At 36.1% G+C, this 144,179-nt stretch overlaps 4 protein-coding genes and 2 pseudogenes across 6 annotated transcripts; 2 read left to right on the top strand and 4 right to left on the bottom strand.

Annotated features, from left to right (window-relative positions):
• Positions 1–1,521: 1,521 nt before the first annotated feature.
• On the top strand, positions 1,522–4,411 carry LOC143557130 (E2F transcription factor-like E2FE; annotated as a pseudogene). The gene is made up of 10 exons (XR_013139519.1): positions 1,522–1,647; positions 2,236–2,303; positions 2,380–2,432; positions 2,519–2,596; positions 2,691–2,741; positions 3,306–3,491; positions 3,576–3,648; positions 3,740–3,801; positions 3,883–4,260; positions 4,340–4,411. The product of XR_013139519.1 is annotated as an E2F transcription factor-like E2FE (transcript).
• A 1,912-nt stretch (positions 4,412–6,323) lies between these two features.
• Positions 6,324–10,566, bottom strand: LOC143558450 (betaine aldehyde dehydrogenase, chloroplastic-like). The gene is made up of 15 exons (XM_077047290.1): positions 10,361–10,566; positions 9,105–9,247; positions 8,915–8,995; positions 8,687–8,835; positions 8,509–8,601; positions 8,296–8,419; positions 8,038–8,103; positions 7,824–7,890; positions 7,642–7,718; positions 7,463–7,576; positions 7,285–7,362; positions 7,057–7,208; positions 6,914–6,974; positions 6,716–6,822; positions 6,324–6,618 (listed from the first exon to the last, which is right to left on the bottom strand). The coding sequence occupies exons 1-15, from the start codon at positions 10,467–10,469 to the stop codon at positions 6,531–6,533; spliced, it is 1,509 nt and encodes a 502-aa protein (XP_076903405.1). The 5' UTR covers positions 10,470–10,566; the 3' UTR covers positions 6,324–6,530.
• A 3,768-nt stretch (positions 10,567–14,334) lies between these two features.
• Positions 14,335–16,121, bottom strand: LOC143557703 (F-box protein CPR1-like; annotated as a pseudogene).
• A 32,950-nt stretch (positions 16,122–49,071) lies between these two features.
• LOC143558436 (nicotinate N-methyltransferase 1-like) lies at positions 49,072–129,234 on the bottom strand. Of its 2 annotated transcripts, none has more exons than XM_077047278.1 (4): positions 128,812–129,226; positions 127,325–127,749; positions 127,158–127,222; positions 49,072–49,440 (listed from the first exon to the last, which is right to left on the bottom strand). In XM_077047278.1, the coding sequence occupies exons 1-4, from the start codon at positions 129,087–129,089 to the stop codon at positions 49,144–49,146; spliced, it is 1,065 nt and encodes a 354-aa protein (XP_076903393.1). In that variant the 5' UTR covers positions 129,090–129,226; the 3' UTR covers positions 49,072–49,143. The 2 variants fall into 2 exon arrangements, with proteins under 2 accessions (XP_076903393.1, XP_076903398.1); XM_077047283.1 differs by lacking the exon at positions 49,072–49,440 and adding an exon at positions 126,308–126,647 and having other exon boundaries at positions 128,812–129,234.
• Positions 62,368–72,494, bottom strand: LOC143557119 (egg cell-secreted protein 1.4-like). Its single transcript, XM_077046272.1, has 3 exons — positions 72,156–72,494; position 71,799; positions 62,368–63,229 (listed from the first exon to the last, which is right to left on the bottom strand). Exons 1-3 carry the CDS (start codon positions 72,441–72,443, stop codon positions 63,072–63,074), a joined length of 447 nt encoding a protein of 148 aa, XP_076902387.1. The 5' UTR covers positions 72,444–72,494; the 3' UTR covers positions 62,368–63,071.
• Positions 115,067–116,425, top strand: LOC143557110 (calmodulin-binding protein 60 D-like). The gene is made up of 3 exons (XM_077046264.1): positions 115,067–115,726; positions 115,809–115,880; positions 115,983–116,425. The coding sequence occupies exons 1-3, from the start codon at positions 115,127–115,129 to the stop codon at positions 116,391–116,393; spliced, it is 1,083 nt and encodes a 360-aa protein (XP_076902379.1). The 5' UTR covers positions 115,067–115,126; the 3' UTR covers positions 116,394–116,425.
• Positions 129,235–144,179: the final 14,945 nt, after the last annotated feature.

Raw genomic sequence — 144,179 nt, 5'->3', positions numbered from 1 at the left:
TCAAATGCTTTCATAAATCCGAATAAGTTGTTAAACAACACGTGACATGTTCCCCCAAACACGTGATCCCACGCCACCGCCAATCATCATCTTAAGTTTAAACTCAAAACTTAAAAACAAAAGGCAAAGGGCAAAACAGTCAACCCAAAAAAACACAACCGAAAACAAAACAACAAGTTCCCGCCTGTAACCAGAAACCTCAAATTTCAAATTTTCAAAACCTTAAAAACTAGACAGAATTACAAATTTTATCCTTTAAAAAAAGCCAAATTACGGTTCGTGTCCTTTTCTAAGTTTCCTTGCAGGCGGTGTACTTTAAACTTTTTTTTCTACACGTTATGTCCTTTACGCTAACTGGGTTAGAAAAACTCAGTTAAATGCCCTCACGTGAGGCGCATGTGAGGGCATTTTTGTCTTTTCGTCTCTACCTGCAACCAGTCACCTACATCACCACCGCCGTCCGTCCGGTAACATCACCACTGTTGTCCCCTTCATCACCACCGTCCGTTCCCACCCTGAAAGTCTCCTCACCAAGTCAACTTCTTCTTCTTCTTCTTCTTTTCCCGCTCCGACCGATACCACCATTAATATAATACATACCTCCCATTTCCTTCAATTTCTCACACAGCTAGTAAAACAATCATGGGGCTTCCTTATATCCCCACCGTAATCATCCTCCCTAGGGTTAAACAACCATCGCCCCCCCCCCCCCCCCGCCATCAGCACACCCCTAGGGTTTTCCAGATCGACACCATTCCAATAGCCTCTAAACAACCAACCTTGCACCACAACAAAACCCTAAATCAGGTTGTGTAAAGCCGATGGTGGGAGATGCGGCCGTCATCCGAGGATTTCGCAGATCTGGCTGGAATGCGATGTTGCAGATCTGGCCGGAATGCGATGTTGCAGATCTGGCCGGAATGCGATGTTGCAGATCTGGCCGGAATGCGATGTTGCAGATCTGGCCGGAATGCGATGTTGCAGATCTGGCCGGAATGCGATGTTGCAGATCTGGCCGGAAAAACGTACCTTTTAACGATGTGGGTGGTGAAGAACGGTTACGGCGGTGGTGTAACCTGGCGACGACGATGGTGATTAACGGTGAGGAAGGTGACGGACGGCGGTGGTCATGTAGGGGACGGACGAAGGTGGTGATGAAGGGGACAACAGTGGTGATGTTACCGGACGGACGGCGGTGGTGATGTAGGTGACTGGTTGCAGGTAGAGACGAAAAGACAAAAATGCCCTCACATGCGCCTCACGTGAGGGCATTTAACTGAGTTTTTCTAACCCAGTTAGCGTAAAGGACATAACGTGTAGAAAAAAAAAGTTTAAAGTACACCGCCTGCAAGGAAACTTAGAAAAGGACACGAACCGTAATTTGACTTTTTTTAAAGGACAAAATTTGTAATTCTGTCTAAAAACTAAAAAAACACAAATCCAAAACCAAAACCAAAACCAAATCCCCCCAAAACAAAACAAAACAAAACAAAACACCCACTTCCTATTAATATTATTAAACCCCCGCCATTCTCAACGACCTCATATCTCTCTCTCTCTCCGAAACATGTCGCTGCTGCCTATGCCGATGTCGTCGTCCACCGCTTATTGTCGGAAGCAGAAGTCACTTGGTCTTTTATGCTCCAAGTATACAACCTATTTTTCTTTATGTTGTTAATTATGTATAAGTACCAATACCCAGTGTTGTAGAGCTAGTTAGGGTCTAGTTAGATGGTGCGGTAGAGACTAGCGATTAATTGGAATCTGTATTTAGATGTGATTTTTTAAAAATACACACACACACACACATATATATATATATATATTTATAAAAAAATATCAAATTTTATTTGTTCAAAGGGAAACTTTGGACTAAATTGTCATAATTTTTTTTTCAAATTTTGGCAAATAACGAATTATTGGTGACTAGTCTTTGGGGTACCCGCTAGCAATTAATCAGTTCCTAGGTGCAATTTTTACAACCATGCTAAAACGTTGCGATTAATTTACGCGTTTCATGGTGGTAATAATTGTGCATAGGAGACAAGTAATCCTAGATTAATATCTAGTTGGTACCAATTAATTACTTTTTGGTCAAAATTGGAAGTTTATATAATAAATTTGGTATGTATATTAATATATGTATATTTGAAAAATTACATATAATGCTGTGTTTATACATAGTAATTGTGTAATTTGTGTTTATGATAAGGTGATGTATATCTGTTTGTACAGTTTTTTGGGCCTGTACAATCGAGATGGAATCGACACCGTTGGATTGGACGATGCTGCATCAAGATTAGGTAAATTATTGTTGTATTAATTTTGTAAGAATTGTTAGAAGATGTCCAAACTGAGGTTGAAGTTTTGGATTTTCAGGTGTTGAGAGACGGCGGATTTACGATATTGTCAATGTTTTGGAAAGTGTTGGTGTAAGATTTTGTGACTGTTTTTAGAAACTTGTTGTGTAGTTTGAGGAATTTTCAGATCTGATGTTGTGAGGTTTTTGATTGTGCAGGTGCTTGTGCGAAAAGCAAAGAACACGTATCATTGGAACGGATTGGGCGCGATCCCGAAGGCTTTAGAGCAGCTTAACGTGTGATTAATAATATTTTCTTTCAATAATAATATTGTTTCGTGTTAATGTGTTTAGATCTATTTGCTCATTATTCTGTCTAATGGTGTAACAGGAAGAAGGTTTTAGGAATAATGATGAGCAGATTGATGTTAAATCTGGAAAGGTAATTTTAATTTTATTATGCATTTACAATTTAGTTCATGTTCTTTTCATGGCTTAACTTGATAGAACATTTAAAAAACTGAAATTAGGCTTCTGGGCTTTCGGTTTCGTTCGATAAGAGGGCAAGGGGCCTGGCTACGTTTTTTGTTGATTAAGGTTGTAATCTTTACACTTTGAGCTAACAAAAAACAAACCCTAGTTGCAGCCGTGGACATAGGTCACACTGATCGGACCATTTAAGTTGTCGTGTTCTTTATGATTATTATTATTTTTTCTGTCGGTTTTGTATGCTTAATAGTTCATATTTTGTTTTTTCAACTAAACTATTAACCCTAGTTCTATCTCTATTTACTGTTATGTAATTGTAATCTTTGCCCTTAAACTAATAAAAAAAGAAACCCTAGTTGCAGCGGTGGACATAGGTCACCTTGACCGAACCATTTAAATTGCCGTGTTCTTAATTTTTTTTTTCTGTTTCTTTATGTTTAATATGTTTGTACATTGTGTGTTGGTTTTCCGTTGCGCTACTTGATTCGTACAAGGGTTTTATTTTAAATGCTATTAGGTTTCTGATGACGAAGAAGATGAAAAAATTTCCAGCCACAGCGCTTCCTTGCAGGACAAATCAGATCTGGAATCTATGCATAAAACTCCAGGGTTGTTGAAATCGGGTACTATAATTGATAACCGAAAGGAGAAATCTTTAGGGCTTCTTACCAAGAATTTCATCAAGCTTTTCCTATGCACCAATGTGAGTTAACTTTTCAATTATTATCATTTTGCTAAAGCTTTTTCTATGCTATAAAGTGTTTAATTATGTGCATGATTATTTTAGTCGGATATGCATTCGCTTGATGATGCTGCAAAGACACTGCTTGGAGACGCTCATAATCCATCATTAACAAGAAGTAAAACTTCTCATAACAATTGCTTCAATTTCTTGTTTTGAAATAACATTATTACAGTATATGTGATGTGTTATTGGAATTATCGTTGCAGCTAAAGTGAGACGGCTATATGATATTGCTAATGTCTTGTCTTCCATGAACTTCATTGAGAAGGTTAGTTAACTACATCATTGAATTATGTTGACTTGGTTTTTGGCATCTTCTAACATTGAGTCTATTTTGTATGATGAGCAGACTCACCATCCAGAAACCCGAAAGCCTGCGTTTAGATGGTTAGGGATGACAAGTCAAATAAATAGTCAACCAGGACCCGCAACTGCTGTATTTCATCAAGAATCCAAAAAACGTGCATTTGGACCGAGCTCACAAACATTTGCTTCAAAAGAAATAAGCTGGAAAACCAGGAAGTGAAACTGTTCGGCCTTCAAAGTCAACGCCAGCCCATCAAACCCAACACTAACGGGTCCAATTCATATCCGGGTCCTGACCCGTTTGGCCACTTGGGTCCTGCAAGTCAGCCTAAATCTAGTGACGGCGAGAGTAACAGAGTTAACAAGACTCAAGATTTGGAAAATTTAGCTTCTAATTTTCGGCCACAGTATCAAAACCAAGGTATTATTTTAGTTTCATTAGAATTTTTAATAATATTATTATGCGTGTTGACTTATAGTTGACCAAATATGATGTACAGCTTTGAGAGATCTGTTTGTTCATTACATGGATGCCTGAAGTTGCAGAAATGGATCCAATCGGAGTGATTTAATTCAATACGCTGATTGAAGACTCGTTGAAATTGATTAGAAGTGATGGCTAGTAATGGCCATACTTTTTAAGTCTTTATGACAATGTTGTCTGATTGATTTAGAGTATTGCCAAGCATATATATTGTATGCCTGGTTAATCTTTAGAACAATGTTCATTGTAGATCTTTTATGGTCATTTTTTTAAATTGTCAGAAACATGGTGATATATATTAGCTGAAATCTTATTGAAGGCATGCATTTTGCTTGTCTAATAAAGAGGAAAAACTTCTAAAAAAGTTTCAAAACACTTAATTTTGACCTAAATAAGGATATTGTTCTTGTAAAAATAGTGACAAAACACTTTTGAATTACACGAATAGTCAATGTGACATGTTTATATTAGAGGTTGCTTATTTCTTAGAGTGGAGTGGCACTTAAGGGTATTACCCATGCACCAGTCAATCATGCACTGCCATCTCATTTCTACCCTCTTATACCCATAAATCACAATATCAAATATGTAATTTTTGAAGCTAGTCCTTGCTGTTTATCAAATATGTAATTTTTGAAAAAAAACCAGCCAATGACAAAGTTGATTACAAGAACGGTCATAGGTTTTTTTTTTGGGTGCAACTCTAAAAAATTTAGGCTTTTGCTTATTAAATTTGGTCAAATGGTCAAAACTAGTTTTTGCCAATACCCTGTTACCGTTTTTAACCGGTTAGGTTAATAACCAAACCGCTTAAATAACCAGTTTTAGAAAGACAAATGAAAAAAATTCAATTAAATTCTAAATATAAAGATAACTAAAAAAAATACTTTTATTAATGAAATTTTAGATTTAAAAAGATAAATCACTTTACAAAAAAACATTAATAATCGTGAATATCGTATTCCTAGTTGGAACGGTTGGTTCACAACTTCACATGAGGTAGCACCGCGAACAGAACATTAAGATCATGAGATGCCATTTTAAAGCTTTGTGACACTTATGATTTTTGAGCGGTTTGCATTTCTATTTTCTTATGTTTTTTAACAGAAAAGTGGTATAATCAAACCAATCCACCCAATCCCTATTTATACTAGTTAGGGGGGACAAAAGTAGAGATGTTCAAAACGGTTTGGGACTAGGAACCGGAACCGGTTCCTAACCGGTTCCTATATTCAAAACCACCTTTTAAACCGGTTCCAGGCTCGAACCGGTTAGGGAACCGAACCGGTTCTCCCACCCTCGGACCCCTAACCTATCTAACCGGTTCTTACCGGTTCCTAACCCGGTTCCTGTACCGTAACCGGTCAAAAAACGGCTATTTTTGACCCCAACGGTCAAAAAACGGCCAAAAAAAACGGTTAGGAACCGGTTCCGGTTCGGTTCCGGTTCCTACCCGCCCCCACTCAGAAATGCAAGAACCGGTAACGGATCTTCGGGTTGAATCAGATAGGGTCCGGTTCCTACAAAAAACGGGTAGGAACCGGTTCGGGTCCAGGAACCGGTTTTGTTGATCATCTCTAGACAAAAGCGGGTTTTTAACAGCAAGAAAATGGTAAAAATTGACTTTTATATCTAACGATAATAGCTGGTTAACCGGCTATTAATCTATTTAAAAATCGGGGTTTGATTAACAGGTTCCTAATCGGTTCTTGCTCGAAAATGCCTAACCGGTTCCCAACCTATGGTTATTTTTGGTCACAAACAAGTTACTAGTATGCCGATTAATAACTTGTTTTGGTTAACAAGTCATGATTTGCATCTCTTAACTAAAGTTGCATAGTAAAAACAAAAAAGCAAATGTCTTTACACCCAAAAAGCTAGCCCCCAAATTAACCTTTTTTTTACTTTTTGTAAAAGATATCTTTGTTAAGCATTTTTATTCTATAACTGCATGACCCCTCTCCTCTTAAACCAAAAACAAATAATAAATAAGGCAGAGAAATCCAGCACACCAAAAACTCATCCATTCAACAGATCTTTTACAACACGATCGTCACATGTCGAATACAATACATTTAGGATACAACTCATAAGGGTGTATCCAAATATCAGTTCACCTTCTCTCCGTTATTCTAGTAAACTAGCTTTTTATTTGTAGAATTATACCAATTCGCACGGGTTGTTGCTAATAAACTACACACTTACCCCTAATTAGATGGAGGTTTATACCAACCCCAAGCATCATCAGAAAGATACCGAGTCACCTGCTTCACATTCTGGTAGTTCTCTAGACCCCTGAAATAAAAAAAGTGAACGTGACGATAAATATTAGTCACATCTTATGGTATTTAATTATTAAACTAGTGGATGTTTTTTTTTTAAATTTTATCACCATTCTCCTAGTTCACGACCAAAACCGCTACGCTTCTTTCCTCCCCATGGAGCTTGAGAGAAGCATGGCTGTGAGCAGTTGACCCACACGATGCCTACATCCAAAGCCTGAAAAATGAAAATAATAAATATAAAAACTCATGTAAATAAATTGGGTTGAATTTATAGGAACAAATGGAAATAAATAACATTTCATTACCTTTGTTACACGGTCACACCTTTCCAGATCTTTAGATATTACCGCAGCAGCCAATCCATAACTGCAAAAAAAAAAACGATGAAATAAAATTATAAAATCAAGAATAAAAATTAAATATGAAAAACAAAATGAAGTTAACTTACATAGTATCATTAGCTAATTCAATAGCTTCTTCTTCAGATGCAAATGTTTTGACACAAAGCACGGGTCCAAAAACTTCTTCTTTCCAGATTTGCATAGATTTGTTAACATCAGTAATAATGGCTGGTTCCATATAATATCCTTTTTTCAAATGCTGCGTTTAATAATTAACCTTTTAACTTTGTAATCTAATGCTTGGAGAAAATAAATAATAAAGAATTGGTCCATACCGGAGGACGTTCTCCTCCACATAAAACAGTCGCGCCTTCACTTTTGGCTGTTGATACAAATTTCAACACCTTTTCATACTGAAAATATGTTAAAAAATAAAAGTTAAATATTAGAGGCTTGACAAAATTATGTTAGAATAGTTACAAAGTATTTTTTAAGTGATCCGTTTATTATTACCTGACCGCTGCTAACTATAGGGCCGAGCCTGCAACCATCCTCCAAGGGGTCTGATATCTTGATGTTTTTAGCCCACTTAACAAGCTTGTCTACAAACTCATTTGCAATACTTTCCTGGAATAGATAATAAATATTAAAATCTGTTTTTTAGATATTTGCACACATTTTCATCAACTTACATGCACTAGAAGGCGAGATGTAGCACTGCATATCTGACCATTTGTCCAGAAGCAACCAAAGAGAGTCCACTCAACAGCTGCTCGAATAATAATAAAGAAAATTTAAGTAATCTTTTCATCATAAATGCAAGATTGAGACAATATTTCATTTGTTCTATCTTAAAAAAACAAATTTGACTAACCTTTATCAATGTCAACATCATTAAATACCACTATTGGACTTTTCCCACCAAGTTCAAGTGTAACAGGCTGCAATTGGAACAGAGTATGAAGATAATATAATAGGAATGAATCCAAGGTTAACTAAAAGACTTATTGACCATATAATTTCAGTACAAATTTCATTCTTCTTAACATTCTCACTAAATTTGAATTCAAACAGATATTGAATGATACCTTAACATTCTGAGCTGCAGCAGTCATAACTTTGCTTCCAGTTACACTGCTTCCAGTAAATGCGATCTGTAAAATAATAACAATTTGGCACATTAACTAATTATAAAACAAGATGATACTCTTAGGCAAAAGTTGAGTCAGGTCAACCTGACCCGGCCCGATCTGTTTTAACCAGAACCCAATATGAAAAGTGACCCAACCCGCTTGACCCAACATGTAAAAGTGGTAAATCACATACAAAAGAAAAGAGAACTAGACCTTATCAACATCAGGATGAGATGCCAATGATGCACCTGCTTCTGTACCTAATCCCGTCAAAATATTGAGAACACCATTAGGAAGGCCCACCTCTTTGCATATTTCACCTAATTCCAAGCAAGTTCTGAAATTGGATAATTAACATGTCATTAATACAAGCAAGATTACCTAATTTCAGAAACACATATCATTTGTCTATCAATAACAACTTACAGAGATGCTAATTCCGATGGTTTAAGTACGGCAGTACATCCAGCTGCCAGTGCAGGAGCAATTTTCCATGTAGCCATCAACAGAGGATAATTCCTATATATCAATAATAACAAACTTTAAACACAATACTAATTGCTAAAACAATAATGAATCATAATACGGATGAGATAAGGTATACCATGGAGTAATCAACCCAACTACACCAATGGGTTCCCTAGTAAGATGACATTTAAATGTATCCATTGGAAGAGAAACAGGCGCATTTTGCTTTTTATCCAATGCTTCAGCGAGATCTGCATTGTACTCAAAGCATCCAGCTACATCATCCTAAATGGTAACAACATAAATATTAGGCAGTTAACTCATTAAAAACTTAGGGTTTTTAATTTGTTTGCAAGAAAAAAACCAGATCCCATGCTGCTTCTTCAAGTGGCTTTCCACAATCAATGGCTTCAAGTTTTGCCAGTTCAGATTTCTTCTCCAATATCTGCACAATGATAAGAACTTATCATTTTAGAAAAATTTTGATAGTTTTGAAAAAATGATCATCTGTAAATTGAGATAACAGGATAACATCACTCAAGATGAACACACACCTTGGAAGCAATAGCACGCAAATACTTGGCACGATGGGCTCCTGAGGCTGATGCCCAATCTTTTCCTCCATTACGCTTAAGAGCTTTGCGAGCAGCTTCAACAGCAATATTGATATCTTCTGCTGTAGCAGCTGGAATATCACCTGAACACAATTTTCCGAACAGATACAAGTAAACACACCAAAATACTAACAAATTACACTATACAAAGCTATGAAATTGATAAAAGCGACTATGCAAAACAGCGATTTCTAATTTGTTAAGATAATTAAAGCCAGAATAAAATCTAACATAATTGAAATTGTTTAGATCCGAAGAACACGATAAACTGAAACGTATTATTATCTCGATTAAAAGGAAAAAACTGGCAAGTAAAGACATCAAAACTCAAATAAATTACACAATACAAAGCCAGAAATCAATAACATATACACACAATTCAGATATCTAAAATTTAAAATAATTGAAATCCGAAGAAATATCTAGACATAACAGAACATGTTAGAATCCGAATAATGCGATAAACTGAAACTTATTATAATTATTTCGATCAATTAGTGAAAACTGACAAGTAAACACATAAAAATAACCAAAACTCAAACAGATTAATACAAGCACTGAAATCAATAACAACGAATATGCAAACTGCCAATTCCTAATTTGTTAGATAACTGAAATCAGAATAAACATCAGACTTAACAGAACATGTTTAGAACCGAATAATGCGATAACCTGAACCTTATTATTATTATTATTATTATTATTATTATTATTATTATTATTATTATTTCGATCAACGACAGAAAACTAACAAGTAAACACATCAAAACAGTACAAAAATCAAACAGATCACTCAATACAAAGCACCGAAGTCAATAACAACGGATACACAAATCGCCAATTTCTAATTTATTAAAACTGAAATCAGATTAAACATATAATCTAACCTAAACGAAAATGTTTAGATCTAAAGGACGCGATAAACTGAAACTTATTATAATCATTTCTGTCAATAGTAAAAACTGACAAGTGAACACATCAAAGCACACCAAAGCTCAAAACAGATTACTCAATACAAATCACTAAAATCAATATCAATAACGAAATACCGATTTCTAATTTGTTATTATTATTATTATTATTATTATTTCGATCAATTATAGAAAACTGAAATACTTAATGCTTAATTACGAATACAGATTCTACAATAATAATAATAATAATAATAATAATAATAATAATAATAATAATAATACCGATGACGTCCTCGGTGGCAGGATTAACGACGGAGATGCGATTCTTCTTAACCGGCTCTCTCCACTCGCCGTCGATGAATAACTGCCGTGACGGTATCGTAATCGACATCGCACACAGGATCACTGAGTAATTCAAGTAAGTAAGTGTGTGTAACTGATTCAGTGATATTAAAAGGGCTTTAATTAAATAATATTATATCCGATAGCATCGTTACTGGAGTCCACTAGTCAATGATATGCACAATTACATTAAAATAAGTCTAGAGATGTGTGATGTTGTTGATGACGGAGTTAACAAAATCAGTTGTGGATGGATAGGTACATCTGAAGATCGTGCGGCACATGTGCCTCCCACGTGTCACTGGCGGGTCAGCTCATATCTTTCAAGATCGCTACAGTACAACGGAAACAAACACATGCATAAAAGAAGACGTATATTAGCAAAAGAGAAGAAACCTTTATACGACTCGTATAGACTTCTGTACAATGATAATCATCAAATTTTTGAAAAAGGTGTTTGATAAGATTCTTAAACGAGTCGTATGACTTGTATGAGACGGTCCTGATATTTATACGAGCTGCATAGCCTATACTACTCGTATAATACTCATACACCTTTTTTACGACATGTATTGGTAATCCCAGGACCGACATGGTCTTCACTCTTTCACCTTTGTAGAGATAAAGCTTTATTATTTTTTTGGTTAATCGTTAGGCTGCACCAAACATTAACCCCTATTCTAATTTTTAGGTTTCATAATTATCATATTTAATTACCTTTCATAGTTACCATAAGGAAAAGAAATGGATGTGACGAAAAAGAATTTTCTTTAGTAGAGTGAACTCGGGAACACGATAGACAAAACGGCGACGCGCCTTATTGTAGCATGAAATTGGGTTGTCTAATGGTCCAATATTCAGGGCCGGCCTGGCCTTTACTCTTTTACCTCTTTATATAAAATTCAGGGCTGACTCAACGAATATGTAGGTCTAAATCAAAATAATATTTTGAGGTCTTTTTATAACAATTGTTAAGAAACAACAATTGCTTACAACAAGTTTTGAACTCATAACCTATACTTTAAGCCCACCACCACACCAATACATTACTTTGAATTTACTTTACCCATTATAATATATCTTATACAATGTTGTTTTGGACTTGGAGGTCTTAATTAAGTCAACCTAAAGCCCTAACTTGTTTTCGCTGACCCACGTCTCGAACCATGTTAATGCATGGGTGGTCTTAAAGATAAGCTTTATTACTTTGGGTTAATTTTTAGGTTGCACCAAACATTATTTTTAGGTTTCATAACTACCATGCTTAATGACTCTTTTTTAAGTGGGGAACCGTAAAAAAATCATATTAAAACTCAATTTTACATGTACAAAACACATTTATATATAATTATTTTTGAGCTTTTTACATATAAACACATGTAGAACCGTTTTAAAAAAAAATTATAAATAAAACCAGTTAAAAAAGGTAAAACAACTCTTTTTTATTAAAAATATATTCAACATATATTTAAAGCCACAAACACCGGAAAGTACGTCACATCAAACTTATGCCAATTCAACCGTTCTATAGTCTTGTATATAGACCTATTTTCGTATCACAAAAAAACCCAAAGACTTTATTGCACCAATAATCTAACTTCTTTGCCCTCAAACACCATCTAATTATTCCTCGCCATTCGAATCCTCCTACAAAGTCACACTATTTACTGACCGCATATTAAGTAGATTATGATCCATTTATTGATTATAAGCTATGCCTCCTCTATTGCAACTGCTTAAGAAATAGGAGATATATAATATATTAAATTTATGTAAATTTGTTCAAATCAAGGATAAACCTTGTGTATTATATATAAATATTACATGGTTTTAACGGACATATTAACATGAAGAAAATATTCCATTTAAATACACCAAAAAAAAAAAAAAACAGAGTTTGCGTCGTAGTCTAGGGTGAGGGGTGGTGGTTTGTTGTGGTGGGTTTGGTGGAAGAAATGGAGGAAATTAGTAGGAGGATTATTATTTGGAATAATAATGGTGTGCTAGCCATGATTAAGAATTTAAGATAACAAGGTTGAGAAAAGATAAGTTGAAGAAGGGTTTTGTTTCCTTGATTTTTGCATGCATGCGTTTGATCCACACAAATTTATATGATTATGATTTTAATAAACAAGAATGATATATTGTTAAAAAAATTTGGATCGGAGACTAGTAGTAAATGAACCGAGCCGATTTCAAGCTGGCTTTGTTTAACTTGAAAGAGCTTGAGTTCAACTGATTTCGAGTTTTATGTTAAAAAAAACTCTGCTTAGTTCGTGAGTGGGCTTGGTTCATGCTCAATATCGAACTTTTAACGCGTCTTTTTGAATATAGGTACATTTGGCTTTCACTTTAGAAAAAGTGAACTTTTAACGGGTCTTAAGGTCTATCGATTTGGATTTGGGGTCTGGTTCGATTTCTTATCGCAAGCTAATACACAAAAATGCCCAGGTGGGACTTCAAATAAAGCATGTTTGAACTTGAAATTTTAGTAAAAAATATGAGTTTCAAAATGCAAAATTGGTTAGTTAACTAAGGTGTTGTTTATATAAAACAAGGACCATCTAAAAGTCAAAGAGTTAACATATTTGACCTCAAAAGTCAAAGGGTTATGCTGCTAGCCTGCTAAGTTTGTGTCAAAACTTCATATATGCAAAATTTAAATTGGGTTTGTTCATATGTGAACATGCAGACAAAGTTGCTTCCTATGAAGGAGATAAATATGCAGATGATCGATTATACCCACCGGATGTTACAATCCTACCGTCATGATGGTTTGCTAAATGAGCACAACGCTTCGTTTATTTGTTTCACTAGTTACAACATTAGCACAAACTACACTTTCGAACAGAGTTTCAATTATTCAACGAGCTCTTTAACGAGGTCGGAATTATTTCAAACATTAGTTACATGTGATGTGTATAAATACTTTTCAACACGAATTATTAACAGCCATAAGCTTGATACATGTACACATTTGATAATAAGTTTAAATAATGATAAGCACTAAAATTAATTGTGTTCCAATTCTACTAAAGGCCCCTTAGGTCAACCTGACAGTTAACAGCATATTCGTGCATAATATTCATAAAAAGTTCATATTCATCATAAATAATAATCATAATCTCACAGCTAACATAAGCATTGACCTGCATTGTGCTGCGTTTAGCTTTTCGAATGCGAACACAAATTACCAGAATCAAACCGACCGAGAAGCCATGTAGTAAATCACAAAAAATGAACCGATTTTATATAAATCCCAAAACATTAATGTGTCAGCGGTGTGCAGGATAATATGTTGCCACCCTTCTAGTTCTTAATATGTGTTATTTTATAATATGTTGTCAATTATAGCTTTCATATATAGTGCAGGATTGTATCAAAACAGAAAACCAACACACATTCCTTCCATATACAGAATGATTTACGCAATTTACAAGTAGACACGTTTCATCTACATATGGTATAGCATCTTGCATAAATAGCAAAACAAGCTGGATTAAAGTCTCCTTAAGACTGAATGGCTATTTTGGCATGTTTTAAGTTATGTTTCAGACCATTATCTTCATTAGAGAAGCAAGAACATTAATAGTGGACAACTAAGTCCATGAAACTCTAATACTCATACATGATAAAAATCAGCAGTTAACAAACATATGTTCTTTTCATTTCCATCATAATCCACATTCCAATCTTACACGCCAAATTCAAGGAGAATTTCTTTTTGGGAAGATAGATATTACAATTCCTCAAATTTCAAATCAAACCTATGATAACTAAAATTCAGTTTCTGAAAAACGGAATGATTAAAGAGCATACCAAATATGAAGAGATATATATTATGAAACCACATCATCTTGGCATTTGAAGATCATCTTCTGTTGCATAACTACAGTGCCAAAAGTTTTTCCAAGCTATTGGTGGTTTGGTTCATAACTTCCGTTCTTTGCAATGTATCTTTTACCATAGTCATAAACCGTAAATTCTGGCTGATCAAGCATAAGTAATGTTTCCTTGTAGGGATACACACGAAATAAACCTATTCCATCAAATCCAAAACTGCTGATGTGTTTTGAGTTGGGTTCATAAACAACAACCGATACCGACATGTCAGACGGGTCAAGATGGTCTTCTGAAATTTCCATTATAGGTTCACCGCTCTTCCTAAATCCCAATACGCTACGTATTGTTGCTTCCGGGGCGCAAAAAGTGAATAGCCTTGTAAACGACTTTGGTACACCATCCTCCATCCTCCATACATTATAAACCAACTCACTCTCATCAAAATCAAGCATAACAAGAGACTCCCTTAGATTAGAGATGTACAAAGTATAGTGAGACCGGTAGTGTACCAGATCATCTGGGAGGCTTATTTCTGTAAACTCTTCACTTGTCAGATCAAATGAAACAATGAGATTATAAGACTCAAGTTCACCATCTACAACACTCCTATCAGTAGCAAGCCAATAGTAAAACCCTTCCACACCTTGATTATAGTCAAGTTCAATCGACTTACGAAGAAGATTGCTAGTGCTACACGGACTTCTCCAAGCCCCTGTGCTTCACGTAAAAACTTCTACCTGATAAGGAATACAAGTTACACTTTCTATATCCTTCCAATCACTCTTAATCTGCGTGATCTTGACAATCTTCGGATCATTAGTCTCACGACAAGCCCCGAAACTTAAAAGAATTTCGTACATCCTTTGTTTCACATCGGCCACGTTAGGCAAGACAACAGCAACAGCTTTTCTAAAAGAAATATTCCAAATAACAGCCATCGGTGTTACATCACCACCGCGGTCGCGATAATAGCCACACACACACACCAAGCCATGAGAGCTGCCGAATATGGCAGGAGAGATAAGCATGTTAACTAACGGGTGTTTAGTAACGGAAATTTTCTGGTTGGGAAAGGTATCCTTATCATCATCATCATCATCATCATCATCAACAATTGAAACATATTTTCGCTCACTAATGTTAAAGTTGGGATCATACCTCACAAGTAGATGATGCTGTTTGTTTCGGGCGTTATATTCGGAAATGAGCTGTCGATGAGTGACTTCCATGTTCTGGATACCGATCGGCATTGAATCAGTGGTTTGAGAGAAAGCCTTTTGATGATATTCTCTTGGATATCAATAGGCAAGTTGTCTGACATTTTACAGGTAGAATTCGATCTAGGGATTTTTTTGGTGTGGACGAGGCGATTTCTGCACACTATATATGTAAATAAATGGTTGAATAATCTTGTGTTTATTATTAATTTGTTATGCCCAATATATACACATGTGTATAAGTTTACATGATGGAATAGGAAATTTCAATAATCAAGCCTACAATTAAGCCACTAATAATCAGCCTAAAATCATGCACAATATTATTTGACCAAATAATATACAGATACGAATACACCCCTTTCAGCCTAAAATCAAGCGTACTAATTTATTTATAAAATATATTATTTACAACATTCAATTTTGTTTATTGTTGAAAATTTTAAAGTGAAAAGCAAATAAATAATGTTTGAATCGAAAAATGCTCGATTCGATTTGGCTCGTTTCGGTTTTCGCTCGGTTCGAATCTCAGCTGTTTGGTTCGGTTTGGTTGTAAACGAGCCAAGCAACGAGCAAGCCTTTGCTCGGTTCGACTCGGCTCGTGACCTACCCGTATAGTCACATACGGGGCGGGGCGTATATGAAGTGTTTGGTGTCCCTAGAAAATCCTTATAATTACCATTTATATGAGGTCGCTAGTACCTCATGAGTTTTTCCTTTTTTTTAGTGTGTGTATATATATATATATATATTATTGAGAATGCATTATTTTGTGCATATTTCACTCTCCTTGATTCACTCTCAATCAATGATCCATGCATATTTCCAGCTGATCTTTTTGATTCTCTTTTATTACTTTCCTTTCCTTAGTGTGTGTTTTGCCTATTTAGGCTTATTTTCTTGTAAACATGTATTCAGAATATGCAAAGCTTTTAATCAAAATCATTTATGGTATCAGAGAAATGTTACTGATCCTTGGAACATTCTGCTCTTGATCAAACCAAAAAAAAAAAAAAAAATCTCTGTCTAGTTACCGAGATTCATCAAGCAACCATATACATCACCATGGCAGTCGACGATCAGAATCAAAACAAACACAGCTGCTGTGCTACCGACAACCAAAACAGATCCCAAGTCAACCAAAACCAAAATCAATCAAACCCGATTCCGGGATTAAGCGGCGAACAATACAAGCAGTTTATTAACATGTTCACCATGGACGAGACAACCCAACTAATGGAGAATATGGGAGCTAGATTGGACGATGATGGCAACTGGATTGTTGACTCGGGATGTACCGAGCATATAACTCACATTCTCAATCTGTTCCATGGCAGTATCAAAGCAACACATGAACTACCCGTTACAATTCCTAACGGTCACTCGATACCCGTTAAAGGGAAGGGGTCATGCACCTTACCAAATGGAAATGAAGTCCGAGATGTCCTATACGTTCCTGAATTTACGTGCAACTTATTATCGGTCAGTCGACTAACTCGAGATCTCCGCCGTGCAGTAACTTTCTTTCCCGATTTCTTCATAATGCAAGACTTGAATTCGAGAAAATTGATTGGAACAGGTAAATGCCAACACGGTCTATACCGAATGAAGATGATGAGACGAGAAAGAAAGGCTATGTCGGCTTCGGTGGAAATATGGCATAAAAGACTCGGTCATGCTTCTAGTGGTAAACTTTCTCGCTTTGACTTTGTCAAGAATGCTTTTTTTAAAATTATTGATTTTGATTCGTGTGCTAAAGCTAAGCACACCCGGTTGCCTTTTCTTACAAGTTCTATCAAAAGCAAAGAATGTTTTGAATTGTTGCATTGTGATATTTGGGGAAGGTATAGAACCCCCTCACTTTCAAAGGCAAGCTATTTTTTAACGATCGTGGATGACTATAGTCGATCCGTTTGGGTTTTTCTACTAAAACACAAATTTGATGCAGGTGACCATCTAATATTCTTTCACAAAATGGTCAAAACACAATTCGGAAAATCGATTAAAAGAATCCGTTGGGACAACGGGGGAGAGTTTGTTTCGCACCGAATGTATAACTTTTATGCCCAAGAGGGCATAATTCTCGAGACCACATGCCCACACACACCACAACAGAATGGCGTTGTGGAACGCAAGCATAGACATTTGCTCGAGACTGCACGAGCCCTTAGATTTGAGGCGAATCTGCCAAAGAAGTTTTGGGGCGAGTGTGTCATGACAGCCGCCTACATAATTAATCGTCTCCCATCGAAAACCATTGACAACAAAACACCATTTGAAATTTTATATGAAGAAAAACCTGATTATGAACATATGAAGATATTTGGTTGCCTCGCTTATTTTCGGAATACCGACACGGGGGGAGACAAATTCGAATGGAGAGGGAAGCGCGGAGTATTTTTGGGTTATCCACCGGGTACAAAAGGATACAAAATATATGACATTACCAATGACAAAATAGTGGTGTCAAGAGATGTGAAATTTGTCGAAAAGGTCCTTCCGTTCAAGAGCATGGACCATATTGATAAAGAAGAAAATAAGAAGCTTTTTGATTTTCCTCCTTGGTATTACAAAGAAATGGATGAAGTCAATAAAGAAGCGTTTGACCAAAATACAAACATAGGTGGGGCATATGAAACAAATGAAGCTTCATTGGACGTGGATGATGCCACCTAAGTTTAAAGTACAAATGAAACAAATCATGATGGGTAGGATATTTTTCCTCAAGCAGAAATACCAAGTGAACCTTCTAGTTGTGAAAGTCAAAATCAAAATTATGAAAATATCGCACAAGGCAGGGAGAAACGAAATAGAGCTAGACCCGCACGCCTCAAATATTATGAAGTGGAGCTTCCCCCATCCATAGACCAAGCGCCCCCCGTCTCCGATCAATAATCCTCAACGGTATGTCCCATAGCTAACTATGTTTCTTATGAAAATTTATCAAAATCTCATAAAGCTTTCCTTGCGGCCATCACCGCGAATGATGAGCCAAGAAATTTCAAACAAGCCGTACATCACCAACATTGGAGGGATGCCATGCAAAGTGAGATAAATGCTCTTGAAGAAAATGGAACTTGGACCATAGAAGATCTTCCCAACGGGAAACGAGTTATAGACTCCAAGTGGGTATACAAAATGAAATTTAAACCAAATGGTGAAGTCGAGAGGTACAAGGCAAGACTCGTTGCCAAAGGATATACACAAATGGAAGGCATTGATTACCACGACACGTTTGCACCAGTGGCAAAGTTAGTAACCGTAAGAAGTCTCATTGCCGTCACCGTAAAAAAGGATTGGAGTATTTATCAACTTGACGTGAATAACGCATTCTTGCACGGTGACTTGCATGAAGAGGTATACATGCGAATACCACAGGGCTACGACAAAGGGGGAGGAACAAAGGTATGCAGGTTAAGGAAGTCACTATATGGGTTGAAACAGGCCTCGAGAAACTGGTATCAAAAATTTACATCGGCCCTCTTACAACTTAATTATAAACAATCCGCTGCAGACCACTCGCTTTTCATCTATAGAGAAGGGAAAGTTTTTGTCACCGCCCTCATATATGTAAACGACGTCATCGTGGCAGGAAAAAATGAAGACAAAATCAAAGAAACAAAGAATTTTTTAAACGACAAGTTTAGCATCAAAGATCTCGGGTCGTTAAAATACTTTCTCGGAATAGAAGTTGCTCGAACCAAAGACGGGATAGTGCTAAGTCAACGTAAATATACCCTTGACATTCTAGATGACAGTGGAATGCTAGGATGTAGACCGTGTACCTTCCCTATGGAACGGAACATTAAGCTCGATAAAGGAGATGAGGATGTTTGTGTCGATGCTAGCAAGTACCGAAGACTGGTTGGACGATTACTCTATCTCCAAGCCACTAGACCAGATCTTGCCTACTTAGTAAATGTTCTAAGCCAGTTCGTGTCGGACCCTCGACAGAGACACATGGATGCTGCCATGAGAGTACTTCGCTACCTAAAGGCAACACCGGGGCAGGGTATTTTTTTTCCGAAAGAAGGTGGTACAGATTTGGTAGCATATTGTGATGCGGATTGGATGGGATGCTCGCTTACACGAAGGTCAAGGACGGGGTACGTTTTACTGTTAGGGGGAGCTCCCATTTCATGGAAATCAAAGAAACAGTCAGTCGTTTCTCGCTCCTCAGCTGAAGCCGAATACCGCGCAATGGCCAACGCTACTAGTGAAATTCTATGGATGTGTTGGTTGTTAGAGGGACTGGAAACAAAACAACATGACTCCACACCACTCTACTGTGATAACAATGCAGCTCGACATATCGCAAATAACCCCGTCTTCCATGAAAGAACAAAGCACGTGAAAATGGATTGTTATTTTGTCAAGGAACGAGTCGAATCGCATGAAACTTCAGGGAATGGGAAATGTTTCATATTTTGTGCTTCAACAATGCCAACCTTGCTCAAATGGATCAACCACAACTTGTCGGGCGCATCTCAAGTGATGGATCCAACATCAGCTGCTGGGCTTCGGTTTGAATCTCTTCAACTTTGTTATATGATGTAATAATGCATGCTTAGGATAGTTCATCTGACAACAACTTTGTTGACCTTTTCAATAAAGCCATCAATCAATTTTGATTAAAACAACATATCTATCTTTTTGTATATAAATTTGTAAATATTTTTTAAATATGTCACAATTTTAGAGGGAGAAAATTAGTTAAGTTTAACTCATCAGAATGATTTTCATTTTAATTAAGAAAAACAAAATTGAGTCACTTGACTTACCAAAAATATCTTATATTTTATTATTATTATATTTTATAATTTTGTTAAGAAAACCAGAAAAAGATTCAAAAATATATTCTCTCGTTTAGAGGGAGCTCCTGCTTATAGGGAGTCGCTCGAATAATATAAAATTTTAAAATTTTAAGAAATTGATCCGACTTTTGGAAATGATAAGAAATTATCTATAATGATCCTAGCATATGAAAAAAGTAGATTAAAAGCCAACAAGATCATTACTTGATGTGTAGATAGGCTTGACAAATGATTAAGTATCATTGTGATATAAACATAAATACTTGTCTATGCTAGCGGTTACACTCTTATGAAGCGGTTGCCGACTCCAATATGAGTCATATCGATGAAGGCAAAAATGTTATTAGTCAGTCATACACGAGCCCATTAGTGATTGGTCACAATAAAAATTGTTCTTGCTTTAAATAATAAATATTGAAAATCAAAATGTTAAAGCAGAAAAACTGCAAAGTGCTTAAAAGAATTTAAATTCAACACAAAAATGTTGATAAATTATCAAACAAAAATGGGTATATTAGAACCACGTAACGTGGGGCAAACAAGTAAGTCTTAAACACTTTATATGAAGGCCTGTAAGTCCGGATGACATGTGAGTCCATGGTTCAACCTTTACATATGTTTGAAAGAAAATTTGCAAAAAGTCTAAATAAGCTCAAAATGTTTTGATCAATAATTAGGGGGTCAGAGTCAATTCAAGGTGATACTGATGAACACAAACTATGCTCGAGGTATGAAGGAGTTTGTAACATGTCGGATTAACAGGGGACCACACAAGTATTGTTCTTAATTAATACATTAATGTATCACATTGACATCAAAATACTTGCCAAGTTTAAAGTGACAAATATATCTACAATCGACTTTGGGTTCTTGGCATAATAATATCCAAATAGAAGTGTGATCTAGGACGTTATCAATAATGTGATTCCATGTTTTGATCTTTCTCGAAAAAAATATTAAAGTCATAAGAAAATTCTGTAAATATTATTGTTACATATTATTAATTTCATATTTACTCCTAATTTTTTGTTTAATGTTTTAACTTCAAAACATTATATATATATATATATATATATATATATATATATATATATATATATTCGTAATATTTGATATATGAAAATGCCAAAAAGATTTTAAGTTTTTATGTGTTCGTATGTATTTTATTAAACCTTTGTTTTATTCAAAATCATGTGTTTTGTTTTCAAGGTCGTTCATACAAAGTTTGTTGGAAACCTGGGACTTAAACAGACCATTTACAAGTTGAGGGACTGAAATTGGTATTTTGGGAGTAGTCTATATAAAATAAAATTTCAAAGTTATTATGCAAATACTTCAAACCAAGAGCATGCTTTGAAAAAGAAAATTATTCTTTGACCCTCAAGAGGGTCTGTGAATGAATCTTATTCGCTTTAAGTCTTGTGCAGAAGTACATAGACATGTAGATCAAGATCTAGTGTCCTGGTCTGCAGAGACTGAAGTTGCAGATGCCGAAGCGCTTAAAAGAAAACAAGAATGTGGCAGTTGGATGTTGAACCTAAAATTGAACTGATCGTGTCTCGAAGAACAAAGCAAAGAAACAAGTCAGCACAAGAAAGTCAACAAAAGAAAATTAGATGTCGAGCCTCCCGCATGATGTTTCTAAAATTTGTTGTTGCCGATCCTTCCTAGAAAATAAGATTGAAGTTCAAGTCTTCAAGATTGGAAAATAAAGAATTGTCCAAGATCCAATCTCGTTCAAGCTCTTGGATTAAGACAAGCACTAGATTTCAAGAAATAAAGACGAAGCAAGGAACTTGATGAAGGTTCCTTGACATACTCAATCCTAGAGGGAGATTGTAGGGCCAATATTCTATATTAGTTTTAAGATTGTGTATGTCTTTGTATTTGCTTAGAGTCGGTGTAATACGTACCTCAGTACGTTTATTTTGTAAGGGCAAATTGTAAAAGTTGGAGAAATGGGGACCATATATAATTTCACTTTTACCCATTTCTCCAACTAACCCTTTTCAAAAAAACCTTTTTGCAATAATCTATCTTTCAACCTACAAGTTCTCCCTCCCTCCCTCTTCTTACCTTCGGCCTATCCTACCACCACTACAAGATCCGAGATCTCAGTTCTAGCTAGTTGTTTCCGTCAACTAATTGAGAGGTTGATCCAAGACGACTAGTGCTTTGTTTGTTGTTCGATCCGGTCACGGGACCTACAAAGACACCCAATAACACGGTTCGAGACTCCATGTTTTATATAAAGAGGTAAAAGAGTAAGGACCAGGCTAACCCTGAATATCGAACCATTAGACAACCCAAATTTCATGCTACAATACGGCGTCACGCCGTTTTGTCTATTGTGTTTCTGAGTTCATTCAACTAAAGAAAAGACAGAAAAGGAAACTTTTTTTTGTCCTTTTCATTTCCCTTCATTCTTTTTTCCGTCATCCCTTTACTCTCCTTGTGGTAATTATGAAAGGTCATTAAATATGGTAATTATGAAACCTAAAAATTAGAATAGGGGTTAATGTTTGGTGTAACCTAAGGATTAACCAAAAAAGTAATAAACCTTTATCTCTATAGAGATGAAAGAGTGCGGTGTACGCGCAAACGCAAACGGTGATAGTACGTTTGTAATCTCGCAACGGTATCTGTGTAACCTGAAGGTGGTATGCATTTAACGTGGCATCGGACGTGTAACTGGTGCCGGTAAGCGTGCCACACAATGCCTGTACGCGAGCAACCCGGTATGTATAAGCAATGTCATCCACGTAAGTGATGCTAGAACACGCGTAACCGGTGGCTACAAGCAAGAAGCAAAGATATATACAATAATTTCAGATAAATTGCTTTTTAACCCAATCCGTTTTGATGAACATATTCCGACCCGAAAACGTGTTAACCCGAAGCCCATTTTGACATGAACCCTTTCGATCTAAACTCATCCCGACATGAACTGAAATAACCGTTTTTGTATTAACCTGTTCCAACCATAACTTGTTCCGACAACATTAGCCAAACTTGCCCGATTCGTTGCCTGTAATAACTGGTAATCAAGAAAGGTGTTAGTTTTTTAAAATTAATAAACTATAGCAATATCATACTCAAATTAAAGAGAGTAAAATGCTCGTTTTTATGGTGTAACCTTTTAGAAAAAATAATAACGTGTGAAAAAGTTATAGGCATTAAAAAGTCGTAGGGGTAGTTGGTTAATAATGAGGGGGAAATGTGTAAATATTTAATAAATTAACAAAACTTGATTGAAGTTGAAGGACTATTATTGTAAATTATATATGAATGAGCAAAGACTATATTAACCCTACATTTTTAAAATTTTATGCATTGTTACTTGTAGATTATGCAACAAAAGAGGTACCTCTTAAAATTTAAGAGGTCCCTCACTTCTATATTATATATAGTATAGATATTTATATTTTATAAAAAGTTCAAAAATTAACCCCAAAATGATTAAAACCTTCGATTAAAGTAAAACAACGATTTATCATTAGAAACATTTGTATCCACGGATCGATACTTGGTTCTTACCAATACTATTCTACATATACGATAGATACACTTGCCTATTTTGTGTGTGTTTAGTCTTTGTAAAAATCACTTTTATAAATTTAAAACACGATCTTGTGCAAAAGCTAAATCATCCCATCCTTCATATTTTATAAACCCCAAGCACACGCATCAATTATAATTTCTTAAATAGTTATATTTCAAACCTTTAACTTTAATTGTTTAAATTACTTAACATTATTTTATCCTAAAGACTTCCAAGACAACTTTTATAATACAAGACTTCTTTTTATTTTAGGCAACGTTTGTTAAACCCCGACATACCGGTTAAACTCCAAATCAACCATCTTTCAAGTTTATTACTTGAATGTGAGTACTTTCATACCCCGTTTTCCATCTTTCGTTTTGGGGGTGACATTTCATACTTATTCAAATTAAATGCTTTATACTTGAGTCTTAAACCACAAACGTTATTGTATACTTTACTTAAATAAATGCTCGATTTGGTGTTCTATGCTTACTTGCGTATATGCTGGGGTGACATTTCATACTTATTCAAATTAAATGCTTTGTACTTGAGTCTTAAACCACAAATGTTATTGTATACTTTACTTAAATAAATACTCGATTTGGTGTTCTATGCTTACTTGCGTATATGCTTATGTGTTTACCGCTTTTGGTTGGTTGATTCATAAATCCGTGAACTATCTGGTATTCTCTTTTAGCACGGTGCCGTTAATGTATTCTTATTAACGACCTCACGAAATCCAAATCTATTTGGTATTCTCTTATAGACGGTGCCGCTAATGTATTCTTATTAGCGACCTCATTTTTATCCAAATTATTACTATTATTTATTGTTTCGTATACAAGTTGTGGACATTTTTCTTATTATATATATACTTGTTCAAAACTATGAATTGCTCACCAACCTTTGTGTTGATAAACTTTATTTTATAAAATCTTACAGGTTTGCATTTAGGTTGATATCGGGAGCTTGAAGAAAACGTCACAAATACCTTTAGGATATTAGCAAAAATGAACAATATTTGATTTGCTATATTTTGTTATATTTTGTTGTGACTATTGTAACATCACGGAAATATCGGGCTAAAAATATCAAGTTTCCAAAGTCAAGGGACCAATTCTGCCAATTTTCAAACTCCAAGGGCTTAAAACAAAAATTTTGTTTTCTTGTCCTATCGCGATACGCGACGGGACAAAAGACAAGCCCGTCGCGTATCGCGAAAGGCTTGGTCAAAAAGTTCTAGTAGGGTCAACAGCGATACGCGATCGCTATTGAACCAACGGCATCGCGTACCGCGATGACGTGGTTTGACACGTTTTGACACGTGTGCCATGTGGCAGACGGTGGCACAGTGGGTTGCCACGTGTTACCACGTGGCAACACGTCCGCCACGTGTAGTCACGTGGCAGGTCTACGTGGTGACTCAGGCAGCCTACGTCGCGATACGCGACGGGCTAGCCAAGGAGGCCGCCGTACCGCGACGGGATCCAAAAGTTTGTCTATAAATAGCAAGGTCCGGGTTCTCCTATTTGCACACCAAACTCACTCACCTTTCTCTCACTAACATCTCTCTAAAAATCCGAGAACCCGATCCTCGATCCACCTCGAAATATGTGTCTCGTTTCCTCGATGAATGTGCCTTTGATTCCTCGTTATTCGTGCCGTAACCTCGATATCCGTGTTACCACTCGACAACGTTCATATTAAGAAGGTGATACCATCCGACGTTCCGGCGATCATCTCGAAGTTCGTATGCTGAAGTATTGGTGTCTCGATTTGCGTGCCCAAGTGAAGTGTTGATCCGGCGGCGACGAAGTGCTGCTCAAAGTGTGTAGGGTTTATAAGCCAAGTAAAGGTAGACATAATGCCCGAATAAAATAATAATAAAATATTATAAAGGCCTAATACCCTAAGTCGAGGTTATACTCGATGCCTCGATAAACGAAAGAAAATATAACAAAGAAAAAGAAAAGAAAAGAAAAGAAATATAAAATGCATATATATGTATATATACATGTGAGTATAATTATTCTTTGTTATAAATATTATTTAAGTAATAAAGAGTATTCTTAAATAATAATGAAAATGATGCGTTTCTTAAAAAAAAGAAGAAACGTAAGGTTTTATAAATAAACTAAGGTTTATAAATATTACTTTTTAACTAAAGGTTATAAAGTAAAGAATAAATAATCTATAAGGCCCCGTTACCGGTAGCCCTACTTTCGTGTTGGATTTACTCATAAACGCAGTTCTAAATATCAGAGTTAATTAAAAACATTCGCGGAATATAAAAACTTTAATAAAACATTTCATAACAATTCAAAACTTGTCTTAAACAACCAACTTGTCTTTCGAAAACTAAGTAATTAAAACATAATACGCCCTGAGCCTTCCGATGCCAGTCTCTTATTCAACGCCACGTGTCCCTTCAAGCGAGCTGCCACATCCTACTCACCTGCGTGCATACTAAAAGTCAGCTACGCTGAGTGAGTTCTAGTTAATCATACATTATACAATACACACAAACTTATATTCTTTCATTCATATTTTCATACTTTCTTTTGTACTAACTTGCTTTCATATCTTACGTTATAAATAGCATTACGCCCTACATTCCTCGAGTATTATTAGGGCTCGGTACCCTCCTTCCTCGAGTATTATTAGGGCTCGGTACCCTCTTTACTCGAATATTAGTAGGGTTCGGTTCCCTAGTTCTCGAATATTAGTGGGGTTCGATTCCCTCTTCGTTACCATACAACCATACATCATACCTCGAGTATTATTAGCGCTCGGTACCCTTTTCGTAACCATACAACCATCATTTCCTTCTTTTATTAACTTTATCCCGTTCATACACATAAGCATACATATCATACTTACCTTATATATAGCATTACAACCTGACAGTACGTGCAATATCCGAAGATCGTTCACGTACCATCAAGCAATCTTTCATACATTTCACATTATTCACATAAGGCATACACTTATCTCTTAGGATAAGCGTATTAACAAACATATTGAGTATGCACACAGCCCCGAAAACATAACACATAAATGGGGCTAGAAACTCACCTGAATCCTGTTACGCTCTCCGTTAATCGTTATTCCTTTCTTGAGCTGTGCACGGCTAACTGTATAATATTTACATGTATCAATTAACTACTACTACTACTCATGTTGTATTTCTATCTTTATATAACCCACAACGAACGGGGTCCGGGGGCAGCGCCCCTGGCAGCGGGGTCTAGGGGCGGCAGCCCCTAGCAGGGTCCAAGGGGCAGAGCCCCTGGCTGGGTTTTTAATTTCCATTAACTGTCTTAACACATTTTTCATTAGATTTTTAATTTATTTTCTAATTTGCTAACTCCAGCGAACTTATCATTAAGTGAACTTAACAATAAGCGAACTTAACATTAAACGAACTTACTGTAAGCGAACTTAATGTCATGCGAACTTATCATCAGCGAACTTGTATTAGGCGAAGTTCATAGTAGGCGAACTTGCTTACAGCGAACTTGTCTACGGCGAACTTGCTGCAGCGAACTTAGTCAATCAGCGAAGTTGATCAGTTAGGCGAACTTGCTTGCAGGCGAAGTTCGCTTGTAGGCGAAGTTGTGCAGCAGCCGCCGCTGTTCGTCCTTAATCCCCAAAATCATCATCGTTTTACCGAGAAATCCATGGGTATGGTATTTGACTAACCCGCGATCATTCCTATTGTCGTTTTTGGATATGGTTTAACCCGAAAACACGTAAAGTTTGGACCTTTAAGTTCAAAAACGTTCAATACTAGTGTTAAGGGTTCATTAATCGAGCCATTTCCATTTTCGGGTTCATTACCCTCGTATTTATCATCAAGTTTACAACTTTATGTTTCGTTTATACCCGATCTACTCTCGTTCTAAGTTTCAATGCTAAACGCTAATAAAACGTAAACTTTAAAGGGTCAAGAACATACCTTTAGTGCTCGTTTGGATCTCGTTTAACTTGTTTATGCACTCTAGATCTCGTGTAATAAAGATCTAATACCAACTAATGTTCGTTTGGGCTCAAGCCCCTCTCGTCTCTCTCGGCCGTGTATACGGTGGTGTGTGGTGTGTGTGTTTTGGAGTGTGTAGAGATTTATGAAGGATGGAAATGATAGTTAGGGTTTTAGGATGGTTTAAGGGGATATTTATATCCCTTAAAGCCCATGGACCTAAGGCCCATTACCCTTAATCCATCTTAATTAATCCAAGTCCATGGTCCTTTCTTTATTAGGCATAAGTTAACTATTAACACACGATAACTAAACGCGACTTCCTTTATTTAATATTAGAATATTTTAGGATGTTACATAATCGAGGTGGCGATTATAAAACAAGACTAAAGGTCTTAAGCCGGATTATATATCCAACTAACAAAAAGTTATACTCGTACTATAGGTGCGAGATAGCAAGGGAAAGACCCACAGACGGTGTTTGAAGCCGATCCCAATTAAAAAGGTGAATACGCCTCACTTTTACAAACTTGTTATTAAACGAGTCAACATATTATATGAAAAACTTTACATGAGACTAAGTGTCTCTAAAAACATTATGAATAAGAGTAAAAGCCTAACCCTTAGCCTGTAGTATACGTTTGTCTGGATCCTTACATATGTGGTAAAATGCGGTTGGCACATCGCACCACGCTTGGTCACGACCTCCAGCCACGATGGGCCGGACCTAAGTACGTTCGAGTGAGACTGACCATGTATATATTTATGGTACCTAAGTATGTCGAAACGCTGCGGTGTTTTGCTGGGGTGACCTAGTGTAGTGACTCGAGTTTATAATGATATTGTTTTAACTTAATTATTCCTAAGCCAAGATGGGCCGAGACTTATGTGGTCTCGAAGGGTGATTAAGTAAAAGAAAATATTTTGCGTCAGCATATTCACCAGCATTCGTTGCTGACGTATTTTCTAACATTTTGCAGGTAATCAAAAATAGAGCTTGAAGAACGAAGTTGTAACATCCTACTTTCGGTTATTATAATAAAATAAATTTCGTTATTTTATTGTGGGTCGTTATCGGTTTAGATAAATAGAATACGAGTTGGGCTAGTGTTGGGTAAATGAATATGGGTTATGGACTTGGGTTAGGAAAGAAAGAAGGAAAGACCATGGGCTTAAGCCCATGATCCATAAATATATAAACCCTTAATCACCATTTAATCATTCATTCTCACATATTCCATACACCACCAAAACACACACTTAAGATCTCTCTCTAGTTCTCTCCCTATCCAAACCGAAACCAAGAAGGAAACCGAGCACCGACCCGAGGTAATGATAGTATGATGTTGTTTTAGCTTAAACCCGTTAGATATGGTCACGAAACGACGAGCCGACACCGTTAAACCATTTAAGTCACGAGATCCGGATGGAATCGGGTATAAACCGAACCTAAGATGAGCTTAGGGATCACCCTAGCTCAGATCTGGATCAAACGAGACGAAAAACGGTGAAAAACGGTGTAAAATTGGGAAAACAGCGTTTTTCCGGCCACCGCCCGGTTTTCCGGCACGGCGGCGCCGGAAAGACGGCGCTAGAAAGGCGGCTGGGGTATTTAAGGATGTCATGGAATGTTTATGACATTCTCTGACAAAACCTAACCCTAGTTCGCTAACGGGAATTAGCGAATTAAAGGTGATTCGTAAAGGGTGATTCGTTAACTGATTCATCTAAGGAAGTATAACGAACTAGCTCTAGTTCGTATCCGATTCGTTAAGGAAAAAGGGTAACGAATTACCCTTGATTCGTATAGCCAGTTCGTTAGAAGAAGATAACGAATTAGAAGGTCCAATTCGTTACATGAACTGGTTCGTTATAAGGGTTCAGTTCGTTATGAAGTTCAATTCGTTAACCAGACCAAGCGAATAAGGTCTAATTCGTTATAAAGCAACGAATGGGTTCATTCGTTATGAACCCTCTTCGTTAAGGAACTGGGACGAACTAGAAGTTTTATGAAATGACAGAATGGTCCCTGAACTTAGAAAAAGAATGATTTAATTACAAATAAGCCATTGACTTTTGAGTTAGCAAATTAAATAATAATTTAAAATCCTAATGGAAAATGTGTTACGACAGTTAATAGAAATAAAATTTTTCCAAGCTGGCATGGCAGCTCGACCCCAGCCAGGGGCTCTGCCCCTTGGACCCTGCTAGGGGCTGCCGCCCCTAGACCCCGCTGCCAGGGGCGCTGCCCCCGGACCCCCATCCGTTGAGGGTTATAATTAGAATAGAAACGTGATATGGCTATTGATAGATAATTGATACGAGTAATTGTTATACAGTTAGTCGTGCCCAACTGAAGAAAGTAATAACAATTAACGGTGAACGTAACCGACTTCAGGTGAGTTTCTAGCCCCATTCCATGTTACGTTTTCAGGGTTGTGGGAACACTCGATGTGATTAGTTAATACACTTATCCTAAGTGATAAGTGTATGCCATATATGTATTATGTGAAATGTATGATTGGTTTCTTTCCGGTACATGAACGATCTTCGGAATTGCATGTACTGCCAGGAAATGGTTGATGTTATATGTATGTTGTAATATGAGAATGAATGATGTATGTATGTGCCAAACTTACGATTATGTATATAGAAAGTATGTTAATGAGGTATGGAAGAAAGGGTACCGGACCCTAATAATATCTGAGGATGGAGGGCACCGGACCCTAATAATATCCGAGGATGGAGGGTACCAGACCCTAATAATATCCGAGGTATGTAGGGCGAATTCTCTTTATAACGTAAGGTCAGATATGTATGTGTATGAAAGATTGATGGACATGTTAAGTATGTAATGCGTACCTACGGACACGTGTATGTGTATGTAAAGTAAGCTATGTGATTAACTAGAACTCACTCAACATAGCTGACTTTTAGTATGCACGCAGGCAAATAGGTTGAAGCGGCTCGCATGACTGAAGACACATGGCATAGAATCGAAGATACTGGCATCTCAAGAAAATGTTATGATGTTTACAAAGACTGTGTTTATGTTTAAATAAATTTGAATGTTGTTAAGACAAGAATTGACAGTTTTTGTAATATGTTATGGTTGAAGTTATATTCCGCGTAAAGTTTTAATTAACTCTGATATTTAGAACTGCGTTTATGAGTAAATCCAACACCAAAGTAGGGCTACCGGTAACGGGGCCTTACAGAAGTGCTCATGATTCCGATGGCTCGGATATTTTGTTGAACTTAATTATTAAATGGTGGTTTTGTAAAACTTATAAACAAGTAAACGTAAATGGAACTTTCGTTCCATCTTTTGTAATGTAAATATTTATAACTTTAAATCCACATGTTTCATAAAGTCTTCCACTAATAACCCGTAACTCTGATTTATTTACAAATGTGGTACCAACTATTGGTCGCAATCCTAGGCCTTAGATGGGGGTGTGACAACTATCTTATGAATATTGTTATGTGACATTTTCGATGTTGTGAAATGAAATGAGTTTGTTAAATATTGTCGCTTTAATTAGTGTCATGCGCTTATGGGAAATTGTTACACCTCGGCATGTTCCGCCGCCTTTGGTCGGGGTGTGACAGTGATGGTGATGGTGGACGGTGGTGGTAGTGGACGGTGGTGGTGGTGATGGACGGTGGCGGTGGTGGATGGTGGGCGGTGGTGGTGGACGGTGGGCGGTGGTGGTGGCGGACGGTGGGTGTGGTGATGGACGATGGTGGTGGGTGGTGGTGGCGAAGGACGGTGGGTGGTGGTAGTGTTGGACATTGGGTGTTGGTAGGATGTTAAGAAGTGTGAAAAAGTCTGAAAAAGTGTGAAGATGGTGGATATTAGCTTATTTGTGAATACTATAAAAGTAGTTTTCAGATCTTTTTTTTTAAACAAACTGTCTTTAGAAGTTATGTCTGCGCGCCCGCAGACATAAGCCTCTTGTAGATCTTTGAAGCAAAAACAAACACAACCTTAGGTGCTATTTGTTTTTGCAGACATAAACTGTCTGCAAGCTGATTTCATCTGTTTTTATGTCTGCAACTAAAGATGTGGTCCGAAGCTCTGCAAGCTGAAAATATAAAACTGTTTGTTTTTATAAGTTGATACTGTTTGCATAAACTGAAAAATATGTAACTGTCAAACTTTTCTCACTGGAAAGAAGTCATTTAACATTCAAGTTACATTAAAAATATAATAATAAAACCAAGTTTAAAAACACAAAACATAGTGAATACCCCATAAGAACGTTCAATAACATTTCATTGTGTAAGCAATGAGAAGGGGACCATTTTTTTAATATTGGAAAACGTGCCTTTAATACCCCATAAGAACATTCAATAACATTTCTAAGTTTTGCATGTGCGTGGTTGAATTTTTCTTTGTCGGTCAATGCACGATTTCGGCGAAAATCTCCAAGCCAATACCTCACATTTCGATATGGTGCCATAAATCCACGAGTGTGTGCATACACAACATCACATAGTTATTATTTATCTAAAATAGACAATACACACATCATCTTAAACGTATATATGTAATATAAATAATAAAGCTGAGATTGTAAATATATACCCGGAGGAGGAAGTGGAAATGGTGCATTAGCATTTATTAAAGATTCAGACAATTTTCTAGAATCATGTGCTAATCATTCCCATGCGGCCACGAGAAAAAGTAAATGCCATGTTAAAGTCACATATGGCCAAAATATTTTGATAACACTCACATTTCCCTCTTCCTCTATACAAATGTTGTTTATGAACAAGGATAATAGCATGTATCAAAGTTTCATCAAGTGCACCAATCGCTTGCTATATAAAGTTTAATTGTTAATAATATACATGGAAAGAAATCACAATAGAACTTGATAATGTACCATAAAAACTCGTCGTAATCTCTTATACGCCCTGGAATATCTGGATTAGGATTCAAAGATGTTGGTCCTATAACCTCTTTAGCAAATTCCATCATTGTTGCCAATACTTCATGAAAATACTTACGAATTGTTTGTTTCGAGTGTTGAAATCTATGCTTGATAACTGAAAAACGTTGATTGTGACCAAGCATCATAAAAAACATAGCCATTTTTTCTTCAAGGGAGATGTGTTTGCTCTCTTTTAACAAACATATTACTCTAAAATGTGTGCAAAGTCGAACAAATGAATCACGTGACATGCGGTAGGAGTTCAATGCATTGTGTATAATTCTCTTGCAACAACCCTAAAGTAAAATGGTTTCCGGACATAACCGAAGTGTTATCTCTATTTCTTTTGGAATTTCTCGGCCAAAAGTATCGAAGATATAAGAACATCACAATGAGGAGCAATAACTTTTTATTATAATCCATGATAAACCTATCGAAAACAAGCAAAATAAATGTCAAAAAACTGCACAAGAATAGCTCTATTTGTGTCAAAAAAAAATTGCAGCAAAATAGCTTCAATTTGTTATCAAAAAACTGCCAAGAAACAGCAGCAAAACAGCCTCAATTTGTGTCAAAAAATCTGCACAAAACAGCTTCAATTTGCTGTAAAAAAATTACCAAAAACAGCAGCTAAACAGTTTATATTTTGTGTCAAAAAATATGCACATAACAACTTCAATTTGCTGTCAAAAAACTGCCAAAAGACAGCAACAAAACAACCTTAATTTGTGTCAAAAATCTGCACAAAACAGCTTTAATTTGCTATCAAAAAAACTGCCAAAACAGTAGTTAAACAGCTTCAATTTGTGTCAAAGAATCTGCACATAACAGCTTCAATTTGCTATCAAAAAACTGCCCAAATTTACAGCAAAACAACTACAATTTATGTAAAAAAAACTGCACAATATTGCTGTCTAAAAACTACCAATACAATACAATACAACACACATAACATTGCCAAATTACATAATTGTTCAAATAAAAAAGCAAATTACGGTTCACATAATACGAATCACATAACATGAATCACACCAAAAAACAAATACTGATATCCCTCCCTACTTGAACATCCCTAATGTCATCACGGTTATCTTAATCTACCCTTTTAACACCTCGGGATCTGATGGCAGTGTCATCCAAAGCTTATCTCATTTGTATAGAATGACCAAAAATGTTAAATGCTGCCAAAAACAATGGATCTATAGGCTCTAACCCAACTAATTTCAACTTCTCATAGCATTCGTCAGTTGATGGTCCTTCCAAGCTTTTCACCATATGCTTGAGTGCGTGTTGCATATCTTCAACCAAATCATCTAGGGTAATGGTGGTCTTAGATGTTTTAGCCTTTTTGTTGGGCCTAGCTTCATTATCATTATATGTATGAGCCTTATTATTGGTAGGAACTTCATCACCATTATGAAAACTTTGTTAATAAGAGTGTCCATCATCATCTTCTAGATTACGAAAGCTACCATCTTGTATCTGAAGTGTTTGGACATGTAAGGACTGTGAAACGTCGGATGTTTGAGTAGATGTCCATTGATTACCACCTGTAGCACTAAGCCCTTCAAACACAGCTATGTGAAGGTCAAGATGAGGCAATGGGTGTGTTTTTAATGACATTGCCCTCAGGTGACCCTGCACCAAATATGGACTATAATAAATACTTTTCACTTTAACATATGACATAATACTGAAAACCTAAACAAATACACACCTTCTTAAAATCTTTCCATTCCTAAGGCGTTAAAGTGAACATATTTGTTTCCGGGTTGTATAGATTTCCAGTCTTGTTTCTTAAATAACGTCATCCTACATATTTTGATTTCATAGTATCAAAAGCATTTCTAATTTGCTTTTGAGTCAAATTCATGTGAAATTGTTCCTTGAGTTTCTTCCCTACTATAACCCAAGATTCCCTGCGCAAGCTTTGTCCATTTCTACCTCTCCTCCCTATTTCTTCAAGACATGTTTCTAATAAGCATTTAATAGCCTCATCCGTCCATTGTTGTCGACCATCATTAGTTTCCATCTAGAATTAAATCACACATAACATACAAGACACACAAGAATCACATTATATATTTAACATGATCAATAACATCTACTTTGTGTTCAACATTCAAGAACCTTATGTTTAACAAATCCAACACTAATTTAATTATCTTCTATGAAATAGAAACACCAATGAGATATAAACATTCAAGATGGAAACTAACATCTACTTTTACACCAATATTTTGTATGTATCAAGAAGCAAAATTAGGTCTAACAAATTAGGGCTAACAAACAAAAAACAAAAAAAGAAGCTACATCAAGAAGCAAAAAAGAAGTACCTGGTCGGAGGAGAAGAGGGAGGTCGTCGAACGATGAGGAGGACCTAAGAACTGGCCGGAAAACTGGTCGGACGAGGTTGGTCTGGACGAAAAGAGGCTGCGGGAGTAGAGGATGATGACGTGGGGGAAGGAGTGACGGAGGAGATGGGTGAAAAGGAAGGGGTCAGTGGTGGGAGGAGTGGATGAGAGGGTGACTTCAAGGGGGAGAAGAGTAGGGTTTTTTTATGAAGATGTTTTAAACAAGGGTTCTCTTTCTTTTCTTTTAAAATAGAATAAGATAACTTTATATCTGTTTAAGGAAAAAAAACAAATAGTCTTCAAGGGTAATGTCTGCGCGCCTGCAGACATTAGCTCCCCGTAGATGTTTGAAGAAAAAACAAACACCCCCGTAGTGTTCTTAGAAGATTTAAAATGGAATTGGCATAGTGAAAAATACAAAAAAAAATTCTTTTGTCTTTGTTGACCATTTTCCTAGCTTGGAAGAGCATGCATGGGATAGTGTAAGCCACACGCAAAGTGAGTCCCACACATACTCCTACAAACCAACCCTTAAACATTCACCTAGTATTACCCTATCAATACTTTAAATAACCCATCTCCATCAAGTATGCCCACAAACCAACCCTTATAACACTCCACCTAGTTCAAAATTCAAGCTCTTTGACATCTGATGATTATGATGGTGGCATTGAGTTTGACAGCAATGGTTATACACTGCAGCCTTGTGAAGATGATCATTTCAGCATACCTATGATAGAAGATTCGACCTTTTCAACCCATGATGTTGAAGTATGTGAGGCGCATTTTAATGCGTTTGAGCCATGTCATGCAAACGAGACGGTGAAAGGAATTGTGGATGGGCTTTGGAACGTCTATAGGGAACGGTGCCGGGGCTAAAAAGTAAATAGAGATGGATGAAACTGCGTCTTTTGTTGTTCTCAATTGTGACTTTCACTAAGAACCTAAGTTGGCGAAGGTATGGGTGTGGGTTAATTACGGTGTAAACGAGGCTATCCACTCATCAGCTATTCTAGATTGTCTTGTTAAAAGCTCTAACCAAACCAACTTAGACGAGTTCAAGCTTAAAAGGATAATATAATAACAATCTTGTATACCGACTAGGCTCACGAATCTAAATGGGCTCTTATTTACACATAGAGCTGTTATGTTATTGTGCATTACCTTGCTTAGTGAAACAGTAGGTTTGCATTTAACCATCTCTTTCTGCAGGTACTTTACGTACAAAAGGTTTTATACTGACATCTAGTTTTATTTACAAATGTTCAAACCAAGCCAAAGTTTGATAAAGAACTCGAATTTGGGTTGCAAATATTCGAAATGGATCCTTATCCAAACCGTATTACAAGTTCATTTTTCAATCGAATGCAAAACTGTGAATTTTGAATCTACTCAATTACTTCTAATCGAAACACATTATATTGTTAAAAAAAAAGATAAATATTTTATGTTGTGTGTGTATATATAGATACTAAATAGTAACTTGAATAACATATATTAAGGTGATTCATTAACAAAGACAAAGCCTTTAGGCATCTAGATTAAGAGGGGCCGAAGATCTTGCCTTCAAGTCCTACGGACGAAAAGAATTTAATAAAAAATATAAACGAAACAAGATCAATAAAGACAAAATCCTCCAATTTACACATTAAACATTAAAACCCAAAAGCCAGTTCTACCAACTTAAAACTTAAAAGCATGAGCCTAATGTCAGGATGTTTCCTTTCCTGTATGTACTAAGAGGGACCAAAATTAAAAATGAAAATTTTAGTGTGCTAACACAAATAAATAGCTCACAAGGAAATTAATTTTCGACTCTAAACTTTCAGTATGTATCTTGGCCTACAGATTTACTGAAGAAGAAGATGAGGTTTTACATCTTTTTGCTTTGCTTCTATCTCTCTTGATTAAAAGAACCGATTCCTTCAGGAGATCAGACTTGTCATCCGTGTCATTAAGATTGATATGAGTACATGCATCAAATCGGTTTGAGATGATACATGCATAGTCATTGGAAGGAGCTGTTTTCCACTATTTAAACTCATGGTAGCACTCTAATTTAAATTTTGATGCGTCTCAACTAAAACATTTGCGTCATTTTTACCACTTGTTCTTACATGGTTATTTTAAAGTCGATTGAAAATCGAGTTAAATGGTCCAACTTTTGACGCATTGATGTTCATTTGCTCGATATCTTGCCGGCATTCTGTTATTCTCCTAGGACCATTACGGTGTAAAAATTTTCACGACCCTGATGTTAATATTTCTCACCCTTTAGACTATCTCCTATTTAGAATAAATAATTAGCATCATTATTTAAGATATTATGAAATATAAAAAAAATATTATAATCCAAAACTAAACAAATTATCCGTCTTTGGATTCTTATTTTTTTATCTTTTTTCCCCCTAATCTTGGTATAACCAATGGCTAATTTTTTGTTTTGCAAAATGGTCCCAACTCCCAAGGGTTCTTTCCTAGCCCTCACTCCCTTAAGCTGCTGATGCTCTCTGGCGCCTGGCTCAATATGGTGTTTGGCATGGACGTTACTCGACTACACATATATAGTGTATAGACCAATAAGGTATAGTAAGGCGAACCAACATTTATAAACATCATGTTTAATCAACATCAAAGCCTAATTGTCTTTCATCTCTATACATGAATATGATAAAAGACTTGACTTACACTTCTCAACTATCTTTTCTTGTTAACGGTATTTTGTCGGGTTTCTTTTGTTTGTATTTCACCTTTAATGCTTGATGCCCACGGTTTTCCGTTTTACACTTGTTTATACAAGTTCACATTAATTGTTGAGCTTTATTATATGATCTGAGAAGGATAATATAGGCATACCATATATCTCTACATCAGAGGATTTAGAGACTGCTTCTAGAAGTCCGTTAGCTTCAAAACCATAATCGCATGTCTACATACAAAAAGTATATCAATTCAAAAGACACAAACGTACCAAGCAAGATAACAGTAGTTAACTATTAATTTAAATAAGAGATATTGGTTTTTAATACTCTAAGCTTTCACCCGTTGGTTGATAATGCTCCCAACTTTTGATTTGTTACCCACCACTTCCAACTTTCATCCTATTTTTTTTGCACTCCCGAACTTAATGGACCTTAACTCCGTTAGTTTTCTTACAAACATGACATTTTTTAATGACATGGCATGTGTATGTAACATTTTTTCTAAAAAGTTGTGGGTCCCACACCACCGCTTCATCATCTTCTTGATCATAAACCCTAACATAAACATAACCACCACCACCACCACCACCAGCCATCTCCACCACCTCTTCAGTCCACCATACATCACCAAAGCAGTCCTTCAGTTTGTTGTGCCATCACCACCATCACAATCAGTTTTCGTCGGTTCTGAAACAAAAACACTATATTGATCTCGCAACCCCTCACCCACCATACTCTCTAAATTCATATCGATTTTCGGCGTCATACAACTATGAGAATCATAACCACCGCCACAATCTCTGGAAATCGCCACCACCACCGTCGCCACTATCTTGTGCGAAATCGCCAAAACTGATGTGATTTGGGGTCGATTCGATGAGGCTTAGGTTAGAGGTTTTCGGTTGTGATGAAATTGGGCGATGGTTATTGGGGTTATCGAACACAACAACCGACCACATTCCGTCAATGTTACCCTAACCCCCCCCCCCACCCCACCCCCACCCCGCCCACTACACCCCATTTTGTGTGTGTGGAAGATTGGTTGCAGGTGTAATTGGAAAAATCCCATGTTGGTATTTGCGCCCTTGACCTGAAAAAAATATAGCCTGAAATGTGTAATATTGGCCCCTAACTGGCGGGGTGATCTCAGGGAGCGGTGGTGTCCACCACTTGGTTGTTGGTGGTAGTTAAAGACCGTTGGTTGGCCGGATGTTGGTGATGGTGATGGAGGTGGCTAAGGGTGGAGGTAGTTGGTGGTGGTAGTTATATTTAGGTTATGGTTTTATGGAGAAGATGATGATGTGGAGGTGACGGACTCAACTTTTTTTTTTTTTATAAAAATGCCACATACACATACCATATCATTAAAAACATGCCACGTCAACAAAAAAACTAACGAAGTTAGTATGCGTTACTTTCGGGAGTCCCAGAAACAAATAGGTTAAAGTTGATAGTGGTGAGTAGCAAATCAAAAGTTGGGAGTATTTTCAATCATCTAGTGAAATCAAAGGGTATTAAAAACCAATATCATATACATGTGTGTATACGGTATATAAATAAATATCAAACTCTTGTTTATAGATTAATTACCCGTAAGCTGAATTCTAACTTAAGACACAACATAAGCGAATAGAGCTTGTGGCCTAATTAAATAAATAAGACGATCTCAAACTTAGGACATATTAATTAGACTTAATTACTCGTTACAACTATGATGTGAGTTTGAGTTCGTAGGTCCAACACGGAAAATGTAAAGTGCGTGCTCGGCTCTAAATGTAATTGAATATTGTGTCGTATGTAATAACTAAATTTGCTACTCATCTAATCGTCTATAAATGAAATTGAATATTGTGTCGTATGTAATAACTAAATTTGCTACTCATCTAATCGTCTACAAATGAAACATAATCCATCCAGTTATCTAAAAAATGTACGTGTACAACAATCACTTTACAAATGATTTTTTTATGGGTTTAGTAATTTTTACATGGTATTCGTGTAGAATACGTGGGTTTAGACTTTGAAACATGTTTTGAAAATGGGTTTAGACTTTGAAACATGTTTTGAAAATGGAAGATCCGCTAATGTGACTAGTAGATGTGGTTGTGATGTAGTGTTGCTTCTAAACAATTTGATAGGTTTATTTCATATCATTCCAAAACTGAAAAGGCCAAAGGGTATAAATACAATGTCATACGATAAATAAGAAAACAATAGTAAAAAAAATAATATCTTTCTATACTCCCCCGTAAGTTAGAGCATAGATCTTACAAATGACCAACTTGTCGAGTAGAAATTGCAGTTTTCTAGCATCAAGAGCTTTAATGAACAAGTCAACAATATGTTCCTAATGTGTAACGGCTCAATATCTTTCGACTCCACACGTTCTCGACAAAATAACAATTCATTCCGACATGTTTCGTACGTTCATGAAAAACTGGATTATTTTCTATATGTTTGACAACTAGATTATCACAAAATAATTGTGTCGGACTAGTTTGGGAGACATCCAAATGTTTCAAGAGCCATTGAACCCATAAAGTTTCACTAACTGTCTACACTATAGCCCAATATTCAGCTTCAACGGAAGACTTGGATACGACAGGTTGCCTTTTCGATTTTCAAGAAATAGGAGCCCCTCCTAGAAGTAAAACATAGTCGGTTCGTGTTGTATCTTGACACCCAAGCCAATCCTAGTCGGTATACCCAATGAGATTCACCCCACCACTATTTGGAAGTAAGATACCTGGAGTGGACTTTAAGTATCTAAGAACTCTTATAGCTACTTCCATATGATTTTGTCCAGGATCTGCAACGAACTGGCTAAGAACATTGAAAGAATAAGTAATGCTGGGTCTAGTGGCTCGTATATAAGAAGCCGGCCCACTAATCTTCTATATTGCGAGCATCAACAAGTACTTCTTCATCACGCCTTCCAAGTTTTGTACCATGTTCAATAGAAAACGCACTTGGTTTACAACTCAACATACCACTAACTTGCAAAATGTCCATCACATATTTTCTTTGACTGAGGACAAGACCATCTATTCTCCGTGCTACTTTGATTCCTAGAAAATATTTCAGAACACGTACCAAGGTCTTTGATGCTGATTTTCTATCAAGAAAACTCTTTATTTCTTTAATTTTCTTTGATTTGTTACCCACTATGATAACGCCATCTACATAAATAAGAGCAGCCACAAGAAAAAAAAAACTAGAAAGCGTATAAAAAATAAATAGTACACAAGCAAGACGTTTATATATGATACATAAAACTTATAACTTAGTTACTCCACACTTGTTCAACTACATCAAAGTTGGTTAAAGGCTTAACTTAATCACATCTGAGTGGATGCATCAGAGTTTAAGAATCACCTCGTGGCATCAGGCTCAACTCATTTACACCGCGAATAACTAAGTTTTTTCGTTCACAAATGTTACGTGAATAAAAAAAACATTGTGTGATGGGTTTTGTAATTAAATTAATTTATCGTATTTTGCATGTATTTAACTAGATTTTACACTTATACTCATCCAAAAATTGATTAATGAAATATAACCAAACTATCTAATTGCTTAATTAAGTACAATAATCACCAACAGAGGCGAACCTACTATAATGGTGCGGGGGTCGGCCGTCTCCTGTGAAATTATTTTTTTAGTATTATATAGGTGTTAAAATCTCAACCGACACTTAAGAAAATTTGGCACCGACCCCTGTGAAGCTTGTGAGAATTTAAGATGCAAGAAAAGATTGAACTTTTACTCACTGGAAATTTTCCAGTGTCCGTGGAAGATGCCGTCGCTGGTTGTGGGTTTACGAAGAAGAAGAAGAGTTATCATCAAAGGGTGTCCATTAATGCAAAAGTACATGTGTTTTTAAGAGTTATCATCAATATTAATATTATTTAATATTAGTTATTTCATTTTTTCTAGATTAATTAATTTAGATTTAAGATTTGATAAATTAAACTTTTCATTTTTTCTTAAGAGTTAATTGCTATTTTCGTCCCTGTGGTTTGTTACTTTCGCCACTTCAGTCCAAAATTTATATTTTTGTCAATTTAGTCCTCATAGTTTTAAATATTAGCCAATTACGTCCTATCCGTCTAACGGCATCCAGCTATGCCGTTAGTTTAAGGGTATTTTTGTCTTTCTCCTTTTTATTTTGAGTTATTGGTCATTTTCGTCCCTATGGTTTGATACTTTTGCCAATTCAGTCCAAAGTTTGAAATTTTGTCAATTTAAGTCAGTTTTTTTTCTATAACCCTAGAGAGCGTTATCCAAGCCCAAAACAAGTCTGCATTTACTCTGTCGACAACAGTAATCATACCCCCTCCTCTCGTATTTAGTTTCTAGACGGTTCCTAAACTCTCCCCCATGGTGGAATTCAATGGTAAAGTGGTCAAAGCAATTCCGTGAAACCGAATTGTACCGAAAAAACTAAAAATCGATTATTTGATGAATGCATAATATTTAGGGTTTAGAGATTAACATATCATAACGAAATATGGGTCGTAATCAACTATTATACATTAATCAACAAAACAATTTTTAGTTTTTTGTGTATAATTCGGTTTCAGGGAATTACCTTAACCACTTTACCATTGAATTCCACCATGGAGAATATTTTAGGAAATGTCTAAAAACTAAATATAAGGGGGGTATGATTACTGTTGTCAACAGAGTAAATGCATACCAGTATTTGAGGTTAATCGATGGTTTTGGGCTTGAATTATGCTCTTCAAAGTTATAATCAAAAAACATAAAAAATAAAAAAAACTGAATTAAACTGAACATTAAATTGACAAATTTTCAAACTTTGAACTAAATTGGCAAAGATATCAAACCACAGGGACTAAAATGACCATTAACTCAAAATTAAAAGGAGAAAGACAAAAATACCCTTAAACTAACGGCATAGCTGGATGCCGTTAGACGGATGTGACGTAATTCGCTAATATTTAAAATTATGAGGACTAAATTGACAAAATTAAAAATTTTGGACTGAAGTGGCGAAAGTAGCAAACTACAGGGACGAAAATGACCATTAACTCTTTTCTTAAATATTATTAAGTATTTTATTTTTTCTTAAATTTTTGATTACATATATTAATCATAAGTTTACATATATGTAAAATTTTTGTACTAACAAATTTACATAGGTGTAAAACAAAACATAGATATGTATAAAAACTAATTTTTAAAATTATAATCGTAGATATATATATAAATGATAAAACTACTCTCAAAAAACATTAACATACAAATTTTTTTATAAAAAACGTTAGTTTTAAAGGGTTCCTTCAAATTCTTAAATAATTTAATAGTTCTGTAATGATATAATGATACTCATCCTATATATATATATATATATATATATATATATATATATATATAGAGGTGAGATCTAGAGAGAACTCTTCTTAAAGAAAGAACTAGAGAACTCTAGTAAAGAATTATTTTTAACTATTTTTAAAAAAATATTTTTTGATTTTTGTTTCTTTCCTCCTTCTAATAAGATGATGTTGTTCCTAAAAAAAATTCGTCTATGTAATGCGTATGTTCATTAATGTGTATTGTATATATAAAATAATGTTTTATTGAATATAATACAACACAAATACATTATCTAAATACACACTATTGTATATATGCAAATACGACACTAATAATTGTATGCAAAACACATTATCGCATATATGTAATACAACACTAATGCACATATGCACTATATCGATTTTTTTTTAATTTTTGTATATAATATAACACTATTGCAAATATACAATACAAACAACTATATATATATATATATATATATATATATGCTATTCAACACTATTTCAAAAATCAAAATGCACACTATTGCACATATGCATTATAAAAAAAGTCGGTGTATTGCATATATGCATTATAAAAAAAGTCGGTGTATTTTTTTATATTTTTATATTTTTTTGTGGTAAAGAATAACAACATATAAGAAGGATGAAAGGAAAAAAATTAAAATTTTTTTTTAATTAAATTAAAAATACCTCATTATTAGTTCTCTAGTTCTTTTCATAAAATGGAGTTCTCTCATAATCCTCTCCCTATATATATATATATATATTATATTAAAATACATATAGGAGGGACAAGAAAGTAATTTCATAGAAAACTCTTAAAAATAAGAGTTTTACAACCATCAAAGCTTGAGGTACAATCATTCAAAGCATAAAGGGGGGAATTCAATCTCCAAGATTCCAAATAATTCTCCTGACAGTCTCAATCTCCACCGTCGGCCATGAACATAGTTACGTTTTCATTAGGAATGGCAACGGGGCGGGTTTGGGGCGGGTTTTGCTTAACCCGAACCCGAACCCGAAACCAAAAACTATCCCCGTACCCGCCCCATTACCCGTCGGGTTTAATTCGGGGATTCCCCGTTTGGTTTTTTGTACCCCCCCGACCCGCCCCGTCCCCGAACCCGAAAACCCGAAACCGATCCGACCCGACCCGAAATTGACTATTCTGGGTAATTCATAAATCATAATTTCATATCAACTGAGTTAAATCAGATACTTATAAACGAATTCCTTCTCAGATCTCAACAACTTAAACCCTAAATCCATTAAAACACTCCAAACTGAATCGGTAAACTTAATTAAGATGAGGAAGCATGAATAAACCCTAACCTTGGAGTAGAAGAGGAGAAGTAATTATGCGATGACGATCCCGCACTGTTGATATCATTATTATTATTATTATTATTATTATTATTATTATTATTTATGGGTGATGGAGCGGCGGATGACGAAGGAGATGCAGTGAATCCAACCTTCTCCTTGAAGTCCTTAAGCAATGATACCCATTTCATTGTATTATTATTATTATTAACCTCTCATCCAACCACCGCCGTAAAATCAGATCCGTCAACTGATTTTCAATAGGAAGTCAGCTGCTGATCAGACGGAGTCAACGAGTTAGGGTTTCGATTTGAACAAAGAAGAAGAAGAAGAATGCTGGTGGAGGTTTTTAATATATATATATATATATATATATATATATATATATATATATATTATTTATATTTATATTTATATATTATATCGGGGCGGGTCGGGGCGGGGGTACCCGAACCCGAACCCGAACCCGAAACAATCCCCGAAACAATCTCCGAAACCCGACCCGAAACCGAAAAAACAAAACCCGACCCGACCCGAAATAAGCCGGTTTTCGGGTTTCCCCGTCGGATTCGGGGATTTTTGCCATCCCTAGTTTTCATACTTAATAAATATGGTTGTTGGTTATAGTGCATAGTATATTGACTAGAAAAGAGGTATGCCGTTCCATTTCATTTAAATTCATTTCTTATTCTGCAATGAAGGTTTTTATACTAACCTTATACCTTGTTTATGCTTTTCCAAAAAATGGGCAGGTTACATTTTATCCACCATCATATTCTGTGTTTAACATGATCAACTCCAAAATGAATGATTAAAATTTTTGTGCAATAGAGCAGGTAACATTGCCAAAATGAATGATTAGATAACGGGTCAAAGTGGTTTCATGTAGGCACAAAGGGATTACGGGACAACAATGGTCGGTCTTCGGGTGCGACCTCAAATTCTCAATCCAAAATTATTCTTAAATCATATGTGGCAGACATTACATAAGGGGTGGAGATTATTGATTATAAGCTACTCACATGTGAACGACACATTATGGTAAAAAAAAAGTTGCACAGTTATTTTTTTGTGTGTGTCCAACTTAAATGAAGTAGCTGATGGTTTTGAATGTGTGGCCAATATACCTTTCAATTTCCAATGCAAGTTCTGAAGAAGGGTAAAAACGTCACAAATTTTAAAAGAAAGGGTAAAAACACAAAACGGGTGAAACGGGCCAAAACGTAAAAATAAAAAAGAAGAAATTAATGTTAAATCTTTAAATGACACTTTTGTTGAACTGAAAGAGCTTTTAACGAGGCCTTATTATTGTTCGTTTATTATGCTATTATCATAAAATGGTCGGTTCACGAACACGCAATGGAATGTGATTTCGTGTTCATATCTGTTCATTAAGGAAATGAATTTGTTCATGTTAGTTTGTGTAGTTTCTAAACGAATACAAACAAAAATGAACCAACATATAGCGAGTTAAGTTAGAACAATAAATAATAAGTTAGTATTAAGGCAGAAACCATTTTTTAGTTTATTTAGTGTTGAATTTCTTTGGGTGGCTTAGCTTTGAGCCTTTGATTGGATTTAAGATTCTTAATTAAAATCTAATGATGCAGATCCATTTTCTACTTTATGTCAAATTAATCTAATGATGCAGATTACTTATTTGCCCATCATCTTTGGTTTTGTTTATGGGAAATGTTAATTGTAAATATAAACAGGGGTTAAAGTTGCAGATGGAATGCTACGGGATGGCTGGAAACCAGAATGGCTAACTTGCTGTTTTTTCAAGATTGAAAATGATGATCAGGTGCCCAAATATTTCCTGTACTTTACTTTTAAGCCTGATTTTATGGATATTTTGTAGATCAAGAAAAGAGATGAGACTTTAAGCGATTTTGTTGGTTAAGATGATTAATTTTATAAATTTATGCTTCAAATCAGACCCTGAGCATTGAATTAACAGAACGAACATGAATATACCATTCTCGTGTTCGCTTATTTAACTTTAATCGAACAAACAAGCAAACACGAACAATTAAACAAACATGGTTTTCTTGTTTGTGTTAGTTTGTTAAGAAAATGAACATGTTTGTATCCGTTTGTTAACATTGTTAACGAACGGTTCACAAACGTAAACGAACGAACATAACTGAGCTAAAATCAGTTAAAAGTAATGTGGAGAACAATGTGTTGGGTCTAATAGTTTATTAAAAATCGACTAAGTTGTAGTGGGTCAAAATTTTTAAATGAATATATTAACAAACGAACTTAAACAAACGCAAACTAACGAACAACAAAACATTAATGAATGAACATTTACTACATAAACAAATGTGAGATGTGTTTATGTTTGTTAGCTTAACTAAGTGAACAATATTTGATTGAGATCCCATTGGAAACGGAGAACCTGAATCCTTTGATTAAGATCACACAACTGATACTCTCATAGGGTTTTTTTTCGGATAATTATTGAGACCACGCAACCTGAGTCCTTTCAGGCAGTGGCCATTTACTTAGCGAAATTTTGTTTTTCTTATTTTGTTAGGTGTTTTGAACTATAGTTGGTTGAGATCCCAGTGGAAGTGGAGAACCCGAATCCTTTGGTTGAGATCACACAACTCATAGGGTTTTGTTTCAGAGATTGTTACGAGGTACGAGGAGATGGTTTTCTTTTTGGTCTAAGTGACGAGTAACATATGAAATGTCATTATTAGCCTACTTTTGTTATGCTACACGTGTTTGTAATTTTTCCGATGATTCTGGTTATCGGCTTTGTTAACTAATGCAAAACAAAACATTTATGACCTTTTACTCTTTAGCTGATGAAGAAACAATGTTCAAATTGTCATAGGTAGGTATAATTATTCTTGCATAGAAGGCAATCCCAAAGTGAAACCCATTGTAATATGAAAAGGAACCAAATGAATGTTCATGTTTAATTTTTTTCATGGTCAGAAGACTTTGGAAAGGTATCAGGTTTGACTTCTCCATGATTAAACATAACCTCTCATTGGTCAAATGCACACAACAGATGTATAATTGCATAATCTTGTGTTTACTTAAAGGGACAACATCTAAAATTTAAATGAAGACCAATAGGTTGACGTTTTAGTCAAATGAAAGACAAGTGTTGTGTGTACTTATAACCAAAATTAACTATTAAACTTCTGATTACAAGCTCTTAGCTCTTGGTGGCCTCTGGCATTAATTTGATAACAAAAGGGAATTGCTGTGAGTAGAAAGTTATAACCAAAATTAACTATTTAAGTTTATGACCACTTATTGTTGCTCAACCTTTCAATTTATTCAATCCTTTAGTTTTTTTAGTTCATATGTGCCTCACAGTTTAGTTTTTAGTTTATATACACACACACAACGTTTACCTTTTTCTTTATTCTAAATTTCTAATAATACCATTTGACGTTTCATAAAAATTTCAAATATACTGTCGCATCATGCTTAATTTTATCTCTGACTTACTAAGTTTTTTTCAAATAAGTCTTATTGTTTTTTTTTTCTTTTTGGTAAAATCATTGAAAACGAAGTATACAATAAATCACTAGACGATTGATAAACTAATAGAAAAACGAGTATTGTGTTGTAAATTGTCACACCGTCGCATCGCGCGGGCTTCTACTAGTATATATATATATATGGAACAAGCAAGATGAATATATGACTACTTGACTCAACTCGAATTGAAAATTTACTGAGCGTGACCCTAATAAAAAAATTATATGCCATGAAATTCAAGAAGGTAACAGAGAAACAATAGTTGTATTTGTTTAATATCTAGCTATAGACGACCCTAAAAAAATTTAAACGACAGAGTACCTAAAATCCGATTTGCGTAATCAGTTGTATTTGTTTCATTGAGAAAATTTTGTTTAGAAATGTAAAATTAGATGATGATATTGTTTGATTTCAAAAACTGAAAACCTTTTTAATTTTCTATATATATATATTGTATATTAATTTTGCCTTTTTAATGATGTTTCATGTATTTTTTTTGTTATATGATATTTTTGTTGGTTTATCTTCTTTTTACATGACTCGAACGGAACAATCGAACTGGACGAAAAAGATATATATACTGATTTGACCCGACCTGACCCGAATGGCTGAACATGACCAATCATAAAATTAAATACCGACTTCCAACTGAGTATTGATCCAAAATTTTCCGACCCTTGTGAAAAATATTGCTGGGTCCGCCAATGATCACCAAACATACAAATATGGATCATGGATGCAAAATACCCTATGTTGAATATATTTTAGGCCCACCTCATGTCAATCTCAATTTCATCGGCCGGGCTTGTGATTTTCGAATACGAATTAAATTGAAGTTACAATCTAAATCTCCCGCATAAAAAGTTGTTCAGAAACATAATATAATTTTCTTCTCGTGTTAAAAAAAATAAATAAAGAGAAATTACATACAATTTTCTGTATATAACATAGGCGTAGAACAAAAACATTTTTTCTGGTGTAAGGTACTAGCCTAAGTATCATTTTTTGATATTTCATAAATTCAAATGCATCCAATTACAATAGAGATACGGGTAAACAAATAACAAGTTGTACTTCAACCCCATTTCAACATGCATGCCTAAGTTACATTCAATGGCATAGTTGTTTAACAAAAAGTTGAAATAAAAAGGCTTATCACTTTTTGAACTCAATAAGAGTGAAATAGTCAAAATAAATAGCTCTGAAACTCGTAAAACCAACCAACTTGCCAAGTTCACGAAACTCGTCTTCAGTCCGATGTTTGCCCTTGGTACGGTACATGGTCATCACATATATGTCAGCTCCGAGCAAGGCTCTGGTACAGGGAGTATCATCAGTGTGGTTAGGCAACACCGGCTCACATGCAATCAACTTACCTCCAACTGGAATTGCATCAAAACAATTTTTCATAATTCGCTTTACTTCGTCATCAGTAAATATTACTAGCATCCACTACAACAACAAAATTAAAAAAAAAATAATTTACATATATAGTAATAATCAACTTTCTAAAACCATAAATTGTTTAATATTGAATAGTGATAGTTAAGCCCTAACTCATAATTATCACTTATTTTAAAAGTATTTTAATTTAAAAACACTTAAGTCATGAAGTACGCATTCACGCGCCTTAACTTCACATATCCATCAGATCATCTACTTTACCTCATTTCACTTGACCTAACCCTAAGGAAATTAATTGTTTAACCCCTTTATCAATTTTTATTTAATGTAAAATTGATTCTTAAATTATTATGTGCGTGTATGTAGATGATTTTAAAACTCATTAACATTTTAATCCGCATTGCATTTAACACCCCTTAACCCATGAAGTGAAGAGAGTGATAGAGGTCGGCAAATAAACTGGTTAAACAAACCGACCCAAAATTTGAGCCGAAACCAAATCGGTTTGAAACCGATTATACAGAAACCGGTTTGGAACTGATTGAAAACCGTAGGTTTGGAACCGCTTTGTAATTTTCTCCACCAAAACTGGTTAACCAAACCGAAACCAGCCAAAACTGAGCAAAAACCGGTCAAAACCGAGACCGATCGAAACTTAGACAAGAAACCGGTTTTAACCCGAACCAAGTCGGTCATAAACAGGTTTTGATTTTTTTGACCAAACCGAACCGGTTTTAAGTTTCAAACCAATTTATGCACCTCTAGGGAGTGTTTTATGTGTATGAAATATAAATATCACATGGTATATATACATGTCACTGACCATCTACTTTTGGAGCCTTTGCAACCACCTCAGGCAAGTCGAAATTAACACCTTCTTTAATATGAGTATGCTTCTCTAGAATCATCCTCAGGCTATCCCCTGCACTACCACCAACATCTACCAATCGTTCGACGCCGTTAAACCCATCGTAACTTTCTAGAATCGGCTTCATAAAGTCAGCGGATAACCCGGACATTGCCCTTTGCATAAGTTCGTTCATCTCCGGGTTCTTCCCATACATCACGTACGCAGTTTCACCACCATTCGCCTTCACGAAAGGCTCTGTGGACGAATCCAACACCGCCTCGTGCACCATTGGCCACGTCTTCATCAACTCGTCCTGGTGGTGTTGTAGAACGTATGAACCGTACGACATGCCATTTCCATTCGTCACTAGCGTCTTTCCAACATCCGTCAACGAGTATCTTTCGTAACACGTACGTTCACGTGTGTTACCTAGCCTGATGAATAAGAAAACATTGTGTGATGGGTTTTGAAACTCAATTAAACATCATAACGTATTATGCTTTTGCATGTACTTAACTAGATTTTATACAGGTATATAAACTTTGATCATTGAAACATAACCAAACTATCTAATTAGTTCAAGTACAATAATCACAATACATACAAATATGGATGCAAAATAATAAACGACTATATAGCAGATCAGCCCAATGCTTCTTGTCGGTATAACCGTATAAGTATAACAGATCAGCCCAATGCTTCTTGTGATTTTCGAATAGAGATTTTATTGTGTTTGTAACTTAATTTGAAGTTTTTAAATTAATCTCACATATAAAATACAAAATTGTTCACTAAAAAAGGACTAGCACAAACACCCTTCAACTAAAATATATTCGATCAATCAGTGTAAACTTTTTGTTAGGGGTGTTCAGCAATTTTAACCGAACCGAATCGAAGACTAGAACTGCGTGAAGACTGAACCGAACTGAAGACCTGAACAACGAAAAAATGTAGAGCGGCGACCGGACCTCTAGAGAAATGAGATTAAGTGGCTGTTTGGCAAGTGCTGAACCATTAAACTCTGAATCATTAAGTGGTCTGAATGATTAAAAGGCTCTGAGCCAGTAAATGTTGAACCGGTAAGTGTTATTTGGTTGGACATCTCAGTGACTGTGCGGAATAACTATTTACCCCTCTAAACTCAACCCCTAAAGACAGAGATTGATCCACTCGAAAATCATTTTATTTTAACCTATGTTGGTGTAATTTATGGAAACTAAAATCAATGGGCAATTGGCCCATCCGATCATCTTCATTACCCGGGTACTAGAGATCACTCTTAGAAGAAAAGTCACCATAGATGAGAAAACAACCTACATACCTTAACTTGAAACCCCTATTTTGCCACAGGGGTACTTGAACCCAAGACATAGGGAGGGGCGGGGCGCGAGGGTGACCGTTGGTGAACCATGAAGTCAAGAAGTCAAAGTTGCACATATATATGTTATTTCATCAGAAGATATTAGACTAGACACTTACGTATCAAATCATTAGATCTTAGATCTTACTTACGTGTTTCATAAACAAATAATCATATTGCTGATTTGTAAGTAGTCAAGACGTTGCATTCTTATTCTGTATTTGGTGTAATTGGTTGAGTGATTTAAAGTTCTATTCATCTCTTCTCTGGTTATCATTTTAAACATGGTATCAAAGCGTAAAAAGCTTTGATTCTTGGGATTCCGCTGTTGATTGACAACGGATTGCAAAGATATAGGGTTTTATAATCGAACCCCTATTTTTTGGGCGTTTACTGTCACGTGTGATTACGCTTGGAACTGAGTGTGACGGTGTTCGACACATTGGCAGTAATTGGTGGTTTGCTTCGCCGATATTTTTTTTGTCAAGATCTATAACCCTAAGTGAAGGTTGTAGGTCTTGACGTTTGGAAGGAACACCCTAACTTGGGCGCCCCTTGGTGAGTTCGATCTTTTTTCCTTATTAATTCTGTTACATGAATTAGTCGTTTTAGGCATTTTGGCTGGTTAGGTTTTCCAACCAGTCGATAATAGGAAGAGACATCCCATGTTCTATGTGTTGCATTCTTTAACTGTTGCATATTGATTGATCTTTGTGTGTATTTTTTGTTAATTGTAAGAATGGGTGATGATTCTTCTAGTTCTAGTACTTTGATTAGTAAGCTTGATGCTAGCGATCCTTTGTATTTACATGCGAGTGACTCTAATTGTCTCACTATTGTAAGTATTAAATTAACTGGATCTAAAAATTACTTTGTGTGGTCTAATGCAATGAGTCTTGCACTTCAAGTAAAAAAAAATGGTTTTATAGATGGTTCTTGCATTAGATCCACATATGATGAGATACTTGCAAGACAGTGTGATAGGTGTAATTCTATTGTGCTTACATGGATTTTAAATTTTGTTTATGAGGAATTATATCTAGGCCAAGTTTATTATAAATTGGCTTATGATGTTTGGAAAGAATTAAAAGAGACATATGATAAGATAGATGGATCAATTGTGTTTAATATGTATCAGAAAATTAATATTAATATGTTCTCTCAAAATAATATGTCATTTCTGAATACTATCATACGTTGAACATTATGTGGAAACAACTTGATCAAATTCTTGAGTTGCCTACTTGTACCTGTAATGCTTCAAAGCAGTTTAATAATGATTCAATCTGATGATTAAACTGATGCAATTCATGATGGGACTTGATAGTAGCTATCATTCAATTAGGTCTAATTTGTTAACAAATAGAAGCTTCCTAATGATAAGGAAGCTTTCTCTATAATTTATAGAGAAGAATCACATGGGCTGTCTAGTAGTAGTCAAAAAGAGCAATCCCAAAATATGAGATTTGTTTCTATGTTTAATAAGACATTTGATAACAAAAAAAAAACCACTAGAATTCAAAATCAAAGTGCAATGTTCTCCCCTTATAATAAGATGGGGCACACTATTGATACATGTTTTGAAATAATTGGTTAGGAATAGGCAAGGTAAAAAGATTAGTGGTGATAGTAATAAATATGTGTCTAATAAAATTGTCTCTACTAGTGATCCTTATGTTAGTGGCCTTTCTTCTGAGCAAGTTCTTAGGTTGCTAAACCTGTCAGATGAAAAGGTTGGGGATAATCATTGAAGCTGTAATGTATAAGGTAATATGAATCCTTTGTTTTGTTCTATGAGTTTTAGTAAACCTCAGTTTTGTTTTGCTAGTTCGGATAAAAGTAATAATACGATTGGATGGTGATGTGTTGCAAAACACAAAACATTTTATCCCGTTTTTGTGCTTAAACCGTTAACGAATATAACTTGTTCTTGCATGAAATTAAATGTTTGTGTATATGATAAGTCCCATGTTGAAGAGAGCGAAAAACGAGTTTAATGAAGAAAGAATCGGCTCAAACGGGATTCAGATGAAGCTGGTATGCGCGTTTGAAGATAAACGAGTCAGAAAACGAAGAAACGAGCACTTAGGACCTGGCCGCGCTACGCGACCAGGTGAGGCATCCATGCCTAAGATATGCGACGTCCCACATGTCCCAAAGGCTGCCAAGAATGTTCAAGAATCAGCTACCTCATCTATTTTGTCTTCTAGTGGGCCTTGTGGGCTTGTTTTAACCTATTTTATATTCGGAATGAGGTGTTTAAACATATATATATATATAAAGTGTTTATACCCTATGAACGAAATTATCACCATTCTATCAGCCACCACACCTGCTCTAGAGGAGAAACCAAGGAGGACAAGCTTATGGTTCTATCTTTTATCCTTCGGTTGTCGGTTTTGACTATTTTAACGTTTGTAAGTTCGGTTTTGGTTTTTAATCATTCAAACCTTTTGTAATCAGATTTATATGAACATGTTTATCATTTATATCTATTTTATCTACTGTTCATTGATTATGATTGGCTAAACCTCTTTGTTCTACCAAGGTTTGATGAATATTGTTAGGTTTTAGTAAGTAATATGGATTGTTTGATCATCATGGCTTGATTTGTTAATGAAAGTTTGGTTTAATATTGAATTAGGTTGTGTTTAGTGTCTGTGATATTATTGGTTTTATCTCATAATCTCGGGCTTCGATTAATTGAATTGGTTTTGATTGATAATTGCATGTTCAATTCTTTACTTTGTGTTTAGAGTTTGTTTGCGGTAGGATCAACCATAGGGTTTTGTTGAGATTGTTAATTGATTGAATTCAGCAGGTTAAGCACCTTCTTAGAGACCGAGAGGTGATAGGAAGTAAAGTCGTCTCATTGCTTTTACTTGTTAGGATTATGATTGCGCGAGAGCGGGTTCGGTTCTTGTCGGGTTTGGGTCTGTGAGCGATTAGTTGATTTAGTTTATGTTTAACCAAATTGTTCCTCTATCCTTGGTTGCGTAGTATTCGTTTCCACTAGGGTCGTGTGTCGGTGAGACCGAGAGGAGAGTCAGCATTAGAAAACCTTAGCATTCGTTTCCCGGTTTGTTCTTAAAATCAATTAAGTGTAAATTAGGGTTTGTTAGTGAGACCGAGAGGTGATCTAGCTTTCTTGAGTGAACCTTAGTTGTGTCATCCTTAGGTACCGGTGTCGTGAGATCATTCAATCCATTAGCTTGTTATACCTTCAATTTAATTCTTACCTAGGTAGACGTTTTCTCCAATTGCAGTTAAGTATCTAAGTTTCATCAAGTGTTTAGTTAAGTTAAGTTAAATTTAGTTAATTAATTTAGTTAAAGTAAGTTAGGTCAAGTAGTTTAATTAAATTAAAATCATTTAAATATTCTTAGGTGAGTCTTGGTTAGGGTTAAGTATTAAAAACGTTTTCACGTGTCCTTGTGTTCGATACTCGGACTTCCTTAGTTCTATACTATTAGTGATCGGTACACTTGCCGGTTTTGTGTGGTTTCTTTAGGAGTCTTGTTTTATAAATTTAAAGCTTAGTTGTGAGTTACTTAGAAAGAGCATCATTAGACACACATCAAGTTTTTGGCGCCGTTGCCGGGGACACGGTTTGAGGCGTATTGAGAACGACTCAAGTTTGGGACTTGTCTATTGTATTTCGTATTTATATTTAGATTAGATTAGTTATTTTAATTAGTTTAGTTTATTTTAGTTTAGTGTAGTTTTATTTTTATTATTATTATTGTTATTCTTAACTATCTTATCTATTTTTATCTGGTACCCATGATCCATTTATTTTGAGTATTCTTTATAGGAAAAATGTTTAGATTAAAAGTTGGAGAACCATGGTGCAAAGTTTGTAGAGGAAATCACTGGGTGCATGATGCTTATGAGAGGAGAAATATAGAAGTCGAAGCACGGAAAGCTCCATGGGAATCACTTTTGGCAAAGCCTCCTACATACCGATTTGCATATGATCAAATGGGGAACTTCTTAAGGTATAAAGATATATCAGGGAATATATTAGAGCCCACCCCAGAATTGGAGGAAATAATGGATGATGTGTTGTTTGCTATTAAAAATGATTTGAAAAATATTCCACCTTTGAATCCACCTTTGTTTGAAACCCTGAGTGAGATTGAAGATACCTGAATGGAGGAGCAGAGAGTAGAAGAGTATGTTCCCTCTTGCAAGGAATAATTTAAGGATGAGTTTGGTGAAGAGTTGATGGACTTTGCCATTACGGATGAAGGCGAGTTTGATATATATGTATGGAAGGTATGGTTAGAAAAGGAACATATCCTAATAATATCCGCGAATGTAGTGAACGGACCCTAATAATATCCGCGAATGTAGGGAACAAACCCTAATAATATCCGCGAATTAGGGAACGAACCCTAATAATATCAGCGAATGTAAGGAACAGACCTTTATAATATCGGCGAATGTAGGGAACATACCCTAATAATATCTGCGAAGGTTATAGGACGAAGTATATGTATATATGTATGTATAAAAGAAAAGAATGAAAGTATGATTGTATGAATGTATGAAGAAATGTAAGGAACTATGTACGTATATGTACCTTCGGACGCGTATAGAAGAATGTGTAAAGATGCATTGTATGTTATATTATTAACTAGAACTTACTCAGCGTAGCTGACTTTTCGTAGGTACGCAGGTGAGTAGAATGAGGCAGCTCGCTTGATGAGGACACATGGCATGGAATTGAAGACACTGGCATCTCAAGGAAATTTTATGATGTTTCAAAGACTATGTTTTACTTTTAATCGACTATAAATGTTTGTTAAGACAATATTTGAAAGTTATGTAATGGTTTACGGTCGAAGTTTTATATTCCGCGTAAAGTTTTAATTAACTCTGATATTTAGAACTGTGTTTATGAGTAAATCCAACGTCCAAAGTGAGGCACCGGTAACGGGGCCTTACAAGTTGGTATCAGAACAAAGTTCGAAATATTTAAGCATCTTACATGCTTAGACTCGAATAGAGAGTGGGATTAATGTAAGAAAAGAAAGAAGATGCCAGTTCAAGATAGCCATGTGTCACTTAAGCAAGCTTGGTAAAGGTAAAGTGTATGGTCAAATAATGAATGTTAATGTTAGCTTAATTGCTAAAAAAGGGACATGTGAATGTTAGGGATAGGACCAATTGATTATTTGATAGATTAACTATTTAAGAGTAGACTTAGCACAAATAGACTCATAAAGTGTGTATAGGACACGAAAAGTAACGTGATCAACTAATCACAGCTGGCCATTGTTATTACATGTTAGCCTTACTATCCTTGTATAAAATTGTTCCTTGAGTGATGACGTTTGTGTTTTCCCCTTCCAAAATGTGATGGCTGGAGCTAGGCAAGTTGTTGGAACAGGAGGTCGTACTGGGCGTCGCGGCAGGCCACGCCTCATCTGACAACCTTCCGTCCAACAACGAAGGGTATCAACTTAACCCTGCAGTCCAAGCAGCCATTATTCAAGCTGTAGCCGCAGCTGTGAATAGGGTTGTTCACGAGCCGAGCCGAACCGAGCGAGCTTCTGCTCGAACTCGGCTCGAATTGTAACCGAGCGGCTCGGCTCGGTTTGAATTTAAGTAAACGGGCAAGAAAGCGTTGCTCGAACTCGGCTCGAACTGAAAACGAGCGGCTCGGCTCGGCTCGTTTTCGCTCAGACCGGAATGAAGAATACGAGAGGGCTAAACTTTACGATGGAGAGGGGATTGTGAATAGCCGTTAGCGTACGACTCCGATTAGGATTTCTCCGATTCAACGGTGTGGATAGAGAGGAGTGGAGCCGTGGCATTGATTGTGACTGTCTGGATCAAGAGGGTGACGACCTGATGTTGTGATGGTGCTGGTTTGAATTAATGCAGATTTAGGGATTTGGTTCCCTATGAAAATGTTGGTGGATTGTGGCGGCTTGGCGGCGGATGCATAGAATAATGATATTGTGAAAGTTGGTCTTTTAGGGTTTGTGTGTATACATTTACCCCACTTACACCACTACATGTTATTTATATAATATTTCAAGTAAACTAATACTAAATATAATTAAATTAAATATATTGCTATATTTTGTACATATATAATTCTAAGTGTATATATAATGATATTTACACACACATATATATATACATAATAAAACAAACTAAAAATATTCGAGTCGAACCGAACCGAGCGAACCCTTGCTCATTTCTTGTCTCGTTTACAAACCGAACCGAGCAGAGCGGCTCGTTTACAATCGAGCGAAAAAATGAGCGAGCAATTTCCGAGCGAGCGCCGAGCGAGTGTCGAGCGACAAGCGGTTTGAACGGCCCTAGTTCGGGAATTCAAATGAAAATGTTCATAAGGCTATTGGAAACAAACTTTGACAACAGGAGCCGAATACATTCAATTTTAAACATTTTTTTCTTTTTGAATGGCTCATTCAATTTGAAACACAATTTGTTGTTAGGCTGTTATAGATGGTGGGGGCATTCAAGCCTCTCTACCATGCCTGAAGAAACACCAGTCGAACCCCGACAGATTACGAGTAACCTGAGGGTTAGATAGACGTTTCCCACGAGGGGTTAATTCCGGCAAGATGGTTCTTCCGATAACCTGCAAAACAGACACCGTGAGCTCGTCACTAAGAAAGGGGGGGGTTCCTCCTTGTGACCACCCTCCGGCGTGAGAATCAGTCTATATTACTCTTTGAATATAAAAGTATGTTATTAATACTAGAGCAGTTATCAGGTAAATTATACAAGATATTAGATGATGAAATGATATTACCATTTGATGTCTTTTATAGCCGAATGTGGGTTTCCAAGGAGGTTTAGCCGGCCTACTACTCTGCCAATTTCAAATGAAAATGTTCATAAGGCTATTGGAAACAAACTTTGACAACAGGAGCCGAATACATTCAATTTTAAACATTTTTTTCTTTTTGAATGGCTCATTCAATTTAAAACACAATTTGTTGTTAGGCTGTTATAGATGGTGGGGGCATTCAAGCCTCTCTACCATGCCATATCAACGTCATATATTCTCTAATAAACGTTTATGTTTAAAGTATTATTACTTTAATTAATTTTTTGTTTATATATTACGTTTTTTAGAAAAACTCGTGTCGTCTCTAATAAATAAAACACAAAATAATATCGATTATTTTTAAATTATTGTAAATTGTACTGTACAATATCTTTGTACCAGAGTATAATAAATATATTGTTAAAGTTTTATTTTGATTATTTATTAACTAATGTACTTTATATTGAAAAAATAAAACTTTTTTTTTTCTGATTTTGCGCGCTTGCGTTGCTTCTTAATCATAGTTTATTATATTATTTGTGTTTTTTTTTAATTAAAATCTTCAAATATTCAGTTACTGCTTTTCAATATTTCCTATAAGTATTAATTATGGTTGTTTGATCACATTTAATTATTAACATCAAACCAAAATATAATACTACATTAATAGAATCATCAAAAAGTGAGAGAAAAATCATCAACAAACTTTTATTTATGTCTAACCAGGTGACTTATCGGGCGCGTTACGTCAGGCTGGTGATGCTTGATTGTTTGTACGTGCACTGTGGCAGCAAGCCAATACGAATTTAGTAGGTATTGGGTTACGTAACCGGAACTAAACAAAAAAACTTAATTCGTCAACACCTAGATGCATCAAATAAAAATATTATAAACAAAAATAAACACGTGTTGAGGCGGAGACCCAGCGTGAATATGATATAATAGCGACACTTGTATAGCTTATGATACGAAAAATAACATATGTAAAACGATGTTTATGTGGTCGGTAAAACACGAACATTGCGGCATCGAGTCGACGTGAATTTGATATGTATCAAATTGGTTTGTTGCGGTATCGGAATTTAAACCCAGATAATAATTTCAACAAATTCACATATTTAAAAAAAAGCAAACAAAATTATATAAAAAAACAAAAAAATATTCAAAGAAAGAAAGTATTCACATAAACAAAAAATATTATCAAAAAGGTGATAGAGATGTGCCTTGATTGATAGAGATGCGTCTTGAACTTGCATATCTTTTTTCTAATTTTCTAAAGCTTTAATAATTGATTAAATATTAAAATAATTTACAATAAAACTAAACTAATAAAATATATAAAAAAAAAGTTTTTGTTACACCAAACTTTTTAATTATAGATAATATATAAATCATATTGTTTGCCACATTTTGCTTAATCATGTAATGTTTTAAATTCTTACAAACTACCCGCCTGATTTACATCGGACTCAAGCTAATTATTAAATATTTTTGTAGAGATCATTTGAGTTTGTATAAAGCAAATATTTCGGTCGCCAAATGTAACACCTTAAAATTGATACCTACTATATGACGTTTACCGAAATATGTTCTCAATTTTTACGATACTATACCTACAAAGACACGTCACACAAGGTGACATTCATGACAAATTTTTCAGCAATATATTTTGTACAAAAGTGAGTAAAACCATTGTCGTCTAAAGTTTAAACCTCGTCACGGGATGATTAAGTTAAAACGCTTACAATTAAATATAAATTACTAAGTATATAGTTTTCGCCTAACCCGATCCGTGAATATGAACATCCCTACCGCCGAATGCAAGTACAGGATATTAAAGAGGCATATTTATGGATTAAAAAGAGAGAAAATGCAATTGGTTGAGTGCCTCACTAGGGTAGATGGAGAAGTTTCGAAACAAAACTTTATGTAAAGCTGTTTTAGTTTGTTTGTTTGTTTGTTTGTTGTAGAGGTGGCGATGTACTCTTTTGTCTTTTTGGAAGATTTTTTTTCTTTTTTTTTTTGGGTGGGGGAGGGGTTAGCTATTTATTTCGATGTTTAGTTGGAATAACAATGGTATCGGGTGTCTAAGAAAAAAAAAATAGAACACAGACCGTAATGCGTTCAACCAAACCGTAATTAATAACCCGTTATTATTATCATTATGATCATTACCATGGTAAGAAATGTGAAATGACTAAAATAAATAAATATAAAAACATAAATAATAATAATAAAACAATGTGTATGTAACTAGTTATAATGGATCCTATTAAAAGAAATAGAACTAAACAAGAATGTGACACAAATAAACGCAGTACGTGGGTGAGAAAACAAAACAATGTATTTCAGATTGACCGGACGTTGACCCCGGTGTCTTACCTACCTGTTCACTAGTTGGACAAGCAAACAAGTCGAATCTAATTTAAAATAGGATAATATAATAAATAATAGACAAAATATGTATGTACATATAAACTTAATTTTTTTCGTTTTGATGTGTATTGTCAATTCCAATACTAACAGCGTGCACATCCCTTCATCTTTTTTATAAATTTATCAATTATTTTAAAAAAATGCATACATTTGATCCACTATTTTTATCTTTACCTTATTAATAAACACTTATTATATCCTGTTTTTATACACTCATAACAATTTGATAGCGATGAATATTAGTTCATATAAGAAAAGCTATTGTAGCGATTTTCAAGATATAGAGTGACAGAGAAACGAGGATGGGATGTAGTGAGTTTTTAATTGATTTTTGAAAAAAATCAAGATATGGGAAGAATTTATTGATGGAATATTTAACTATAAGACAAACTTTATAAAGAATAATAAAAGTGAAAAAACAAATAAAATCAAGTAAAAAAAAGTTGAAAATGACCCTTAACAAAATGTCAAATCAACATATTTCAAAATTAACTCAAAGATAAAAAAAATGGACATCTTCTACCATTTTGTAACTATCTAATCGGCAATCACTTTTGTAACAGAGAACTAATTCGAAAAAGGACCAGGATCATGCCGGAACGGAAAAAAGTAATGACAGGGTGATAGTGACTTTTATAGATTTTAAATTACCAGACTACACATAATCTTATATTTACTATAAAACCGAGACAACCATATTCCAACTTACAACAGTACCCCTATTATTATTCTCTCTATTTTTCTGTATATCTCTAGTTTGTATCATCTAGCAAAATGAAACTATGTTCAATCAACATTCCTTGCTGTCAACCCCAACAAGCTGCCGATGACAACCCAAAATGCAACTCTACATATGGAAAACCAAAGTTTCATCATCATGCTTAGGTATATTCATCATAGATTATTCTTTTAAAACCGTTGAAACTATTAAGTTAGTAAAAAAAATGAATACTTAAAATTATTAAATATTTAACTAATTAACTAAGGTGTTTATAAGAACTTTAATCAACAGTATTGTTTATTCGTAAATGGAGACCATTTTATATTTTACTGTGTTAGAATCTTGTGATGAAGCCTGGATAAATTTTAATATATATGCTTAGTAATAAAAAAGGGTTATTTCAAAAAATAAATCATCCTCAGCTTGAATAAACCCGTATATTTGACGTGTTGAATAAAATATTATGTAATATGTTAACACATGTGGTCGTCAAAATACGTATATAAAAAATGAACTTTAACGTTACAGTTATTAATTTTGTTAAATAATTTCAAAACAATTTTTAACAGAGTATTAACTTTTTTTCATTTTATTAATTTTGTTAAAGTGTATTCGGTCATTTAAATAAGATGCATATAAAAAAGTAATAACTAAATTCGTATTTTTACCATTCAAACCACCCAATTACATTAAATGTTTAAAAATATTAAAAAAAACAATAAAAAGAGAATTTTTATCATGATTTTTTTATTTTTTATTAATCTGTTAACAAACATAATTATTAACTTTGTAATATTTAGAGACATAATTATAAGCTTTTAAGTAGAAGAAATCATATTCTCTTGAGAACTTTTGAATGAAGACTGAATGTAATGAATGAAATAGATAAAGGATTAAAGGTCGGAGACGGCCCTAATTAGCATTTTTTTTAATAAATGTATCTGACTCATTGGATTTGTTAAGTCATTCGAAAAAAGTTTTGGGTTAACAAATATGATGTCTAAAATTTGAAAAGCCTTTAAAGCCCATTCTGTTTCTAAAATTTGAAAAGTCTCTGATTTACAGTTTCTCAAAAACTTTATTCGTTCCTCAAACATATTGATAAAATTATATAAAATAAAAATTTACCTTTGTATGTGTTAGACGATGACGTTTTCAACAGCTATATTATATCTTACAAATTTGATCATTACACTTATTTCTTTTTTATTGCAAAAAATGATATCCTTGAATATTTCTTAGAATTTACACTAATTTTAAATGTTTATTTTACTAATTCTTTGGCTCATTGGGAGCGTGTTTCTAGTTACATATATATTTTTTTTCCCAACTAATTATGCAGGTGGTTAAAAATTGTTGATGCACACCATACAGACAGACGTAATTTTAATAAAAAAATTGAAAGCTAGAAAACCATGCATAACAAAAGCCCTTTATTATATTATTTATCATCATAGTGCTTTAATCTAAGAACAACAAAAAACAAGCATGATTTGTATAACTACTGGAGAGTGGCATTGGCGCTATGTGGCGGAGGCGCAACGGTTGGAGCTGCAGGCGGAGGCGGGGTGGTGGGAATATCACCATCATCAGAAACATCACAATAACCGCGTAGTATATCACCTTCCTCTGTAGTGAAACCAAGTGACCCCATCAAAGCTGGTGAAGAGGTAGGTCCCAGCAGAGCCCAGTTGGACCCGCAAGACTCACCTTAAACAGGGACGTCTGCGCAGATACCAACTGGATCCGCAGGACCAACCATGCTCAGAGACGTGACGTCCTTACGCGCAGTACGCAAGCTGTTCCCGCAGGAAATGCCTCCCAATGGTGAAGGACTCTGCCTGTTCCCGCAGCTGCGGATACAAGCCATCAGGGAAGGCCACCCGCGCAGCAAGGCTACACGCACAAGGCACTTAGCTCTCAATCACTCAGTGTCACCTGAAGGAATGAGCAAAGCCGGGAACAATCCCGCACAACGGCGGGAGGGGGAATACTCCCGCCCAACTAAGCCAGTCCGTACGATACGGGAAGATCTTCTGTACTGTACCTGACGAGGTATGGGCAAAAGATCTGACTAAAGATACGACAGCTTATTGACAACAGTATGGCGAGCAGCATGCTCCTGTACTGTATGTCACTATTAGCCGCTGCCTACTCACCAACTACTGCCATACCACGTGCATAGCCGGCAGTTGGTGGAAAAGGAATAGTACACAGCAGGCCTGGTCACTATCAGCCGCTGCCTACCCACCAACTACCAGCAGGGCACGTGCGTAGGCCACTGTTGGTGGAACAGGAACACTGTTGCAGCCGGCCACACCTCCTTGGAAACCTACCTTCGGCTATAAATACCACAAATGGTATGACCATCTCATCTTATCATATCTTATCACATTATCATCATATTATACCTGATATCTGCTCTAGCAATCTCTTAATATACTTTTATATTTAAAGAGCAATCTAGTCTGATTCTCACGCCGGAGGGTGGTCACAAGGAGGAACCCCCCCCCCTTCTCAGTGACGAGCTCACGGTGTCTGTTTTGCAGGTTATCAGAAGAACCATCTTCCAAGGGTCTAACCCCTCGTGGGAAACATCTATCTAATCCCCAGGTTACCAGTAATCTGCCCGGGGTCCGGTTAGTGTTTCTTCATTGGCGCCATCCGTGCATAAAGCTAGAACTTTATTTTTCTCCAGTTTTTTCAAACTTCTACAAAGATGGTTAGAGAAATTCCGGTAACCACAACCCCAGCTACTGGGGTGAATACCGGTAACACAGTTTTTACAAACACTACCCCGGTTACCCAAGCCGGGGCAAGTGAAGTAAATTTTACGAACACTACCCCAGTTACTCAGGCTGGGGCAAGTGCAGTAAATGATCGCCTACTGGGATCCACTGATACCCAGTTTGAGAAACGAAGACTCCCCCGCCAAACTCTCGATGAAGTTAAGGCATGGGCGGAGGCAAGACAAAAGGAATTCCAGGCTGAGTTGGACGAACGCTTGCGTTCCGTACAACAGGCCGACGAATTCGAATACTGGGAGGATGACTCGGAGGAATCCGAATCCGACGCGAACCCTCGCCATAGGGCAAAAGGGAAGCGTAAGGAAATGGAATCCCAACCGAAAAGGCATTTTGGACAAGCCTTCAAACCAAAAAGCACAGGTGGAAGTCCACGAGACTTCTCCAAAACGTTCAGACCAAACGTAGCAAATGCGGGAACGTCCAAATTTGCAAGGGACATTGCGGAAGCAATCGCCCCAAAGAGTGCCAAACAAATGCCTAACATAGGCACATATGACGGTATATCTGATCCAGACGATCATTTGAACAGGTTCATAGCGGGGGCAACCGTCAGCAATTGGACGGAACCCACGTGGTGTTACATGTTCCAAATGACGCTTGTTGGGGATGCTAGAGCTTGGTTTGATCGCCTACCGGTCAACCACATCTACGACTGGGCAGACTTTCAGCAGAAGTTTAGCCAACACTTCAGCCAGCAACGGAAGTATACCGAGGAGCAATGGACAATCCTCAAATGCATACGAGAAGAAGATGAATCTCTGCCAAACTTCATCACTCGCTTCAACTCAAAGAAGCTAAGTTTGGGCAATATCAGCGAAGATCTTGTTCGCGCTGCCTTCATCCAGGGCGCGCATGACCCAGAGCTCATCCGCACCCTAACGGGTAAAGATGGCATGCCATCCACATGGGATGCCATTATGACAGCAGCAAAACGCTATGCGGAAACGGAGAAGCAACTGGGTAGAGATCTCCCACAGAGCACAAACCTCTACACTCAGAAGACGAGAGAAGACAACGTCCTCACCGCCCGACTAAATAAAAAGCGGAAGCAAGGCATTTGGCAGTCAAGGGTAAACTTTGACACCTCATCCGGCTTGCAACATCGATTGGACGGAAGGGATAATGCACAGCCGCACCGGAACTCCAGATGGACGCCACTCAGCAAAAGCGTCACTGAGATATTCGCCACTGAAGAGCTCCCGTGGCCAAAGCCTCCAATAATCCGACATCGTCACGATGCTGATATGAGCAAATACTGTGACTTTCACAAGACAAAAGGCCACAACACTGAAGAATGCACAGACGTAAAAGACATGGTCGAAGCATTTGTCAGAGATGGGACGCTCGCGCACCTCGTGGCGCAATAAAAGCTGAGCAGGCGGGTGCGTGTAGAACCCCAGCCGGGGAAAACACGAATAAGAATTCCAGCTTCAATGTCGAGACTACATGCTGCGTAAAGAAAGAGATCCCGAACCAGGTGCGTATCGGCTCGATGGCACTCCCATCCCAACATGGAAGGGAGCTCATTTACACAGTTTGCATGTAGATCAATTCCAACTTGTAAAGGAAAGGCCAAGAGCCACTTCTAATGGAAATGATTCTCTTTAGAACATCGAAGCTGATGATTTTACATTTATACTTTTCTGAACACTAATATGCCGGCTTTCACCGAATAATTACGTGAAGAATCGTGACATGGGGAAGACGGCAAAAGACCGCATAAACCCAAAAAGGACAAAACCTTCACGCAGAACAGTTGAAGGGGAAAAGTTCAGCACCCAAAAATGAAAGTGCCGGTCTATCCGCACGAATCATAACGAGGAAACTGAATAATAACCTATCAACAACCGCGCGTCGAACGGTTAAACTATGCAACACTGGTGACGGCATTCACATTACGTAAAGTCGTTGCGTGGGAAGGCGGTCCTACCCGCACGAACCCAATAACGTGACAAACCTACACGCAGGTCAGATAAGGGTAAAGTTTTGCCATCCTACTAAGTGCAAGTGACAGTTCTACCCGCACAATCACGAAAGAGGAAGCAAAACTTCACACCTATTATCAACCACGTTCAAAGGTTAACTTATCCTCAAAAGATGAGGAAAACCTACACGCAGGTCAGATAAGGGTAAAGTTTTGCCATCCTACTAAGTGCAAGTGACGGTTCTACCCGCACAATCACGAAAGAGGAAGCAAAACTTCACACCTATTATCAACCACGTTCAAAGGTTAACTTATCCTCAAAAGATGAGGAAAACCTACACGCAGGTCAGATGAAGGTTAAAGTTTAGCCATCCTACTAAGTGCAAGTGACGGTTCTACCCGCACAATCACGAAAGAGGAAGCAAAACTTTAACCCATTATCAACCACGTTCAACAGGTTAACTTATTCTAAACACTTGGAAAATTGCTAATTTAAACTAAGTATGCAAGTCATAAGTTTATAAAGCAAGGAACCCAAAGGAAATAACAATCTTATACGCAAAAAGATTTATATTTCACAAATGAACTATTACAAGAATGGCCGGGTAACTACCCGCCTACGAAAAGAAAAAATAAATACATCTGTACAAGACTATCCTAACAGTGGGAAGGGATCTTCAGGATCAAGCTTCAGGGCCGCTTCCACTTGGACCCGCTCCATCAGAAGAACGGGGCGGTTCGAGGAAAGCTTTAAGGATAGCTAACCCATCATCAGCAGCAGCTACTTGGTTCACCTTCTCCACCACTGGATGCGGGAAGGCAGCGTATTGATTTACTGCTTGGTCATATATGGCTTCAGTATCAACATTGTACAAAGGGAAGTTGGAAGGCGGGAAGCCTTTCTCAACGAACCCTAGACCAAGCAGGAAGCCAGCCCGTTCCCCATCCTCGTGAGAAGCGTTGAGGGCTGCGCTCATAGCATCGTCGTAGGATGTCTCTGAGAAGACCCGATGCACAACCTACAAAAGAAAATATACAAGTGTCAAAACACCTTTTCTATGTACAAAGGAAAGCGTTAAGACATGAAAGCTTACCTGAGGCAACGCTTCTCGAAGAAGCCATTCCTTGGCAACCAGAGCTTCTTGGAGGGCGGCTTGAGCTTGGGTGCGGGCGCGTTCGGCTTCGCTTTTATTGAGGTTGGCAAGTAGCACTTCCTTTGCAGCAGCCTCTTCAACGCCCTTAAGCTTCCGCTCGGTGTGGTCAAGCACGCCCCTCTGGTCCAGGATCTCTTGGAGCTTCTTGGCATCTTCCATCGCCAAGGCATCATGAGCACGTTGGAGAGCCTCTAATTTGGCCTTGAGCTCCTCGTTCTCCACGCGTAAAGGCTCAGCAACGGCTTCAGCCTTGGTGGCCCTCTCAGTTGCGTTCCTCGCAGTCTCCTTAGCCAGCCGAAGCTGTTCGTTAACAGCTTGGGCAGCCTTGGAGCGGGCCTCGAGTCGCGCTTGAACTTCAACCTCGAGGGCCTTGAAGGCCTTCTCCTTCTTCGCAGCAGCTGCGGCCAACCGTTGGTTCTCCTCCCGAAGAGCCCGCGCCTGAGATACGTCCTTGGCGCGAGCTGCTTTCAACTTGTCGTTTTCACGACAAAGCAGCTCGACGCGCGGCTGCATCCGGGCCTGGAGAACCCGAAGCTCATTGGTTAGCCTACCCTCCTGGTAGCTAGCCATGGCTTCCCCCAACGCACCATGAGGAGCAGCGTGGCGAGCCCAGTCCACGCACTCCACAGGGGTACGAAGGGTTGTTCCTCGGCGTATGTTCCATCGCGGAACATACACTTCATTGGAATCCGACACTGCAAAAAACAAAAAAGCAGTTAGGAAAAAGATGATAAAAAATAAAAGTGAAAAAGGGCCAAAGGAACCCTACGCACCTGTAGGGTCTATAACAGGCCGATAGCCGCCGAACCCATCACCTGAACCCAAAGGAAACCCATCCAAAAGGTCAGGCAGATGGGAAGGTGGCAAGGATTGGCGAGTACTCCCATGCGTACCTGATGAGCCGGCCGTCGGTGCCGGTGGCGGGGGCATGGTGGCAGCTGCCGCAGTCGCTGCCGCAGAATCCGCAGCAATCGTAACCGCCGGCTCGGTGAAAGATGCCGTAAAAATCGCACTCACGGCCGGCGGTGGCGTAAACTCGGCTGGAACAGTCGGCTCAGAGTGAGCAACTGAACCAGCGGGAGCAGGCGCAGGCGCCTGGGTCGACGCCTCAGGTAGGCTGACCAAGCCTACCGTCATCGGCGGAGAGGTAGTACTCGGCACTCCACCCTGGAATGCGTCAACATCCACGCCTGCACAAGAAGATAAGTGTCAATAAATTTATAGTGATAAATCTACAAAGATAAGAAGAATGTTTGTACTTACGGGTTTTCTTGAGCCTGAACGTACGGACGGGCGGGGATGAACCCGATGGAGCCGGTCTCTTGATGCCGGTCACCGTCGTCGTCGTTGGTTCTCCGGAGGTAACAGTCGTAGCCTCCGGAGCAGTGGTCTTCTCACCACCGGGGTGCCCCGCCACCTCTTCACTATCTGACTCGGTATCAGATAGAAGCACCGGATCAGCTGTGGAGGCCACCTTCTCCTTCCCTTTCCCGCCGGCAGCCTTCTTCTTCCGCACCAGCGGAGGACCATCTGCGGATTCCTCAGAAGAAGACAGGATGTAAGGAATTCCAGCAGCGGGACAGCATTGAGGGGTTGAGGATAGAATATCGCCTTACCTGGCCGCCGGTGGCTCAGGATCTCGTGGCCCAGCGGATAGACCTCCACAAACCGATCCGCCGTTTGCTCCAGGATGGGCAACTCATTCTCGTCTAGAGCACGAGTGCCCACCCGCACGGGACCGTCAGCTTCCCGCGGGTACAGGAGCGACTCCAAATCATTCCCCTCTAAAGAAAAGAAACAGTTAGAAGACAAACTAATATAAGCAAGAAAGACAAGACATACCATAAGGAATAGAGTTCAAACCGTATTCGAGAAGGATGGGAAACCGAGACGCCTCCTTCCATACCCGGCTCATCCCCAGCATCACCATCCCGGACTCCGCAAACCGGTAAACCGGAGATTGGACCCGGGATATCTTCGCGAACCATTCCGCCTCCTGGTAGCTGGAAGCGTGAAGGCTCGGAAGCGCTTGCCCCTTCTTAAACTTCATGGCAATGGGAATGGCGCGGGCAGAGATGTAGAAGAACTCCCGCTTCCACGATCGGAGACTGCGCTCGGTCACGCAGATCTTCAAACCCTTAATACGGGTTGTCAGGGTGTACCACCCCTGGATGCACCTCCAAGTATAGAAGGTCATCAGGCGGTCCACATAGGGCTCAATACCCAGAATCTGGCACACCCACTCGAAGTGCCGGATCTTGGCAATCGCCATCGGATGCAACTCGGTCAGGTGCACACCGTGCCTCTCCAGGACACGGTACACAAACTTTGTCAATGGGAACCTAAGGTTCCCATAAACAAAGAATGCAGCATATACCCCGATCTTGCCACTGGGGGCATCGTACACAGTCTGGTGGGGTTCAGGAAACTCAGGCTCAAGAGACTCAAGCATGAATTTCCTGACAACGTACTGGTACTGATCGACAGGTAGAGCACACTGGCACTCGCCAGCAGTACTCCTATCGTCGGCTACAGCTTCAGCATCATGAGAAGACATTTTGAAGAAGGAAGAAGGCGATTTCGGGAAAATGCTTGCCTGAAAAGGGGAGTATTTGCCGGAAATCGCTAAGAAGAAGAAGAGAGGTGAAAGTGTGGATTACAAAGAGGCCTCTCCCCCTTTATATACTAATCGCAATTAATGCGGTGAATTTAATGCGGAGGAGAGAGAAATCGAAGGTGCAATGAAACTATGACACGTGGCAAAAAGCAAGCTGGAAACAGCTGTTGAAAGGACGTGTGCCAGTAATTTCGCGGCCACGCGCCCGAAAAATCACGCCCTACGCCTGAAAAAGCGTCTGGAATGACCATATAATGTCACGTCACCATAACTTCCTGCACGTCCTGACACAGTCAGAAGAAACCGTCGCACGACATTTCAGAGGTTTGGACTGTTCCTATCTTTCCACCAACCTTTCAAATTTCAAAAATTCAAAATTTAAAAATATTAAAAAGTAAGCGGGAAAATACCCCTTACCTTGGCAAACAAGTAACCGTAAGACGGACGCGGGTACAGTGTAAAGGCAAAACCCTTCACATACCTAGCACCCGCAGGGAATTGAAGCCAAATATTCCTCGGCAACCAAGTAACTATAAGACGGATGCGGGTACAGTATAAAGGCAAAACCCTTCACATACCTAGCACCCGCAGGGAATTGACGCCAGGAATACCTTGGAAGTAAAGTAACCGTAAGACGAGCGCTGGTACAGTGTTAAGGCAAAACCCTTCACATACCTAGCGCTCCGCTGGGAATTGAAACCAAGAAGGATCTTCTGGGCAATGCTTGCGGAAACGGAAATAACATCCCCGCATAGCGGGAACGTCGAGAACTACGTTGTTTGAAGCTCCAGGATGGAATTGGTGGTTTTAACATAATTGATCACTATGTTCAAAACTACCAAAACCTCATGGAGAGTCCACACAAGTGGGACTCAACGCTCCTGACTCGCGAGGAGGTTACAGACCTACCCGCATCATACCCAAAGACCAAGCAGGAAACTCGGGAATTTCTGCAAGTGACAAGGACTTCTGCGGGAGGAATCCCCATGGAAAACCTTAAAAAACCCTTTTCAAAACCCTTTGCTTAAGTCCAAAAGTTCACCTCACTTTATTAAACACGCATGAGAAGAACATTGGACTGGGGGGACTTGAAGAGGTAGGTCCCAGCAGAGCCCAGTTGGACCCGCAAGACTCACCTTAAACAGGGACGTCTGCGCAGATACCAACTGGATCCGCAGGACCAACCATGCTCAGAGACGTGACGTCCTTACGCGCAGTACGCAAGCTGTTCCCGCAGGAAATGCCTCCCAATGGTGAAGGACTCTGCCTGTTCCCGCAGCTGCGGATACAAGCCATCAGGGAAGGCCACCCGCGCAGCAAGGCTACACGCACAAGGCACTTAGCTCTCAATCACTCAGTGTCACCTGAAGGAATGAGCAAAGCCGGGAACAATCCCGCACAACGGCGGGAGGGGGAATACTCCCGCCCAACTAAGCCAGTCCGTACGATACGGGAAGATCTTCTGTACTGTACCTGACGAGGTATGGGCAAAAGATCTGACTAAAGATACGACAGCTTATTGACAACAGTATGGCGAGCAGCATGCTCCTGTACTGTATGTCACTATTAGCCGCTGCCTACTCACCAACTACTGCCATACCACGTGCATAGCCGGCAGTTGGTGGAAAAGGAATAGTACACAGCAGGCCTGGTCACTATCAGCCGCTGCCTACCCACCAACTACCAGCAGGGCACGTGCGTAGGCCACTGTTGGTGGAACAGGAACACTGTTGCAGCCGGCCACACCTCCTTGGAAACCTACCTTCGGCTATAAATACCACAAATGGTATGACCATCTCATCTTATCATATCTTATCACATTATCATCATATTATACCTGATATCTGCTCTAGCAATCTCTTAATATACTTTTATATTTAAAGAGCAATCTAGTCTGATTCTCACGCCGGAGGGTGGTCACAAGGAGGAACCCCCCCCCCCTTCTCAGTGACGAGCTCACGGTGTCTGTTTTGCAGGTTATCAGAAGAACCATCTTCCAATGGTCTAACCCCTCGTGGGAAACATCTATCTAACCCCCAGGTTACCAGTAATCTGCCCGGGGTCCGGTTAGTGTTTCTTCAGCTGGCCAACACAACTTTTCAATTTTCTTAATCGCCCTACAGCAACCCGTCCCTAAATAAGTTTCTCCATTTAAAAAGAAAAGTATGATCTCCCTGGTGCAAGCATGGAGTTCAAGCAATGTTTCCCAACACCCCGGTGAACCGCCATCTTGATCGTTCTCGAGCTTGAGACGTGCCGCTAAGGATGGTGTGCCGATCGTTGTTGTGTTGGTTAGTGCCCTTGTGTGGACCAACATGGACATGGTTGCAAGAAGTAGGGCTAGTAGGACTACTGGAGAAGAGTAAGCCATTGTTGTAGTTGTGTGTTTTGGTTCGAGATGAAACGAGAGTGAATATATAGGAGATAGGTGGCGATGGGAGTTACTACTTCATTGGGAGGTCAAGGGATAAACAATAGTTAAACATCATTAATGATATATAATTTTGTAATAATAACATGTACTATTAAACTAGCAACAATGATAAACTTAATAAACTAAACATTAAAACACATAAATTCGGACAATTGTAGAACCAATCAATAGACGCTATCTCAAATCAAACGTTGTTAATATCAAGTAGAAGTTTTACTTAAATTTATTTGAATTATATCAAGTTCTACTTAATATTTAACGTTATCTTTTAACTTAAGCCAAAAGTTGCTAGCTACTTGAATGTTTTATGATTAATTAAGGTATAAAAATTAAATGTGTATTAAGGATAATTTATTGATTTTGTAAACATCTGGTAAGTTAGTTAACTGAAATAATCCATGTAAAGTCATAATTTAGGGGTTATTTTGAATGAAGACGGAATGTAATGAATGGTAAACTGTTCGTCCATTGCGTTTCTAAACTCAAAGAAAACTATATAGATAATAATAATTAGAAAAAAGTGAAGATATAATATATGCATATGCACATTATTCGGTGTCAATCGAGTTTCATTAATCTTAAACAACCAAAACTCGAACGGGACGTGTTCGTTCATCTAACTTTAACCGAACATGAGCATATGCTTTAACAAAATTTTTTATTCATGTTCATTCATTAAGAAATAAGTCATATTCATGTTCGTCCGATTAAACCTAAATGGCTAAATGAACAGTTCAAGAACATGAAAAAAAAAACTTAAATGAACATAAATGACCTACTACATCTACATGTTTAAACTAGGAACAAGAATTACCTTCGATTCGAGACCGGCAAAACAAAATCCACTTTGCCGTCTTCCTCGTACGCAAATCTCCTATGTTCTTAACTTGTGTTTATGAGATGAGGTACTTGGTTTTAATTAGAGGCTGAGTCGGTGGTTGTACTTTAGGTCTTTATATCAAACTCAACTTCTTTTCTTTTATGAACATTTATAAATATTCCTCAAGGATGAATTTTAATTAAACATAATATTATTAACAAATATAATTTATACAAAGAGAATTCCTAAATTACATCCTTTGACTACAACAAATTATTAGCAGGAATATTATCAATGCAATCATGTCTAAAAATAACAATATAATTCGAAATTCAAGATGTTTTGATCGGAGGAAAGTACTAATATGCCCCTGTAAAATTGACACAAAGAAGTCCAGTCTTGAAAAAGAGGTGGTGAAAGCGGGGCTTTAGTAGTGTTTGGTGAGTGCGTTGAAGACAATACGATTCAAGTCTAAACCTTTATTGTACTGATTAATAAATTGTTGTTATTACTTGATTACAAATAACCCCTATTTATAACCATACAATTACTTGTTAGACAAGAATTGGAGGAAAACTAACTCAATAACCCCTAGGTTTGTAAGTGCGACAACTAGGTCCCCACACTTACGCAAAATTACACTAACAATCACCCCCCTAATCTTGTGACACCGATGAAGCTTCGCATCTCGTTAAACTTCAATCGTGGCAACGCTTTTGTAAGGATGTCTGCTCTTTGTAAATCTCCACTGACATGCTCCACCTTGATTTGTTCTCCCTCGATGCACTCCAGAATGAAATGGTACCATGAGTTGATGTGCTTGCTTCTCCCGTGAAAAACCGGGTTCTTCATCAAGGCAATAGCGGATGAATTATCCACCTTCAACGTCACGATTTTCTCCTTTTCTCCGGTCATCTCTGACAACAAACCTCGAAGCAATAAGGCTTGACATGCAGCCGATGTAGCTGCTATAAATTCAGCCTCACATGATGATAACGCCACCGTTCCTTGTTTCTGAGAAACCCATGATATCGGTGATGTACCATAGTAGAAAATTAGACCTGAGGTGCTCCGACCATCATCCATATCCACATCATGACTACTATCACTATACCCGTGCAACATACTGTTTCCGCATCTCGAGTAAGTAATACCAAAGTCTAGTGAACCTCTTAGATATCGGAGAATATATTTAACCGCTTGAGCATGAGCTTGAGTTGGTGATTGCATGAACCGACTTGCATAACCAGCCGAGTAGCTCAAATGGGGTCTCGTATGAGTTAAATACCGCAAGCTTCCGATTATCTTTCTATAACCAGTCGGATCTACCTTCGGATTTTCATCTTCCTTTGACAATTTTAAGCCTGGTTCCATAGGAAATTGAGTCGAGTTGCACTCCCAGAGACTTGCTTCTTTTAGGATCTTCGTTGCATAACCACTTTGCTTTAACGTTATCCCACGATCGTTTTGCTTCACTTCGATCCCGAGATAGTAATGCAACAACCCGAGGTCACTCATCTCGAACCTTGACTCCATTTATCTTTTGAAATTTGCAATTTCTTGCACACTTGTACCCGTGACTATCAAATCATCAACGTAAACTCCAACGAGTAGTAGCCTTTGACCGGAACACCGTTTGTAAACCGCTTGTTCTTTTTTACATCGAGTGAAACCGAGTTCTTTTAACGACCCGTCTAGTTTAGTATTCCACGCCCTTGGAGCTTGGCGTAGACCGTATAACGCTTTAGCCAACTTGTACACTTTTCTTTCTTCACCTTTCTTAACAAACCCATCCGGATGAAACACATACACATCTTCTTTTAAATCGCCATGAGGAAACACGGATTTTACATCCAAGTGATGCACTTCACAACCGCGGTTTGCTGCTAACGTGAGTAAAAGTCGAACGATTTCGATTCTCGCCACCGGTGCGAACACCTCTTCGAAATTGATCCCATATTTCTGAACATACCCCTTAGCTACGAGTCGGGCCTTGTACTTGGTTATTTTCCCGGCTTCATCTCTTTTGATTTTATAGACCCACTTTAAACCTATCGGTTTTACTTTGGGTGGTGCTTCGACTAACCGCCATGTCTTGTTTCTTTCAATCGACTCGATCTCCGCTTCCATTTCTTTTCTTCAATGTTTTTCATTATTCGCTTCACGAAAATTTACCGGTTCATCATCGAATAATAATAGGAGATTTACCTCGTCGGTTGTCGGGTCTTGCTCGGCGGGTGTCGGTATACCTTCAACCAGAAAGTCGCTAAATTTCTTGGGTAAAACCGTCTTTCGAGTAGTTCGACGTGGCTGGATAACTTGTAACGGTTCTTCGTTTAGGCTAGTTTCGTGCCTAGTCGGGCTTACAGATGGGCTGCCACCTTCTGAACTTGACGACTCACTTCCGTTTCTGATACGAACCAACTCACCGGTATCATGACGGTCTATGGACCCGGTATCAAACCCGGATGTCACATGCTCCGATTCGGGTTCAATATCACACCTAACAATAAACTCGGTCCATTCAGGACCTTTTTCGCCCTCTTGTTTGTCAAGATCAGCCCACGCGTACCTTTTACACTCGTCAAACTTAACATCCTGCGTAACGTGTACTCACCTTTTGATCGGATCAAACATACGGTAGGCTTTTGTTCCAGGTTGAGTACCTAAGTGAATCATCACAACACTTCGGTCGTCTAATTTCTTTTGACCGATACCAAGGACTTTTACATACCCCGTGCATCCGAACACTTTAACGTGTGAAAGGTTCGGTTTTCTTCCTTTAAAACGCTCGTACGGAGTTGAATCCTTCAAAGATTTTGTTGGTGACCGGTTTAGTAAATAAACCGAGTGATGAATCGCTTCTCCCCATAGATCTTGTGGTAGTGACATCGCCTTTAACAAACTTCGAGTCATACCAAGTATGGTTCGGTTTGATGTGGGGTGTACGGGGCCGTAAACTGATGTGCCACACCTATACTTGATAAGTAATCTTCCAACACATGGGATGTAAACTCACCCCCGTTGTCGGTTCGTATGGTTTTGAGTTTCTTGCCCGTTTCGTTTTCCACCCTTTTCACGAAATCAATGAGTAAACCCGCAACTTGGTCTTTCGTCTTTATCGCGAAAACCCACATATAGCGGGTGTAGTCGTCAACAACTAGTAAAAAGTATCGGTTGCCACCATGTGTCTCAGGAGTAATCGCGCCACAAACATCGGCATAAACGAGCTCGAGCGGTACCTTTGCACGATAATTAGATTCTTTTGGGATATCTGATCTTGTTTGTTTGCCTAGCATACATGCATCACAAATTTGCATCGAGTGTTCGATTCTTGGCATTCCATCCGCGAGTTTCGAGAGACCCCGAAGGGCATCGAAATTCAAATGCCCCAATCGAGCGTGCCATATCCATGCAACATTATGCAAATTGACTTGTAAGCAAACCGGAGAAACAACCTTTAAATTAATTATATAAACCCGGTTAAAGGAACGCGATACCTTGATTAGAAGTCTTCAATCTTGTTCAAATATCCATAAGATACCGTCTTGGATCGCGATCTTGCATCCTCCTTCGTCTAATTGCCCGAGACTTATAATATTATTTTTGAGAGATGGAATAAAATAAACGTCACTCAAGGCTCGTTGTTCTCCCCTTTGACCTTCTACTACTATCGTGCCCCGACCTTCGATTTCGACACACGAACCATCACCGAAACTTACTTTACCGATCTTGTTACGATCGATGTTGGAAAACCATTCCGGATTTCCCGTCATGTGGCTGCTTGCCCCATTATCAAGAATCCATGTGTTTTTATCACATGGGGTTAAAGCATACTGCTTCGGATCAACGCGGTCTTCTTTTAGAAAAACGACATCTTCCTTACTCCGAGCTACCGTCATCATGTTTAGAACCGGTCCGCCATCTTGAGCGAGGTTACTTTGATCGTTCTTCTCCATGTTTCGGTTAGGACATGACGTGGCAAAGTGCCCTAGTTCATCACACCAATAACATTTAATTTTTAACCGATCCTTCTTCACTCGGGGTTCTTTCTTTTCCCGATTCACAACCTTACCCTTTCCCTTGTTCTTTTGACTTGATTCAGTTCCCATCTTGCCTTTCCCATGACGCCTTTCTTGATTTCTTTTAGCTTTCCATTCTTCATATGTATATAGGAGTTGTTCTTGCTTACCGGACACGGGTTTGTCTTAATCTCCAGATCGTTCCTCAAACGATTTTAGGCGTCCAACGGCTTCATGGAACGTCATGGTCTTTATATCGGCAAACTGTTCAATAGTAGCAACAATCGCTATATACCTCTTTCTCGGAACGGACTTCAAAAGCTTTCTCACAAGGGTCTTTTCTTCAAACGGTTCTCCAAGATTACTTGCTTTGGAAGCTATTTGGCTTATCTTGGTCGAGAAGTCATCAATCATGTCCGTTTCTTTCATCTTGAGTACATCGAACTCATGTTGAAGAGACTCAATATGCGCTTCTCGAACCCTATCAACCCCAACAAAACGAGTCTTAAGTGCATCCCATATCTCTTTAGCGGTGGAAAGGTGAGCCACTTGCATCACCAAAGCCTCCGGCATGCCTTGATAAAGATACACAATCGCCAACCCATCTATCTTCGGGTCAACCATCGTTCCCGTTCTTGGTTCTATAGCCTCCAACAACCCTTGAACCTTGAAGATAGCCTTGATTTTTACCCAAATAAAATACCCTACTGTTTTTCGTGAACCCCAACAAAGCAAATATTCCAAACTCCTTGGTAACCGGTAACCATTCGAATGGCCAAACAATTAAAAGAACATGACAAACAAAAATCCCACGACACAGGTTAAAATCGATTAACTTGAACACCGATTCGGAGGCTGCTTTCTTGTCCGTCGGATTCTCCTTTTAATCGGGAAGTACCTTGCCGCCGATTAAAGCTTGTGCGCCGGAAACTTGAACTCCGATCACGTTACAGGTTGTCTTTGTTCTACGCCGGAAGCTTGACGCCAACCTCGTCGGAGATCAGGTGAACACCGAATCTTTCTTCTTGGTTACCGCTCTTGATCTCCAATCTGTCTTCGGAACCCATCACGGAGGTCTTGCAATTAGATGTGATTGCCTTCCTCGCCGGACTCGGTCTTCGATCGGAGATGCCTTGCGCCGCCGGTGCAGAACCCTAACCGTAGCTCTGATGCCAATTGAAGACAATAAGATTCAAGTCTAAACTTTTATTGTATTGATTAATAAATTGTTGTTATTACTTGATTACAAATAACCCTTATTTATAACCATACAATTACTTGTTAGACAAGAATAGGAGGAAAACTAACTCAATAACCCCCTAGGTTTGTAAGTGCGAAAACAAGGTCACCGCACTTACGCAAGATTACACTAACATGCGTCGGCAAGTTGATCATCACAGGATATATGTGTTACTTGTATCGTGCCTTCTTGGACTTTTTCCCGTACAAAGTGGAAGACTAGAGCAAGATGTTTCATACGTGAATGAAAAACGGGATTGGCTGAGTAATGTGTGGCACTTAAATTATCAGAGTAAATGGTGGGTATTATAGAAGATTTGTATCCAAGTTCAAATAAAAGGGAGATAATCCATTGAACTTCGGTTGTGGTGGATGTGATAGCTCGAAGTTCAGATTCGGTGGATGATCTTGCCAAGGTGGGTTGGCGTTTAGAGCTCCAAGCAACCAGGTTTGAACCAAGGTATACAATATAGCCAGTTGTGCTTCGGTATGTTGACTTCTCACTCGCCCAATTGGCATATGTAAAGGAATGGAGGTGTAGAGGGGAGTTGTATTTAAAGAGGAGCCCGTGATGTAGTGTACCATGAAGGTAACGTAATAATCGCTTAAGAGCGGCCTAGTGTATGTTGGTGCGAAAGTGCATAAATTGAGAAACTTTATAAACCGCAAAGGCAACATCAAGGTCTCATAAGAGAAAGGTATTGCAATGCACAAACAAAGGCATGATATTGAGTCGTTGAAGCGAGGGTTGTACCTTCATTAGGGTTAAGATGGCCTGAGAATGACATAGGGGTGGATGCCGGCTTGCAATCACTCATGTTTGCTCGAGTTAACAAATCAAGTATGTATTTGGATTGGGATAGAAAGAGACCTTTTGTGAAAGAGGAATTACTTCAACACCTAAAAAATAAGAGAGAAATCCAAGATCTAAAGGGAAATCGGGAAGTAAGCGAAGAAATAAAAGTGAAGAATTTGGACCGATGATGATAATGTCATTGACATAGACTACAAGATAGATAATATGTTTTGTGCGGCGATTGACGAAGAGAGAAGAGTCCGAAATAGTTGGTTTGAAGCCAACTGAAAGAAGATATGATTTCAACTCATCATATGAAGCACGTGATGCTTGGAGAAGGCCGTAAATAGTCTGTTTAATTAGCATACATGATTTGGTAAAGAGAGATCGGTGAAACCGGGTGGTTGAGCCATAAAAACATCTTCGGTTAGTGTGCCTTGTAGGAAGGCATTTTTTTATGTCTAGTTGTCGAAGACACCAATTTTGAGATGTGGAAATAGAAAGAATAAGACGGAGGGTAGCGGGTTTAATAACCGGGTTAAAAGTTTCAACGTAATCCAACCCGGGACGTTAATGAAACCCAGTGGCAACCAAACGAGCTTTTAGGCGGTCAACCGTGCCATCAGGTTTAAATTTGGTTCAAAAAACCCGTTTGTAACCAACAAGGTTCGGTGCAGATTTCGGTGGAACAAGGGATCAAGTGGTATTGCGTTGTAAGGCGTAAAACTCATCTTGCATAGCTTTGCGCCCAAGAGGACTTTTAAGAGCTTGAGTTATTGTTAAGGGTTCTTTTGGGTGGGTGGGAGTGACATTATAAAGGACAAAGTTGTCATTGTGATATTTAGGATTGGGTTTACGAGTGGTAGGAGTATGATGAGGAGAAATTGTATGAGTGTCATGGTGTTAATTTTGAAGTTGCTCCAAATTATTTACAATTTTAATTCAAGCTAAGGATGATTGGATGGAATTTAAATTCGGATCAGAAGTTGTAGCATGTGGGTTTGAAGTTGAATAATGGGCTGAAGTATATATAGGAGTTGTTGTGAGGATGTTTCAACTCTTGTTTGTTGAATTGAGTTTGGATTGTTGTTTGGGTGCAAATGAACAGTGAGCGGTAGCCAATCATCTTGTTTGTGGAAATTGGTTTTCAACAAAATGTACATGGTGAGAAGCGTATACTTTGTCGGTTGTGGGATCAAGAAGGTAGTAGGCGCTTTGTGTTGAGGAGTATCCTACAAAGATACATGGTTTAGATTTAAGGAAGAAGTTTATGAGATGAATAGGGACGTAACCAAGGATAAGAGAGACAACCAAAACTACAAAGCTTGTCATAGTTTGGTAATATTTTAAATTGGCGAAGAAATGGTGAATCGTTATAGAGAGTTGAAGTAATAAGCGATTGATTAAGTAGGTAGCCGTGGTAAAGGCGAATGGCCAAAATTTGAGGGCCATTTTGGCATGAGATAGGAGAGTGAGTCCCGTTTCGACTATGTGAGGATGTCGGCGTTCAGCATAGCCATTATGTTCGGGTGTATGAATTGGGGAGGTGATATGAGAAATGCCACAAGAGGCAAGGTGAGGGGCGAGTTTAATATATTCACCACCGTTGTCCGAGAAGAGCTGTTTAATTTTGCATTGGAAATAATTTTCAACAAGTTTTTGGAATCTTATAAAAATGGTCAGGGAATCGGCTTTCCTTTTAAGAGGATAAATCCAAGTATATTTACCGTAATGATTGAAAAAAATTAAATAATATTTGTAGCCGTCATAAGAAATAATGGGAGAGGACCATACATCCGAAAATAAGAGTTGTAACGGAGCATTGGTATTAATATATGAGATATGAAAAGGGAGTTTGTGACTTTTGTTAACGCAACAAGAATTGCAAGATTCATTGCAATGAGAGATAGACGAAATAATAGAAGATAAATATTTTAAAACTTGTGAGTGCGGGTGTCGAAGACAATGATGCAACAAGTAATGTTTATTTGGTTGAACATGAAAAGCAAAAAAATGGTGATTTTGGTCGTAACACATAAATCCCAGCTTGACCAGGAGGAGAGGGATTTGGGAGTGGCAATTCTTGATAACAAAGTTAAGATAGAAAAATTGAACTATGGTATTATTATCAAGACATAGACGTGAGATAGATATGATATTGCGAGAGATAGACGGGACACACAAGACATTATGTAAAACAAAAGAAGTAGTGTCAAAATGAATTGTTAAAGAGCCGATATGAGTGATATTAAGGGACGAACCATCACCGATGACAAGTTCTTAGGTGCCATCATAAGGAGCATGTAGAGACAATGCGTTGAGATCATTTGTGATGTGGTGTGAAGCACCACTATCAAATAACCATGGACGGTTTCCGACATTGTTGGTATTGGCAGCGGTCATCATATGTGAATGTGGGGTATTGTTTTGAGTACCCTTAGATAAAGAAGGCAAACCTATTTTCTGGATACACATGTGTTTGAACTTTGAAGGCATGACGAGAGGTAATTGCATGATCCTTGGTGAAACAAAATTGGCAAAATTCAAGATGTTTTGATAGGAGGGAAAGTGCTAATATAGTTAACATATTTAACTATATATATATCAGCCCTAAAATGTTTCAAAACATTAAAAAGAGAGCGTGTAGAACGCACTTTAGTGAAATGCTTGCGACGTCAAGGAACTACAGTGCCGAAGGAAGCACGACTCTTGGACGAGTTTAAAATGAACATAAAGTTTGAACTTAAAAAGGTACTTAGAGGGGATAGAGTGGAGCTGGGTAGAGACGGGAAAGGCTGGTAAAAAAGGGCCACACGGGAACACCACCCCGGATCCAGGAGTTTAAATTTTTCTCTGGTTTCTTTTTGCGCATTTTGTACTAGTTTTGCACTTTTAGGTATCCAAAAGGTCCGATTCATGTATTTGATGTGTTTTAGACTATGAGTCAATTAAAGAGAATACTGCGTGCATCCCGTTTCTTAGTGACCCAGGTCGACACATGTTCCCATGCGACCCACCCGAACCAAAGAATCAGACCTTTGCAACCAGCCCATAAGGCCACTGATACATACCCAACCCATGAAGACCCGACCGTAGTGAATCCACGTTCCAAGTCCCATGTTTAATTTATCTAATTTAATTGCAATGTTTTGTTTTGTTTTATGTGTTTCAACTTCCCACGTTGCATGTATCATCCCATGTTTCCCATTTAGCTTCCATTTTATTTGTTCCCACGTTGCATGTATCATCCCATCTTTTATCTGTATTTCTTTGAAGTCTAACCCGCTTAAAGGGTCACTATATTGGAAGATTAGTCATCTTGAATCGGCTTACTATCAATGGTGTTTTCATTCTCGAACCCTATGCCTTCCCACCATGAACCACAATCACTTTCACAAATAATAAATCACAAACCATAGCGGCCTTTGCCAATGCCGCCTCCAAACAAGCGGTTGCGATGAAGGAGTACTCCTCCAAATTGGATACCCTTGTCACCACCCTTGCCAATGCCGAAGCCGCTCACTTTGAGCAAATAAACCTCTTATTATCCTTAGCCAAGTCCCTTGCTAAACTAAAACCGCCATTGGAACCACCACTGCCATCTCCTACACCGCGATCGAAACCGTTTGCTCCAAAACCCTTCTTACATCAAATACACTCATCCACATCCAAAAAACGCACTCATGGGCACAAAAGAACAGTCATCAAAACCGCACCAAAAACCTCACCCAAAGTATTCTCTCATAGAAACCATAAACCAGCCCTCAAAACCGTACTTGAACGTACCCAAAATTACCATCACAACAGCCCACACAACACCCGAGATTCGCCATTTAATAAAAGGGGAACCGAAGGCAACCGGAACACGTGAATGTCGCCCATCGTGACGAACCATTGAAACTGCTCCGCCTGTGGTTGTCCGACTTGAATGGCGACGCCTAACCACAACCCCACGTAGCCCTCATGCACTCCCACGACATGGCCTTGCATGCTTCTATTTCTTTAACCTGCATGTTTTCATATTAGAGAGAAATCATGGATATAGATAATTATCTCATTTGCTCAAGTATCATACTCTTCGTCTTCAAAAAAAACTCGTACTCGAGTTTTATCTCTGGACCAAAGCAACCGGGGACAAACGTAACATCAACTTGCTTCTTTTACTCACATGACCCGACTAAATGGTTCGACTTCACATGTCATTTTGCTCGAATCTTTTACTTGTACCATCCTAGTGGAATAGAGCATTGGTCAATTGCTTTATCCCATTAAAATTTTGGCAAGGCCAAGAGCAACCAAACCCATGTGCATCCCAATGTTATAGTTCTTGATTAATTCGCCAAAGAAAATAGACAGAAGCCAAAAGTAGAAAATTAGATAGAACGGAGACTTTTTACTTAATTTTCATGCATAATCATGATTCGTAAAGAACAAAGCCATTATATAGGCTAGAAATAACCATTACAAACTACTAGCAATAAGAATAGCATCATTATAACCCATTAACTATCAAACTAGACCTATGTAAAGAACATGCCGTCTTTGGGTATGTGATAGGTGTGCATGTGTACATGGCCCACTAACTCTAGGGGCTCCTAATTTTCAAAAAGTTATATATATATATATATCTTTTATATATAATTTCTTCCTTTTTGAATGAGAGTCCAACAAATATTTATATTGCTAAAATAATATTGTTTTGTTTAATGCAATCAGTATTATCATTTTATTATCTATACTATATATAATACATGAGACATGTGGTGTACGTTCGTGGGTTCAACGACTAAACTTAACGAGGTTAGTGGGGTCGGGTTTAATTGCAAGTGAAATGAAACCACAGAGACGAAAATCACAAATTTGAAATTATTGGACGAAAACCATAGATTTGGACAAATCACATGGACAAAATTGCATTTTACTCATTAAAAAAATTAACATGTTACGTATGGGCGTTCACAATTCAGTTTCAACGGTTTCTAAGTTAAACCGTGAGCCTAACCGTTGGTTTGATTTTTTTGTCATTGAAAACCAAAACTGAATCGTTACTAATTGTTTGGATTCACGCATTGAGCTTCAATAATAAGTTTACAGTCCGGTCCAGTTTTATGTCCTATTTTTTGTATAAACCGTAAACCAAACTGTTTGCTATAGTTTGAACATTCAGAAACCAACTAATCAAAAGTGGTGATAAGTTTAAACGTTTTCAAGGTTTCAAACGAGCCTTGAATATCCTAATTGTTACATGATTACTAGAATTTTTGTTTCCCGATGCATCACGCGAGCACCCGTCTGGTTAATTATATGTATAAGTTCATATTAGGTGTACATTTATTTACTCGCACAGAACCCTTAAGGGTCCACGCACTCTCATGAACTGCCTTTGGTAGATAATATAGGGAAATGCATGACACAGTGCATGACGGTAGAGGTGCACAAAAAACCCGTACCTGGAATGGGACCCAAAAAAATACCCGGTATCGGTTTTTTATACCCGGGTATTTTATACTCGAAACTGGAACCAACTCTACCCGTAGAGTATGGATAGGGTATGCATTTTGAGCTCAATACCCGTACCCGGAACCGTACCCGATTTATACCCGTAAATACCTGGAACCGGTCATACTCTATACCCATACCCAGTTATACCCAATACCTTATACCAATTTTCTAATACCCGAAATAATAAATGAGTTTTTATAATATATTTCTATGTTTACTTCACAACTTTTATGTTTAAGTTTTTTTAAAATGCATATTATTAAGTATATAGTGTGTGCTTAAGTGGATTTATGGTTTTTGTAATATAGTTTAACTAGCTTTAGAAACTCGTGTATTACATGAGATAAATTAATGTATAAATTACGATGAATAATTTAATACAAATAAAAAAAGATAATTATGTCTATTTTTATTATGTAAAAAAATGTATTACAAATATAGTCGTTTTATATCATCAAATATATTTGAATTTAAAATCGAGAACATGTAGTTTCACCATCGGTATACAATAATGAAACAATGCCACTGGAAACAACATATAAAAAATGAGGTCTTTCGATGTGAAAGATGTAACTAAAGTCTTTTACAAAAATGTTATACATTCCATACCCGGACCATAGACAAAAAAAACTCCAGATTTTTATTTTTAAACAACTTTTATGTTGTCCTTATTAACACACTGTTGTTCAACTATCACAATAGTCTTATAATAAATATAAAAAATGAAAATTTGTCTATGACTTTTAAGACTAAATATTTATAAAAAAATAAAAAAAATTATTATACTCTTTAAACATAAACTCTTTTATATATACATTTCAATTATAAAGAAATATTTATGACAAGTAATTATTATATTAATATTTTTTATATTAAGTTTTGTTTAATTTATGTTATTAATAATTCAATTAATGGAGATTGACCACTTAATACGGTATGTTGAATTTAAAATCAATACTATATTTAGAACTGATTTTTTTTCTTTTCCATCAATAGAAGAGAAGTTATTTTGACGGGAATTTGATAGTGATTGACCAAAATTATTTTTTCTTTTATTAGTATAGGTAGATTATTTTTATAAATTACAAAGCAAATTTAAATTTAAACATATTTCAAATGAATAAAAAAATTACAAATTCAAAACCAGGTATTAATACCCGGTCGTACCCGAACACATACCCGGTTTCAATACCCGATAATACCTGAACCCGATCATACCCTACCCGGGTGCATAGGGTTGAGTTTTTCTCCTCAATGCCCTACCCGACCCCTACCCGATTTCTCTCAATACCCGATTTTCCAATACCCGATCATACCCAAAACCGGTTCCTTAACCGAACCTGGGTATTAGAAAAAACCTGATTTGTGCACCTCTACATGACGGCAGGGTAGAGTTAGGCACCTATTACCCAACATGACGGCTGTTCACGAGCCGAGCCGGTTTGCTTGTTGCTTGGCTCGTTTACAACCGAACCGAACCGAACGGCTGAAATTCGAATCGAGCGAAAACCGAAATGAGCCAAAATCGAATCAAGCATATTTCGATCAAACATCGAGCAATTTCGAGCATTATATATTTCTGTTTTACTTGAAAATTTTCAATAAGAAACAAATTTGAAGGTTGTAAATAATATATTTTAGAATTCAGTTAGTAGTTTTTAGACAAACGTGTAATAGATTGCAAATTTTTATTAAAAATAAGTTTGAAGTGAGATATAATAATCATGTAAACGAACTTCTAGTATTCTAAAAACTTGAAACGAACAAATAAAACTATAAAATTGACGGAATATGAAAAATTTTAAGGGGTAAAATAATTGTAAGCTTATACTTATATGTTTTGTCTATATATTTATATATTTGTTCATATATAATTATATATAAAATAAATTAAATATTCGAGCCGGACCGAACCGAGCAGAACTTTGATCGTTGCTTGACTCGTTTACAAACCGAACCGAGCAGAGCGGCTCGTTTTTAATCGAGCAAAAAATATATATGGAATATAGTATATATATAATATAATAAGCTACATCGGGTATATAATCGGGTAAATGGGTTTATGTTATCGGGTATATTAGAAATCCCAAACCCATCCCAAACCCGCGAAAAATTTCAAAACTAATCCCAAACCCGTCCCAAACCCTAATGGTTCGGGTATTACCCATCCCATTTAAGCCGGGTTTCGGGTTTTCCCATTGGGTTCGGGTTTCATTGCCATCCCTAAGAGCAAGGTTAAGTATGGCCTTAAAAATGTTGTGAATTATTCTAATTTGCCAGTGCCAAGTATGTGTTTACTTTTGTGCTAAATAAAAGTAGTGAACCAAAAACTTACTCGGATTTTACAACTGATCCAAATTGGATTGCAAATATTAATAATAAAATAGAGGCTTTAAATAGAAATAACACATGAGAGTTGGTTAATTTACCACCCAATAGCAAGGCTATTGGGTGTAAATGGATTTTTAAAATTAAGTACAAGTCTAATGGAGAAATAGAAAGATCTAAAGATAGATTAGTTGCTAAAGGATTTAATCAAAAAGAAGGTGTTGACTTGTTTAAAACCTTTTCTCCCGTGGTTAAAAATGATAAAAATTAGAAGTGTGTTATCTATTGTTAAAAATGACTGGTCAATATTTCAACTAGACATTAATAATGCCTTCCTGTATGGGGACTTACACGAGGATGTGTATATGTCTTTACAAGAAGGTTATTTCTCTAAAGGTGAAACTAAAGTGTGTAAGTTAAAGAAATCCTTGTATGACTTGAAACAAGCACCAAGGATGCGAAATGAAAAGTTGGTACCATGTTTGTGAAATCAAGTAATTCAGTTTCTATTGTATTACTTGTATATGTTGATAATATAGTAATAACACTAGTTGTAACAAAGAAATGATGAAATTCAAAGAGTTTCTTAAAACTAAATTTTTGATAAAATATCTTGGTGATCTGAAATATTTTCTTGGAATTGAAGTTATTAAAACTAATAAAGAAATTTGTCTATCACAAAGAAAGTATTGTCTGGATTTGTTGGTTGAGTATGGTATGACATGATGCAAACTAGTCAATAGTCCTTTAGAGCAACACTTTGTGATACTAATATGTGTATAAAGGATAATGTGACTTTAAGTAACATCACTGGTTATCAAAAACTTGTGGGAAAGTTGATCTACTTAGCTCATACCAAACCGGATATTGCTTACTCAGTACATTATCTAAGTCAATACATGCATAAACCAACTAATACACATTTACAAATTGCTTTAAGAGTCTTAAGATATTGGAAACATGCTCCTGGTAGAGGAGTCTTGTTTACAAAAAAGTGATTCCCTTGATTTAAAAGTCTATTAAGATTTTGATTGGGCGAAATGTTTGGAAACAAGGAAATTTGTTGCCGGATATTGTGTTTTTTAGGCAATTGTTTAGTTGCATGGAAAAGCAAAAGGCAGTTAACCATTTCAAGGTCTTCTGTTGAGTCAGAATATTGTGTTCTGCAACATCAGAAATAATGTGGTTAGTTATTCTTCTGTCTGAGCTTCACATTAAGCTTAATCTTCCTGTTCCTTTGTATTGTGATAGTATGGCTACAATATCCATTGCAGCCAATCCTGTTTTTCACGAGATAACAAAACACTTTGAATTGGACTTATTCTTCTTAAGGGAAAAAATTTTCTAGAGGAACAATAAAATGTATTTCTATTAAGTAAGAAAATCAGTTTGCAGATGTTTTTACTAAAGTTATGTAAATTAGTCAACATCATGAACTGTGTAAAAGGTTTTGTATGTTCGATGTGTTTAGTCATTGAATTGAGGAGGGGTGTTGATAGGTATAATATTTTATGAATTCTAATTCAAATCAATGTGTTTAAAATTGAGATTTTACTAGGTCAAGTTACTGGTCTTATGGGCTTAGGACTTGAGTTCACATAATGAAGTTTGGGCTTGTGGCTACTAGGCTTAAAGTGGATTGGCTTAAAAGGTAAGGTTGTAGCTGGTGAATCGTGAAGTCAAGAAGTCAAAGCTGCACGCGCGCACGCACACACATATATATACCTATATATATAATTTCATCTGAAGATATTAGACTAGACACTTGTATTTTATCTCTCAACAAGTTGTTAGACGAGTTATTAAGTCTGGGTTTGTTCTTGATCATATTGATCTGAACTGTTGCTCGTTAGATTTTACTTACGTGTTTCATGAACAAATCATTATATTGATGATTTGTAAGTAGTCAAGACGTTGTATTCATATTCTGTATTTGGTGTAATTGGTAGAGTGAATTAAAGTTCTGTTCATCTCTTCTCTGGTTATCATTTTTAACAGTTTTTTTTCTCTTAATTTTGGTACCGCAACGAACGTAGTGTTAACCAACCGAATGCCAATTTTGTGTATTGTTCCGGTACCGTAACGAATGTGACCGAATCCGATCAAATTCGTGTGTACTCACAGTGTTAATTCTGGTATTACAATGAACATAACGAAAATCGTCCTAATGCCATTTTGTTGTTGAGGTGTCGTAATGAATGTGATGAAAACGTATCGAATTCGCGTCAACTTACTACATCAACGCCTGGAACCAACAACGCTTAGGTTTTGTTGTCACGCACCTAAGTTTTACCAACCTATCCGGCGCAACGCGCTAGTAACACCACTAGTTAAACATAAACAAGCATAGCCCAATCACTCACAATTCAATTTTAACTTTGTTTCTTTTTGTTTATTAATACAATTACTTTGTTTTGGTTATTATTATCACAACTATCGTAATGTATAAAAAATTAATATGCTTTTAGTCCTCATTCGGGCACCCAAAAGTTCAAAGACAGTCATGCTACCAAAACATATTGGACGAATTATTACTTTATTAACTTATGAGTTAATTATATAGATATTTAAAAGAACTCACATTTGGTATTTATGAAATACTTGAATTAGAAATTACTATGAATTTAAGCCCGTGTAAAAACAAAACCAAAAACTCGTTGCAAAACATGCAAAATCTTCTTACAAAATCTACAATTACAAAAAGTGTGAATATTTATGTTACTTTTCACTAAGTTGTCAAAAAGAATTCGGTTCAAAATAATTTTGGATTTCTAGCTAGCTATGTGCAATTTTGTAGTGCAATGTTTATGACGAGCCAGATCTACGTATCGAGAGCGATAATCAAACTATGCTTCATAGGGACCACCCTCCTTTTCCCGGAAACAAGGTCCAAGCTTCGTCACCGTATGTGGTCCTTTGTGATGGCAACATCACGTATGATATTTCTTTTTCCGTTAACATGATGAATGATAATAGTAGATTGTGACTTTTCAACTCAGTGTTGAAGTATATGTGATGTGTATTTTCTGGATTTGAACCATATCAAAACCAACAAGAAAGATTTAATTAGTGACATGTTGACTAAGGTTGGAATGGTGCCTACAAGTCTACAACTCTACAAGGCTACAACATGGCTTGTGACTTAATTCTGTTTGATGTAGTTTTTAGAAAAAATACATTTTAAAAAACTAAGCAGGATACTTAAAAAAGATTTTATGAGTTAATTAGCATAATAGAACAAATATAAGAAATATGATGTATCTGATTCTAGACGAATTTCATAAGAATGTTTTTTTTAACGAAACAGACTTCTCATTAAACTCATCAAAACAATTACAATAAAGTGACAAACAAACAAGCAACAAGCTGTGCCACCACTCCTTATTTATGGCTGGTAGTTGTGTTACTGCTTCATGTTTCTTTTTCTATCATTAGAACACTTTTGACAATAAGAACAATTTTGAATTTTGTGTTCCGAAACCTAACTTGTACCAGGTTTGTAATTTCCTAGTTATTTCGCCTTTGAATTTTTTGTATAACGAATCAACTTGAAATTGAATAACCAAATCATAATTTAAAAATCGAACACTGCCTGCCTACACATATCTCTAACATGAACGCATCAAAATTGCTAATCATAAGGTAATTTTTACCCATTAGAACTTCATAGATTTTTTTTAACGACCAACAAATTTTTATTATACATAATGGAACTTATTGGTACAATTGAAAAGGTACCGAACACATATGAGTAATAGACCGATCTTATTTTGTCCACAAGTCCCCTCATGCGAAACCCACGTTATAAAGTATTCGCGTGTTTGATGTACGCATTCAATATTCATAGTTCAACTCATCTTAGCAACCAATCATTTTCATATTCATCTAACAATTTCATAGATTTTTAGCATTATTGGAATTAAGTAATATAATTCATTCAATTTTATAGTACTGTTTTTTGTTTTGTTTTTTTTTTTTTTTTGTAGTAGTGAACCTTCTGTTACGGATTTATGTTAAATGGTTTATTAAATAATTTTATTCCTTGTGTTACAAATCAACTTAGGGCTTATATTATTACCAGTATCACAACCATTGTGTAGACAGGGGATGTCAATCAATGAAGAAACGATCAATACAATAATGGGAACGAGCGACGGATTTTGTAATGCAATATATACTACGAGCCGGTGAACCTCTCAGCAGTCAACAATGAAACTATGTACGGTCCTTCGAACCTGATGTTAGTAAAATCAAGTACGAATGTTGGATAACAATTATACTTCGCAATCTTGTTAAAATATCCTTTCTATAATGATGATAGTGAATGTATGTTTTCTTGTATATGAACCATATGATCAAGATATATATAATTAATGATAAACCGATCATCTATGGTTGATAATGAAGTTGCTTGCTATATTAATATTCATGAAGTTTCATTATATCTTAGTGCACTTTAACTAGTCAAGTTGGGTTTACATGAATAAATATTTGTAACTTAAAAAGGTCGCAATTGTTTTGTTCATTGTTAAAAACTTATTCTGTAACTAATTTTTTTTTTCATTAAGGTCATATCCAGATTGTTTTTAAGTTATTGTTGGTGCATTTTTGACCGTTGCTCTGCAATTCTGATCAGCGGGAAGTGACGAAGTTAGAACAACTTCGCCTACAGGCCCAAGCCAAAGCCCGCGAAGTTGGTTATCTATATATATGTGTGTCTAGTTTAGGGTTTAGTATCCAGAAACTTAGAGTATTTTGTGTTCAATTCAATTGTCTAGAGACAAACAGAGAGGGAGATTCGTGTGGGACGGCCCGATGTAGAGCTCACCTCGGGTCGGCCGTGTCTTTGTTTTTGTTCGGTATGTAACGTGTCTTTGTTATTATATAAAGGATCTGCAGATTCGTTTATTCCATTCGTGTGTTTGTTCGTGTATTTGTTTGTGTGTAATCGTGTTCTTCGTCTTCTACACTATTAAACGAGTCTAGGAGGATTCCGCACTCCTAGACCTCGTGCGGATCTCGTATCGATCAGCGACGCCCCGGGGGGACTTACAAGTGGTATCTGAGCCTTAGGCTCTTATGCTATAGTTCGAGATCTGCGTTTTGGTGTTTCTGGCACGTTTCTGATGTGTTTTTGGCCGAACAGCCGCCGTAGGCGAAGTTATTGGGTTCAGGCGAAGTTGTCGCTAAAATTTTAGGGTTTTGGCGAAGTTGACTTTTAGGCGAAGTTGACTTTCAAGCGAAGTTGACTTTCAGGCGAAGTTGACTTTTGGCGATGTTAAAAAATAAATAAATAAATAAAATAAAATAAAAAATTGTTTGGAGTTTTCGTCCGAATGGCCAGGTGTACACGATTATTGTGAGACCGAAGACGTTCCGGCAACGAGTGAAACTTGGTGTCTCTTGGTCTTACGTGTGAACAAATACGGGTCAACTCTGGATATGGAGTTGAAGTTGTGAATGGGATATTGATTGAAACTGGATATTGACACATATTTGGGTGTTTTTAGGCAAAGAAATTGTTGTTGTTCGAGGTTGACCAACTGAAAAAAGTCAAATTTTGTTCGGGTTTTCGTCATTACTGGATTGCGGTCAGAGCATATTATTTATGTAACAGATGATCTTTTGTGTTTGTTATAATTGAGAGCAACGGTCAAAGGGGAGTCTGTTGGTGCATTTTGTGACCGTCGCTATGCAATTCTGATCAACGGAGACGAAGTGACGAAGTTAGAACAACTTCGCCATAGGCGAAGTTAGAACAACTTCGCCTACAGGCCCAAGCCCAAGCCCGCGAAGTTGGTTATCTATATATATGTGTGTCTTGTTTAGGGTTTAGTATTGTGACATTCGTCAATTTCGGGTCACTTTTGTTATGTAAACCCGACCCGTTTGTAACCCGAACGTTTCAAATATATAAAATATTGGATCTTGTCATTTAAAATATATAAAATATATAAAATATTGTTTTTTTTATATTATGCATTGTTTGACCATTTAAACATACCCATTTTTATGCAAACCATAAAAGAATCTTTATACCCAACCCTTCACTCCTTCCCTATATATACACACCCATCTTCTTCATTTTACTCTTGCTACATCTCCAAAAAACTCTCTCAAACTCCATAGATTCAAGGTTGTTATTTCTTATGTATTTTTTGAAGTTTTGACTTCTCAAGTCAAACTAACTATAGTCTTTCATTCTAACTTGTTCATCTAACATTACTAACTCTTGAATATGGTGGTACAACATATATATAATACACACCCCTTGTTTCCTTTATTTGTTACTTCACCGACTTTGGTTGGTTAAGTTTCGAATGTCATAAGGCAAGGCTTCATGGAGGACTTCGTGTTCTTGATATATATTTACACACACATAACTTATTATACATATCACTTATGACTAACTTCTAACCCTTTAGTTTGTTCATCTTATTTACAAGTTCCATGGTGTGGGTTTGTATAAGACTAACCTCGGTTTAACCGAAACTAGTCCAAACCGGAAACCGAACTTTTGTTTACTAGTTTTGTTAAAATAGTTGTTTAAACATGTTTATTGCTAGATTAGTTTCAAAAATCATTTTTACAAGTTCTTTGATATTAAGCATATGGAATCAATCTATGAACTCGTTGGGAGATGGAAACCGAACTAAACCGAAACTTTTGCTTAAAAGACTTGTAGTTAACTTTTTTTGTTGTAAAATTTAAGTTTTTTCATTTATAAACCAATATACAAGTTCTATGATATTTGGGCATGTAGAAACCATCTATGAACTATTTGTGAGATGGAGACCGAACTATACCGACTTTTACTCGCTTAAGACACACAAGTGTGTTTTTAGTTATCAAGACTTGTATATTTCTTTAAAAAAAAATAGTTTACAAACTGATTTTAATTATTTTTCTTAAGTACTTGGAATAGTTGGATCCAACTTGATCTCATAACATAGTTTGGACCGACAAAACCGAACACTCGCTTAACGTGCGTTGTTAGTTCTAAACAATAGATCTACGTACTTGGTTAAATGTTAGTATGTTTTAATGAGTTATCTCATAACAATTAATATTTTGGAAAGTTGACTTTGGGTTCGACCATTTGTCAAGACCCGAACCGACAACCCGAACACTCGTTAAAAACCCGTTTTAGTATCTTTAGCCTATTGGAACTTGCATTTTAGCATTTTCCCCACCTTATTACTTAACATTGGTTAAGTAAATATTAAGGTTAGATACTTTAACCCGGTTTTGAGCAAACTTACATTTTTTAAAAGGGTTATTATTATAAATTATTAAATAGTTACATTTTAAACCTTGAACTTTAATTGATTAGTTTTTGCAACAATTATTTTATTTAAAGATCTTCAAGACAACCTTTCTAAATCCAAGACTTTCTTTTATTTAGGCTTCATACGTTAAACTCGTCGTTCCGGCAAATCTCCAAATAATCAATCTTTCAAGTTTATTACTTGAACGTGAGTAACTTCATACCCCGTTTTCTATCTTTTATTTTGGGGGTGACATTTCAACTTATCTAAACTAAATGTTTTATACTTGGGGTCTTAAACCACAAACGTTGTTGTATACCTTACTTGAATAATTGCTCGATTTGGTGTTCTATGCTTATTTGACTATGTGTTTATCGCTTTTGGATGGTGGAACTATAAATCCTAGACCATTTGGCAACCCCTCATGGCAAGGTGTCGTTAACGTAATGCAATTAACGATAACTATAAAATCCTAAACTATTTGGCAACCCCTTATAGTTGGGTGTCGCTAACTTGTTAGCGATAACTATTTATCCAAGTTTATAGCTATTATTTATGGTTTTGTATACTAGTTTTGTGGCTTTTCATACTATATATCTATTGTTCAAACTTATGAATTGCTCACCAACCTTTGTGTTGATAAACTTTATTTTATGAAATGTTACAGGTTTGCATCTAGGTTGATTATGGAGTTCGGTGAAGAAAACATCACAAATACCGTTAGGATATTAGCAAAAATGAACAATATTTGATTTGCTATATTTTGTTATATTTTGTTGTATTTGAGTTATGAATATTTGGTTATGTGACATTTTCGATGTTGTGAAATGAAATGAGTTTGTTAAATATTGTCGCTTTAAATAGTGTCATGCGCTTATGAGCAATCGTTGCACCCCGGCACGTTCCGCCGCCTTTGGTCGGGGTGTGACAGATTGGTATCAGAGCCATGACAATTAAGATAGGTGGTTAGACGTAACGACCTAGAATTGTTATGCTTAGGGTCCTATACGTGTGTTCATACGTGTTTACTCTATCTAATTGTTCATATCGCATGTTTATTTATTAACTTGTTTAAAATTCACCAATATCCTAAATGATCACATACACACACTTTCATAGTATTTCCAAGGTATCCTTACCTTAAAACGCAAAAAGTAGATTTTCATTGTGTTTTATGGATTACAAGATTAACTTGGATCATGTTGTTTCAAATCCCTTAAAGGTTGCGTTTATTTCGGGTTTGTAGCCATCATAGGAAACGAGAAATTATAAAATGACCATTTGACAAATAGATTCCAAGAATCGAAGGTGATTTACTTACCTGGGATGGTTGAGTTATAATGCTCGTTTTCTAGGCCATAAATCGTGTTATAAATGTCAATACTTTAAGTAGTCGAATGCGAGCGTTCCGGTCGCCATCCTAATTTTCGGTGTTAAAACAATAGAACTACGGTGATTTCGTGGACTAGTGTTTTGACATGACGTTGTATCTCGATTTATTGTGTTATTATCGTTATTTGAGTCGAAAACATGAAAAAGTTTCGGTGGTTCGTACGCATGTTTAGACTTCAATATGTTGTTTTATAAAACTTTTTAGTGTTGGAATATCAAGTCATGGTGGTTCATGCACGATTTTTCCAACTCTATAAATCTCAAAATCTCAAATTTTTAAGCTTTAAATTCTCAAAAAAAAAAAACCATTTACTATTGTTTTCGGTTTTGTTATTTATAAACAAAGTTTTATATTTTATCTAACACTAACATCTTCTTCATATTAAATCTAGGATTCACAAATCAAAAATCGAAACTTATCCCTTTAAGTAGTCGAATGCGAGCGTTCCGGTCGCCATCCTAATTTTCGGTGTTAAAACAATAGAACTACGGTGATTTCGTGGACTAGTGTTTTGACATGACGTTGTATCTCGATTTATTGTGTTATTATCGTTATTTGAGTCGAAAACATGAAAAAGTTTCAGTGGTTCGTACACATGTTTAGACTCCAATATGTTGTTTTATAAAACTTTTTAGTGTTGGAATATCAAGTCATGGTGGTTCATGCACGATTTTTCCAACTCTATAAATCTCAAAATCTCAAATTTTTAAGCTTTAAATTCTCAAAAAAAAAAAAACCATTTACTATTGTTTTCGGTTTTGTTATTTATAAACAAAGTTTTATATTTTATCTAACACTAACATCTTCTCCATACTAACTCTAGGATTCACAAATCAAAAATCGAAATCTTATTTCATTTTATACACCTTTATATTCATTTCTTTTTTACCCAAAAACTTATCCCATTTTCTTTATAATATTTTTAGCATGCCTCCGCTAAGACGCCAACCGCGCAAGAACTCCACTCGACGTATGGCCGCCATCATCGCCAAGCAAATGGCCGCTGTGATTCCCGAACTAATAACCCAAATACAAGCAAACCAACCCGCACCCGTTGTTGCACCTATTGAGCCCAAACCCGCATCCTACCTGCTTAAACAATTTACTAGTGCCAACCCGTCCGAATTCTATGGAACCAACTGTGCGACTACGTTGTTGCAGTGGTTCGAATCTGTGGAAAATGTGTTTTTACACAGCGAATGCCCCGAAGCGAAAAAGACAAACTTCGCTTCAAGCATGTTTAGGGGAACCGCCCTAACTTGGTGGGGGTAGCGTCATGCACCTCCATGGTACGGATATGGCCATGGCTCTTCCATGGGCCGAGCTCAAGGCGCTGATGAAGAAGAAATTCTGTCCTAAACACGAGCTCCAAAAGCTTGAGGTAGAATTTTGAGACCTAAAACAAGAAGGTGGTGATAACGCCGCTTACTCGCTCCGTTTCCACGAGCTAAGCGTTCTTGTACCTCACTTGGTCACCCCAACCGAACGTGAAATTGACAAATATATTGGGGGTTTACCGATGAAAATCCGGGACTCAGTCATGAGTAGCAAACCCGCGAACCTTGAGGAAGCCATCACGTTAGCCGGTTGGCTATCGGAAAATCAAGTGAAGGAGGGTACCCTAACCCTCAAGAAAACAATCGAGAAAGCCAAAACCGAGCCCGCTCCCCAAGCCAAGATTGAACCCGCACCACAAGCTATAAACTACTCCAACTCCTCCCGACACAACAACAACAACAACAACAAGAAACCCAAGACTAATTACTGAAACTTTGCCGTCACCCAACCTAAACCACCACAACAAGCCCAAACCCTTCCCCAAAACCGAAAACCTTATATTGGTAACTCCCCACTATGTAACACTTGCCAACTTCACCACCCAACGAACTCGTCGTGTCGCCATTGTACAATTTGTAATCGATTTGGTCACTTCCCCAACACATGCCGATCCACCCAACCAACTTAATCCACCAACCCAACTGAGAAACTTTCGCCAAAATGCCCAAAACCGCTATGCACCATACCCATCAAACCAACCCCAACAACCCCGAGCTTGCTTTAATTGTGGTGATCCCAACCATTTCCGCCAAAATTGCCCACATTTATCTTTTGCCAACCAAGCTCAAACCGTAACCATACCATACTACCAAACACAAGCTTACCAAGTTCAAACTTACCAACCCCAAATTCCCCAACTCAATGCACCACTCATCCAACCCATCCAAATAATCCAAGCACCACCTCCACCTCCACAACAAGCACATCAAGTCAACCATGGTAATCAAGGGCGGGCGTTTATGATGAATGCAAATCAAGCTCAAGTGGCAAACGATGTTGTGAACGGTATGTTTTTGGTGAACTATCATTTGGCTTCTATTTTATTTGATACCGGTGCCGATAGAAGTTTTATTTCTTTGAAATTTGAGTCGAAACTTGCGATGCCTCGAACTAAGCTTTCCCGACCGTTCTCTGTTGAAGTCGCCAATGGCAATTCTATTACCATCAATTCCGTCGTCCGCGATTGCTCTCTTATTCTTTCTAAGCATAAATTCTCCATCGATCTCATCCCGATGCAAATGGGTAGCTTCGATGTCATAGTAGGCATGGATTGGTTGTCTTTGCACCGTGCCGAAGTCGTTTGTTTTGATAAATTCATTCGCATTCCGCTTGTCAACGGCAAGGTTCTTAAGGTCATTGGAAACACAACGTCTCGAAGGCTAAATCTCATGTCGTGTTCTCAATCGCAAAAGTACTTACGCCAAAAGTACGTTCCGTTTTTAGCTCTCTCGGTGACAAAAGACAAAAAGGAAAGGAAGATCCAAGATATTCCTATTGTTCGTGATTTCCTTGATGTCTTTCCCGATGATGTTACCGGTCTTCCTCCCGTTCGTCCGATTGAATTCCAAATCGATCTTGTGCCCGGCGCGATGCCCGTGGCCAAGGCTCCTTATCGTCTAGCCCCGTCGGAAATGCAAGAACTATCAAACCAACTCGAAGAACTTTCCGATAAATGCTTCATTCGTCCAAGGTCTTCTCCTTGGGGCGCTCCTGTTCTCGTCGTGAAAAAGAAGGATGGTTCGTTTCGTATGTGCATCGATTATCGAGAACTCAACAAACTTACTATTAAAAATCGTTATCCATTGCCATGTATCGACGACTTATTCGACCAACTTCAAGGCGCAACTTGTTTCTCCAAAATTGATCTTCGATCGGGTTATCATCAATTGCGTGTTCGCGAAGAAGACATTCCAAAAACCGCTTTCCGTACTCGATATGGACATTTCGAATTTTTGGTTATGCCCTTCGGGTTAACAAATGCACCCGCGGTGTTTATGGACCTCATGAACCGCGTTTGTAAACCATTCCTTGATAAATTCGTTATTGTCTTTATTGATGACATCCTTATCTTCTCTAAATCCAAAGCCGAACATGAACATCATTTGCGTTCCATTCTCGAGCTCCTTAGAAACGAACAACTCTATGCCAAATTCTCCAAATGTGAATTTTGGCTCGAGGAAGTTCAATTTTTGGGACATATCGTAAACGACAAAGGTATTCATGTTGATCCTGCTAAAATTAAGGCTGTTAAGGATTGGAAAACTCCAACGACTCCCACGGAAATTCGATCCTTCTTCGGTTTGGCCGGATATTATCGGCTTTTCATTCGGAATTTTTCCAAGATCTCTTTGCCTCTTACCTCTCTCACCCATAAGGGACAACCCTTCGATTGGGGTTCGAAGCAAGAGGAAGCCTTTTGTACTCTCAAGGACATGCTTTGCAATGCTCCTATTCTAACTCTTCCCGATGGAAACGACGATTTTGTTGTATTTTGTGATGCATCCCATCAATGACTTGGTTGTGTTCTCATGCAACGAGGTCAAGTCATCGCATACGCATCAAGGCAACTTAAGGTCAACGAGAAGAACTATACGACTCACGATCTCGAACTTGGTGCCGTCGTTTTCGCTCTCAAAATATGGAGACATTACCTTTATGGAACAAAATGTGTGGTTTTTACCGATCATAAAAGCCTTCAACACATTTTTGACCAAAAAGATCTCAACATGAGACAACGACGATGGGCAGAATTACTTAGTGATTACGACTGCGAGATTCGCTACCACCCCGGTAAAGCGAATGGTGTCGCCGACGCCCTAAGTTGAAAGGTTAATGTTAAATCCGTTCTGCTTCTAAGCGTCATTGTTCAAACCGATCTTCAAATTCGTATCCTTCAAGCTCAATGCACCTCCGTTGAGGAAGGTAACATGTATGATGAAATGTCATGTTGAGCCAAACTTCAACTCGAAACCAAACCCGATGGTCTTTTGTATTTTCTCAATCGTTTGTGGGTTCCCGATCGCGATGACCTTCGTACTTGTATTCTCGACGAAGCTCATAATTCGCACTATTCCGTTCATCCCGGTGCGGATAAGATGTACTTCGATCTTCGTGCTACCTTTTGGTGGCCGGGTATGAAAAAGGACGTAGCGTTGTTTGTATCTAAATGTCTTACTTGCTCGAAAGTCAAAGCCGAACATCAAAGACCTTTTGGTCTACTCGAGCAACCACCGATTCCCGTTTGGAAATGGGAAGACATTGAAATGGACTTTATCACCAAATTACCCAAAACCCAAAAAGGCAACGATAGCATTTGGGTGATCATCGATCGATTAACCAAATCTGCTCATTTCATTCCGATCCGCGAGAAGTATTCTGTCGAGCAGCTTGCTCAAATCTATGTTCGGGAAATTGTGTGCCGACACGGTTTGCCATTGTCTATCATCTCCGACCGCGATGCCCGTTTTACCTCTCATTTTTGGCGTTCACTTCAAGAAGCTTTGGGAACACGTCTCGATCTTAGCACCGCTTATCATCCTTAAACGGACGGTCAATCCGAACGTACAATCCAAACACTCGAGGAAATGCTATGAGCATGTGTTCTTGATTTCGGTGGGAATTGGGATTCTCATCTTCCGTTCATCGAGTTCTCCTACAACAATAGCTACCACTCTAGCATTGATGTGGCTCCTTTTCAAGCTCTTTACGGTCGTAAATGTCGTTCCCCGATTTGTTGGAACGAAATCGGTGAAGCTCAAATCACGGGACCCGAAATGGTCCAAGAAGCCACCGACGTCATTGATCAAATCCGTAAAAATCTCCTAACCGCTAGAAATCGTCAAAAGAGTTACGCCGACAAACGGCGAAAACCGATCGAATTTAATGTTGACGATCTTGTCCTTCTAAAATTATCTCCTTGGAAGGGGTAGTCCGTTTTGGAAAGAAGGATAAACTAGCTCCTCGTTTCGTTGGTCCTTTTAAAATTCTTGAGCGTGTTGGGAAAGTAGCGTATCGACTTGAACTACCGAAAGAACTTGCCGGTGTTCATCCGACATTTCATGTTTCGAATCTCAAAAAGTGCCTAGCCGAGGGTAATCTTCATATACCCCTCGATGAAGTTCATGTTGATGAGTTTATGATTATGGTTGAACGACCCGTTGAGATTATCGATCGCAACGAGAAGAAAACCAAACGTAGTCGTATTCGGTTAGTAAAAGTTCGTTAAGAATCACGGCGTGGCGCGGAGTTTACTTAGGAGCGAGAAGACGCAATGAAAGAGAAGTATCCACATTTGTTTGCATCGTTGTCTTCATCTTAATTTCGGGACGAAATTTCCTAAAGTAGGGAATACTGTGACATTCGTCAATTTCGGGTCACTTTTGTTATGTAAACCCGACCCGTTTGTAACCCGAACGTTTCAAATATATAAAATATTGGATCTTGTCATTTAAAATATATAAAATATATAAAATATTGTTTTTTTTATATTATGCATTGTTTGACCATTTAAACATACCCATTTTTATGCAAACCATAAAAGAATCTTTATACCCAACCCTTCACTCCTTCCCTATATATACACACCCATCTTCTTCATTTTACTCTTGCTACATCTCCAAAAAACTCTCTCAAACTCCATAGATTCAAGGTTGTTATTTCTTATGTATTTTTTGAAGTTTTGACTTCTCAAGTCAAACTAACTATAGTCTTTCATTCTAACTTGTTCATCTAACATTACTAACTCTTGAATATGGTGGTACAACATATATATAATACACACCCCTTGTTTCCTTTATTTGTTACTTCACCGACTTTGGTTGGTTAAGTTTCGAATGTCATAAGGCAAGGCTTCATGGAGGACTTCGTGTTCTTGATATATATTTACACACACATAACTTATTATACATATCACTTATGACTAACTTCTAACCCTTTAGTTTGTTCATCTTATTTACAAGTTCCATGGTGTGGGTTAGTATAAGACTAACCTCGGTTTAACCGAAACTAGTCCAAACCGGAAACCGAACTTTTGTTTACTAGTTTTGTTAAAATAGTTGTTTAAACATGTTTATTGCTAGATTAGTTTCAAAAATCATTTTTACAAGTTCTTTGATATTAAGCATATGGAATCCATCTATGAACTCGTTGGGAGATGGAAACCGAACTAAACCGAAACTTTTGCTTAAAAGACTTGTAGTTAACTTTTTTTGTTGTAAAATTTAAGTTTTTTCATTTATAAACCAATATACAAGTTCTATGATATTTGGGCATGTAGAAACCATCTATGAACTATTTGTGAGATGGAGACCGAACTATACCGACTTTTACTCGCTTAAGACACACAAGTGTGTTTTTAGTTATCAAGACTTGTATATTTCTTTAAAAAAAATAGTTTACAAACTGATTTTAATTATTTTTCTTAAGTACTTGGAATAGTTGGATCCAACTTGATCTCATAACATAGTTTGGACCGACAAAACCGAACACTCGCTTAACGTGCGTTGTTAGTTCTAAACAATAGATCTACGTACTTGGTTAAGTGTTAGTATGTTTTAATGAGTTATCTCATAACAATTAATATTTTGGAAAGTTGACTTTGGGTTCGACCATTTGTCAAGACCCGAACCGACAACCTGAACACTCGTTAAAAACCCGTTTTAGTATCTTTAGCCTAATGGAACTTGCATTTTAGCATTTTCCCCACCTTATTACTTAACATTGGTTAAGTAAATATTAAGGTTAGATACTTTAACCCGGTTTTGAGCAAACTTACATTTTTTAAAAGGGTTATTATTATAAATTATTAAATAGTTACATTTTAAACCTTAAACTTTAATTGATTAGTTTTTGCAACAATTATTTTATTTAAAGATCTTCAAGACAACCTTTCTAAATCCAAGACTTTCTTTTATTTAGGCTTCATACGTTAAACTCGTCGTTCCGGCAAATCTCCAAATAATCAATCTTTCAAGTTTATTACTTGAACGTGAGTAACTTCATACCCCGTTTTCTATCTTTTATTTTGGGGGTGACATTTCAACTTATCTAAACTAAATGTTTTATACTTGGGGTCTTAAACCACAAACGTTGTTGTATACCTTACTTGAATAATTGCTCGATTTGGTGTTCTATGCTTATTTGACTATGTGTTTATCGCTTTTGGATGGTGGAACTATAAATCCTAGACCATTTGGCAACCCCTCATGGCAAGGTGTCGTTAACGTAATGCAATTAACGATAATTATAAAATCCTAAACTATTTGGCAACCCCTTATAGTTGGGTGTCGCTAACTTGTTAGCGATAACTATTTATCCAAGTTTATAGCTATTATTTATGGTTTTGTATACTAGTTTTGTGGCTTTTCATACTATATATCTATTGTTCAAACTTATGAATTGCTCACCAACCTTTGTGTTGATAAACTTTATTTTATGAAATGTTACAGGTTTGCATCTAGGTTGATTATGTAGTTCGGTGAAGAAAACATCACAAATACCGTTAGGATATTAGCAAAAATGAACAATATTTGATTTGCTATATTTTGTTATATTTTGTTGTATTTGAGTTATGAATATTTGGTTATGTGACATTTTCGATGTTGTGATGTAACATCCCGAAATTTCTAAAGTAATATTTAATATATTATTTTGTCGGGTGAAATAAACGAGTTAGTGGAACGATAATAATAATAGCAAAATATGAAGACTTAGTAGGATAGTTAGATGGGATTAGATAGGGACCAAAAGGAAATATGGGCCTTCGGTCCATGGGCTTAAGGGAGTATAAATACCCCCTTAAACCCCAATCATTTCCATTCCATCCATTTATCCATCCTAATCTCTACACACCCCAAAACACACAACCCGAACCAAGATCCAAAGGCGAGGACCCGGGCTCGTTGGTGCTAGATCGTCGTGACGAACCAAAGCAACAAGACCAGCTCGTGTTCGTAGTTCGACTCATTTACGGTACGTTTATATCGAGAACTTGTTCGTTTAAGTTTGGATTAGTATAGAAATGATAGATCTGTGTTTGTATGGTAAAAACGAATCCAACAAAGCTAAACTTTCTGAAAATGGTTACGATTTGATGGGTTAATCGATTGATAAAAGAACCCGTAACCTATATGCCTAAATCGCACCCTTTAAACATCGATGTTAGGTCGATTTGATGGTTGGGGTTTGTAGGCGCTGGTCAGACGATTCCGTGGATACCTAAATCGAGTTATTTGGTTAAGAAACGAAGATGATTAACGACGAACAGTAGCTGCAGCCGACAACTTCGCCTGCAAGCTAAGTTCCCCTGATGAACTTCGCCTGCAAAGCTAAGTTCGCCTGATGACAACTTCGCCTAAAGCTAAGTTCGCCTTATGACAACTTCGCCTAAAGCTAAGTTCGCCTAAGGTTTAACTTCGCCTAAAGCTAAGTTCGCCTAAGGTTTAACTTCGCCTAAAGCTAAGTTCGCCTAATGTTTAACTACGCCTAAAGCTAAGTTCGCCTAAGGTTTAACTTCGCCTAAAGCTAAGTTCGCTTAAGGTTTAACTTCGCCTAAAGTTAAGTTCGCTTAGAAAATAAATTAAAAACCTAAAGGAAGGGATTACGATTAACGAACCGTGTTCAGGTGAGTTTCTAGCCCCATTTCCTTGTTATGTTTTCGGGGCTGTGTGCATACTCGATGTGAAGTGTGAATACACTTACCTTAAGTGGTAAGTGTATGCTATAGATGTTATACGAGGTAGCTATTATATAATACTTGTTGGTGCGTGAACGATCTTCGGATATTGCACGCATCGCCAAGGATAGTGATTGCCAAGTGGTTATTAGTGTGTATGAATGCTATGATGTGACTTGCTTATTATGTAAATGATATGAAGCATGTTGTAGACAAGTAGAGGTAGAGCGTGTTAGAAGTGGCAAGAGTGTAGTAAGGGTGTTAGTGGCACGACGATAGTACGTGGTAGGGTAAGCCTATACGTGACTACGTTATTAAAGCGGCAAAGTGGCAAAGTGGCATAACGTTATACGTTATTAAAGTGGCAAAGTGGCATAACGTTATACGTTATTAAAGTGGCAAAGTGGCAAGGTGTAGGTGTAAATAAGAGGCTAAGTGGTAAGGTAAGCAGGTTAGATAGTGGACTACGTGTCTGCGGATACGTATATGATGCATGTAGTGGTTATATGATAAGTTGCTTGATTAACTAGAACTCACTCAGCGTAGCTGACTTTTAGTATGCACGCAGGTGATCAGACCAAAGAACTAGCATGAGGATGGCACATGGCATGGATTGAACGGCTGGCATCTTAAGATGGAAGAAAAGATGTTTTAAATATAATGATTTGTTTTATAGTATCAGAGAAGAGATTGAATGTTTTGTAACGAATGCTTCAAGTAAACGTTTCCGCGAAAGTTTTAATTAACTCTGATTGCAAGAACTGTGTTTATGAGTAAATCCGACGCTAAAGTAGGGCTACCGGATTTGGGGCCTTAGATGTGAAATGAAATGAGTTTGTTAAATATTGTCGCTTTAAATAGTGTCATGCGCTTATGAGCAATCGTTGCACCCCGGCATGTTCCGCAGCCTTTGGTCGGGGTGTGACAAGTATCCAGAAACTTAGAGTATTTTGTGTTCAATTCAATTGTCTAGAGAGAAACAGAGAGGGAGATTCGTGTGGGACGGCCCGAGGTAGAGCTCACCTCGGGTCGGACGTGTCTTTGTTTTTGTTCGGTATGTAACGTGTCTTTGTTATTATATAAAGGATCTGCAGATTCGTTTATTCCATTCGTGTGTTTGTTCGTGTATTTGTTTGTGTGTAATCGTGTTCTTCGTCTTCTACACCATTAAACGAGTCTAGGAGGATTCCGCACTCCTAGACCTCGTGCGGATCTCGTATCGATCAGCGACGCCCCGGGGGGACTTACAAGTGGTATCTGAGCCTTAGGCTCTTATGCTATGGTTCGAGATCTGCGTTTTGGTGTTTCTGGCACGTTTCTGATGTGTTTTTGGCCGAACAGCCGCCGTAGGCGAAGTTATTGGGTTCAGGCGAAGTTGTCGCTAAAATTTTAGGGTTTTGGCGAAGTTGACTTTTAGGCGAAGTTGACTTTCAAGCGAAGTTGACTTTCAGACGAAGTTGACTTTTGGCGATGTTAAAAAATAAATAAATAAATAAAATAAAATAAAAAATTGTTTGGAGTTTTCGTCCGAATGGCCAGGTGTACACGATTATTGTGAGACCGAAGACGTTCCGGCAACGAGTGAAACTTGGTATCTCTTGGTCTTACGTGTGAACAAATACGGGTCAACTCTGGATTTGGAGTTGAAGTTGTGAATGGGATATTGATTGAAACTGGATATTGACACATATTTGGGTGTTTTTGGGCAAAGAAATTGGTGTTGTTCGAGGTTGACCAACTGAAGAAAGTCAAATTTTGTTCGGGTTTTCGTCATTACTGGATTGCGGTCAGAGCATATTATTTATGTAAAGATGATCTTTTGTGTTTGTTATAATTGAGAGCAACGGTCAAAGGGGAGTCTGTTGGTGCATTTTGTGACCGTCGCTATGCAATTCTGATCAACGGAGACGAAGTGACGAAGTTAGAACAACTTCGCCATAGGCGAAGTTAGAACAACTTCGCCTACAGGCCCAAGCCCAAGCCCGCGAAGTTGGTTATCTATATATATGTGTGTCTTGTTTAGGGTTTAGTATCCAGAAACTTAGAGTATTTTGTGTTCAATTCAATTGTCTAGAGAGAAACAGAGAGGGAGATTCGTGTGGGACGGCCCGATGTAGAGCTCACCTCGGGTCGGCCGTGTCTTTGTTTTTGTTCGGTATGAAACGTGTCTTTGTTATTATATAAAGGATCTGCAGATTCGTTTATTCTATTCGTGTGTTTGTTCGTGTATTTGTTTGTGTGTAATCGTGTTCTTCGTCTTCTACACCATTAAACGAGTCTAGGAGGATTCCGCACTCCTAAACCTCGTGCGGATCTCGTATCGATTAGCGACGCCCCGGGGGACTTACAGTTATACAACTTTCAATATGTTTAACTATAATGCCCTTTTATTAAATATCAAAGACATCACTAATAACAGTATTTTAAGGTTACGACGAATAATTTTACTAATACAAATCCGCTAATAGTTTAAACTTTAAAGAAAGACTTGGGGCTGAATTATTGTCTAATTTTACTAATACAAATCCGCTAATAGTTTAAACTTTAAAGAAAGACTTGGGGCTGAATTATTGCTAGAAGACATACAACTATAAAGTTGTGTGGTGTTTACCATGTGACCCCCCCAAAGAAAGTCAAACATTAATTCGGGGTGGATTTAATATCAGAAGATATCTAGATACTTAAGGTATGGATGTTATTTTATTTCTTAATTATATTGACATGTCTCATCATATCATACCATACTTCACTTTAATATTTTTCATAATTCTATGAAAATGTACATCAATTCATCACTTTCTTACTTTTCAAATAAAATAATAATATTTATATTACAACAATTTAATATAACTAAAATTAATTAATTTAATATAACTAAATTAAAACATAAATAAAAATAAAGTTCCATTTATTGATAAAATTAGCAAGAAGTAATCAGCTAGTAGACGCTCGTGACCCACTTCACGGTCTCTATTAAAAGCAGCTCTTCTCGATTTTGGTATCGAATTTTATCGCCGGTTACGGTAGCGGTTGCAGTAGACACGATTGTGTGGATAAAAAGCGGAACAACCGAACTCGACTCATCATCGGATGAAAAATCCATCTTAGTTGAGAGAGACTTGTAAGTTTTTATATGAAAAAAGAAAGAAATAAGGAGTTTACTTATATGGTTTGCTAAGTTTTGTAATTATAATTTATTAAAAAAAGGAAAACAAACTAAGACAACAGATAGATTTATAAAATAAAATAAAACATTTATTTTTTATTTTTGTTGAAATGGTCAACAATGGTAGGTATTAATTTGAATAAATAATTATCATCTAATTTGTAACTACTCAAATGGAGTGGCAGAATTTTCGGCAAATTTACCTCCTAAACTTCATCGATGGCGGTAGAGATGGCCAAAAAAACCGGTTGGTGAACCGGTTTACCGGTTTAAACCGGAAACCGGTTTTTACGAAAACCGGTTTTTTAAAAACCGGTTTGACCGGTTTAGAAACCGCCGGTTCGTCTTTCGGTTACAAGTTCTAGATCCAAAACCGGTTAACGAACCGGTTAATGGAAAAACCGGTTTTTTTTATTAACCGGTTATGGAAAAACCGGTTAACCGGTTTATAAAAAAACCGGTTTATAAAAAAACCGGTTTATAACGGCTATATGCCCGTTTTTTTTGTTTTTGGACCGTTTTTTTTTTTTTTACCATTTTACCCCCACAAACATCTATAAAAAAACCGGTTAATAAAAAAACCGGTTAATTAACCGGTTCTAACCGGTTTCTAAACCGGTCCTAACCGGTTAGACCGGTTAGGGTTTTGACAGCAAAAAACCGGTTATTAACCGGTCCGGTTATTAACCGAACCGGTTTTTTTCCGGGCCAAAAAAAACCGGCCCGGTTAATAACCGAACCGGTTTTTTTAAAAAAACCGGTTTGTGCACCTCTAGATGGCGGTGCCAATTTGAGTGGGGTGGTGTTCACCGAAGGCACCATATGACACATCAGTATTTTCCTAGGCATAATGGTATCCATACCTTACAGCCTTATTATTATTCTTTTATTGTTTTTTTTTATTTTGAAAGGCGACTATATATAAATACATATTGTTCTACCTTTTTATGAATGGATTTCGTACACGGTGACTCAATGGTAAAAGACTCTCACTAGCTGGTCTACCCAACCATAAAAAGTTTTTAAATATCTTCAAGTTATCTTCAGTTTTAAAGAAAATCAACATACTCGAAGGTCTACTAGTAACAAATAGTTTAAAGTTATCTCCGGTTGTTCTACATTTTGGTAATATATTTTGAGGGAAAGTTTAAAACACAAAGGAACACAAAAACGAGAAAGATGTATGAAAAAAAAATCTTTTAACAAAAAATTCACAAAAAATAATAAAAAAAAATCATAACTTAAAAAATAATAAAAAAACGAAAACAAAATTAAAAAACTCAAATGTTTCCTCCGCCATTCTCTTTCCAACACGAAAATGCACAATTACGAAAATGAACAAAAGACACGATTATAACTAAAAAAAGACACAATATGGCGCAAAATATAACACAATGTTGAGTATTATAACACAACATCAAGAAAAAAACGCAATCAATGGCGAAAATAAACATAAAACATAATAATAAACAAAAAACGCAATGATTTTTTTTCCCTTAACATTGTGTCTTTCTTTTTTTATAATGAGAAAGACGGTGAAATTTTTTTTGTGTTTTTACCTTTTCATTTTTTTAATAAATTTAAGTTATGATTTTTCAATTATATTTTTTAGAAGTTTTTTATAAGACTAGAAATTATTCCTATAGTTTTCATTTTTATTTCTCTTTTATAGAATAATAACTTAACCTTATATTTTGATTCTATTATATTAAATTAGTTTGTTCTGATACTTTCTGGAATAATTAAGTAATGTTGTTTACTTGTTGGTGGCTTGTGATGATAATGTTTTTATTCTCTTTAATCATAAGACGATAGAAAACATTTTTGTGTTTTTACTTTTTCGGTATTTTATTAAATTTGAGTTATGAATTTTTTATTATCTTTAATAAAAATTTTTAAGACTTTTTATGTGATTATAAACCATTCTTGTCATTTTCATTTTTATTTCTCTTTTACATAATAACTTGACCCAAATTAGTTTGTTCTAATACTTTTTGGAATAATTAAGTTGTTTACTTGTTGGTGGCTTTTGATGATAATATTTTTATTCTATTTAATCAATTAGATGTCATCAACCACCACTTAGATTATGTGTAGTTAAAACTTTTAACTCTTGGCATTTACGTCACGTGACGTCCAGCCAACTTTGTAGAGTTACGCTATATGTAGTGGAGAGGCTACAAAATGAGCGTTTTGCGTCATGTGACGCCCAGTCAGCAAATGGTGGGTTTTTTGTTTTGGAGTGTTATGGTGTTGTAGCAATATATATATATACATATATATATACATGTATATATAGTAGGGGTGGGATAACGTACAATAATGGCTTATCATACATTACGTATGCGACCTTCCAGAGCGTTAGATTAAAAAACACGCGGTGGCAATTTCGTAAATAACCCAACATTAGTTCGCGATCAAAATTCATCGATTACAAATCGAATCTGATCCAAATTCGGAACTCGCCGCTCAATCTAATCAAATTTCTAAACTCTAATCACAGTTTAAAGTATGAAATCTCTAAAGTCAAAAACCAAATCAAAATCGAACGGCGTTGAACATCAAGAAATCTTCAAAATTGATCAAAAAATGATGATTTAATCAATCGAATTGATGTGTAGAAGTATTTAGATTCATCAATCGATTATGGAATAGCAGAAATAATGCACTCAATCGAGCTCTGATTAGGGTTCAAAATATTATGTTTAAACGTTCTGAAACAAAACTGAAGACCTTTAAGCGTTCTGACCAAAAAAGAACATTTTTAAACGTTCAATAAAGTACTGGGTGTTCAAAAAAATGTACATCTTTAAACGTTCAATGAAGTTCTTGGTGTTCAAAAAAAATGAACATCTTTAAACGTTCTAATACGTTTAAGGAATTTTCTCGTAATCATCAAACATTATCAATCGATTGTCAATTTGATCATCGATTCGATCGTATAAACAAAATATGGAACGTCTGCAACTGGGTTTCTGCAAATGGCGCTTAAAACTTTAAACGTTCAGTTAAAACCCATCACTCAAAACTCAAAATTGATCAATTGAAACTTAAAATTGATGATTAATTTGACCAATTTCAAAGTTTAATTGATCAATTAGTTTAACAATTTCAATTGGTCAATTTTATAAACTGACCTGTAAACAAGTCGTGACGGAAGAAGATGGTGTACGGTGGACGGAATTGTGGGATGGTGGACGGCGGACAAAATCGTTGGATGGTGACGGATTGCTGAACGGTCATGGTAAGGGTGGACGGAATCGATGGGAGCAGTGAATCAGATTTGATGAAAATTACAGTATTTCCACCGCGTGTTATTTGAAATCGATGGGGATACGAGTCGCATACGTAATGTACGATTAGGTGTTATTGTATTGGATCATTTATCTATATATTATATATACACACAATCAATTATTATAATAATAAAAATCAGAAGGAAAGCGACGACAATTACCCGGCACCCCCCCCCCCCCTCGCCCCTAAAATCACCAGGGAGGCGGTGTTCTCACTGGTCATCGTCTAATATCGCCCAAGACGACGCCCACTAGAAGTGACCTTACAACACCTTTTGATCCTACAAAATTCTCTCCTTTATTTTTCTTCTATGTGGCTCTCGATATCCTCAATTAGCTTTCTCTCTCCTCCTTTTGATTTACAAGCAGAGCATCTCCAACTAGTTCGATCTTTGTTATTTATTGTCTCTTATATATTTTCTGGATTTTTGCCTTCCCCCTTCTACGATCTGTATAATTTACACGTAATAGAAATGAACACCAATTAATCCCATCATTCTAGCCGGTTAACTTGTCAAATATAAAAGTGTGAGACTCTGTGGTTCAGTATAAGGGTGTCAATCGTGTTGGGTTACTGGATTGATGGGTTTCGGGTTGACGGGATAGCGTGTTGAGATTCTTCAATCCCAACCCAACCCATATGTTTATTCGTGTCGTGTCGACCATTTAAATTAGTGTCGTGTTCATATTGTCTTTCGGGTCAATCTATTTTACGTTCATATACGAATCAGAGTAATAACTATTGACTTACTAATAAATTAAACAATTAATTACTCTTATTTATATAAAACTTATTAATAATTTGTGATAAACCTAATTATTTTTATTTATTTATCTTTCATTATCAACTAACAAACTTAGGTTTACATATTTGGCTTAAGATAAGAATAAACGAATGGAAATAACCAGAGAATAGTAAGTTATAACTATTAAAAGAAAAAATTTGGAAGTAAAAAGTAGATAAAAAGTAGTTAAGTTAATTGATATATGAAAAATTAAAAATTTAAGTATTTAACTTTAAAATTTTCTTATCTTTATAATCAAAATATAACTTCTTGATCTAAAATTCTTAAATGGGTTAACAGGTCAACCCACTTTTTAACGGTTCAAATTCGGGTTGACCCATTTTTAAGCGTGTCGGGTTTGAGTTGACATGTTTAAGAAAATGGGTCATGTTAGCGACTCAAACATATATTTTTTCATGTCGGGTTTGGGTCATGTCAGAAATTGACACTCCTAGTTGAGTCCCCTTCCCCAAGCCTCCTTCCCTCCAATTTTACTATTATTATTATTATTATTATGAACAATCAAAGTTTTTTTTATCATTTTTATCTCATGTCTCAAGTGAGACTAGATACCACAGTCATTTGATCTTGTAATCAAGCTACGTACCATTGTTACTAAATCAAATTAGTGGTTATTTCCTCCAAACTTTTCTTAGCATCTTTTCTATTAAATCTTTTGTAGGTTAGTATTTAGAAAATTAATTGTTACAATTATTGTTGTTGTTGTAAGAGCACACGAGTGAAGTACATGGGAGCATTGGTGACACCAACACATAGTAGGAACACCGTCTTCCTGTTCAAAATGGAGAATGGAATGACTCTGTGCGCTCTAATTACGATTATTTTAATTGTCTTTTTTTTGGCTCTTGTATTAGAACTTAATATTAATTTTATATTATTCTTTTTTGTTTCAAAACGTGTTGTTCTATACACGTAAATCAGCCCAAGCCAAACATTATTCTTTTAATACCATTACTTATTATTTCTATGAATTTTAGTGGTTATTTTGCATTATTTTAATTTTTAGTTAGTAAAGTACGTATTATTTTAAAATTACAGCTTTGATAGCACTTAAGCCACAACCTTTTTTTTTAATTAAAATTAAATATTTTGGTTAACTAAATTATAATGTCGTCAATAAAAAAAAGTTAATTAGCATGTAATCAAATGGCTTGTACTATCAAGGTGTGTGAAAACATGTTTCTTCGAAGTAATTAAGATTGAGTTTTAGTCTAGTAGTAAATTAAGATGTAAATTAATTAATATCTTTAGAGGTTGGGTGAGTTAAAATGTAATTAAAAAGCATGTAGTCTAGTGGCATTAAAATGTGAGGTGCCAACATGTGTGGATAAATGTAATTTTCCTTTGTGGTTGAGGGTTCTTCAAAGTACTAATTAAGACAAACCTATATGTAGATTAAATAAAAAGTAATAAACTATAAATGTGAAGTGGGCCATATGGTGTGGGAAGCTTGTAATTTTCCGGGAAATTTAGGTAGCAAGTACCGGCGACATATCGTAATTATGAAAATAAAAGTAAAATAAATTTTAGCAAATTAACCCTTGACACTTATATATGCTATATATATCCATCTTTGATTTATTATCTTCTTCATGTTTCTTTCATCAACCCTTATTTAGAAGAACATACAATTTGTTAATTCAGAAGCTCCAACATATATTATTCTCTTTGTTCCTTAATTACAAGTTACAATAATCTCCTTCAAGCATTCATATATAGCATTCAAACCCTAAAAACATTTAACCAGATCCAAACCCTTTGATCATCTTATCATCAACTAGCTAGCTCTTTCCAAATCTTCAAAGCTTGAGGCACGAACCGGTATAATTTTATTAAGATATATCTAAAAACCTTACATTTTCATCAAGATAAAGTTCTTATACAACATTAGCATACATAATCTTGAACTGTTTTATTCTCAGGTTGGAGGTTGCTTTTGATTTGGACTAACAAGTAACAACATGAACACTTATTATCAGAATCTTCAATATGTGAGTTTTTCTTCTCTCTTTCATTAACAATATAAAGTCTCAAACAGATGTTAACAAATTAAATCCAACCGAGTTATAAATAAAACAAAATTCAGTAGAAAATTAGGGCATTAGTTGGACTGTGTGTGTGTGTCTGTGTGTGTTTGAATATGTGTACCTTATAATAATTCTTATAATAATTAAGAATCATGTCGGGAAAAAGGTTGTTTCATTGCATATTCCAGGTGCATGTGTGTACTCTTTGCATTGAAGGTTTATGCTGTTAAGTTTATTTGAAAATGGAAGTTAACAAATTTCATCAATTATTATTTAGAAAAAAGTTATTGTTATGAACTTATGATTGATGTTTCAGCTTTAGTTCAAATGCCGGCTTCATCAATTATTCATCTCACATTCTTTAGGACATTTTATTAGTTTATTTGGAATTTTCTGTAATAAGATACTTTGGTATTCTTTTTGCAACCTTCCAATGATCAATCAAATCGATTTATTACTATTTTAATAATCATATGTTTGTTTACAATAAAATCTGTTTGTATAGGTTCCATACAAATTAAAATCAAAATCAAAATCAAAATCAATATATTAGTTTTAATATTAGATCAATCATTTCGATATTTAACGAGTAAAACTAGTTTATCAACAAAATATTGTATTATTTAAGCTTAAAAAGGAAATTTAACTAACAAGTCAAGAAAAATTCAAAATAATGTTATAATTAATTTTAAACTAAAGCGAGACACTCCATGTTCACTTGTCAGTTGTATTTAAAGATTGTCTGTCCTACACACCATGTCAATATATGGAAAAGAAACAAATATTATATTTTGTGTTATATGTTAAGGTATGAACTGAAGTCACATGTTAAAAAGATGTATATTATATAATCTAACATTTTTAGAACATGATCACGTGGTAAAAAAAATACTTAGCAGGATTATGAGGCATCAGCAAGTTCAAACTTACCAAGAACTTTTAAGTTGATGTTTTCAAAGGAAGTTGCTTCTCCGGTGTTCACCGGACAAATTATCTCGGGAAAAGCCAGTAGTTATGGTGGGAATGAGCCCATCAAAGTCATCCTAGTTGACGGTAACACACAAGAAACCATCACCACCGGCCAAGTAGCCTCAGCAAAGGTGAAGATTGTTCTTCTCCCCGGAGATTATTGTGGGTCCACCACAAGAGAGTTTAAGTCAAAAATTGTGACTCATTGGATAAAAAAGAAAAACATTCTTCAAGGTAGCTTATGTATCGATCTTAAACGTGGTTGTGTGACGATCGGTGAAATCAAATTTAAAAATGATAGAAATGCTATTAAGAATGTTAAATTTCGGTTAGGTGCAATGGTGGTCAATTGTCCCTACGAGGTCCAAGAAGCTATAACACGTCCATTTGATGTTAAGGATCATCGTAATTTACCCAAGACCTTAAGACGGTTGTCACTAGAGGATAATGTAGGTAGATTGAAGAACATATCAAAAAAGAGCTCAAGCAAGATCCAAATGCGTCTCAAGAACAAAGGAATTGTGACCGTGGCGCAACTTCTCAAAATGCACTCTTCAAACCCTTGTGAACTCCAAGAGGTAGCTACTAGCTAGTATACTTATTCCTTTTAAAACAGTGCATTAGATATGTATAGAAATCTTAAATATTTGAACCATATAGATATGTGGTATTAAAGGCAAAAGGTGGGAGGAATTGGTGAATCATGCAAAAACAAGCCTCAAAGAAAATATGGTATGTCTCACTTTAACATATGATATTTGTCACACGCACTTAATATTTATCAAACTTTTTAACAATCCTAATGGGTTAAAAATTCTTGTGTATGTTTTGTAGTGCATTGAATCTATCTCCCAACAATCAAACATTGCGGCATCCGTTGAATATGATCATGATAGCATTGAGTTTAACAATCATGATCATGATAGCATTGAGACGTTTGACAATCATGATCATGATATCATTGAGTTTGACGACAATTGTTATAAACCTCATCCATGTGAAGAGCAATTTGGTACATCAATGGAAATAGATCAGAGTTTTTCGATTGATGATATAGAAATATCCAGTTTTGATTTGTTCAAGCCATGTCTAGCCAGTCAAGAAGGAGCAATGATTGGTGCATGGGCTATGGTTGGCAATCGTGTTCAAGAGAAAGTTGTTAAGGCTAAAAAGAGATGGATGAAACTGCGTGTGTTGTCGATTGTGATTTTCAAGAAGGTCAGGGTGTGTGGAATGTGGGTGTGATCCTAGTTGGGTACGTTTTGGTAGGTATTTTAAATGAAATACATATTATATTGAGTTTGATACGAATTTAATGTAAATAAACGCTTAAGTCTCGGTATAATGGGGAAATACCACAATACTTTAGCTGGTGGCCCATTTTTCGTCACATCGTCATCATATTCGTCATTTTCATTTTTACGCTTGTACCTTGATTCACCACATGTAAAACACGTATGAGCTTTTTCAAACTGATTTCTGTACAACATACAATCATTCGGACATGCGTGTATTCTTTCAACCTCTAATTCCATTGGGCACAATAGTTTATTAGCTTGGTATACGGATATAGGTAACTCGTTGTCTTTGGGGAGCATGTCATGCAATAACTCTAACAAACATGTAAAACTATTATCACTCAAACTATAGTTTGTCTTTAAGTTAAAGAGTCTCAACACAGCGCTAAGCTTAGAATATTTTTGGCAACCAACATATGTCACACCCCGACTTAGGGCCTAGGCGTGTGACCACAAGTTGGTACCTATTTTGTAAATATATCAGAGTTTATGGGTTAATTTTAGCGGAAGACTTCAGTTTGAATATAATATTAATTTATATTGAAAATTTACTCGGGAATTAAATACCCGAGTATTGGTTTACAAAAGATATGTTTTCATATTACAAAGATTATATATCAAAAACGGAGCCATCTTGTACGCTCTTCTATCTTCATATAGACTCCGATCCTTGCTAATGCCACTCATGCTTAATTACCTACAATGGGTTGGAAAAATACGTCAGCTATATGCTGGTGAACACGTATGACTCAATAAAACATTTTGAATGACGATTACAATACAAATGTAGTTTTCTTGACAATCTCAGCGGAAGCATTTCTACTTCCGGTATATGTACCACTGCCCTACACACACAACGGTATTCCCCGAGCCAAACGGCCCTAAACTGAGAACTGGTCATGACCGTTTAAGCTCACGGCTTCATTGCCTTTGATTGATTGATTGAGCTTTAACAGTTATGTTTGGATCCATACACATGCGAATTCGGTCTGAGTTGATATTATTCTCTACTTTGTATTATAACGTTTTAGAGATTTCATTATCTCATATGGACATTGATTGACTCGTTAAGACAAACACCCGTTTGTCTTATTAAGTATAAATATGTTTTGACTGATTAAAAAGGTTGACGTATTCACCTGTACCGTTAGTGTTGGAAAACCTTGACTGATTGATTGATTGTGAATGATACTTAACCTATACATAAATAGGTTCGTATGAATGTTTTGAATGATGTTAAGCTATGATTGTAAGCTTAACCTTGAAATCGTTTATCTTTGATTGTGAATGAAAAGACTTGGTTTTATGTGACGTTTGATATAGCATGCTTTGGCCTAATAGGTTCAACACGTTGGTAAGTTTCTCCAGGTAAGTAAACGGGTCCCTCGGTTGATTGAGATTTGTAAGAATTACTTTTCCTTAGGCAAGAAACTTACTACTAGTGATATCCCCCTTCCAGTTACTACATGCCCGTCAAAATATTTCTTTTGTTTAACATTACTTCATCATGAAGTAACGTTTATGAAAACATGATTGTGAATGATTTGTAAAATACGATCAAGGTTAAAGGCCATAGCCTCGATTGATAATCTAAGCTATAATTCAAATAACTTAAACGTAACCCCTACCTTAACGCGGATACTTAGATTGATAATAAGAAAAAGGGCAGGATCTTGATCTATTTGCTTATATGATTGCTACTTGATTATAACTTCGTTTCTTGCACGAACTTCGAGAAAATGGCACGTCGGCTTGCTACGGCAACGGGGCACGCTTTCCAATGCTATGTGTGTGTAAAGTGAGGTGTGTTTGGGATGAATGGAGCTCATGCCCGTCACCCCCCTTTTATAGCCAAAATTGGACCCCACCGCGGTACGCGATGGGTTCCTTTGGACCTGTTGCGTACCGCGGCGCCGCAATAATACGCCGCCTTATGCGGTGATGACACGTGGCCTGTCACAATGTGCCACGTGTTGACACGTCGTTGGACACGTGTCCACCAACTCAGCATGCCCATCGCGCTACGCGATGGGTTGATTGTTACCCCGTCGCGTACCGCGGTGAGACAAAGTTTTCAGAATTTACATTTTTAGTCCCTATACTTTCTAAGTTAGTATATTAGGCCTAAATTATAAAGAGGGTAAACGACGCGGTGTTACAACATATAACGGCTTTTCCGCGTCAGCAAATATCTGTTGTAGTTTTTCTTGTTCAGTGTCACAAGCATTAGTTTCCAAATCATTGAACATGCCATTTAAATTATCATTCCCCTCGTTTAGATTATCACTGCCCTCATTAACGTTATAACTATCATGACTAATGTGCGGAGCATTGTTCTCGTCTATATAATTAGCGTCTAAATTCTTCGAAGTTGTGCTACTACTAGCAAGTGACTCCCCGTGTTTTGACCAACAAGTATAATTGAACACAAAACCATTTATCAACAAATGATACTCTATTTGTTTGATATCCTCGAATTCGGTAAATGTTTTGCATTCCATACAAGGACGTGAAATGGTTTCCTTTCCTTTTTTCACACGATCCTCTTGAGCAGCCTTGAGAAAACTTTTCATGCCAATCGCAAATCTTGGGTCAGTATATCTATTTCCATACATCCAACTATTAAGATCCATCTGAAATCAATAAACATAACCAGATATTATTTGAAATATGACATACAATATGGATAAATAAACCTATCTCCGTAAGTTTGCTTATAAATAGCAAGCTTGATAGAGTATATAGAAAGTTTCCGGTAAATTTGTCGGTTTTTTTTAACCAATCAAACTGTTAAAACGTTTAGTATATATATATCGTAATGAGATAGAACAATAAATAAACAATGCATTCGGACAGGGACAATCCAAAATTAATTGCATATGGTTGTAAATCTAAATTAATATGAATGTATGTAGATATATAGCAAATTAACAATTTAAATTAAATTAATTAAATCTAATAAGACGTGTAACTTCCTAAAAATTATAATCCTAAATGTGCCTTAAAGTAGGGCTGTCACTTTCACCCAAAACCCGACCCGTGAAAACCCGCACCCAAACTAACCTGAGAAAAGACAAACCTGATCTCAGATCGAAGTAATTCGGGTTGTTATTGGGTCTGATTTCCGAGTTTTGGGTCAACCCGAAGAACCTGAATAAACTTTTTGTTTTAAAACCTTGATTATTAGTAGGTTCAATTATGGTATATTCTATTTAATCGATTATATTTTTTTGGTTGATCTAATAACAAGTTTGATTATGGTACCTGCTTCCATTTTTAATCAATTGCAACAAAAAATAACATACTTAACAACTTCAAATGCGTTGAACAGGTTAGTTGATATACGTGATGTTTATACCGGTAGCCACTTTCTTAAAAATTTGTACATAATTGGGGTGTTCACGGTTCGGTTCATAACCGTGAAACTGCTCAACCGGTTATCGGTTTGGTTTCAAGGTTGGTTTTCTTTTTCAAGTTTCGGTCGGTCGGTCGGTTTTAATAATTTCAAATCGTCGCAAACGGTTTGATTTACGGTTTGTATAAAAAACCAACCGTATAAAACTGGACCGGATCATATAATTTAATTATATTTAATTTATAAATTTCTAATGTTATATGTGTCAATACATCTTAAATAAACAGTGTAATACATCTTAAATTATTATTTAATTAATATTATAGTAATTAAAGAATGGGTTGACCCAAATCCCAAACACTGTTAGTAACACATCGGCCTTTAAAGTGTTTTAATAAAATATAAAAATCTAAATCAATATATATCTTACACTTATACAAAATTGTAATTAAATAAGTTAAATTTTTACAAATTATTTAAACCCTAACATGTCTAAACCGTGAAGTTAAACCGGAACCAAACCGTAAGTAACGGTTTAGTTCGGTTCGGTTTAAAAGTTCAACAATTTGGTTTTGATTTGTAAGAGTCAAAAACCGTTACCAACGGTTCGGTTCACGATTTGACCCAAAAACCGCATAAATCAGACCGTGAACACCCCTTATACATAATACTTTAAAGTTTCTTGGAAAAAATAATTATTGTACCATTAACCTATATGTGAAAAGGATTCAAAGAAATAATAAGAATGGAAAACGTACCTTGAATTACAGAACCTTCACTTTAATTTGCAGAATGAATGAAACCAAAATCTAGCAACATATATGTTTTAAATATAGAAACAGGATCAAATACATTTTATTTTTAGCATGAAAACGGTGAGAACCAATTTGTTGTTATGATTAGGTTTATTTTTATAGGTGTTTGCTGCTATTTTTTGTTTGTATTTGCTAATTTTCGATTATGAGACGTTATAAGTATTTGCTTATTTATATTTTGTTGTTATTATTAGATGTTTTCTTTTGCTGTTATAAGTATTTGCTGGTATATGCTGTTATTATTTTGTTCTTGATTTTGATTCTTTTGTTGTAGTTTTTAGGTTCTTTTCTTTGTTATTATAAGTCATTGTTTATGTAGATTAGTATTGTAGTTGGTATTGTTTCTTACGCTCGCATTTTTAAATAAATTGGCATTATTTTCTACGTACTCATGTTAAGATCAAAATGTACATGAACATTCCCCTTTAAATATATATACTTTTTAATTTTTTAAAATACTTTTGTTTAAATTTTAAATTCTAAAAGGATACATATAGATATATCATAATTATTGATATAGAAAAGAATGCATGATGATTTTCTTTGTTTAAATATTTTACGTTTAATATTTAATATATTAATAAAAAGTAATAAACCTAATATGATTTTCTTTAAATGAAAATTATCAGATTTTCCGTCCAATATATAAATAAGAACGGTTCTTATAAATTATTTAATTTAAGAAATGGGTTTAAATATCAAATTTGGCATTCCATCAAATAAGACTGTTTTAAATATTATACTATTTAATTTAAAAAATCAAAATAAATATTCAAATATGACGTTTTAACTTTAGGAATCAATTGAGACGATTATCAAATAAGACGATTCCAGTAAATAACAGTAAATTATTTAATTAAAAAAATTGGTTTGAATCTCAAAAGTATTTTTCTCAAAACCGTCTTAAAAGGTTTTCACAAACCGTCTTATTTGATGTTTTTTTACTAGTGCATATTACCCCTTGAAATCATATAATTACCAAATTAACACAAAAAAAAGGATTTCATATTATTTTTTTTACAAGTTGCGTTTTTATTATGATTTTGAGTTTAGGGTTTAGGTTTCGGGTTTAAGGTTTTAGGTTTCGGGTTTAAGGTTTTAGGTTTTCGAGTTTCGGGTTTATTTTGTAAAAGATAATGAGGTAAAATAAGGATATTATAAATATATATACTATTAAAATAAAAAAAATGATATTATAAATATTTACAATATTAATACTTAAAAAAATAAATTAATAGTAATACTTGATAGTTTTTAATTTGATATATGTAGTGGAGATTATTAAGTGAAAAAAATGTTGTAGGGACTAATATGTATATAAATAATGTTAAGAGGTAATAATAATTTATCTAATAAGTTAAGGGGGGTGTATATTTAGTAAAAATAGTGTAAAAGGGGGTACGTTTAGCCGCACCCTTTGATAATCATATGTTTGCAGGGGCGCCCCTATAGTTATGTCGGGTGAAGCTAAGGCTTTAGGCCCCTGATTAAAAAGTTTAAAATTGTATATATGTACCAAAAAAGGATATTAAAATTAGTTTAATGAGAAAACACCATAAGTAGTTGTTGCTCCAGTGGCTGAGGTACAAGGCTTCCGCCTTTGAAAGGTTTTCTAGACCCGGGTTCGATTCTATTATGATGCAAGAATTTTTTTTTAAAGTTTTTTCTTTGTTCATGGTTTATTGAATGGGATTCTAATTTTTCCCTAGGCCATGTTTATACAACTTTTTTTCATTGTTGTTGGGAAATGTAGAAGAGAGTTTGGTGCTTTATATATTCCTTTTATTTGTATTATATAAATCAAATTCCTTTTCAAAACATTGGAAAAAAATTTTAATTTAATGTATGAAACACTGAAGTCGTTTAATTTATAAATTCTATAATTTCACCTCTCTAACTTACAGTAAGTCCCCGAATTTTTTTATTTTTTATTTGCTTTAGGCCCCTAAAATGGTTGGGCCGCTACTATATGTTTGTTTACAATAAAACTATAAATAAATTAAAAAAGTAACTAGTCAGAAGAATTTTGCTGTTTGTATAGGTTCCATACAAATCAAAATCAATATATTAGTTTTAATTTTAAATCAGGTCATTTCTGTATTTATTGAGTAAAACTAGTTTATCAGCAAAATACTGTAATAGTATTACTTAAGCTTAAAAAAAATTTAACTAATAAGTCAATTAAGAAAATACAAAATAATGTTATTATTAATTTTAAAATAAAGCGATCAAGACACTCCATGTTATTATTAATTTTAAAATAAAGCGATCAAGCGAACTTTTAAGTTGATGTTTTCAAAGGAAATTGCTTCTCCGGTGTTCACCAGACAAATTATCTTGGAAAAAGCCGGTAGTTATGGTGGAAATGAGCCCATCAAAGTCATCCTAGTTGACGGTAACACACAAGAAACCATCACCACCGGGCAAGTAGCCTCAGCAAAGGTGAAGATTGTTCTTCTCCCCGGAGATTATTGTGGGTCCACCACAAGAGAGTTTAAGTCAAAAAATGTGACTCATTGGATAAATAAGAAAAACATTCTTCAAGGTGGCTTATGTATCGATCTAAAACGTGGTTGTGTGACGATCGGTGAAATCAAATTTAAAAATGATAGAAATGCTACTAAGAATGTTAAATTTCGGTTAGGTGCAATGGTGGTCAATTGTCCCTACGAGGTCCAAGAAGCTATAACACGTCCATTTGATGTTAAGGATCATCGTAATTTACCCAAGACCTTAAGACGGTTGTCACTAGAGGATAATGTAGGTAGATTGAAGAACATATCAAAAAAGAGCTCAAGCAAGATCCAAATGCGTCTCAAGAACAAAGGAATTGTGACCGTGGCGCAACTTCTCAAAATGCACTCTTCAAACCCTTGTGAACTCCAAGAGGTAGCTACTAGCTAGTATACTTATTCCTTTTAAAACAGTGCATTAGATATGTATAGAAATCTTAAATATTTGAACCATATAGATATGTGGTATTAAAGGCAAAAGGTGGGAGGAATTGGTGAATCATGCAAAAACAAGCCTTAAAAGAAAATATGGTATGTCTCACTTTAACATATGATATTTGTCACACACACTTAATATTTATCAAACTTTTTAACAATCCTAATGGGTTAAAAATTCTTGTGTATGTTTTGTAGTGCATTGAATCTATCTCCCAACAATCAAACATTGCGGCATCCGTTGAATATGATCATGATAGCATTGAGTTTAGCAATCATGATCATGATATCATTGAGTTTGACGACAATTGTTATAAACCTCATCCATGTGAAGTTGAGCATTTTGGTACTTCAATGGAAATAGATCTAAGTTTTTCGATTGATGACATAGAAGTATCCAGTTTTGATTTGTTCGAGCCAGGTCAAGCCAGTCAAGAAGCAATTATTGGTGCATGGGCTATGGTTGGCAATCGTGTTCAAGAGAATGTTGTCAAGGCTAAAAAGAGATGGATGAAACTGTGTGTGTTGTCGATTGTGATTTTCAAGAAGGTCAGGGTGTGTGGAATGTGGGTGTGACCCTAGTTGGGTACGTTTTGGTAGGTATTTTAAATTAAGTACATATTATATTGTGTTTGATGTGAATTTAATGTAACTGAAATTTATACTTTACAACATGTAATCGTTTGTATCACATTTCGTATAGATTATTTAATTAAAAATTAAGTCTACATTTACATTTTACAATCACTCAATAATTACTTACAAAAATATGAATGCAAAACCTCCTACTAAAAATGCTTTTAGCCTTTTAGGCAAGCCTCGTACCGGACTACCGGTCTTCATGTTTGGGAAAGAAAAGATAAGAAAATTTTTATTTTTTCATTCTTGAGTTTTTTTTTAAGGAAAAGAAACAGAACGGAAAGAAAAGAAAAGTTGGACCTTTTTTCCTCCAAAACTTTCCAGCCAAATATGGCATGATTATGAAGGAAAAGTTTACACCTATTACAATATTACTAATTTACCATATCTCAATTATCTATTTCATGTTGCTATGAGGACATAATTGTAAAGTTATAATTTTTTTCCTATATTTTCCTACCGATTTAACTCAAGAATATAATTAACACTTTCTTTTCTTTTATTTTATTTTAAATCGAGAATTCCTCTTTTCTTCCACTATTCAATCTTATCATATTTTTTTTTCTTGTATTTTGAACCCGAGAATGTAGTTAGTGGGCCTGTCAACACACATGACACATAGGTAGATCAGCCCAATGTCTTTTGAGGTAACATGAATCACATATGTGATTTTCGACTTTCGAGTACAATTATATGATTTCCTATGTAAAAATACTTTTATTATAGTTTAGGATATTTATCTTTTTTCTGTTAAGATTTTGATGCTAACATGTTTAGTAATTAGTATTCTCAAATTTAATATATCAAAAAGTTATATTATATAAAATATCAGAAAGTTATATTTGAATTTGAAGTAAAATAAATGCATCAAAGTGTATAAATAATGACATACATTTACTAGCAGCAGTGAACGATGGGTGGCGGTGTAGGCGGAGTAACCGTTCATATCTCCACTTAAAGTGGATTGAAGAACTGGTGCCGCTCCATGCATTATAGGTTGTACGCTATGCATCATATCACCCAATAAAATTGAATAGTAACTTACCCTCACATATTATCTGCCTTTTAATATACGTAACAATATTTAAATTATTAAAAGAATATTTTGCTATACAGAATGTTGAATGTGTTGTTTTTCATTTTCTTGGGCTTCTCTATGGGTTTCTAATTTCTTACTGGGCCTTTCTTGTTTTCATTTTTGTAGTAGTATACAATTTTATATTTAGGCTCTTTCTGAGTTTCTGATATGTGTTTTAACCAAGTAAGCCAACGAGTAAGTCCATATGGGCTTGTAATCACTACATCGTCAAAATTAAATAAGAAAGTCCATATTTAGTCCTAGCAGGGTTTCAAGAGGTAGGGCCCTGACTGGGGTCGAGCAGTAGTTTTTACTAAATTTTATTAGAAAACTAAAGTTTAAACAAATCAAGTTTCATTTGAGTCGAGTTTCATTCTAATCGAGTCAAGTTTTCATTCTAATCTAATTGAATCGAGTTTTCATTCTAATCGAATCAAGTTTTCATTCGAGTCGAATTTCATTTAAGTCGAATCGAGTTAACTTCGATTCGATTCGTTTCAATTCAATTCGATTTGAGTTTCATTTCGATTCGATCCTTTCATTTTGATTCGAGCATTCTTCAAGAATATGATTCAGACCGATTTTCATGCCTTTTGCCATAATCGATTACCTTCGGCCCGTTCTACCATTATGATGAGTTCTGGGCCGTAACTATTCTATTTTCTTGTTTTTACACGGTCCGAACGTCCCTCATTCGTCCCGATTCATTCCAAACAACTTGTTTATGTTCAAGTTTACGTTTTTCATACATGTGCCTTTCTTTAGCTCGGATTGGATCCGGGTTTGAAGGAGAGTGTTTGTGTGTGTTTTTGAGTGTGTGAATGCAAATGTGGAAATGAGTGTTTAGGGTTTTAGAGATGTTTAAGGGTGTTTAAATATCTCCAAGCCCATAAACTTAAGGCTCATCACCATCTCTTATTCCATCTTTTATTGTCCAGACCCACATTATATTATTATTTAACTTATCTAAATAATAGCACGCCATTAGATAAACGAAATTCTTTCATTTATTATTATCAAAGGATGTTACACATAGTCATACAACAAAAAGTTGAAATAAAAAAGCTTATCATTTTTTAAACTCAATGAGAGTAAAATAGTCAACATAAATAGCTCTGAAACTCGTAAAACCAACCAACTTTCCAAGTTCACGATACCCGTCTTCAGTCCGATGTTTGCCATTAGCACGGTACATGGTCATCACAAATATGTCAGCTCCGAGCAAGGCTCGGGTACATGGAGTATCATCAGTATGGTAGGGCAACACCGACTCACATACAATCAACTTACCTCCATCTGGAATTGCTTTAAAACAATTTATCATAATTCGTTTTACTTCGTCATCAGTAAATATTGATAGTATCCACTACAAAAAAAAAAACAAAACAAAACAACAAAAAAAGAAAACAACCATAAATAATTTGCTTAATTTAGATATAACAGATTTTAATTTATTTACATATATAGTAATAATCAACTTTCTAAAACCATAAATTGTTTAATTTCGAATAGTGATAGTTAAGCCTTAAACTCATAATTATCATTTATTTTAAAAGTAATTTAATTTAGACACAATTTGGCCATGGAGTATACATTCACATGCATTAACTCCGGATAGGTACCACATCACATACTTACCCCATTTCACTCTGCTACACCCTAAGAAAATTGTTTAACCTCTTTTACCAATCTTTATTTAATATTTAATGTAAATTAATTCTTAAATCAATATGTGCGTATCTTTAAAGCCCATTAACATGTTAATCCACTGTACCTTTAACGTCCACTAGCCCATGAAATGAGTGTATGTCACACGTTAACCATTACCAACTTGTCTTTAATGTCCTAAACATTAAAGTATACCCATGGTCCTTACCTTCATAAAAATTGCATCACCGTTGGGAATGAAGTTGAGCATGTCACCACCAACTTGTGTCACACCTGCACACAAAACATGTTCACATGTTTACTCTTTTGTGTTTGTGGTGGTGTTTTATGTGTATGAAATATAAATATCACATGGTATATATACATGTCACTGACCATCTACTTTTGGAGCCTTTGCAACCACCTCAGGCAAGTCGAAATTAACACCTTCTTTAATATGAGTATGCTTCTCTAGAATCATCCTCAGGCTATCCCCTGCACTACCACCAACATCTACCAATCGTTCGACGCCGTTAAACCCATCGTAACTTTCTAGAATCGGCTTCATAAAGTCAGCGGATAACCCGGACATTGCCCTTTGCATAAGTTCGTTCATCTCCGGGTTCTTCCCATACATCACGTACGCAGTTTCACCACCATTCGCCTTCACGAAAGGCTCTGTGGACGAATCCAACACCGCCTCGTGCACCATTGGCCACGTCTTCATCAACTCGTCCTGGTGGTGTTGTAGAACGTATGAACCGTACGACATGCCATTTCCATTCGTCACTAGCGTCTTTCCAACATCCGTCAACGAGTATCTTTCGTAACACGTACGTACACAAGCAAAAATATTAGTTTTTGTATGTTTGTAGATTTTCTTATGAGTTGCTTTCAGAATCGGACCAGACATCAAAACCGAAAGTCCTACCGGGTCACAGGACCGGATGACATGATAATATAGAAAATATTGTTATCAACTAGGAATATTATTTTTGTACGTTTGTATCTTATGAGTTGTTTCCAGAATCAGACAGAACATCAAACCGACGGTACTACTAGGCCCCAGGACCGGATAACATGATAATACAGAAAATATTGTTCTTATTTTATTATTGATTAAAAAAGAACTCCTCTTTTAAAAGATAACTAGATAACTAATAATGAAGAATTTTTTATTTAATTAAAAAAATGTTTTAAACTTTTTTTTCTTTCATCCTTTTTTATATGTTGTTATTCTTTATCACAAAAAAAATATATAAAAATACAAAAAAAAATTAAAAAAACTCGTTGTAATGCATACATGCAATGCATCGGTTTTTTTATAATGCATATGCGTAATAGTGTGCATTTTAATATTTGAAATATTGTTGAATAACATATATGCAGTTGTTTTTATTGTATATTTACATTAGTTTTATATTATATACAAAAACTAAAAAAAATCGACATAGTGCATATGTGCATTAGTGTTGTATTATATATATGTGATAGTGTGTTTTGCATACAATTATTAGTGTTGTATTTGCATATTTTCAATAGTGTGTATTATATAATGCATTTGTGTTGAACTATATGCAATAAAACACTATTTTATATATGTGCATACACATTAATGCACATATGCATTACACCGACAATTTTTTTAAGGAACAATATTATCTTATTAGAATGAGGAAAGAAAGAAAAATCACAAAATATTATTTATAAAAAAGTTAAAAATAATTCTTTAGTACTTCTTTAGTTCTCTTTCTAAAAGGAATTCATATAGAAAAAATGATTATTTAGAGTACTTTTTTCAAAATCACGGTTGAAGTTGAAAAATGATGTAAAAATTGACTATTTTAGAAATTAACAAAGATAATAATAATATGTATATATACCTTCGTTCTAAAGCATGGATGTGTTCGTTAAAAACACCATAGCTGGTAAGCAAGCGAAGAATACGCTGAAGGTTTTCTGGATCACCGCAACCGGAAGGGAGAATACGGGTGAGGATCTCCGAGGCGGTGAGTGGCGTGTTTAAGCCGTTTTGCCATATGGAGTCCGCTACGTTGAGGCGAACAACCGCATTTAGTGACATAGGGACACTTGTCATGTTCACTAGCTCCATGAACGCCAGCCTCGCTTCTTTGCTGATGACTGCCTCTTGGCTATTCATTTTAGGCTACTTGCATTGAGGTGTTGATCGAATGTTGTCTATATATAGGATATGACGGGGGCTATTTAGTCTTTGCATTGAGGTAGATGTTGATCGAATGCTGTCTATATAGGACATGTGTTGTCACTTGTCGGTTGTAGTTAAATTTTGTGTATATACACCATGTATATGGAAAAGAGACACAAAATATAAAATTGTGTTATACTTATATATTAAGGTGTGAATTGAATTCATATGTTAATAAGATATAACTATCTATTTAATAAAGTAAGATAAGTTAGACACGTGTTACTTAAAGATTAACTCTTAGCTATTATTTCTCGCTCAAACTATTTTTTTTTATTTTTGGTGAAAACTTATATAAGTTGGTGTCATCAAAACTTATTATCACTTAATCTAATAACTAAATACCTAAATTTTAGAGATTAAAATTATGCGGATATTTATGTCAGTATAATAAAAATATTTATATTTTTAATGAAATCATATATACCTTTTTTTATTAAATCAATTATAAACACTTTTCAGTATAGGAGATAAATGTGGTAAAAAATAATTAACGATATTTATAGGTTTAAGAAGATAAAATCAAGAAAAAATTATGAATAAATATCAATTTTTATTCTTACGTATTCATTCAACTTCCATGGATCCATGAAATTCTCATCCATCTCTTTTAAATATGTGATACAAAAGCTTGATTCTGTTTTGCTAATTTTATATATGATATTCTCTTTTTATTTCATTTATAATGAAACATCTTATTATATGTTGTATCTTTTTCATGATTATGAAGAAACTGTGTGAGAATTGCACCACGTATACGTATGAATATTCCATTATAAAATATAATTTAAACTTATTAAAGTATTTAATATGATAAAATATAAGGTTTTTTTTTAATTTAATCATTTAATTTATATAGTTTAATTGTATTTCTTTTGAGCTTTCCATGCATTACACGAGTTTTAAAGCTAATATTATATTTTCTAACATTTTTATAACATATGATCACATGTTAAAAATATAACATAATGTTGAGCAATATAACAAAATATCAAGAAAAAAATACATGGTGTCAAGAAAAAAAACACAATTAATGACGAAAATAAACAAAAACACAATGATAAATAAAAAGACACAATGATCTTTTTTTCTCTACGCTGCGTCTTTTTTTTAGAATGAGGAAGACTGGGGAAACGTTTTTGTATTTTTATTTTTTTATTAAATTTTGAGTTAAGATTATTATTATTATTATTTTAAAGAGTTTTTTTTACCACTCATCATTCTCATAATTTTGTCCTCGTTTATAGAATAACCTTACCCTAAAATTATAAATTAAAAAAAAAAGTAACAAGTTAGAAGAATTTTGTTGTTTGTGTATAGGTTCCATACAAATCAAAATCAAAATATTAGTTTTAATTTTAGATCAGATCATTTCCTTGTTTAATGAGTAAAGCTAACAAAATGTTGTACGAAGTATTACTTAAGCTTAAAAAAGAAATTTAACTAATTTGTCAAGAAAATACAAAATAATGTTATTTTTAATTTTAAAATAAAGCGAGGCACTCCATGTTGATACTTGTCACTTATATTTAAAGCTTGTAGTATACACCATGTCAATATATGGAAAAGAATCACAAAATATGGAGTAATATTTTGTGTTATATATTAAGGTATGAATTGAAGACCCATGTTATAAAGATATATATTATTACTAGTAATTGACCCGCGCGGCGCGAAAAACGTTAGTTTTTTGCATGAATCAATGTACAAAGTTCACCATTAGTTGCAGAATGTGACTTTCATTATCCTATTCTTACCCACAACAACTTCCAAATCTAAAACAAAACTTACAGTCTTCAAATTCCAAAACTAATGCAAATACATCTATGGTCTTTTTTTGTTTTTGGTCGAGCATGATAACACCATCCTGAGACTTATGCAATGCAAGTGTGATGAAAGTCCTTTTTCATCTGATGCCTAACTCATGAAAATTGTGATTGAGACCTGCAACCAACATAACATAGAGCAAACAGTAAGCGACATGTACATTCTTACATAACAGGAACTAAATAAAAACTGCATAGTGACATACATATTCATGAAAAACTGTATGTTAGAATCTTGCCTTGCAACTATATTTTCCATGTTGTGACAATAAACTCTTTTCACCATGGTAATTGAGAGTAATCCATTATTGAAAAAGATACTTGTTCGAACAAATTGCTTTTTGTCTAATTATAATAATCATGTATACCGAAACTGCACATGATCGTAATCTTTTTGTTTTGATCGATAACCCGAAACTTGGAAGTAAGTCCAAGTCGTCCCTTAATTAAAAAGAAAAAAAATGTCAAAGCGACTTCAATACAAAAAACGCAAAAATGTTTTGACTCGTATCAAAACTAACCAAGAATCCATATGTAAAATTGGTTGTTGTAAATTTGACCTGTTTGGAAATTATTGACCCACACACCAAATTAAAAGCTTTCCGGTAATCAAACTTTAGTTACAAATTCTCAACCTTTTAAAACTACCAAAATTGCTCTTGGTGGTAATCCTTTTGTTTTGATGGATACCCGAAACTTTAAAATCAAAGTGACCTGTTACTAAAAAATAATTTCAAACCGACCTCTATCCAAGTTAAATTACTCATGACGAATGTTTTGATCTTTATCGAAACCAACACAAAATACCCAAAAAAAATGCAAATGTGGCCCGTTTGGAAATCGTTGACCTGTTACCTCATTAAAAGCTTTCCGGTAACCAAAAGTTCAAACCCAAAATCTGATTGGTGTTTGCTATAGATGTGTGCTTTAGTTGGATTTTTCATGCTATTTACTCAAAAACTGAATCTCACAGATTGTTATTATCCAAAATAAGTGAGTTATCAATTGAACCTGAGAAACATAGTTCGATCAATTTTGCGTGTTGTGTTGGTGCATAACAACATTGAAAGCCTGCACTTACAACATGTCTTCTGACCTGCACTTATTCTGTAGTCAAAATTGAAATAAGCAGCCTATGAGTTACACAAATTCAAACAGGTCATGGACAATTTTTCAAAAAATTCGAAAGACATGGGCATCCAATTACCTTAAGCATCAACCGTCAAATGAAATAATGCGTTGTCCAAATCAGCCTTCATTTTTCTGACTTCAAGCTTGTCTTGTGCGGTTTCTCAACCCGAGAACATCGGTTTTTGTTTACATTTATTAAAAGAAAAATAAAGAAAAATTAATTACAAAGAGAGTTAGTTAAGCAAAAATATTTACTAAAAACATTCAGTTTATTTTAAGCAATACTGTGACTTACATGTTGCTCGGGAGTTACATGCCTCATAGAAAGAATCGGGTTTTCCCTATTTTGCAATTTATGTCAAGCCAACAACTTGCGGTTTACATTGTTTGACTACGGCATTTTCGGGTTTAAGTGTCTTTCACGAATTTGTGTTCGGGTTCGTGTCAGATATTCGGGTGTGTGTTAGGTTGGACCAACGAATCCGACCCGTTTAACACTCCTACGTGTCAGTTAGTTAATGATCGCGGTTTGTTGTCCGTTAAACCAAATGTTAATACCTTTGCAACTGCTTTTGGAGGGTACTCGCCTTTGAGCTGTGGATCAACACAGTGTTTCACCTTGTCTTCACTCAGCCTTGGTGTAGCCTTATTTGATAAAAAGAAAAAATATATATATCAAATTCGCTTTTTTACATAATTCTCTTTAGTCGTGCTCCCCGTTTTGTGGGTCCCGTTTTCACGCCTCTCAACCAAATGGGACCCCACAAAATGAGATCACCAAAATTTGTACAAAGACACAGTCTTTTAACATCAATATATTTAAGTGGTGGCAATTTCGGCCAAAATCTATTTTTACTGCATAAACATCCTAGACGCATTATTTTCAGTACCAGTTTTATGTTAATAACCGCAAAAAGCACTTGTGCTTTGTGTACTTGTGCATTAATGATTTAATGAGACAGTGGATAGGCGGTTATGTAACCGTCTTTTATGTAACAATTGCGGTTCTTGCAATTCTCATCATTATTGAAATAAAGCAATTTTCGTAACCGTGTATAGACTGATTGTTAACTGGAAATGCAAAAAAAAAGAGTGAAAGTATTTTTTTTTTCGTAAACGCGTATTTGCAGGCCCACAAAATGAAGAAGCCAAAAGAAAAAAAAAATCAAAAAGCGACTAACCCAAGTGACAAGGCTCTGTTGTCTACGTGGCATTGTGTGATCAAGAGGTTTCCGACCAGTTAGAAGTTAAAGCAGAACAACACCAAAACCATACACGTCACTTTTTTGTGTCAGCTGTCCTGTCATTGCATATCTACATGAATCATTTACACACATTTAGCAAACCAATAAAGTTGTTCATGATAAAACAGTGTGGTGTTAATATTAATAATATAAATATAATAACGTATTACTCTGGCGCGTGATAGCCAAAAGTTCCCAAAACACGAGTAGAGTGTAAACGTGCAACCATATCGGGCGCTTGATTTGAAAGATTAAAATCAGCAATCTTCACTCAAAAATCCTCAAATAGTAGCACGCTGCTAGACCTAATATCTCTGAATTATTGGAGGCTGCGCCTTTTCATGCAAATATTCCAGTCCTTTTGCTGCATCGCAAGCAATCCTTGACCGATGCGCCCAATCAAGCATGGGTCCCGGTTGTGCTCCTTGAACACCCTTCCTGCCTGCATTTTTTATATTGATTTTTAAGCCCGGCCAAAAAAATTTCAACTTATATAAAGCGTTAATTCATAAGCCAAGACAAGTACAGTGCAATACGTCATGTAAAGATCCCATGGTTGCAAATTCATAAGCCAAGACTCGTGTATTCCCATCCACGCAGTAACCACATAGCTCAACAAAATTTGGGTGCTTCTGTGTCGACACCATCGAAACCTTGAACAGGAAGACAAAAAGATCGAGGTCCACAAAAAAACGAAATCACGGAGTAAACAACCATTAAAAGAATAAACATCTAAATTACTCGTCAACGAAACTTAATTTTCTGAGTCTCAATTTCCAGAAACTTAATTTATACAGAGTTAACTTTCTAAGTCTCAATTTCCATAAACTAATTTTTGTTCTGAAGCAGCAAAGAAAATCATAGAGATACAATGGAGTAATGAACAACCATACGAACTCATATAACCATGATGTTTCAGGGTTCCAATCACAAGAAACAACTATTATAACGATTATGGTGTAGGGCTTAAGAACAAAACATAAATGATGATTATAAATGGTTTATGGATACTAAGCTGTCCCGATACAACTCAATAGAACAGAACACAAATGATAGAGATGATACTTAAAATTGAATGGGAAAAACCTAAACAGAAACGAACTGTTGGAAGTCTGCAATGAAGTAATATAGGATGAATGGAAACGTCAATTGAATAACAATTGATGATGAAACCGAAACCGAAACCAATCATTAATTCAAAACCATTCAATTGAACGGATTGAACGGGGGCGGTTGGGATGCTCCGGTAGGTTTGAGTCTGGAGGCCATCGGAAGGCATGTTGGAATGTGAAAAAGTGCCTAAATTTTGTTAACAAAAACGTCGGTGAGCAATTTCATAGTTTTGAACAATACATATATAATAGGAAATGCCACAACTTGTATAGAAAACGATAAATAATAGCAACAATTAGGATAAATGAAATCGCTAATAAGAATACATTAGCGACACCTTGCTATAAGAGAATACCAAATAGTCTAGGATTTTGTATGAAATCATTAATAAGAATACATTAACGACACCTTGATATAAGAGAATACCAAATGGCTTAGGATTTATGAATCAACCCTCCAAAAGCGGTAAACACATTAGCATATAAGCAATGTTGCAAAAGTCGCTAGGCGGTCGACCCCCTTGGAGGGAGTACTCGGAGTACTCAGGGAGTACTCGGACATGATAAATATAAAGAAAATTAGATTTTGGGTAATATATATTTCAAATATCATAAGTTTACTAATATTTATAACAAAATAAATGAATATCAATACAAATAAGAGAAATACATTTTTAAACACTAAATTATTCTAAAAATGTTAATCATTAATTAAAAATAATGATATTCGTTCTTTAATATTATAGAAATACGAATTATGTTGTATTTTTTAAGTCAAAATGGACCCAAGTTAACCGACTAGATGTGATTCAGGCTAATGTTGACCACCTTTGACCATTTTTTTAGTAACTCGGCGGAGTTAAAGAAACTCCCCTTGGCACCATACCTTGTAGCGAGTACTCGGAGAGTACTCGGGCTTGTAGGCCTACTTTTACAACATTGCATGTAAGCATAGAACACCAAATCGAGCATTTATTTAAGTAAAGTACACAATAGAGTTTGTGGTTTAAGACTTAAGTATAAAACATTTTGTTTGAATAAGATATGCAATATCACCCCCAAAACGAAAGATGGAAAACGGGGTATGAAAGTACTCACGTTCAAGTAATACACTTGAAAGATTGGTAATTTGAAGATTTATCGGAACGACGGGTTTAACGAGCAAAGCCTAAAAGAAAAGAAGTCTTATATTAGAAAAGTTGCCTTGGTCTTAAAATGAAAATAAATGTTGAGAATTGTAAACAATTAAAGTTTAAGGGTTAAAAATGTAAATGGCTTAAGAAATTATAACAATAGTCCTTTAAAATATAAGTTTGCTCGAAACCGGGTTAAAGTATCTAGCCTTAATATTTACTTCACCTATGTTAAGTAATAAGGTGGGTAAAAATGCAAGAATGCAAGTCCCTTTATAACAGTGGCTGATCGAGAAAATTTTGTCAGTGGGTGCAAAAAAGGTCAACATAGAGCGGGTCAAGTCAAACTAAAACGGGTTATACCAAAATGTGTCAGGTCAAATGAAATTACATTAAATAACCAAGTATAGAAATGTAAGCAATACATTTCCCCAAAACACAATAACAAAATACATATTACAGTTGATAAAAACCTTTGCATAATTGTTACGGCACAAAACGCTTTTTTGTACAAATAAAAATTTTTAAAGTTAAATAGTGTAGAATTATAAAAAAAGAAATGATCATATTTTGGTCTAATTTTTATAATGGTATGATTAAACTAACAAAATATATCACTATATTAATAACTAACTGATAAAGTGGTTAGACAATTAAATAATCTAAGCTTAATTATTATTTTGTGAAAGAAAAACTACACTTGTGTTTTAAAAAGTTGGCTCGGAAAGTTGAGTTTAGGGCACTAAAAATATACGGATGGGGCATTTGGGGTCTTTGAACCTAATATAGTAGAAGTTTATATAAGAAAATACGAATTTGAGGGGGTGCATACGCTCCCCCTGGCTCAATGCTGAATCTGCCTCTGCTTTATAATATAGATACTAAAACGGGTTTTAACGAGTGTTCGGGTTGTTGGTTCGGGTCTTGATAATTGGTCAAACCCAAAGTCAACTTTCCGACATAATGAATGTTATGAGATAACTCAATAAAATTTACTAAGACTTAACCAAGTATGTAGCTCTATTGTTTTAGAACTAACAGCGTCTGTTAAGCGAGTGTTCGGTTTTGTCGGTCCAAACTTTGTTATGAGATCAAGTTGGATCCAACATTTCCAATTGCTTAAGAAAATAATTAAAATTATTTTATAAAGTATTTTTAAAGATTTATACAAGTCTTGATGGCTAAAAACACACTTGTGTGTCTTAAGCGAGTAAAAATTGTTTTAGTTCGGTTCGGTTCGGTTTCCATCTCACAATATGTTCCTAGATGGTTGCCACATGCCCAAATATTAAAGATCTTGTATAATAATGTATAAATGATAATACATTAAGTTTTACATGTAAAAAGTTAACAATAAAGTCTTTAAATGAAAGTTCGGTTTTCGGTTCGGATCTAGTTTCGGGTTAAGACCGATGTTAGATTCTACAAAACCATAACCATAGAACTCATAAAAATTATTTTAGAAACTTAAATCTAACAATAAACATGTTTAAACAATATTTAACAAAACTAGTAAACAAGTTCGGTTTACGGTTTAGAGTTATTTACGGTTAAACCGAGGCTAGTCTCTTCAAACCCATAGCCATAGAACTTCATAAATATGATGTCCAAACTAAAATGAGCAAAAGTTAATCATGGTTAATATGTATAAACAAGTTATATAAGCATATAATATCAAGGACTACGAAAGTCCTCCATGAAGCTTGCCTTACGAGGCCCGACACTCCACCGATCGAGACCGGAGAAGTGACCACCAAAGGTAACAAGGGGTGTATATTATATATATGTTGTATAACAAGCTTCAATTATTAATAAGAGCTAACAAATTGATTAAAATGGAAGACTGTGGTCAGTTTGACTTTTGACTTTGGAAAGTTAAACTGCCAAGAATTCATGAAGAACAACCTTAAGATCTTTGAATTTGAGAGAGAATTTGGAGTATGAGCAGATGTAAAATAAAAGAGATGGTCATGTATATATAGGGTAAGTTGAAATGGTCAAGTATAAAGAGTTTTGCATGAAAATAGGTTGGTTATGAGCACAAGAAAGCGTAAAAAGCCAAAAAAAAAAAAAAATGAGCTGGTGCAGACCTCCCTTCACGCGGCGCTAAAATCCCAGGGTATGGATGTCAGCGCGGCGCTAAGGTGCTTGGTGGAAAATCCTGAACTTTCAAAATTGACTGTTTTGGCATCTGGAGTTGTTTTAAAGCGTTTTAAGGCATTTTAGGGACGAAAAGGGTGTTTTCGAGACCCGATAAGTAGAAAACAAATATGCAACATAAAATCCATCATTTTGATTATATCATAAGTTTCGGTTTACAAAGCGGGTCGGTTTACATGATAAAACAAATACAAAAGTGACTCGAAATTGACGAATGTCTCACAAAAGTGTCTCAAGAACAAAGGGTTTATAATTGTGGCACAATTTCTTGCAATGCACGCTTCGAACCCTCGCGAACTCCAAGAGGTAACTAGTTTTCTTATTCCTTTCAAAATAGTGCATTACAACATTACATATGCATAGAAATATGATGTATTTTAACCATATGCAGATATGTGGTACTAAAAGTTAAAAGTGGGAGGAATTGGTGAATCATGCAAATAAAAGCCTCAAAGAAAATATGGTATGTCTCACTTGATGCTTAGTCTAATGTTAACAAATAATTCAATGTATGATGTTTGTAAAGCGCATGTAGTATTTATCAAACTTTTTTTAACTCTTATTTGTATATATGTTTTGTAGCGCATTAAATCCATCTATCAAGAATCAAACATTGCGACATTTGTTGAATATGATCATGATAGCATTGAGTTTGACAATCATGATCGTGATAGCATTGAGTTTGACAACAATTGTTATAAACACTGGCCATGTGAAGTTCAGCATTTTGGTACATCAATGGAAATAGATCTGAGTTTTTCAATTGATGACATAGAAGTATGCAATTTAGATTTGTTCGAGCCAGGTTAAGCCAGTTAAGGAGCAATGATTTGAAGTAAAATAAATGTATCAAAGTGTTAAAAGGTTATATTTGAATTTTGAAGTAAAATAAATGTATCAAAGTGTATAAATAGTAACGGATGCATGCATTATAATCCTTTCTAAACTCTTTTCTATATGCCTTTTGATCAAGTTATCTCTGGTACAACGAGTTCTTCTTGGACACCATTAATATCAATACAATCACAATACAAGTATTATATTCTTTTTCAAACTCAACACCATCATAAGGCTTATATTCTTTTTCAAACTCTCTTTATGTAATCACATGTATTTGTTTATATAATTTTTGAGTTTTTCTTAACAACATAATTTGAATATATACCATATTATCCTAAGTAGCTTTGTGGTGGGTTTTGGTTAAACTTTTTGTTTCTCCATTTTTGTCGGAATACTTAAATTATTAAAAGTGTTATAAATATATATTATTGAAAAGAATTATGGCTCCAAAGTTTCTTTAGATATAAATTTTAATAAATATACTAATATAGTAAGGGTGATACAATAGTTGGTTAGCGAAGTTAGATCTTGTATTGTAACATATATAAACGTTTACAATCATGAATGCAATATAGTTATTTTTGGAGCTTTACATGTCTGTTTCGCTATACACAATGCAATATAGTGAGTGCAAATTGTAGATGTGTTTGTATGAATGTAATATAAGTTGTGTTATATATAACACCGTAGTATTTTTGTCATAACAAGTTACACTGTAGATTGACTTGATGATATAAATGTTTTCTAGATATTTTAGTCTCTTTATATGGATGGCGTTGAATAGACCAAGTAAATCAAAGTTATGGTTTATTATCTATCACTGTCATGAAAGTGTAAATGTGATTAAAAGTGACACATGAAGTGTCATGCTCCCTAATCTCATTATCGAAGGTTATAAATAGTAGTTTCGATATCATATGTGAATCAAACATTTAGTTAATTCTCAATCGATGTTATGAGAAGATTATTTTTGAGGAAAAACTGGATAAGACAATTTGTTTGTCGTTCCTCAATAATGCTCCTGAAGTAGCAATATTATTAAAAGAGTATAACATGTTTGATGAGAGTGTGAAAGATTCAATGATTTTATATATGTACGTCCGAGAAAGTAATGGAAAGCTATGACACATGTATGGTTATACTCCATTCCCTGAAGTGAATGTGATTATATAATGATCATGGACGTAACTGAGAACATCGTAATGACGATCATGTTAAGGATGAGATTGTCCATAAGAATTATAATGATGGTCATGCTAATAATGAGTTTGACCACGAGAACTTTAATTATATTCATGTTAATTTTGAGATCGACCACCATAAGTGGCAAAGAGATTGATCATATATGAGAACAAAATCTGGAAATACAAAAGTGAAATCACATGATCGTTTGAAACGATAATACAATGTTCATTGTTCAATCATATTTACAATCTTGTAATAAAGAAGCATGATACATATACGATCATAAACCTGAAGTTTATGGATCATGAGTATCTTATGGCGTGACCGGTTAGACCACACCGAGTCAATGACGTGAAACTTGTTGAGGAACCAAAAGATTCTTCATTATACATGTAATATTACTCTCAAGGGAAATCATTTATTTACCAACTGAAGGAGGGTGTGAATCCCTCGATGTTATAGAATTGAGAAAAGGATACACATATCCTAACATGATACCATTTAGTGTTTTGAAAATTGATGCATCGTCTAAATGGTTATCAAGATCGCAACTTCATGTTTCCATGATCTATGGCTTAGCTAATAAGATAGCAAGCATATTATTCCAGATTGGTATATTTACATTCGGTTATAATAATGAATTTGATTCCCAAGTTAATAATGATCATTGGAATAAGTGTTGAACTTCATAACATATTATGTTCTTACATAAATTGTATTCTTAAAGACGATTACTCAACGTCTATAATTCGTTGCAAAGACAATCATCACGAGAGCAAATGTTCATGTTTGTATTTGAGTACATATGATTTTACTGTCTTTAAACTAATTCACATCAAGCCAACAAATTATGATACTTCCTCCCCATTGCAATTGGTTTTGTCAGTAACCAAATATTTCTCATCTATTTTTTCGTATGTGTTATATACTGAAATTAATCCACCACAAGACACAAGATGAGAGCACAAAGGAAGTTTGAATATATGTCGGTATTAAATATTATATATGATTAAATACTTAGAGCCATTAATGAGATATTTGCTTATGTCTCATTAGTTTTCACTTTAGTGAATCAATATTCCCAACATTAGGGGGAGATTTAATGAATTATCATTGATCCTCAAACTAAATTACATGAACTAAAAGTTCAAAGGATAATTCATGAATAAAGATCAACGAATGAATTACCAGACGATTCACTGACCAAAAGAGAGTGTCTAACTAAGACACCTATACGAACTGCTAATGCTCCAATTAATAAATGTCCCAGAAGGAGAAACACAAATTGATAATAATTCTAACGTGTGACAACTGCCCAAATCCGACCCGACCCAGGTACCCGTTTTCGAATCCGATTCTTTTTATGATTTAAAATTTGATTATTAATCTTTGTAAATTTAACATTAAATAAATTTAATATACATATGTTTTTATATTACTTACTAATAATAATAATTTCTTTCCCGCCTCTTCTTCTCTCTTGTAGCCGTCCCGCCTCTTCTTCTCTCTTGTCGCCGTCCCGCCTCTTTTTCTCTCTTGTCGCCGTCCCGCCCCTCTGCTTAACCCTTGAGCCTTGAACCCCTTTTTCTCTTAACTCTTTGCTTGTCCTTTGGTTCTTCCCGCCTAAGGATGTCTGCGCAGCTCCACGCGCCAGACTCCTTACAAGGAAGCCTGCGCGAAGACCATCTGTTCCTGCGATACGCGAGGCGAACTGTTCCCGCAACGCGCTAAGAATTGTAGTTCTTCCCGCGACGCGCTAAGAATGGTAGTTCTTCCCGCGACGCGCTAAGGATTGTAGTTCTCCCCGCGGCGCGCTAAGGATTGTAGTTCATCCCGCGGCGCGCTAAGGATTTGTAGTTCTTCCCGCGACGCGCTAAGGTTTGTTCTCTGTCTGCCTTCGCCCTCGCGCGCGCGCTCAAGTCTTCTCGCGCTGGACCTTAAGTCTTTTCTTCAGTTTAGGTCAGCCTGTATTCTTTCGAATATCTTATCTTTTGTATGAGCACTTTAGGTCAGTTCCGACATCTGTCCGAAGAGCCACTTTCGGCGCAGCATGCGCACCAATCCTATTGGTTGATAGAAAAAGTGACTGACATAATCTTTTGAAATCTTCTTTTGCATGCCTTGAACAGTGCTTTATCTGACACCTCCCATGCTTTGATCTGTAACCTGTCAGCTTTTCCCCATCCCCTGCAGCTGCCGGCATATCTTTTGATATCTTTTGCTTTTGTTTTCTTGTGCTTTTTAATATCTTTTGCTTGATTTGATAAGATCTTTTCCCCTTTTCAAGGGATTGTGTTCCCTTGGGTTTTCCTATAAATTAAGCTAATTTCTTGTTTATTAACACTACACACACTACACTTAAACACTCCCCAAATCTCTCTCCCTTTGCTCTCTGCCGTAGTTCCTCTGCAACGCCACTCCTCTCTTTGCCTCCGTCTTCTCTTCTGTTTTGCCCAGAAATCTCGGTAAATATATAATATATATAATTTTTGTTTAAGTAACTTACCTATATTCAAGACATAAAAACTAATCGTTAAACCAATAACCTCTTATTTATAGGTTAACTTGTGCTTGTTTAAAAGTTGGTTCTTGCATTATCTTTCAACACACCCTTTTTCAGGTGAGTAATCTCGTACTTAATCCCCTTTTATTTTTAACGTTTTAGGATGTTCATGTGTTCGTACAACTTGAGTCTTAAACTTGTTTATGAAATTTATGTGCGCAAAACCCCATGTGTTATGGACGTTTACTTGGCTGTTTATTTGTATGTGTGAATCATTAACCGCTTTGTTCGGCCTATTCCGAAGTTTTCATGGATCCATTAGATGAACACGGGAGACCTATCGTTTACGGTTTTCTTGTTTTGTTTACACATGCACGTATGATTAATTGTTTTTGTGCTCGATTGGGAGCACGGATTGAACTATGAGCTATGATCTATTTAGGCTTGATCACAATCTGATTACACCCTATGTTAAACCCCAGTTAAGCACATGTTGCGCGCAGTGTTTGTCATTCTCTATTTATATCTATTAAACTTGATTTCTCACCGACACGCAAGTGTTGACGTTTTATTTTAACACATGTTCAGGTTTGCTGTAGCTGCTTTTGGGAATCTCAAGGACACTTAGGATGTTTTCTTTTTGTTTGGACCTAGATTAAAATGTAACAAGACAAATTATGTTATTTGAATATTTTAAGTTATGATATGATTTATGTTACATTACGATTCGTGTTCTGCGCGTGCGCAATGAAAATGTATTTATTAAATATTGACACCCAAATAGTGTCACGAGTAATGAAACAATACGTGGCGCCCCGATGTATAATCCGCCATCGGTCGGGGTGTTACAGATTGGTATCAGAGCTCCGTGACTTTAGGATAGGTGGTTAGACGTAACGACCTAGAATACCTAAGAGTCCCTTCTCGCGCATGAGAAATATCTCATGTTTGCGCGCTAATTGTTAATTACTCGATATTTATAAAATATGCTTGCGTATACGCAGCACTTGATTTCATGTTTATTTCGCGATCTTTCGATTTTTATTCTTAAATTTCAATTCGTTTCTTTACTTACATATTCGTTTGTTGTTGGGACTTAACATTGAAAATCCAAAAAGTCATGGTGATACATGAATAGTTGATTTTCAATCCCCATTAACTTTATGTTCTAAAATTGAAGACTTGAAAAGTCATGGTGATACATGAATTGTCAATCTCCAATACTCATTTACTCGTATATTTTAAATTGAAGATTTGAAAAGTCATGGTGATACATGAATTGTCAAACATCAATGCTCATTTACTTGTATATTTTAAATTGAGAATTCGGAAAGTCATGGTGATGCATGAATTGTCGATTTTCAATTCGAATTCATTACCTGTATTAAGTTTGCATTTAATTCATATTTTACTTCAAAATTTGATAGCATTTAACTCCGCGAAACAAGCTTTTCGACGATATACTTTGCGCTAAAACGATTTCCCATACCAAGATATTAACAAAAACTAAAACTTTTATAGAATGCCTCCGCTATCTCGCCGTCATCAGAGGAGAGAAGTCTCGCGCAGACGTAGGCAGCAACGTTCCCAGGAAATGGCCGCCGCAATAGCCCAAGCCTTAAACCAAAATAATACCAACCCCTCCGGATACAATATTAAATCCTTTAATGCGGGTAACCCTCCGAAATTCATAGGACTTGAAGGAGCCACCGTAATGCTCCAATGGCACGAGAAAATTGAGAACACCTTCCTCCATACCCAATGCCCTCCAGACCGACGAACCTTATACGCCTCAAGTGTCCTAGAATCAAGGGCGCTTACTTGGTGGAACGGAGTAGCTCACGCGCGTGGCGCAGAGGCTGCTTCTAGCATGCTCTGGGAGGAATTCAA

The sequence above is a fragment of the Bidens hawaiensis genome, unplaced genomic scaffold (genome assembly GCF_021521415.1).
Source record: "Bidens hawaiensis isolate Kalapana, Puna unplaced genomic scaffold, B.hawaiensis_p1.1 tig00001087_1, whole genome shotgun sequence".
Lineage (NCBI taxonomy): Eukaryota > Viridiplantae > Streptophyta > Magnoliopsida > Asterales > Asteraceae > Bidens > Bidens hawaiensis.
The sequence above is the reverse complement of the archived record's forward strand: the minus strand, read 5'-3'. Positions and strand labels throughout refer to the sequence as shown.

Bases quoted from the DNA above. Each gene is read 5' to 3' on its own strand.
- LOC143557110 (XM_077046264.1), top strand. From the start codon at position 115,127: ATGTTTTCAAAGGAAGTTGCTTCTCCGGTGTTCACCGGACAAATTATC. The intron at 115,727-115,808 runs GTAGCTACTAGC...TGAACCATATAG, and splicing joins ACCCTTGTGAACTCCAAGAG to ATATGTGGTATTAAAGGCAA. The intron at 115,881-115,982 runs GTATGTCTCACT...TATGTTTTGTAG, and splicing joins CAAGCCTCAAAGAAAATATG to TGCATTGAATCTATCTCCCA.
- LOC143558450 (XM_077047290.1), bottom strand. From the start codon at position 10,469: ATGTCGATTACGATACCGTCACGGCAGTTATTCATCGACGGCGAGTGG. The intron at 8,996-9,104 runs GTGTGTGTTCAT...ATCATTGTGCAG, and splicing joins TGCGTGCTATTGCTTCCAAG to ATATTGGAGAAGAAATCTGA. The intron at 7,363-7,462 runs GTAATAATAAAC...ACATATTTTCAG, and splicing joins CTATAGTTAGCAGCGGTCAG to TATGAAAAGGTGTTGAAATT.
- LOC143558436 (XM_077047283.1), bottom strand. From the start codon at position 129,089: ATGAATAGCCAAGAGGCAGTCATCAGCAAAGAAGCGAGGCTGGCGTTC. The intron at 127,750-128,811 runs GTATATATACAT...GTGTTACGAAAG, and splicing joins ATCCATGCTTTAGAACGAAG to ATACTCGTTGACGGATGTTG. The intron at 127,223-127,324 runs GTCAGTGACATG...TTTTGTGTGCAG, and splicing joins AAAGGCTCCAAAAGTAGATG to GTGTGACACAAGTTGGTGGT.
- LOC143557119 (XM_077046272.1), bottom strand. From the start codon at position 72,443: ATGGCTTACTCTTCTCCAGTAGTCCTACTAGCCCTACTTCTTGCAACC.